Raw genomic sequence first — 111,243 nt, 5'->3', positions numbered from 1 at the left:
TCAGCAAGGGAATCTGCATGGATCCAAAGTAAAACTGTCCCAAATGCCCTCAGATATGGGGCTTTACACTGTGAGCTCCCAAGAAGGGTTGAGAGCTCAGAGAAGTTGCATGCGAAGATTGCAAGTGAAAAGGGAGTTGCTTTAGCAACGCTTCTTCTTGAGGAGTGCCATGCACCACACCTAAGCATTTCTGCAGTCTGTCGATTTTTCTCTCAAGGAGAGCAAGATGAGTCCAGCTTTCGCAGCTGGGAACCTCCCTGTGCTACGCTCAAACTGGCACACGCCATACCCTTCAGCCTGTTTGCAATGAGCAACATATCACAGTGGCTGAGCAATATATCTACAATCCCTCGCATGGGTTTGTAGCAGCCAGACACTTTGTCACTGAGACTGAAATATAAATGGTACCATCTGTACCCAGGACTTTGTCTTTGCAATCATTAATTAACGAATAGGCCACAAGCCAGCTGAGGGAAGAGTTACGCACTTCACTAACTTTCAGACATTTTTGTGGAGTCAGGTAATTCCCAAACAGTGGGTCTTGTAAGATTTTTTCATATATTCTTTCTGTCTGAAAGGTTTAAATATTTTCATTGGGGCTGTGCAGATTCACTTCAGCGATCTCCATGTCTCTGTCATTATAAAAAGGATACATCTGGACAAGGAATACCAGATAAACAGTAGATTTTTCAGTAAAATTACTCTACTAGCAGAAAACATGGGTTTCAATTGGCCGTGGCGTAATTTAGACTAAAAACTAAAGGAAAGTCCCCAAACATCAGAAGACCCTCATCTCAGAGACATGTTAAGTTGAAGAGAAACACCCACAAAATTCAGCATCCCCTATGTAGTAGCATGTCAGACTACCAGGTTCAGCAGCTGATTACTCATTTGACCCTCATAATATCCCAAAACCCAAATGGGAAACTATTTCAGACCATCTGGGGGTCCTCCTCTTTGCAGCATGCCTGGGAGTCACCCACACGTGGCAGGCTTACAGCCCAAGTCCTCCACCAACCCCCAGTTCCCTCCAAGCCATTCCAGGCTTCTGCACCAATGGGATGTGAGCCCAGGTAACCAGCAGGATCTGCTCAGGGATTGCTAGAAGGGGTCCTACCTGGGGCCCAACCAAGCACTGTGTTGGAGAGGTAAATGCAATGATGTGGAGCCTTTTTTGGAGGATGGTGAGATGCCGTGTAGACGGGGAAGGAGGACTCACCAGGATTGTAGAGGGAACATGACCTTCCCATCACGTCTCCCTGTCAGGTTAGACATGCCCTCAATCTTGCTGCAGCTCATTTGACTGCTCTGCTGCTCTCCCTCTCCTTGTCTTATCTATTGACCATGGTCATTCTTCGGGGCAGCAGTTTTGTCTCCTGACTTGTCTATGGTAGGACCTCTTGCAGAACAGGGCCACAGTCCCTTGTGTGCTGATTGGGTTATGTCCGTTCTCTTGATTATAGCCCGGCGGTGCTGCGTGATGTTGCAGCAACTCAGAGCACTGTTTTTACAGCTGGAGGCAGCTGGATCCGTCCAGCCCACGTGTTTGGCAGAGGTGGCTCGTTTGTTCCTCACTTCATGCGGGCGGATGAACGGCTTCCAGACATGAATTTGGCTGAGGACAGGACGGAGCTCAGCCAGAGCCCAAGCCTGACTACCTCTCACCTGCTCCCTCCTATGGCTTCGTCCACCTGGGCATGGATCACTGTGAGTGCTTTCCCTCACTGCTGGGGTGTATGGGACTTCAAAGAAAGTCGCAAATATGTACAGGTTGTTTGTTAACAAGCCACCTCCATCCCCCGGTTGCTGGAAGTAGGTCGAAGGGTGAATGGGAGCAGCAGGCGATTGGGCTGCCGGCCAAGCTGATGCATTGTGGACCATGATGCTCCTGCTGCTATAAATTGCTGCCAGCAGTGCTTCACCAGGCTCAGCTCCAGCAGAGCAGGAGGGAGAGGATTTTTACCTGCACCTAGCTCCCCGTCAGGCACAGGCACGGGAGGAGCAGAAGAGAAGCAGGCAGGAGAAGGCAGTGTCAGACATCCCGGATGCAGGGCCAGCATGGGGTCTCTGCTGGACAACATAGCCAGACCTTCTGCTGTCATTCTGCAGCTGTCTGTGGTGCTTGGCGTCATCTTTGTGCTGCTGAAGGTGGCCCAGTTCTACCGGGAGAGGAAGAAACTCATCCAAGCTCTGGAGGCATTCCCTGGTCCCCCAAAACACTGGCTCTATGGCCACAATCATCTGGTAAGGAGGGAGGTGGACTCAGTCAGGGTGGGTTTGTCCCAACAACTGTGGAAGGTATGAGTCAGGATGAGAGGGCACACTGGGTGGGGTGTGGATGTCCCCTGCTCGTGTCCCTACAGGAGAGGACCTCTGCACAGGGAGTGCCAAGACTTTTGCAGGGGAGGCAGAAAGGGTGCCTGGATATGAGATGGGCATCATTTTGGTAAGAAACAGAGCCACGTTGTTTTCGATCATGTGCTTAAACATGGAGTTAGGTGATTTCTGAGACTTTCATGAAGTTATTTAAATATAAGCAACCATAAAATGTCTTTCTTCTGCATTCAGCCTTCTGCCAATAAGAGTCTCTTCCCCTATAGCCACTTAAGAAGACATGGCCACAAAAGCAGGGCATTTTATTGGAGCCGTTTTCATCCTTCTATAGTGAAGATATTTTTGCTTTCACGTTGCATGCCCACCTTGCGCTGCTGAATTTACAGACAGGGTTATAACGGCCTTGGTCCCCCGGCCTGTTCACTGGGCATCCTGGCATTGCCCATGCCAGCTGTAGCTCCCGAGTGCGACACCAAGCCGCTCCGAGCCCAGGCTGTCCTAATACGGCTCGACTGCAGCCAGGCCCCAGCTAGGGATTCTCCATGGAGCTGCCTTGTGCTGCAGGGACAGGGCAGCTCAGGCAGCTTTGCCACCTGTGCACGGTCCTTTTGCCATGCCCAGCATCTCCTCCACCTGCAGCACGGAAAGCCTCCCTGTGGCAAGTCTGCCCACTCTCTCCCCGTTTCCCAGGAGAGGATGTCTTGCATGTGCTTTCCATGAGAGGGCAAGTTTAGCCTCTGCTCTCTGCAGCACATCCCTCTTTTTCTGCTTGAATTCAGTCCCTGCTTAACTGTCATTGCAGATAACTACAGATAAAATATTAAATCAGACGGTGTCATGGGGAGAAGAATACCCCTATGCCTTTCCCAGATGGTTTGGACCAGTCCTGCCCTTTCTAATAATCCACCATCCTGAATATGCCAAAAGTATATTTGGCCAAACAGGTAAGTCTCTACATCTGGTTTTGGGAAGTCATGTCCTTGACACTTCCCTACTGAGAAAATAATGAGAACCTTGCCTGGAGTCATCCCCTATGCTGGCTTCCTTCACAGCTATTGCAATTCCTCCTTTGCTCCCCTTCGCGAACTCCCAGCCCACCCCAAGTTTCATGGAGCAGTTTGTATTCTCATGCAAAACAGTGACCACGTGCCGATTTCTCCCAGTCCACTGTCTCCATTATCATCGGTCTTACTGTCTTCTATGGCATCTACCACCACAATATCTGTGCTTCCCAGTAAACCCAGTAATATGGGTGAGCTGGCATGGCAATGGGTCTCAGAAGACATCTCAAGTCTTCTCCTCTGCTCCCTTCTGTGGAGCATGATTCCTGTGAGTGGTACATACATGGGCATCTCCAGTAACTCCCACCCATTGTTCTCAACTTTGAGATTGCCATGGCCATTTCTTTTCCACACACGGTTTTCGTTATGCTTTTCTCTGGTTTTCTCAAGTCCACTGAGGTCATATTTGTAGAAGACCACTTTTAAATTCTACCTCTAGTGTTAGAGTATTTTACATATCGAAATGAGACTAATTCTACTTTGTGATTTAGAGGACGAACTCTAATGTCAATTTATCCTGAATTTTCTTTTTTGTTATGTTGAATTCATTAGTCATTCATACAGTTCTGGTATCTTTTTTATTTTACAGATCGCAAGTCCGATGTACCCTACAAATTCGTAGTTCCCTGGATTGGTAAGTCATTCTCTTCCATTATCTCTTTCTGCCATGTCGCACATTTCATCAGCTTCTCTCTTGTCTTCCTTTATTTTGCTTTCTTCTGTTCTAAAACCAGAGCTTGCAGATGGAAGGGTTTGTTTAGGTGTGAGCATTAGTATTGGTGGTGCCCACCTAGTCATGGAGCACATCAGGTGGCTTTGCCTTGGATCACACACCCTGGCCTGCACAAAGCAACTTTCTGTTTGCTCAGGGACTGAATGCTACCATGGATAACTGGGATGAGACACACCAAGGGCAGGGAGGTTCATGGCTTGCACACAGCTTTGAGGTAGCCCTCCAGGGTCCTGCTAACAGCTGTCAGTGTGTGCTGCAAAAGGCACCCAAGTATTTAATTTGGAGCAGAAAAACCGATCTGAGAGAGCAAGTCCTGTGCATCTGCCATCAAGGCTTTGGTTTCAGGGTAGATTAGGTGTGCACAGCCAGTTGCAGTGAAGGACATGTGGGCATGCTTCTTCTCCATCCAAAGAGTGCCGCTGTGAATGGCCTCAGAGAAGCTGGAGAAAAGGTCCCACCACCAACTCTTCCTCCCCCCAGACCATGCACGTTAGCCTGCGCTTGGCCAAAAGCAGTAGTGAGGCTGTCAGAGCCGTGATCAGAGTCTGGAGGAGCTGATTGCACCTTTGCTGATTGTGTCTCCAGGGCGGGGGCTGTTGATCTTGGATGGAACCAAATGGTTCCAGCATCGGAAGCTGCTCACCCCAGCCTTTCATAACAACGTGCTGAAATCTTATGTGACCCTGATGTCAGACTCGGTCAAAGTGCTGCTGGTAAGAATCACCACTCCTGCTACTTTTACCTTTCAGCTGTGCACCAGCGAAAATAATCAGGTCCGGGAATGACTGAGGGAGAGACTGGACTTAGATGGTTCCTAGGGTTTCACTGAACTTTTTGTGTAGTTTTGAAGTTCTGAAATTGCTCCCCTCGCCTTCCTCTGGCCAGTCCACTTATTCTTTCTTCCATCTGCTTTCCAATAAAATCAGCCACTGCTAGAATATCCTTTCCTAGCCCAGTAATGGTAAACCTGGAAAAAGAAATGCATAGAAGAGTTTGATTAGATTCACAGAATATATAGTGAAATAGGGCCTCTGCTTGCAGAAAAGAAAGTCACTAGCAGTGTGGATCTGCGAAGAGGGACAGGAAAATATGACCTGATCATAGATGGCAGTCTGTCCCTCCTTACCCCTGTCTCCACCACTAGGATAAATGGGAAAAGAAGACCACAGAGAGGAAGTCAGTGGAGCTCTTTCAAGACGTCAGCTTGATGACGCTAGACAGCATCATGAAATGCGCCTTCAGTTGTAATACCAACTGTCAGACTCAGAGGTCAGTGCTGAACTTTCAAATTCTGGGAAAGCAAGTGCTCCTGTTTCCCCACTCATGTTGCTAACACCAGCTTTAACCTTGGTCGCCTTACAGCAACTCAGACTATTATATCAGAGCTGTTTATGACCTGAGCTACCTCGTAAGCAATAGACTCCAGACTTTTTCTTACAAGGATGTCTTCTATGGCTTGACTCGCAAAGGCCGTGACTTTCAGGATGCCTGCAAGCTGGCCCATACCCACACAGGTATTTCTGCCCCTTTCTCCCCAGCCCTGTCTCCCAGCTGAAGCTCGGAGTGGGGTTGCAGCATGCACTGGCCAGAGGGTTACACATTAAACAGAGTCCAAGCTGCTGACCGAACAGACAAGTACATGCGGTCTCTGGAGGGACAGGACACATCTAACTGATCATTCTTCTATGCAGATAAGATAATAAAAGAAAGAAAGATGTTGCTTTCCAGTGAGAAGGAACTTCACAAGATCCAGAAGAAGAGACACCTGGATTTTCTGGACCTTCTTCTTTGTACCAAGGTGAATGTTTGAAATAATCGTATCAAATGCCAAAGAACATAACTGCGTGGCACTGAGGATGCATCAGCAGGGAGCTCAGCACCACTCGCTGGAGTTGCTGGCAACAGCTTCTGCACTCCAGATTTCCTAGGGAAAGGTGGATTGAAAGGGAAGGAAATACAAATGTGTGAGATGCAGTGATTGAACATAAATAGCTTGGACAGACTTTCATCTTCCTTGTTAATTTTCATTGAGCTCATTAATAATTTAAACCAGAAACCAGAGAAGAATGAGATCTTTGGAAAGGTTACAAGGAGGCCACCTTGGCTGTAGTCCTCTTAAGAGGTTTTGTTTCTTACCTTCTGTAGTTCTACCTTCACAGACACCTTCAGATACTCTGAGCAGAAGCTGACACTTGGTGTTCAGGAAGGAGATACCCTCTGTGCTCACTCTGTCTTCTGGACCCACTGCTTTCTTTTGTGTCTCAGTCTGAAACAAAAGTTGTCCAAACCAAACTACTGAAAAACGTAACAGGGACCTTTGGTAGGGGATCAAATAGGGTGTCCTTCTGAAGGGGTGGGATCTGGTATCCCACCAAAGCCCAACTCTGTAGCTCTGTTGACTGCGGAGTCAGCAATCAGCGGGTCTGACTGTTCTTACATGTATTGGATATATTTTCTACTGGCTTACTTCCTGATGTACAGGGAGATACAAGATACTCCAAATCAGGCCCTTTTTCATCAGCATCTGGGGTTATTTTTATACCCAAAGGAGCAAGCCAAATGAATGTGCGCTTGAAAATTATATACTCTCCTCTTTGTTAGGATGCAAATGGAGTTGGGCTATCCGATGAGGACCTGCGTGCAGAGGTGGACACATTCATGTTTGCGGGTCATGATACCACAGCCAGCGGGATCTCCTGGCTCTTGTACTGCCTGTCATTATATCCAGGGTACCAGCAACAGTGCAGGGAGGAGATCCAGGGGATCTTGGGAGACCGAGATACCATTGAGTGGTGAGCTAGGACTTCTTATTCCTTTACTTTGAACTCTTTTCACTCATCCTGAGAAGAAAACTTCATCCACCTTATACTGCATCTGCACTGGGGCATTCTGCTTTTCATGTAGCGATGCTGGCAGCAAAGGGAGGACGAGGAGAAGGAGAAACCCCAGCAGGAAATGGGAGACACGGTGGTCCAGCCCACCCAGTTCCTGTTGCTGGTGTCCTCATTGCTGCCACTCAAACACAGCCTGACCCCCTGGTTTGCTTTCAGGGAGGACCTTGGGAAGATGACTTACACCACAATGTGCATCAAAGAGAGCTTACGCCTGTTCCCACCGGTTCCTTCTGTGTCCCGATACCTCTCTAAATCTGTCACATTTTCCGATGGACGCAGCTTGCCAGCAGGTCTGTTGAGTTTGTTCATCCTTCACACTGCTGTCTGTGACAAGTGGGACATCCTCGCTAGAGCTACTGTGCAGAGGGGCTGGTGGGGCTTCTGGCCTCTCTTCTCTCTCCAAAGGGCTGTACAGGGCCACCACAGCTCACCATCACAACTCTCCTGGAAGGGTGGCTGGGGAGAGTCCAAGGACATGCTCCAGGGCACTGGGGTGTTCACAGAGCTCAAAGGGGACTTGCAGAGTGTTGATCCTGGCCAAGACTAAAAGTTCATCCACTGGTACCAAAATGGGGCCCAGCTCTGAGGCCATTGTTTCTTCCATGTGAGGGTTTCAGGAGGTGACTGCCTGGACAGGCTGGGCATTGTCCCTGCCAGATCTCCTGCGACAGCCCCTGCAGAGCCCAGGGAGGGAGAGCATCCCACAAATACCTCTCCTGGGTCTTCACTCGGAGATGGCACCAGCTTTTTCTCACTTTTCTTTTCCAGGCTGCCAGGTTGGACTGAACATATTTGCTATTCACAGGAACCGGGATGTGTGGGAAGACCCCGAGGTATTTTACCTTTATAACAAGAAGGGGAAGATGATCTCTGAGCCCAGACATCCACTCCCCTTGAACAAGGAAGTCTGTGCCTCCCTGACGTGTTTTTTTTTTCCTCTCTTATTCCAACAGTCCATATCTAAATGCAAGGTTCAATTAAGTTACCAAACACCCCAAAGGATTTGAACATGACGAAGTTCTGGGAAAGGGTGTTGAATAGACTATCTTCTTGCATGGTGGCACAGAGATACTCAGACTGCTTTCAGCTGCCCTGGATAGACTTAGGTCCCAGAGTGGTATGAGAAGTCCCAAGCCCTCAAGCAGTGTGTGATTCGAAGCTGATGTCTTAGAGGCTTCAAGGAAAGAAATAGCTGGGAAACCTGAAGGAAGGTCCGCAGCTGCCTCTCTCCAGTGGCTCTCTGGAGAGGCAGGATCAGGTTTCTCTGGACAGGAGTGAGTCTGACTTGATCATTGCTGCCATGGATGAGAAAATGCCTGCAGGCATCTTGGGCGCTGTAGTGGGTGATCTGGATATCTCCAAGGGGAAGATCCGCATGGCCATCAGTGCCCTCTTCTCCTCCACCTGGCTCACTTTGCAGAGGGATGAATGTCAGCTGCAGCTCCTCTGTGGCAGCAGAGGCCACATCCAGCCCTACCTTGGGGACTAGGGGAGAAGTTGGTGCTGCCCATGTCAGAACCAACACTGACCAAACGGCCTCTGTTGCTCCCACAGATATATGATTCCCTGAGGTTTTCTCCAGAGAAGTCAGCACAGAGGCACTCCCACGCTTTCCTGCCTTTCTCCGCTGGATCCAGGTGGGAGATCCTTCATACCTCTCCTTCCCTGTAGGCTGCCTTGCATGGGAGACCTAGCTTAGAGCCAAGCTCCTGAAGCTAATCCTCCCTCAGAGCCCATAAGCCAAGTTGGCTTGCCCAACTCAGGCAGGCTTTCCACAACAGGATCTCCACCATGCTCCATCAGCTCCAGAGCATTTGCCACACCCCAAGCTCTGTGGTAGCTGTAGAGTTTCACACACTTTTCTTGTGGATATGTGGAGATATTTACATTTTCTGTTGCCTGCATTGAGAACATGGGCTCCCTTGTTTAGAGGCAAATACCTAGGGCACCTCAAAGCCAAGCTGGGCCCAAGTCTCTGTGGTTCCCATGCTGTATCAATAGACAGATGCAGGATACTGAGGTGTCAGTAACTTGCAAGAGGAGATACTCCACACAGGGTTAAAAATAACCTTTCTGAGGTGTCTGAGTTTTGAGCTGGATCCATACAGCACTCTCTGGTGAAGAAATCCCCAGTTCTCTCAATTTTATATTTTTTTTCGATGTTTATTAACAAACAACAGCAACACCCCACCGCAGAGCTGGGTGCATTTTGATGTGGCATGAGGGGATTCCTAGATAAGCTGTGGCATCATCCTTGCCAGCAGCTGGAGGTCCCCCAGCACCCCAAAGGTGCTGCTTCAAGAAGCTCACGCATGGGCTGAGCCCAGCTCTGGGGCGGTCGGGGATGAAGGCTGCAGTAGGAGCGTTTGTCATCCTGTCCTCAGGAACTGCATCGGGCAGCAGTTTGCCATGAGTGAGATGAAGGTGGCTCTGGCCCTGACCCTGATCCGCTTCGAGCTCTTCCCTGACCCATCCAAGCCTCCCATACTGATACCGCAGATAGTCCTCAGGTCCAGCAACGGGATCCACCTACATTTGAAGGAGATTCACTGACCCTGTGGGGTACCACGGTGGGGGGCAAGCGCTTTCCTAAGGGCCACCCTCCACCCAGAAGTTTAAGAGAGGGACACCAAGCAGACCCACCCTGGCCACCTCGGACCTCTAGCACATTAACCTCCCTCCCTGCTGCTGTCCAGTCCCTGCTGCTGTCCAGGGGGGCATGCTGAGGCCCCTCGCACACACACCAAACCCAGCAGGTCCAGGTCCCATCGTTGCATGGAGAACAGCACTGCCAAGGGGGTTTTGCAGCACGGCTGTGGCTCAGCCTTCACCTCCGCAGGCATCCTCCGTGTCCTACTCATCTCCTCACCTCCAACCTGCCCTTGCACGCTGCCTGGCTGGCCTTCTGTCACCTGCCTGTTTATTTGCAGCACTGCCAGTTCCCTGCTCGGGCAGTGAACACCACCAGCGTGCTTTGCATGGGTGTCTAAAGCCTGGACACTGCCCAAGCACAACATCCCTCCCCTGCCTCCAGCCTGGGTGTGCTGGGGCAGGAGAGCTCCTCTCTGCAGCCACACTGCACTCCTGTGCACCACCCTCCAAATTATTCCTCCAATCCATTCTGGGGCTGGCACTGTGCCTGCTGTTATGGAGACGAAAGCCAGTGGGTTTTTCTGCCCCAGTGCTGAACTTCCTTGAGCTGAGGGTGCTCAGGAGCTGGTGCAGAGACGTGTCACCAGCTAACCTGGAGAAAGCACTCACCACGCTGAACACAACGTGTGATCAGCCTCGTCCTCCTCTCTGAAATGAGAATAAAGCCTTGTGGAGATGCTTCCCAAGCATGGCTTTGGCTTCCTTTACATTTGGGGAGCCAGGGGCTACAGGATGAGTCCCAGCAGCCCAGAGGCAAGGCTGTGCCCAAGGGTGCAGCCCTGCCAGTGTTTTCTCAAGCCACAAGGGTGGTTTCAGTGGGTTTGCTGCCCACTGAGCCTGAGGAGCCTGTTTCCACCCCTCCCACACTGTGGGTCACCAATCCCTCACCTCTGCCTCCGGGGGTTTCCGTGGTAAGAAAACAACTGAAACTATTTGGGGTCAAACAGAGCAAAACAGAAATCACCACCACCCCCTTCAAATGCTGGCGGCAAGAAAAAAAATCAGCTTGCAAAAAAAAAGTCCCAAGAGGGAGCATGAGTCCGTCTCAAGCCCTTTTCTGCAGAGGCTGAGAACTGACCGGTCAGTACATGAATGAGCTGCCCAAGGGGTGCAGGGGCCGGGCTTGTTTTGGAGGTGCAGGGACCCACCACAGGCCCTCGCCCCAGCACCAGCCATAGGTGGGCTCCCAGGCGCAGGGGGACCTGCTGGGTGAGCTGCAGGTCCAGGGTGGGAAATGGATCACTAGGTGGCAGTGGGAGACCCAGAAAAACCACAGAGTCCTCCCTGGTCCCTGGCAAAACCCCCTGGGCTTGGCAGGGAGCATGGCCAGGCCCAGCAGGGCAGCTGATGGGCCCCATCCCTGGGGGCATCCCTGTCCCATCCCCATCCCCACCCTCAGCCGTGTGGGGCAGCAGGGCAGGCACTGCTCCGTCACGGTCCCCAGCACGATGGTGGTGTCACCCACGGCGCAGGGAAAGCTGGTCAGTGCGAGTGCCCAGGCACTCAGCAGCCATCAGGGGAAACTGAGGCACGGAGGACTGCATGTGTGCCATGCCATGGTGAGAGACAAGGCACTGTCTCTCAGGCTGTTGCAATGCCTATGGCAACAGCATCACCAGCATCACTGCAGGCACTAACATAGCCAAACCGTGTCTGTCTGTCTGGGCAGCTCAACTCTGCTTGTGGCCAGACCAGGACAGCCAAATCTGAGCATCTCCACACCTGAATAAACCCCCGCAGCCCCCTGCTCCCTGTCTCCACTGCCTGCTGCATCTTCAGTTTGAGAAACAAAACTCCTTTAGGGCTGGATCTGGACCTTCATTTTGGCTGTCTCGGTACCTAACAGGACAGGGATGCTGTGAATAACCAGCAAGGTGCAGCTTGTATTTATTTTGCAAGGCAGCTGGGGACTGAGTTCCTCTTCTCCCCGCTCCCTCCCTTTCTCACCCCAGGAAGAGACTGGGTGCAGGTTGTGTAGGTGCTGATGCCACCACCTTTGCACCGCCGATGGACTCAGGTTGGTCTCAAAGGTCAGACTCCAGCTCTCCTCCTCCCCAGCTCCAGCACAGCGAGGCCGTTGGAGAGCAGCAGTTTGATGCAGCTTTTCATTACTGGCCCTATTTGTCAGACATTTCAGCCGCCCATCTGGGAACAAGCAAGCCACCTTGCAGCTCTGCTCATCCACTCTCCGGCTTGTGGTCCAAGCAACGAGCTTGAGGAGTGCTTGGCCACAAAGACACGGCCCAGGCTCCTTGGTGGTGGCTTGCAAAGGAAACTAGGTGGCACTTGAAGATGTCCCTACAGCATCTTCTGGTTTGGGCATGGGGTGATAAGGCCAGAGCACGAAAAGTTAGATCTGATGAGGACCCACAGCTGCTGCCCATCCCTGTGTCTTTATGGTGCCCTGCTTGGCCTCCCAGCCCCGTGTTTTGAGGCCATCACCCTATTCACTGCCATGACCGAGGCTGCTCGTGTGGTTTGCAAGAGTCTTCCTGACTGCTACAAATGGCCAAACCCCAACCATTTCCAGCAGAGACCTTCCCTGGGGAAACCACTCTGGGAAATCTGCTCAGGAAAAAGAGGAGAAACTACTGCCATTTTTGATGCAAAAAATGGATCCTTATCCCAGGCAGTTTTGACAATAATTGAGTTAACCTGAGCCAAACACTTTAAAGTCCCTCCCCATTAAGAATCATGCTTAACCCAGGTTTGCAGTTTGAAGGACCAAAGCTTTTGGGGGAAGATCTCGCAGCACCTATGCATTACCGAGCCGTAATGCAGCAGCAACCAGGAGAAAATTCTTCCACTTTTCAGCTTACCAGGTCAAACCGGGAAACCCAAACATCTCCCCGCCTTCAAACGCTGGCAGTTTCTGGACAGCAGCATGTTCAAGATAACCTCCTCTGCCAAGCCAACGCTAAATGGCTTCAAGAGCAGCAAAAAGCAGTGCGAGGAGCCGGGCAGCACTCTGTGACACAGATCTAATCGCCCGAGCATTTGCCCCAAATGTCTCCCTGCCAGGCGGTGACATTTCTGCGCTGTCTCGGCTCTCTCCCTCCATCACCATGGCTACAGCAGCTGCCAATCCACGGGCGAGTCCTTCCAGGGTACCACCAAACCCTCTGGGAGATGCTACAAGAGCCAGCCCCTTTGGCAGGGAGACACTTTGGGGACTCCGGGACAGCCTGTAGCACCAAAAATTCCCCTTTTTCTTCTTTCCCTCCTCCTTTTTATTTTCTCTTTTTCTTTTTTTTTTCTTCTTTTTTTGAAGCACAAACAATGGAGCTAAAAGGTTGGGTATCAGGCCGATAATCATGAATGACGTGTCGTTATTACACACCACACATTCATTATCTCCCACTCCAGCCATGTCACAGGCGGCTGGAGGAGGGCAGATAACAGGGTGCCTTCATGCAGATGGCTTATTATCAGGATGTTCCAGGAGGGGCTTTAAGACAGTTAGTGATGCTGTTTGCCAGTTAAAGATTAGAGACCCCAGAGAATAATTAACAATCCCAAAACCCAGTTTTTCTGCTGGATTCTTCTGCTTTCTCCCCCTTCCCCCACCCTCTTTAATCTATTCACTCTAGCAGGTGTAATAAAGTGATAAGGACAGGCTCCGGGGATGTTTGTTTGGCTACTACGGGTGTATAAACCAACAATGGATGGTATTTTACTTCTGGCTTTCAGTGGCTTGAATCGAGACCAAAAACTTTGCAGCCCCCTTGCCCACACACAGCCACCCCTACGTGCCACGCTCCCGGCTCCCACCTGGGTGGCTGGGCTCCTTCCCCAGCCCAAAGGACCACAGCGGTGGGATGGGCTCCCTTTTTGCTTCTGGAGGTCCAAATCACATTGCTTGGGTGTCAAGGTGCCCAATGCCAGGACATAAACCCCAGGCTACGTTGCTCAGGGCCAGGGCTGGAGCTGGTGGCCCTTCCAGCAGTGGTTTACCTGCATACAGCAAGTCATTAATTGAAGCACCTTGGAATAATTTGTATGGTAGGTGTCCACCTGCCCAAGGTGCTCCAGGGTTATGGAACAGAAACATCTTAAACCTCCATGGCTAAAGAGCCTCAGGAGAGATCGGGGAAGCATCAGAGTAAAGGTGGCTTTCAACAAGATGCCCCCTTATCTGGGGGTCCAAGAGATGAGTGGCACCCTCCTGGGCCACAAAGGAAAGCTGTGATATACATCTTGTAACAAGGTGGTAATGCAAAAAGACCACCCTGGATCTCTCCTGCCCAAAAGGAGACTACCCTGTCCACAGCAGGTCCCAACCCTGAACATCTTCCTGAATCCCAGGCTTCAGAGAGACTAGCATTACAGAGTAAGGGGTAGGATGGGGTACCCATGGGTGTCCTTCCCCTTCATCGGTGGGTGTGGGGTGACTTGTGGAGGACACGGTAACCCCCCGTGCTGTGTGGAGAGAGGTGCTGGGGAGGATTTGGCCCCCAGGCAAGATGGCTCAGGGCCCTTCAGAGAGGTCACCAAGGCTGTTGGAGGTGCCCATCACCTGGGGGCTACCAGGTACAGCCCTAGTTCTGGAGGGCATCCCCCAGCTCCCAGGGTCAATGTGGTGGGCATGAGCACCGCGACACCAGAAGTTGCCTTCCTGATCATGCTCATCCTGCCAGGGAGTGATGAGACAGCACTATGCTTTAAAGAGCATCCCCGACCCTATCAGCAAGAGATGAGATATCCTAATTATGGCAGTACAGGCGAGGATCCGGGCCGTATCAGCCAGCATAGAAAGGTAAACAAGAAATATAACAATAGACCCTTAACACTCATTAGCTGTGTCAGATAATACCTCACTTTTCTCCCTTTGGGGCTTAAAATCTAATTAAGATTTTCCAACAATAAATTTCTTTTATGCTTGCTCCCTTTTGTTCTTTTTAGGATTGCACCGAGAAGCAGCCATGAGCCGGCTGCACAGCTCGTGGGAAGGCAGCCCGCTTCGCACAGACAGCCTCGGGTCGTGCTTGATGGACAAGGGAAACAGAGGCAGGACAGCGTCACGGACAGTGCGGAGGTGAGATCCTACCGGGGAGGTAACACAGTGGCTCTTGCAAAAGACATTTTCCCAAGGAAAGTGAACTCTGAAGGGGCACTGGCTGGGATAAGACCAAGCCCTGAGGTTCCTGGGCTAGCCCAAAACACACAACAGTAAAGCCTCATCTACGACCATGGGAGGGGTCCACGGGGAAAGGGACCCACAGAGCCCCCAGCACACCTCCACTCCAAACCCACATCCAGGCACTGCCAGGGGAACAGCTCGGGCATTCGTCATATATTCAGGGCGTGCACAGGGCAGGGAATAAACTCCCACTGTTACTCATTATGAGGATGCCGTTTCTAACTCCTTTTGCAACCGAGAGGTAAAAATTAATGGGTTCCCTTCCTCTCGCCACACCCCCAGCCCCCAGCACGAGTGCTGACATGGCGGGAACACGCAATGACTAATCCTCCTTAAACCCTGCTGAGCGAAGCATTACCGCTGAACTCCGGGGAGCTTGTTTTTTCCAAACACGCGTGATGTTTGGCACCTGCAGGAGAAAAGTCTGGGGAGCACCACCCGTCAGGGGCATGAGTGGGGAGGTCCAGGACCCAGCCTGGGGCTGGCTCAGCCTGGCTCCAGCTGCCCAAGGAAAGGTGGTAGAAGGGAACAGCTCTGTCATGATGCTGGGGACGGCAGCCATTGCACCTCTGCACCTGAAGGCTTGACCCCTCCAAGCTTTCTGCCTGTTTGCTTCTACCCTCACACAATTTCTCAACTGGAGCTGTGATTTCTCAATGCCAAGTCTTGAGGGCATTTTCAAAACACTTGCCTACATGAGGCTCTTTGGAAGATGCCTTTTCAGGGTGGGTCTTTACTGGAAGGCTCCTGTTTTACTCTCAAGCCTGAATTTTGGGGTCACCACCCACTAGGGACATTGACAGCTTCACCTGCGGGAAGCATGACAGCAGCCTGCAGCAGCACCAAGGTCCAGCTCCAGCCCCCGGCTCCATCCTGGAGGGCTCCTGGCAGTGGGAAGTGGCCTGTTTTGGGCTGAACTCCCCATCAGGACTGTTGCAGCTTCGCTTCAAGGAATATCCAGCAAGTTTTGGTGGTTTAGGAAAACCGGGTGTTTTGCAAGTCCCTGCGTGGGGAAAAAGCTTGGGCAGCACCTCCTCCAGGAGAAGCTCAGGGCTTTTAAGGTCACTGGCAAGCACAGAGGAGCAGGTGACAGCCCTTGAAGCAGGAAAGCCCATTCAGGGTTGAAACATGCAGAGCAGGAGCTCTGCTAGTGAGAGGCAAAGAGGTACCTCCAGCCCCAACACCCCAGCTGCCTGTTTCTGGCATCGCCGCCTGCAAATGGGCCTCCAAAGCACCTCCCGAGCCGAGGCCAGGGCTCCCCCCAGACCCAAACCCATCACAGCTGGTCTAAAACCTCTCCTTGCCCCGATGCTCAGCATCCAACAGCAGAAAGCAAGAATAAGAGGTGGCTCAGGCACCTGATGTCCTCCTGCCACCTCATCCCCCTTGCATTTGCACAGCACCAAGCACAGCAGAGCCCCAAAACCATCCTGCTCCCCCCAAACCCAGGGGCTGCCGAAAATGCCCCTTTTATAACCCCCCATCCCATCCCTCTCAGTCCTGCTACACCTGCAGCCCCAGCTCCCCTTGATGGCAGAGCCCCTTAACCCTTTCCTCACTGGTCAAGGGGAGGACCCTGCACACTTCTTGGGCAACTGATGTCCCAGGGAAGGCCAAGGTGTTACAGGTCTCTTGTTTCAGTCTGCAAATATCCAGCTTGGGAGCACTCGTTGCTCCCATGGTGGCCCGAGCGCTTCCCCAGAGCTGTCCCCACCACAGTGAAAAACAGATGCTGGTTAACGAACAGCCCGGCAGGAACAGGTTGCACCACGGCTGGACACCCTGGGGAGAGTCAGCACTGCCCGGAGCAGCCCCCAAGCCACATCCCAGCAACACCAGGAAACAATTGCCATTCCCAGCCTCCGGCCATGGGAACGGCCCCCAGTTGGCTGTGGGTCTGTGCCCTGTGGCCAGTGGGATTCAGGGAGCGCTGCCTTTCACCTGTCAAGCAGCATTGGGAAGCGCTGGGTTGGTGCTGTGCCTCAGTTTCCGCATGTGGCAAATGGAGGGGAACGATGCTCACCTCCCCATACGCCCCTTTGCATCTCAGGGGCAGTCCAAATGCTAAGCAAAAAAAATGCTCCACCTTTTTCTCTCCCGTGTTGACACACGGACACACACAAAAGCGCTCCTGGCTTCATCCAAGTGAGGAAATAAGAGATGGATCCTACCCAGGAGGGATCACGGGGGAGATGGGGGTGCTGACCCCCATCTAAGCACCCTTCCCACCCCAGCACCGCCTTCCCTGGTGTCCTTCCCTTCCCAAACTGCCCAAAGGCTGGGAGCATTGCGAGATGCCAGAAAGTCCTTTGGGTGATTAGCAAAACAATCCTCTTTGCTGTCCTGTGAGCAACAATTCTCTTTATTGCTCACAGGGAAGATATATACAGGGGAGAAGGTTTGTTCTGACATTAAAATGCATGGTGTCATAAAAAGGAGGCTGAAACGTGGAGAAGAGAGCGGGTTTTCCATCAGCAGCTTCCCAAAGGGCGGCTGGGGTGCAGGGAGGTCCCAGGCACCCAGCGGGGACTCCTCCATGTCTGGAGCAGGTCAGCCCCCCCCGGGACTGGGGACGTCAACCTCACTGACCAGGTGGGGTGACCGCCAGGCAGGGGAGGTGGCACCTCCAGACCTCTCCTGGGGACCGATGCCCGCATGGACACCAGCCCCCGAGGCAGAAGAGCACGTCCCGCATGTGGGAAGAGAAAAGATCAGGGGATGGCGGTGCCGTGGAGAGGTCAGGGAGCTGCCGCGCACGGAGGATGCCGGTGCAGAGGGTCCCTGCGAAAATGCCCATCATGACAGCAGGAAGCAAAGTGAGGGGAGGAAAGAGGGCAGCCGGCCGGGACACCTGCTACATGGCGGTGGTGATCACCCTCTCCTCGGGCTCCAGGGTGTTCTCGTAGGCGTGCTGGCTCTCTTTGGACCTGCATCGAGAGGGAAAAGCAGAGCACTGAGCTCACCCCCAGCAAGACCAGCTCCCCCGAAGCCACCACAGGGGCTCTGACCTTGCTGGTGCCAGCTGTGCATTGAGCGAGGGGCAAGGCGGGGAGGGCAGGAGGGGTGCCCCTGCCAGGACGTGAGCCAAGCGCAGGGTGGGAATTGCCCTAATTTCTAGCCGGGGCTGTTTTGACAGTCAACATCTGCGTGGTGACCTATGGCCACTTTTGGTGGTTTCCTCTGTTTGAAAGGTGTGATGTAGTGTAAGAAAAATGTGGTGTAGCAGGTTGCAAGGTGGTGGATGGACCATGGGGCTCAGCTGCAGGGATGGGGAGAGACCAGGGAGGAGGGGATACTCCCTCACTGCTTTCTCCTTAGCCCCTGGAGAGGATAAAAGCCCCCAAACCAGGTGCATGCAACATGTGAGACCCTGAGTGGGAGACATCATGGCTCTCCATGTCTGAGCTGTTCCCAGGCAGACAGAGCAGAGCCTGGGACCCATGGGTAGGAGGTCTGAGCAAGTCCTTCACCTGAAGTTGGCTGCAGCGGTTAGGTATCTCCCTTCGTGGCCATTGGCTGTGACAGCCTCCTGCTTGTCCTCCACACTCACCACCGTCTCGACATTTTCCCTGGAGGGGGAGAAGAGAGGAGCTGAGAGAGAGCAACGGAGGGGGCATGCAGGGAGCAGCTTGTGATGGTGACAGTGCAGAGGAAGGGACTGCTCCAACACCACAGAGACAATAAGGGACCTGGACGTGTGATCCTGGTCTCGGACACCCAGCTCAGCCCCCTTCCCAGCAGGACGTGGGCAAGAGGAGATGATACCCTCGCAGCAGGCTTGCAGGGGCCGTGCCTGGATGCCAAGTGCCAACCCCTGGCTCTGCCAGTGCTGGGCTGGCAGTCAGCAAGACTCACTTGTCAATACGTGGGATTGTTTTCTCCCACTAACTGGTTTTTCCAGTCTTCTATGTAATCTGTTGCAAAATAGTCCCCTATGGGTCCCAACTGACACCAAGAGAAAGGTGGAGGCTCTGCTGGTGCTGCAGCCCTGGTGCAGGAGGGGTGCACACGTGCACGTCCACACGTGCAAAGCCGAGCTGCTTTCTCTCAGATGTGAGTCTGGATTGCTTACAGAAGGAACCATGGGGCAGGGACCGGGTGTTCGATCTCAGCCAGAGCCTAAAAGCTCAGCTCTCGTGCGAGCCTGTGGCCCAAACAGCACCGGGGGGGTTTAGCTGCAGACGGTGGGTGTAGGTCCACCCTGCGTGCACATCCCTGCCTCCTCCAGCACTCACCCAAGAGCAATTTCAGAGGCTTTTCCGAAGAACAGACTGGCATAAACAGGCAGTGGCTTGAGCTGATAGCTGCTGTCACAGTGACAGTGCAGAGCTGGCAGCGCGCCAGGCTGCCGAGCCTCGCTGACAGCTCTTCTGAAGAGAGGCCGGATTAATTAAAACAAGTCGCCATCCCCCCTCAAGCCCTCCTCAGCATCTTCTGCCTCCAGGCTGGGAAGAGGCAGCCGGGCACGGGCAGAGGTGGGAAACACCATCCCTGCCTCCCACTCCATGGGCTGGGGGCTCCTCCAGGTTGAGAATAAAGTTTCCTCTTTGGGAAACAAAGACTACAGTTGCAAATCAGACCATATAAATATATATATACACATTGCATTATGCATTGGCCCTGAATGCATCCCAAAGGGCCCCCTTTAAAAGCATCTGGGGCAGAAGCCGACCTGCTGAGCATTGGGGTACACCCCAAGTCCCCACCTCGTCAGCCTGGAGAGGCTGCAGGGGTGCACAGATACAAGAAGACTCCAGTGCCTTTGGGTGCAAAGCCCAAAGCGCCCGTGCCAGTGCATCAGAACCAGGAACCAGGCTATAGGGCACTTTCGATCTTCATCCCCTGTTGACTTTGGACTCAGATTCAAGATCAGGTTAGCCAGTTAGCCTGGGTCGGCTGAGCAGGAGCAGCAGCCTGTGGCTTTGCTTGGCCAGCAGCGGGCAAGAGGTAACTGGCCCCGCAGAGCCTTTTTCTGATTAATAAGGCCACCTTGTTTGCCTGTGCCATGGGCTCTGGGTGGAGAGCACTGCCATGGCCCAGCTACCTCCCTCTTCTCCCAGCTCCTCTCAGTATCTTCTAACGACTTGGCCCACTCTGCTTTGCAAATGAAGCTGTTTTGGGCTTGTTTTCCCACAGATATAAGGCACCCCCAAATCCATAGGAATCCAAGCTCAGGCCAGCCCCCCGAGACACATGCCCATGTGAACCAGACACGATGCTGTGGATCTCCCATCTTTCTTGCAGTAGCATCTGAGTGCTCTGTTTGGGGGTGCCCCTGCACAGGGAGCAGTGGGGACAGATGGTGTACGCTCACACCTGGCAATAAGTAACAGGGAGCGGAGACCAGGACGGGGAGTCTTTGCTCTCACGGCCTGGCAGCGATCATGGTGTTCCCAGCCCTGGCATGGGGACAGAAGTGGCTGGAAGTGACCCGTGGAGAGGCAGCTAAGCCCAACCCAAAGCAACCCCCAGGGCTCCCACACTTACACGTTCTTCTTACACCAGAACTTATTGACCACAAAAGCGATGGCCACCAGGACCAGAAACACAGCCACTGCGATGACACCCTGAGACCACGGCTGGAGGCTGCCCCGGGCTGCAGAAAAAAAGGAGGATACATGTTAGAAATACATCCTCAGGCTTTATCTGCTTGGCCAAGCTTCTTCCATCCAACTTTACCAACAGCCAGCCAAGAGCTCAGTCCTGCAAAGCCAAGCAGAGCGTGTTGCTGTTAATCCAGGCAGGCTTACCTGGGTGATAGCAATGAAATAAAGCACAAATAACAGCAGTTTCGCTGGCATTTGCATGTGGAGCGTGGTGCCTTGCAGCTTTGGGGCCCCATATATACGTACATATATGTACGCGGTGGGGCACAGATGACTCTGGGATGAGGGGACAAAGGGCTGGGGGACATGGAGGGAGGGAGGGAGGATGTTTGCCCAAAGTGGCAGGGGAAAGAAGGCAGAGGGGTTTCAGTAAACTGTTTATTCTCCATCCCCAGATGCCACAGACATCGTTCCCAGGTTATTTTCCAAATACTGCCCCGTAAAATAAGGACTCCACGACAGGGACGGTGTAAAATTCAGTTGGCACTATCACAGCAAACAGTTGCCAGTGTGGATTTCGGTAAAATGCACCATTCAACAAGTTTCCACAGCAGCAAACTGATTTATGGAGGGGACATTGAAGGCTGAAGCATTCAGAGCAACAGCCTCCAGCACAAAGGGCAGGTGGGGCTGGCAGTGGGCGGCAGCAGCGGGTGGCTGGGAGCCATCCGTGGCATCCCCGGCCCCGCCGGGGTGGGATGGACTCACAGTTTCATCACTAAGCAGTGATCCGGCTACGGGTAGGAAGGCTGCAAGATGTATTCCTGGACGCAGGAGGAACTCAAGAGTAGGGCGATGAGAAGAGGAAACTTTGCCCCAGTCCTTGCTGGGACGGCTGCTCCTTGCCTCCCACCAGTTTTTGGGCAATGGAGCACTCAGACGTAGTCAAACCCATCCTTAAGTGTCATCACATCAGCACAGGAAGGAAACCTCGTCCACACAGACGCATCCCTTTGGGATTTAATTATTATTTATTCAGGCATGGCTTTTCCTCTTTCTGCTGATCGAAACACCAACCCCGCACATAAATGAGGTCCCTCTGTGTGGGCAGATGGGGCAGGTGGAGGATGCTCCCTGCCAGCCCCAGCATCAGCCTTGGACTAGTTGGACCCAGCCCCTGCCACCGGCATCAAGCTGCCCCAGGACAAGTGCATTGGTACTTCAAACTGACTCGGGAGCTTTACACTAGCTGAACACTTCATCTGTCTCAAGGGAGACAAATCTCTGCTATAAACAGCAAATAATCTTTACTAGCAGCAATAAAGGCGGGCTGTGCGCTCCACGTGTGCAAACCCCTCATCCACAGCCGGCTCCACTGCTGACAACCCTCATCTCCTTCCTCTGGTTTTGGGGAGGGGGACTGTCCTTTGTTAAGACCTCTAGCTCCTTGAATCCCTACCGCAAGAGGCTTTTGTTTAAAACAAAACAAAACAAAAAATGAAACAAAGTTCTTTTTTCCTCTTGAAAGTGAAATCAGCCTGGCCAACTGATTCACTGCCTGTGCCAGTCCAGAAAGCAGTGGCACCCCCGGGCGAGGGGCTGTGAGAGCAGTCCCGAACAACAGCCTTCAGCCCCCCCCACCTCCCCATGTTTACTGCAAGGTCCCGGGGCCAAAACTCAAGCCGGAGGAATGCAGGCAGAAATTCCCTCTGGTATCAGCGTGTTTCAGCTGAAATCCCATCGTATCAGCAGGCTGCTGGTGAGGGTACGGGGGGGCGGTGGCAGTGAGGAAGAGCAGAGCTTGGTCCCCTCCTGCCCACCACCCCGGTGGATACAGCCCCGAACACACCTATTGCCTCCAGGATGAGCTTTGGCCTGCTTTGCTTCCTCCCTCGCTCTGTCCTTGGCTGTTATCCCAGCCACATTTATTTATTAGTTTTGGTTTATTTTTCCTGCCAGGGCCAAGGTTTCCAACCCAAGCCTCGGAGGGGATGGTCAGGTCCAGCCCTTGGTGAGGTTTCTGCTGGGGTTAAGGGAGTTCAAGGTCAACCAGGGAATGAAGTCAGCGATGACTGAAATCACCAGATTTGCATCTTGTGATCTTCAAGCAAAGGAGGTGAGAAGAAAAGTGGTAGGAAACCTCCTCCGGGCAGCTGTGCTCAGGAGGTACTGTGTGTTTTTGCAAGTGAAACCTCACTCGGACGGCTGTTTCCACCAGATTTCAGAGCATCCAAAGCCAAAAGGAAAAATACCAAACCAAAAATCAAGCAGTTCTGGCTTTGAGAGACCACATAGAGCCTGGCGGCAAGGGGAGATAAGGATGGCAGGGGGAATGGCAAATCCCTCCGCATTGGGCTGAAATACCCCCGTGGGTGCGGGGAACTTGGGTGGGCATAAGAAAGGAGGAATGGGAACCCGGTGGAGGCAAGAGCTTGATAGCACCTTCTCAGGGCGTGAGTATGCAGATGGCAGCCCTGCGGGGCACCGCCTGGCTGGAGCCCCACCGGGGCACAGCGTGCTGCCCTGCCAGGAGGGGTGGCAGCAAGGATGAGTCTCGCCTGGGGAAACGGGACTGTGTTCCTGGAAAAATGCTTTACCAGGGATGTCCCTCCTGGGCCAGCCTGCTCCCTCGGGCGTTGCCACCTCCTCTCTGTTTCGCCCCACAGCAATGATGGGTTTTTCCCTCCCGAACAAGATCTGCTAAGGCAAACTAAGCAATGTGGGGTCTGCACCCCTGGCAGACATGGGTCCATGCATCTGCAGCTACAAATGAGACCAAGGGAAGTGCCGATGCCAATGTAAACCCTTGCACGTGTTGTAACTCCGTTTCCATACTCAGCAGCTGGTTTGAAGACACAGATCTGCTTTTTGATACATCTTCCCTGACTGCTTGGAAAGCATTGGCTGGCCCTTGTCTTTTCCCCTCTCTGAGGAAGCTGTGCCAGGCTCTGAATCTTCATTAAAGGCTTTTTTTTTTCCCTCTTTCCAGGCAACAGCAAAACTTTCAATCCTGCTGACGGTGGAGACCCCAGACTGTTAAATCCTCAGCAAGTTGGTAAACAAATACAGGAAGAGCGGTCAGGGCTGGGGCATCAGAAGGAGAAAGGGGGAGGGAATTTTCCAGGACTTTGGCAGCATCAGATGAGTTTTAATTACTCCTCATTATTTCTGGCATTAGACAAGTCCTTCCACAAATTTCCTAAAAATAATGCCCCAGCCGTAGGAAGTTTCCTTATTAAGTTTTTGGGAAGGGAATGGGAGGGCAATTTGCAGAGGAAAATATTTGCTCCCTCACCTCAGCAATGAGCAAAATTACAGATTAACAGGAAAACCCACGAGCTCGAGGAGCGACCCAGCACAACGCTTGCTCAGGGACGAGAGCGAGAAGAAAGAAAGAAAAAAAAAAAGCCTTAAGAAAACAGATTACTCATCTCGGTGCACAGTCCTGCCAGAGGTAAATCAGGGCTGCTTTATCTCTGTGTAAGCAGGAGAAATAAACCTCAGGCAGCAGTTTCAGCCTTCGGCAAAACAGGTAGAAAGTCTCCATGCCCCGGCTCCGGCAAGACCTCCCAACCCACCGGACACCCACCCTACCCCATCACCCGCTGATGTGAAGCCGGAGCTGAAGCTTGGGTAGGAGCTGGGATGTTTTTTCTCTTCCTAAGAGGCCCTTTCGCAGTTGTCCCTTGTCCCTAGAGCCACCCCACCGAGCAGCTCCCACCTGCCTGGGGCTCGGCGCACCTTCCTGCCTCCCCCTTGCCTCAGTTTCCCCGGGAGGTCAGGCAGCTGCCTGCACTTACCTTCCTGGCAGCAGGCAGGCTCCAGCACCAGGAGCAGCCCCAGGAGGAGGAGGAGGAGGCAGCGGGCAGGCATGGCGGCAGGCAGGGCCGTAGGCTGTCGGGGCGCGGAGGAGCAGCCGAGTGCGGCCCCTCCTCGCAGGGTGCTGCGCTTGGGCACGCCGCCCTCCCACAGCAATGGCCGCTTGGTCAATTATCAAACGCATTAACGAGGGAGGCTGATGCTCACACCTGGTTATTCAAATCTTGCTGCGGGAAGGGGTGGAAGGAGGTGCCTCTTCCTTTCTTCTGTGGAAGCTGGCGGGGAATTTGGGGCACGGTGACTTGAACCTGACAGTCCCCTTAGGGCACGGAAGCGGACTCAGGCACAAAATATTTGCATCGGCCCAGGAGGAAGAAACGACACCCAAATGGGTAAATCTCTCCCCCAGCGTGGCTGCGGCACTTGGGGAACGCAGCTGAATGGGACCTGGGTGTCCCCCAAGTCCCCCTGCCCACAGCAGGAGAGCTGGGGGGTCCAGCGATGCCCCAGCTCTGACATCCCTTCCCACCCTGTGGGACCCCGGGTCCTGGGGATACGGGGAGCTGCCTGCCACGGCCCCCGCTAGCTTCCTTGCCCTTTTCTTTTCAGCAAGTGTCATTAACAACCCAGCAAAGCACATTTGCGGCTTAAAAACATCCGTTTAATAAACCAGACTCGATGACGACCTCCCACACCTTGTTTAACGGAGAGCTCGTTAAACAAAGCAAACAGGGCGTTCGTTTTATTAAGCCTTCAGGGCTGTTTCCAAAATTTCTTCGACACCAGAAGAGGTAGAAACACCCAAAGACCTGCAGCAGATAGCAGGGCTGGCCCTTCACATCAGCTGCGCAGATGCTGCGGGACGGGGAAGGTTGCAGGTCCAGAGTTAAGCAGCTTCCCAGCCCATGCTGGGTTTGGATGGCTGATGAACCCACCCCACGGGAAGAATAAAAGCTATTTGGCTTCACGGCTGTGCAACTTCAGTTACTCCTGAAGGAAATTTTAAAATTGTGAGCCAGTGGTTTCGTCGTCACTCTTCTCGTGATGTATCATAGCATCTCCATAAGCCCAGCCCCGCAGAGCTGCTGAGCATCCCCCTCAGCAGCATCTGAGCTCCTGGCGTCTGGGTCTGGTGGTGTCCCCCCCAGGGACCCCCTCTGGGTGCCGGGTCTCCACGTGGGCACCCACAAGGGACCCATGCTCAAGAATGCACAGCACCCTCAGGAATACATACCCACCGGTGCAGGATTGCCCTCCTTCATCCCTCCTCTTTCCCCTGGATCTAGAATAACGTCATTTATCCTGAAAACAAGCCAGAGCTGGCCTAAGCTGTACAAGACTGAAGGCCAGTTCCCGGCTCTCTCCCAGATTCCTTTCCATGGCCAAATTCCCACCTGCAACGTGGGATAATCCCATTCCCAACCTTCTAGCTTTTGCTTATGAACTCCTTGGGGCAGGGACTCTCCTGCTGCACCCGGCAAGGAAGTGGCACGACAGGGACCTGCCCATAATAAGGTCCTATAAAAGCAATCTAATCCTGTTCCAGAGAAAAAGGAATGGCTTGTGAAGAAATAAAAATGAGAGTGAACTTTGGGTTCCCCATGACTTGCTTCCGCATCATCTATCTGGGAAAGCACGCAGAGCTTGTGATCTTTGCTGCCTGCTTGTGGCTTGTCTCTTAGCAAAAGCCCAGCAAAAAAACCAAATAGCTGTTTAGAGCAGAAGGCTTTATCAGCAGATCAGAAGTCCTAGAGAAGCCAGTTCTGCTGCTGCCCTTAGAACTAATTCAAGGTCTGAGACATCTCGCTGCTATTGCTATCCACTCCCCAGTCGCGCCTGGGGCTGCGGCAGGTTGCTCACGGGGTTCCTCCTGGTCCTCCTCCGCACGTACTCCAGGTTGTCTTCTCACCCCAGGGTTCTGCTCAATCCACCTCCAGGGACCCTGAGCTGATTTTCCAAGGATAGGGATGTCTCAAGGATCCACCCGTACCCTACGGTGTGTTGGGGGGAGGGGACGGCACAGACCAGACCCCGAGATGAAGGCAGGGCTGCTGTGCCTTCCAGACAGGGGTCTTGCTGTCGGCTCCCTCCTGAGGAGCAAGTAACACTTTGCCATTGCACATTCCCACATTTATAAGAAATTTAAGGAAACTTAATTATTTAATTGTTCTGGGCTTGCTGATGAGGCCAGGGAATGGCTTGTTTGCTTATCTCAAAGCTCCCCTGTGCTCCGATGCATCTGCTTTAGCCCACGGCAGCTATTAGGAAGGTATGTGCTGTTGTGGCCGAAAGCCCCCGTGGCACCTGCTTGGTTGCATATCGCTGGGTCTGGCCTGGGGGGATGAGAAACAGCAAGTCACTGTAATGGCAGCAGCCTTGCTGCAGGGGCAAAGTCAGAAATTTCGGCAAAAAATTTGCCATCTGGCTGGTCCTTTTGTTGTTCTGGCTGTGGCTTGGGACCTGAAGAGGTGCGAAACTATGCGTTTCTGCTGCAGCATGCTGGAAATCTTGCTGTCTCTCGTATTGATGCCTTCAGCATCGCCCAGTCGTGGTGAGGCAGAACCCTACAGGTCCATTTTACAGGTGAGGGAAACTGAGGCACAGAAGGGCAAATCACCTTGGCAGCAGTTAGTTAAACCCAACTGGAGCCAGAGCCAGCTCAATTCTCTCCCAGGGACTCATGTGAGCAGTTGCCCATACAAAAGGTCTTGCACAAAGCAGGTCTTGGAATTTCAGGATTTACGCTGATATCCTCCAAAAATTGGCATTTTTTCCCCCTAAGAAATATGTCGGTTTTAGCCAAAATTAACATTTGCTCAAAGCAACATTTCTGAGCCTAAAATGTGTTCCTGGGTGATACGGCTCAGAGCACAGATGCCAGTTCCTCTTCAAAAAATGTTGTGGGGCTCTGTGTTTTAATGGAGGTTATTTTTCTTTCTCCTTCACTTCCTTCCTTCCTTCCTCCCTCCTTCCTTCTGTCCTTCATCCTCTCCATCTCCTCCCCCTCTCTTGGAAAGAGCCATAAAAATAAAGAAAATAGATGAGAGCAAGCCTGAACAGCCCCTAAAGAAGAGATTGCATTTTTCCTAGAAAAAAAAAGTAATGATTAATTTGTTATGTTTCAATAGCTGCTCCAAAAAGAAAAGGAAAAAAAAAAACCACAAACCCAATTTTTAATCTCTTGTTTCTTTTAACATTTTCCTTCAAAACCAAATATTCCTTGCTTGCCCCAGAATTCTCTCATTTCCCATCGACACTGGCTTTCAAATCCAGCCTGGGATGGATGCTGCCAGAGGAGAGCCAGGAGCTACAGATGCTATAAAAAGGGCATTTTCTTGACCCAGCATGCCAGTGTGGATAAACAGCAGCAGAAAAATGCTTTTCATCCATCACAGCTCTGTGTCTTCACTTCCCCTCTTTAAAAATGCCTTTAAACAGCAATATATTTTCTTATTTATGTGCTGATGAAAACCTCAGTGTTAATGGTGTGGCAATGGGGCATGGCCCCATGCCATCCCTGTCCTTCCCCCATCAGCCCGGGGTTCAGCTGGGCCGTTTGCTCCCCTCCTGCATGCACACGCAGGGCCAAGAAAAAACCCACCTCTCAGCATTTTATTAGACCATTCATGAGTCCTCCAGTGCTGATGCTAATTGCAAGCCTTGAATAAGCAGCAGGGAGAGAGGGGTGGCATGGTGGTGGCCGTGATCCCTCCTGGACCCTTGTTTGGGGAGAATGGGGATTTTCTCCTTCTCCTCCCAGGCAGCCCGGATGCTCCGGCAGGGTCAGCCAGGACCGCTCCTGGCAGGACACCGGGAGCTGGTGCCCAGCAGCTGCCTGAGATGGAGCCCAGACATGGCACCAGCATCGGGCACCAGGTAGGGCTGTGCTACGCCCTTCATTTTCCCTCGAGATCTGCTCAGTAGCATCACCATGGCCCATGTGTATTCATGGGACCCTCTGGATGATGTTTTCACACCGGCTGGTTTTTGGCACAGGTCTTGGGACAACATTCACACTGGCCACCATCTGTGCTGGGTCCCGACGGGTGATGCTGCTGCTCCGTACATCTCAGGGCAGCAGTGGGCTCTCTCCTCTATCCAGCTGTCCGTTTGCACACAGATGCCAGGATTTGTCCTCTCCGAGCTCCCTGCTCCTCTCTCCGTGGGGTCACTAGCTGCCAGACGGCTGACAGCACCTTCACATCAGCCTCAGGTCCTGCAACCTTGAGAAATTAGGCTGAGGAAATGCCTGCCTGATCTGTCCCACCTTGCCCTGGGTTGGGAGGAATCAAACTAAAAATCCCTGAAACAAGAAGAAAATCCACCTGCCTCTGGTCTGCCTTACTGCTGGGGGATGAGCCCGCATCCATGATTCCTCCTCAGCTTTCCCATCTGTCCTGAGGGCATATTGCACCCCTAACCATCTCTGAGCACAGGGGAAAGTGCTGCTGCATTGCTGGAGTGGCAGACAGCCGGGATCCCGATATGTGATGCTCAGAAAGGGAGAAGGGAGCTGACTTCGCTCTGAATATTCCCTCCTGCCCAGCGCTATCGAATGGAATGAATAATTTACTATCCGATCATCTCTAATCTTCGTCCCATAAAATCAGCAGCAAGCTGGGAGGGTTTTTGAAGCCTCCAGCTGCATTCACTGATAAGACATGAGGCAGGAAAGATTGGAAGCCCATAAAAATGATAATCTCAGGCTTCAGTGTAACTTGGTGGAAGGGTTTTCTCCTGTCCTTTCATTAAGGATGGATTTCACGATCTTCCTTAAATAACAACAAGCCTTCTCACGAGGAATCTCCCATCCGAAAACTGATTGCATCGTCATTAGGAAATAGGAGGATAAGCAGCCAGAAAAAAATAGCTGGAGCACAGGTTAGCACAAGGGCCAAGTCCCTGCAGAGCGAACAGCATCTGCCTTTATGGGGTAGGAGGAAAAGAGGTGATCGGAGGCAATTTCCAAACACAGAGCAAAGCTTTAGGCATCGGGGCTTTGCCTGGGAGAGCTGGGCACCGGCACCATGCCGAGCTGCTGGCCACAAGCCTGACCGTGAGCCTGGCTGTGGAGCAAAGCCCCGCCATCCTCATCCTGGACCTCCTTGGTGCAAAGAGAAACATCACGTCTCATTTCAGTCTGGTTTGGTACAGCATCCTCCTCTTCATCCCCAAATTCGGTGAGACTGGCTATTGCCTGGGAGAAGAAAGGAGAGGAAAAAACCCAACTGATCAATCATTTCCATGTGAATCTCAACCAAGATGGCCAAGAGGAGGAGAAGGAAAGAGTTGGCTGGCTTGGTGGGGGTGGATAGTTTCAGGAAATAATTATCCCAGATGCCACAATAGGAGAAAATTAAAAGTGTAAACTATAATCAGATGTTAAGTTGCTTTTCGTCTGCTAATTGAAATAATGTTTTCTCTGCTACCCACCACTCTACCCCTTTCAGATGCTAATCCCTATCAAACACGGACTTACAATTACAAATTCATAGGCATCTTTCCCAGGAGCAGAAATTGCTTTGCCCTGTAACCTCTAAGATGAGGTCTTAATAGGAATTCACGAGCAGTCGCTGGTAAAGCTTCATTAGGCGGAGAGAATAGACAAGGGCAAGTTGCAGTGCTCCCTAACCACTCTAGGGAAAAATTAATTTAAATTACTTTGTAAAGTAACAAGGCCAGATAATGTGTTTCTTTCTTGGATTATTGTTTTCCGACACCCTAATTCACTCGTAGATTAGGTTGCTTTGCCTCTCTTGATGGTGGTCCATGCTAAATTGTGGTTTGTGGAGAGCAGAAGCCTTTGGAAGGAGAAACACCAACCCCTTGGGCTGGAGCTGGATGGAGGCGGGGTGAGAATCTGGTTGTTTCTCACCAGGTTGGGTTGCTCTGAGGCTGTCGGGGAGGCAGGTAACAGCCACCTCCAGCACAACTTCAACACAGCCTAGAAGAGAAACCTGGCTATTGAAGGTGACACCAGTCTTTCCCTGGATGAAAACTGGTCCAAGCCAGTGGAAGGAGTCCTGCTGATTTGGGACAGCTCTAGATTTGTTTCCTGGAGGCCAGATCCTGAGTGACGCTGAGCCCCCTGCTCCCAAGGGCTGGACCAGCATGGGAAACCTCTTCCAGAAGCCACCATCTCTCAGTAAAGGTACTGGCATGGGGCTGATTCCCAACCAGCTAAAGCCTAACATGACTAAAATATGCTAAAAACCAAGCCTGCACCCCCAGGAAGGGGGCTGTGATTTCACACACACAGCCCCCAGCCCTTGCCGAGCCTCCTCAAAAGGAGCTATAATTCTCTTCCCTGGCACCAGGCTGGATGCTCTTCATGCTGGGCTTGCAATTTGGTGTGATTTTATGGAGCTTTGCAGTGAGCCAAGCGAGGGGCCGCGGGAAGATGCAGCGATAAGGGCTTGGCAGAGGGGCTGCAACTCTTCCCAGCACCCTGGGCTCGCAGCCGGACTTTGGTGGGCGCTGCCAGCACCCGACGTTATTAACCTGAGACTTGTCACGCAGAATGGGCCAGCCTGGCAAAATCCTCGGGGGATGCGAGCATCATTCAGCGAAGAGACAAAGAGTTCAAAGGGCCTTTCGGCAACAAACAGCTCTGATCATCTCAGCTGATTAAATAGGTTCCCAACTGATCCGGGAGTCCTAGGAGACCAAACTGAAGCTGGGAAGATTTATGGGGAGCTACCTGAATTGGAGAGGGAATATATTGATTTTATTCCTGGCTTCTGAAGGGGATCGCTGGGTTTTTTTCAGAGAAAAGATAGGGCTGGTGAGAGATGCATTGAGACAGAGGGGTACATAGGTAGGTAGAGGGGTGGATGGACAGACTCCCAACCCATCTAATCATTTTCTTGTCCCCACTTACTTGCGGGAAGATAAAAACCCCATGGTACCCAGACCTACCTTCTATCACTCTCCTATCCAAAACTGCAACCTTTGAAATGGGATTATAACCCCTAGGGATGAGATTTTATGTCACCCCGGTTCCTGCAGTCACTTGAACTTCCTTCATCCCCATCAGCAAACCGTTGCCCTCCAAGCCCTGACAAATTCTGGACCACCTTTGCTGCTGACGAGCCCTGTGTTTTGCCAGCTCCAAGCACAATTAAGTGCACCCTTGAGTCCCGCTTGGCTTTGCTGTCTTGCAACAGGCAGAACCCAGCCTCGCATGTTCATCAGCCTCCTGGAAAGCGGAGGAGCATCAGGGAAGGCTGTGTCCCATGAGGAGGACAACCCTGCGCATCCCTCGGGGCGGGTAGAGAAGAGCCTGATTTCAGTAGGACCCCCCTGCTCAGCATCATCTGTGGAAGGTACTTTCCTTCCTCTAGACCCCACAGACTTCCCGGGATATAGGAAGGGTCCGGGGCAGAGCTGAGGAGCACCCCTAATGCAGGAGATCAGCCTGAGCATCCTTGAACAGCGGGGGCCAGCCTGCCAGAGTCCTGCCAGCAGGCACCAGCCTTATTTATTTCCACACTCAGCAAAAGCAGTACGTTTTCGGGTGGCATCTCTCTCCTCTTCCTTCTCAGCACCGGAGCTTTTACCTGGCATCCAAAGGGAAAAAAAATAACGGGGCCATCGGCAGCAAGCGAAACGCATCTAATAACCTCCACTTCTTTTCAACGAGCTCCAGTTGTTGCTTTACAAGTGTACTCCAACCCCGGCAAGTGCCAAACAAAAGCTCCCCTCTCCTCCTCTGTGCCTGTTAAACAGCCTTATTATTTCAGCAGTCTGCATCTGCTGGGTGGCAGCCGCGATTACCATAACACAGGGCAGGATTTGGCCTGGATGCTTCAGCCTTGATTCTCCAACAGGCGAGAGCGTTTGGCTGGTTGAAAAATAAAACGAAAAATAAAGGGGAGAAAAAAAAAATCGAATGTATGAAGTCACTTTTCTGGCTGCTACCCAAGCAAACAGATGCAGGTAGCGGAGGAGATGGGGAAAATCATGTCATCTTCTGCCCTGAGCTGCTGTTCAGCGGCTTCTGTTGCTGGGGAAGGGGGAGGGAGGGACATTGAAAGGCCAGAGGGATTTCATGTGAGTCCAAGGGGTAAAAGAGGTATTTCTCAGGGTACGCTGAAGGTGGGGGAGCTTTTCGGGAACCTTAACCCATTCCTGAAGCCTGGGAGGCTGCCGGCCCCGGCGGGATGCTCCTGCAGCTGAGCTGAGTGCTGTGAGATGGGGACAGGGAGCCGGGGCTCCCATGGGAGGGACGGGATGGATAGAAAGGGCTGAACAACACCGAGCTGTGCCATTGTGCCGCGGTGGCTGCCCTTGAATCCAGCCCTGAATAGGTTTTGAGGACAAAAGGTGAAGACCCCTGAGAGATGCTTTTGCCTGGGATTGAGGAGAAGAGGCAGTTTCCAGGACTGGGCAGGCTATTAATTAAAACTCAGTAAATAGCAGGGCATTGGCACAGCCACCGGCACTCCCACCGGGAAGCACAAGCCTTCGCAGGGTTGCCTCACCCCTGCCGAAATCCCAGGGGGACTCGGCAAGCTGCGGTCCCCTGGCAGAGCCGTCGGGGAGCCAGTGACCACAGGCACGGAGCCCATCGCCACCCACGTCCTGGGGAGCGGGGACCTGCGGGGCAGCACCTAGACCTCCAGGGCCTGGCTGAGCTGGGGGGAGCACCAGCTGTCCCCACCTTTCTCTATGCCTTCCTACCCCAAAATACCAAACTCTGCAGGAAAATAGCTGCACTGTTCAAATATAGGGGTGTTAACATAACGACTGTTGGTCGATGGTAACCCCATGAAGATCTGGAGAGCTGATTAGTGTGGGTGGAAGAGGGGGAAAAGGAGAGGGAGAAGGGAGGGGACAATGGGGATGGGGAGGGAAGGGGAAGGGGAAGGGGAAGGGGAAGGGGAAGGGGAAGGGAAGGGAAGGGAAGGGAAGGGAAGGGAAGGGAAGGGAAGGGAAGGGAAGGGAAAGGAAGGGAAGGGAAAGGAAGAGAAGGGAGAAGAGAAGAGAAGAGAAGAGAAGAGAAGAGAAGAGAAGAGAAGAGAAGAGAAGAGAAGAGAAGAGAAGAGAAGAGAAGAGAAGAGAAGAGGAGAAAAAGGAAAAGGAAAAGGAAAAGGAAAAGGAAAAGGAAAAGGAAAAGGAAAAGGAAAAGGAAAAGGAAAAGGAAAAGAGAAAGAGAAAAAGGAAAAGGAAAAGAGAAAGAGAAAAAGGAAAAGGAAAAGGAAGAGAGAAGAGAAAAAGGAAAAGAGAAAAAGGAAAAGGAAGAGAGAAGACAGAAGAAGAGCGAAGAGCGAAGAGGGAAGCGGGAGGGGCAGGACAGCCTTTAACACGCTTTATTTGGAAAACACCAAGACCACCCCAGGCCCGCTCACCGCCCCCGTTCCCCGGCCCCCGCCGCTCTCCCGGGCCCGGCGCCGCCTCCCCGCGGGGCCGCGCGGGGCGGGGCGGGGCCGCGCGGGGCGGGGCGGGGCCGCGCGGGGCGGGGCGGGGCCGCGCGGGGCGGGGCGGGGCGGCGCCCTCTGGCGGCCGCGGGCGGCGCGGCGGGCTGCGGGTCCGCGGGCGGGGGCGGCGGCCGGGCCCGCGGTGGCGGCGGTGGCGGGCGGGCGGCAGCGGCCCCGCCGGCCCGGGCTCCGGCTCCGGCTCCGGCTCCGGTGCTCGGCGCTGGCAGGAAGCGCTCGTGCTGCGGTCGGCTTTGATCTGCCGTTTATCTGCGACAAGGGGTTCCCCGAGAGCGGTTCAAAGGAGGCGCGCGCCAGGAGGCAGCTGCCCGGGGAGCGCCGGCGGCCTCGTGGGCTCGGTGACGGGGCGAGGACGGGACCCCCGTGTCACCCGCGTGGGACAGGCCGGCCAGGACCCCCATCAGGCCACGGCACCGCGAGGACATGGACCGTGAGCTCCTGCTGGAGGGCAGACCCGAGCACGCAGGGCAGTGGCGATGGCATGGCCATCGTTGGGACAGTGTCGCCATCCTTGGGGCAGTGTCGCCATCCTTGGGGCAGTGTCACCGTTGGAGGGGACAAAACGTGCTCCTGCTGGAGAGCAGACCCAAGCACACAGGGTGGTGGCGATGGCATGGCCATCGTTGCGGCAATGTCACCATCCTTGGGGCAGTGTCACCATCCTTGGAGCAGTGTCACCGTTAGAGGGGACAAAACATGCTCCTGATCACACACCCTTCGTGCTGCCTGCCCAGGGGGCCATTGGTTGGGTGGCTGTAGGACTTTATCCCCAGCCCCACATGCCTGCACGCAGCAAGAGGGGCAGCTCAGAGTGGGGACGGAGCCAGCTGGAGGGTGGCCCGCGGGGACCGGGCAGAGAGCCCTCCTGCCAAGTGCCTCCTGCCGAGATAGGAGCAACGGCCGTCGCCTCTGGCACACTGGGCAAGCTCAGCCGTTCCTGCCACCCTAGAAAACACCCTGGGAAAAGCATCCGGTACCTTCTTGGGGTGGTTTGATGCCACCTGACCTGGAAGAAGGGAAAAAGCAGCCTGGAGTTTGCTAGAATGAGGCAGGGAGCAGCTTGGGAGTGATTTCTGCTGATGCAACCAAAAGCAAAACCACCCTGGTGTTTTGTATGGTGGGGACAACCAGCAGGGCAGCGTGCAAGGGGCAGGGGACACACGTGTGTGAGCGTGTCATGGACTTCGGTGGCTTGAACACAAGTTCAGGGTTGCATGTTCACATCTGTGCAAATGCATGTATTTAGGACTGTGTCCTCAGAGGTGCATCCACAGATGTTGCCACAGGTGTGGGATGTACAAAAATGAGTGCGTGCATTTGTGAACGTGCTTGTGTACCATCACACGTGTAAGAGCACATGGGCATTTGTGAGCAAGTCAGTGTGCACACTTACCTGTCGTGCGCGTGAGCTCGTGCATGGACAGGTATTTGTGGGGTGTGAGTATGTTTGTGACTCCTTGTGCACGCAAGTGTCTGTGCCGATGCGTGACTGCTAACACATTGGAGCCACAGCCAGGCTTGTTTCTCGCCTGCTCCCTGGCCCAGCATCCACAGGACCATCAGTTCACCGACTGCACGCCCGCCAAGCCCAAACAGAGCCCTCCCGACCCCAAGCAGCAGCTTCCCACCCACAGCATCCACAGCAGCACGCTGCTGACTGGCTCTGGCTACCTCCCAGGCCACCCCCTCCAGCCTCCAGCTCCCTTTTCAACACCATTCCCAGAGATGCGGCAGACCGGGTGCTCAGAGGAGTGATGCTGTGTTGCTGGATGGTTGCAAGACACACAACTGGGCGGGTGTTGACATGTTTTATTTCGGCTCCAGCAGCGTGTGAAGAGATGTATTCCTGGTGGGGTGCAAGTGAAGTGCTCTGGAGATGGGACAGCTGCTGTAAAGCGTCCCCTTGCTCACGTGCCCTCCCAGGCAGCCTTGGATGGGCGGCGGGTGAGGCCATGGCTGGATTCTTTGGACATGCAGGAGGTCCTTGCCCCTGGTTTTGGTGCGCTCTGGGCAAGCCCCGGGGCAGCAGGGTGCTACCCCTGCCCTGGCGGCTGTGCTGTGGGTGGTGATGGTGGCAGCAGGACAGCTGTGGGGCAGGGCTGGCCCCACTCCCTTCCCCAGGGCTTGGCCATCTTCCCAGCTAAACCCCCGGGGTCAGCCAGTCTGGCGTTCCCTGCTGTGGATGCAGGGTGGCACGTGGGCAGCCACGCTCTCCCAGCCACTCTCCAGGCTGTGATGCTTGGCAGCCCAGGGTATTTTGGAGCCACTCACCTCCCCAAGCCCAGATCAGGGTCCCACATCAGGGAGGACCATGGCTCGACAGCACCTCACACGGAGACCCACCACCTCTGCCTGCTGTCAACCTGCTCATTGCACATGATGCAATCCAGGATGCTCTGCCACGGCTTTCCCAAACGCCCTTGGGCAAGTCACCAAGCCTCTCCCAGCCCTGTCAGCAAGTCACCTCCTCCCCTTGTTTCCGACACCCCTTAAGCAATGTGATGCCAGCAGAAAGCTGCCTTTCATTTTGCACCATGCACACACCAAGGAGCATGGTACCACCACAGCTTTGCTGGCTTCTTTGCCACAAGCCCTTTGCTGCAGGACCCATTCCCACCTTGGCACGGCCGGGTTAAGCTGGTGCCGCGTGGGATTTATCGGAGGGATGGGCAGGGACCGAAGCCCCCGGCCCCACCACGTGCTGCCAGCCGGGCTCGGCCCCAGCACATCAAAGTGCCGGGGCAGTTTTAACCGTGCTCCAGACGCTCCCTCCCATTTCCTGCTGGATTCCCGTCTCGCTCCCTGTGCCCGCATCAGCAAAACAGAGTGTAAAAATAGAGGCCGGGCTTCACCAAAACACAATAGTAAATTGTTCCCCGGAAAGGTCACCGGGGCGGCTGAGAATAGCTTCGAGAGCAGGGGAAAAGGAATGTCTACTACGGGGGAAAAGTTTGAAAGTGGCTGCTGGACCCCTCCATGGGAGGTTTCCTGCATCCCCATCAGTGGTGCGGCTCCCCGCTCCTGAGCCCCCGGAGTCTCAGCGCATCCCCATCTTCACCCATCCACCCCCAGCCCCCCCAAGCCACGGCACTCTCCCAACTCCCCCAGCACCCCATTGGCAATTTTTGGGTGGAAACTGAAAAAAAAAACAGGGAGCAAGAAACGAAGCGAAAGAAGAGGCAGGAGGACCAGAGAGGAAGCAAAGGGCTGGGAGAAGAAAGGGGATGCTGCTGACTGCTCTTCTCGCCGCGTGTGACAGCGCGGTGTCCCCTGGGCACCGCTGGCTGGCTGCAGCCTTTGTGTGGCGGTGGGAACGTCAGGGACGAGCCCCAGGATGAGGAGCGTATCGAGCAGTCCCAGAGAGCCATAAATTACTCCCTCCTGTTGTCGCTGGCCTGTAATAGTGAAAAGGCAAAGCTTTCTCATCATCTGCTGGGGTGGGAATGTTTGGGTCCTGTCATTTCTGTGAGCATATTTAATTCAATAATGTGGGAATGCCCTTAATGAAGCAGGTCCTTGCTCTTGGCTTTGGTGGTGTTCCCAGGCAGGGGTGGCACTGCAGGCTGCCCTCGACATGGCTTTGCTAGAAAGGCAGTAATTAAAATCAGATAATGAGGCTTGAAAATAAAAGCTGCCCAAATTTTGGGTGACTTTTTTTGTGTTTCTTGTTTCATTGTCTTGGACATACACATCCCTCCCACCTACTCTTTTTTTTTTTAATTCAATTGTACCTCAATGCCACTTCCCCTCCTTTCTTGCTCCCCAGTGTCATCCATGCAATGTTAAGGGGGATTTTCTCCCACCAGGGGCCCAAATGTCACCAGGTTCTTGCCACACATTAGAAATGCAGGCGAACAAAATCCCTCTAAATGCACCTGCTTCAAATTTGTGAAGAAACTGCCATTTGCCAGAAAATTTCCCACAGTAGGAGACAGACCAGAGCCCCCATCACCTTGTGATGCCACCAGTGATGCCAAAAGGGGTGAGAAATGAACCCCAGCCCCGTCCCAGCCGAGGGCATTGCCACCTGTGGTACACAGGCTATTGCCCTCCTCCTGCACCGATCACATCTGTGCAGTGAAACCAGGGCCCCGAGGTGCTTTTCCCAACTTTCTCCTCTGTTTTGTATAAAAGGAGAAGAAAATGGGTTGTTGGGGTGGTTTTTTCCCCTGTGTATTTGAATCCACAGAGCAGTGTTCATCACCGCTTGCAAAGCAGCGCGGTTGTAGAAGAAAATTACCATTTGATGGGAAATGAATGAGATTTTTCATCAGAAGACAAGAGTGGGAAGGGCTTTCAAAAATTACTTTAAAAAAGAAAAAAAAAAGGCAGAAGATGCCTGCTGCCTTCTGTGACATTTGCATGCTGGTGGCAGAGCAGTGGCAAGGCACGGAGGGCGCTGGGAGGAGGATGCTCCCCAACATGGGGCCACCAGCCGCCCAGCTGGGGACACGTCCCCAGGGCCTGTCCCAGTGCGGCAGCTCCCAGGCTCTCCCCATCACCGGGGTCCATCAGGAGTGGTGCCTGTTGGCGATCCCACCGCGGAGCGAGTGGCATCGGCACCCTCCAGCCCTTTCTATGGACTGCAGAGCTATATATTAAATACATATGCGCAGGGAGTGGTTTGAAACCTTCACCTTGAGGTTGTTCTTCCCTTTGCTGGTGGCAAAGGCTGCGTGGCCATGAAGGATGCTTTAATTTAAGAAAGAAAAAAAGCAGAAGGGGAAGCATGCTGTTTTTGGCTGGGGTAGAGTTAATTTTCTTCACAGTAGCTAGTATGGGGCTATGGTTTGGATTTGTGCTGTGAACACTGTGGATAACACAGGGATGTTCTCACTATTGCTGAGCAGTGCTTACACAGCGTCAAGGCCTTTTCTGCTCCTCACCCCACCCCACCAGCGAGGAGGCTGGGGGTGCACAAGAAGCTGGGAGGGGACACGGCCGGGACAGCTGACCCCAGCTGACCAGAGGGCTATTCCATACCATATGGCATCATGCTCAGCATATAAAGCTGGGGGAAGGAGAAAGAAAGGGGGGACGTTCGGAGTGATGGCGTTTGTCTTCCCAAGTAACCGTTACGCGTGCTGGAGCCCTGCTTTCCTGGAGATGGCTGAACACCTGCCTGCCCATGGGAAGCAGTGAACGAATTCCTTGTTTTGCTTTGCTTGCGTGCGCAGCTTTTGCTTTACCTATTGAACTGTCTTCATCTCAACCCATGAGTTTTCTCACTTTTACCCTTCTGATTCTCTCCTCCACCCCACTGGGGGTGAGTGAGCGAGCGGCTGGGTGGGGCTTAGATGCTGGCTGGGGTTAAACCACAACAGTCCTCTTTGGCACCCAACATGGGGCTCGAAGGGTTCGAGATAACGGCAAGTTTGATTGGCATGTGCTAGATCTAATTTATAGCTGTTATTGCTGTTTAGCTTTTAATCAGCAGGCTCCTGTGCATGCCATGGCGCTTGCTTGCCTTACTGTATGTTGGAGTCTAGGGCTCGTTAGTGGATGCTTTTTGCTTTCACTGCTTTCTGTACTGCTGCACTGCTGATCCTCTGACTCTGCTGTGCCTGGGAACATTTTGATAACAGCAATGGCCACGTGCCTGGGCTGGCAGATGCCCAGGGCATCGCTGCTGTTTCTGTGCTGCTGTACTGGACAGGCTGGAACTCCAGTGTGAACTTGAGTCGAAGGGACTGTGACCTGTGGATGAGTCCACATGGGAGCAGGACACCCCGAAGCGTCTGTGGCCACGGATAAGCCCATGCCAGAGCAGGTATATCTTGAAGCGTCTCTGGCCATGGTTATGTCTGTGCCGCAGCGGGTATACCTCTGAAGGGATTGTGGCCCAAGGATAAGTCCATACACCTCAAAGCATCTGTGGCTGTGGATAAGCCCATGCTGCAGCAGGTACACCTTGAAGCATCAGTGGCTCTGCATGAGGTCATGCTGGAGCACCTCAAAGTGTGTGGCCATGGATAAGCCCACAACAGAGCAGCTACGCCCCTGGAGGGACTGCAGCCGTGGGTAAGGCCATGTTGGAGTGGGTTTACTTCTGAAGGAACTGTGGCTGTGGGTAAGGCCACACTAGAGCAGGTATACCGCTGAAGGCTTTATGGCCCATGGAGAAGGCCACGCTGGAACAGGTGCACCTCAAAGCAACTGTGGCTGTGGATAAGTCTGTGCTGCAGCAGGTACACCCCTGGAGAGACTGTGACTCATAGATAAGACTCCACTTGGAGCAGGTACACCCCTAAGGGACTGTGAGGCCACACCTCAAATACTGTGTTCAGTTTTGGGCCCCTCACTACAAGAAAGACATTGAGGTGCTGGATCGTGTCCAGAGAAGGGCAGCGAAGCTGGTGAAGGGTCTGGAGAACAAGCCTTATGAGGAGCAGCTGAGGGAACTGGGATTGTTTAGTCTGGAGAAGCGGAGGCTGAGGGGAGACCTTATCGCTCTCTACAGCTACCTGAAAGGAGGTTGTAGGGAGGTGGGTGTCGGTCTCTTCTCCCAAGTAACTAGTGATAGGATGAGAGGAAATGGCCTCAAGTTGCATCAGGAGAGGTTTAGATTGGATATTAGGAGAAATTTCTTTATTGAAAGGGTGGTCAAGCATTGGAACAGGCTGCCCAGAGAGGTGGTGGAGTCACCATCCCTGGAGGAGTTCAAAAAACATGTAGATGTGGCACTTCAGGACATGGTTTAGTAGGCATGGAGGTGTTGGGTTGATGGTTGGACTAGATGATCCTAGAGGTCTTTTCCAACCTTAATGATTCTATGATTCTATGGTTCTATGACTGCAGTCTGTGGATAAGTCCAAGCCGGAGCAGGGCAAGGGGAGGACTTCATTGCCATGTTAAACCCTGTAACCTGGCCCAGAGGGACCAGGGGTGGAGACCGTAATGGCTATACCTTTAAATTGTTGTAACCCAGGATTTGGGTTGTGTGTTATAGGAATTACTATAGCAGGAACTACCTGAACCAATGGAGGACAAGCCTCACAAGAAGCAGCGTGAGTGCGGCAGTGACCGGACCTGAGCTGGCTTTGGTGCCCAGTAACTCCATGCAATACACCACCTCTCCCGTCCTGAGTGACGACCATAACAGATGGAGCCCAAAGTCATGGACTAAATGAACTGAATGGACATTTTGTGGACATTTATGGACATTTTACAGACATTTCACAGGGGTGGTCCATAGACTAAGGGAATGATATCTGTGTATTACATCAAAGGATGGGAAGGGTGGTGGTGGGTAATGAGAATGTATTGGATAGTGTGGGACCTGAGCATGACGTAAATGGTATTAAGTAAGGGGTGGAGAATGTGCTGGTTTTGGCTGGGATAGAGTTAAATTTCCCCACAGTAGCTAGTATGGGGCTATGGTTTGGATTTGTGCTGGAAATAGTGTTGATAATTAATACAGAGATGTTTTAGTTACTGCTGAGCAGTGCTTACACAGCATCAAGGCCTTTTCTGCTCCTCACCCCACCCCACCAGCGAGGAGGCTGGGGGTGCACAAGAAGCTGGGAGGGGACACGGCCGGGACAGCTGACCCCAGCTGACCAGAGGGCTATTCCATACCATATGGCATCATGCTCAGTATATACAGCTGGGGAAGAAGAAGGAAGGGGGCAATGTTCAGAGTGATGGCGTTTGTCTTCCCAAGTAACCGTTACGCGAGATGGAGCCCTGCTTTCCTGGAGATGGCTGAACACCTGCCTGCCCATGGGAAGCAGTGAACGAATTCCTTGTTTTGCTTTGCTTGCGTGCGCAGCTTTTGCTTTACCTATTGAACTGTCTTCATCTCAACCCATGAGTTTTCTCACTTTTACCCTTCTGATTCTCTCCTCCACCCCACTGGGGGTGAGTGAGCGAGCGGCTGTGTGGGGCTTAGCTGCCGGCTGGGGTTAAACGACGGCAGGGAGGTGGAAGGAGAATTGACCTGGCGATGGAAGGAGGGAGGGAGAGGGCCGGGAGGTGGGAGGGAGAGATAAACGGTGGGTGAGCTATCAGCTCTCGCTGGGCCGGCAGCAGGATGGGGGACGGGGGTTAAACCAGCTGTGCAGCCGTGATCGCCCTACCCCAGATAAACACCCAGCAGCCACACGCTGCCCCACGCCCACCCCACTCCTCGTCCCAGCGCCCGGGATGGAAACCGGCCCGGCCCCGGCTGCAGGGGCTTTGCTCAGCCTGGCTGGGGCAGGGCCCCATGTCCCTAGCGTGGGGCTGTGCATGGACAGGGCTCCCTGCACCCTCCAAGCTGGAGCCTGGGAGGGGCCCCCCCTTTTTCACCCAGGGGAAATGTCACTTCAGAAGCAAGCATTGGCTGCAGGGCTGGGGGGGGGGAGGGGTGTCAGGGTTTTTTAGCAGCTAAGCTTTTGGGGGGATGCTTTAAAAAAGCAAGGGATGTTCTAAAAGATCCTGTTTAAGTCGGTAATGACTCTGAAAATCATAGAAATTAAAGACAAGAAAATACCTGCAGTGCCGTTCCTGTTCACCTGCTCTGTGCTATGGGTATGGTGTTGGCCACCATCAGCAGCATGGTGCTGTTGTGTTATATATATATATTTATAAAATATATATACACACACACATATTCAATGGACCACTTAGCCTGTAAACACTCCCTAACTAATGTTAGCAGCTCAATCATTTTTTAAAATATTTGTGCACATGGCTGTGATAACTTCTTTTTTTTTAAAAAAAAAGAGGAATTACTGTCATTGCCTATTAAATCGTGGCCAAATACTGCCAGGGTGTGAAGGGAAGCAGCATTGCCCCTGGTAGCCCCCTCCCCACACCGTCCCCCTCCCTGAAAGAGGGGAAAAGACCGTCGGAGCCTTTGGGGGACCTGCAAATAACATGCTGGGGGTAACGCAGCAGTGGCTGGTAACGCTCGCCTGCGGCGGGGGGATTGCTTCATCGCCCGTCTTCCTTCCTGCAGGCCCCATGCGCTCTTCCTCCTGCTTGCTCTCTCTGCAAAAGCCCAGCCCAGGCTGGACAGCATGAGCCAAGCAAGAAAAAAATTAGCAGATCCTTTTGCAAGGTTTTTGCTGCCTGTTTATGACTTCTGATGGCTGGGGATGGGCCATCGTGGCATCCTCACCCAGCAATGCCCAGGAATGAAATACCTAAGTAGTGATGGATGCAAGCGACAAGGTGGGAGAGAGGCAGACAGCAAGTGGAGGCTGCTTTGTAAAACTTTATTTAGAAATATTCTTGATATATTCATTATATATATATATTTATATATACACACACATTACAACAAATGTGTTTTCTAAATAGCACATCCACAGTGGGTTGAGACTCAGGGTACCAGGTCTGGTTACTTCCTTTCTGCAGAAAAAATGCAGAAATCCAAGGGGAGGGTGGCAGAGAAAGGGACAGGGCTGAAAAACCCAAAAATTGTAAGGCAGGAATTCACTCACACAGTACGACATTGCCCCAAAGTGCTGTTTCTAACAGAAACAGGGGGTGATGGTCCACACAGCGGGAGATGAAGCAGGCAGGAGGAGAGGTGGGCAGAGGAAATGTACCATTCAAATCACAATTAAAGTACAACTGTACATACCCCAGGAGACCTTCGGCACGCTCTGCTAAGGGCTACGAGCAGGCGCGTGTGTGCGTGGGGGTGTTGGGGGGGGTGCTGCCAAGGTTGTACCATTTTCCCAACTGTTCAGCTACCAAAAAGATACAAAAAGAAAAAAAAACTTGTGGGGAATGGGCAATTTCTGAGTGTTGGGGAATTTCTGAGTGTTGGGGAATTTTTCTTGCAATAGTTTAATAAAAAGGGTGTAAAACACCCACCTACCCCACACCGGGGTTATTTCGAACGCTGAAAACCAAGAACGGCTTTACTGTGTGCCAGCATCCCCCTCCCTTCCCGGAGGGCCCCCGCCACCTGCCTCTCCTAGCCCTGGTGCCAGGGGCAGCATCGCTCCATCACCCACTGGCACCTCTCCCCTGGCCCAGCCCTGTGGGTAACCCCCTTAGTAAAAACTCCCATACGTGGGCAATCCGGACCTGGGAAGGAGTTTTCCTCCTTTTCCCCAATTTAAGATGGGAGAGGTTCATGGTTTCGGAGGATTTGGGGTCTGTGCTGGAAACCCTTGCTTGGGCTGGGACCCCTTCCCAGGCAACTAATTCCACCCAACGTGCCGACCCACGCGCCAGCCTCCCACCTATTATTTACAAAGAGGCGTTACAACCAAGTGGGGCTGGAAATGACGGGACTTTGAATTAAGCATGGATGGGCTTGCAGACACCCACCCAAATCCTCTGTGTTTCCTTGTACCTCAGCACCCTTGAAAAGGAACGAGTGTGGTGGAAGATGTCCCCGCTCAAAGGGCATTTTCCCTTCCAAAGGATGTTTGTGGGTGGTTTTTTTCACTGTAGCATGGTAGATTTCTGTGCCTTGACATCTCTGCAGAGGGAGAGGATGGGCTTGGGGCAATCGCTCCGCCAGGCATCAGGTGGTGGGTGAGAGATGGGCCTGATGCAGCGGTGATGGCATGATGCGGTCCTCAGCTCCCAGCCGCTGCAGCAGCAGCCTCCTGCTCCCCAGTCCTTCTGTTTCCCAAACACCCTCCCAGGGAGGCAGCAGGGATCAGAGGATCAGCTCAGTCGCAAACATCAATTTTGCAGCCATCTGAGCACTCGGGAATGGAGGCTAATCCTGCTGCTGCTTTTAGTGATTCCCCCCAAGATTTGGGGAGGCTGTGGCCTCCCACCAGCCTCGGGCAGGTGAGGACCTTCTTAACGCTGGAATAAATCCAGCGCTGTAGTCCAGCCTGAGGGCATTGGCACAGCTGAACCACCACCATTTTCACACAATAAAACCAAAAAATTCAAAGCATACCATTAAACCCCTTTTATAACCCTATGTACACACACACTGTTGATGCATCATCGACTCCTTTTGCCTTTTTGTTGTTTTTTTGAATTTAAAAATCCCCCAGTCCAAGGGGATGCTTCACTAGCTATTTTTTTTTTTTTTTGCTTACCAATGCTGAAATTCATCTTCCTTGAGAGAAGCTCTGGCCCTACAGAAACCACTGGGAAAACTCTAGGAGAACACAACAGGCTTGGAGCTCACCCGCTGAGTGTTACCAGCAGAAAAATCAGGGACTGTCAGGGCAGCAGAAAACACCTATGTACCTTTTCATTCAGTGGATACTGCATGACAGCGTTAAACAGAAGTAATCCCACGTCATAAATACAATGACCCCAAACGATCCGAAGTTAGGTAGAAGGGAAAGGAAGAAAGAGGGGAAAAAAAAGGAGAGAAAAAGAAAAAGTCTTAATCCTTTTAATAGTTCTTTTGCTGAGGGTATTTTTTCACCTCTTTAAAAAGATACAGTCAAAAGCTCTGGGACAACAGGAACACGTGGCCCCAGCTCCTGCTCAGACCAGCTGTATATGCCACAGGCTGGAGGAACGCTGCAGCGCTGGCAGGTTTCAGCAGTCTCCAGCAGCACGTGTAGCTGGAAAGCTTCGGTGGCCTCCACCGGCAGTGAAAGAGGAGTTTCGTGTCTCAGGTGGGCAATTGTTTAAAAAGTGACGGTGGTCAAATGGTCTGAGAACCCTCTAAATGCGGGAGAGGTGCTGGCCACATCTCCTTCCCCTCCGCAGTCACATCATGAGCAGTATGTACAATGAAGATGACTTCAATGCTTTTCTTCTTTGTACGATCACGTACCTAAATGCTGAACGTCCATCTGGTTTGGTTCTTGTCCTCGGCCAACGCGCCGGCCACTCCGTCCCGGGCTGGGGAGAACGGGGAGCCCGAGCTCCTGGGGAAAGGCAGAGTCACAAATCCCACGGGCACAAGTTCCAGCATCCACACTCTCGGGTCTCGCCTCCCCCCTTGGTGCTTCGGGAGCGATGCAGAAGGTCATCACCGCTGCGCGTTGCCTTCTACGGGGAGAATGGCGTGGTGCAGGCTCCGCGTGTGCTTTGAATCTAGCGTTTCGTGCTCTTCTGTGAAGCTGTCCGGGCTTGCCGCTCCGTCTAAAGAACTTCCACAGCTAGAGTTAGGAGACAACATGTCCTGCAGGAGGTCTTCCTGGACTATCCCAGAGTCTTTGTTCACTTTGCCCCTTTGGTTTCCTTCTTCCTCCTGGTCATTGAGCAGCTTGGCCAGGAAGTTAATGTATTTCATAGCCAGGCGCAAAATCTCATTCTTGCTCAGTTTTTTGTCAGGCGGGTGGGTGGGGATGAGCTTGCGAAGCTCTGCAAAGGCTCCATTGACGTTCTGCTGTCTCCACCTCTCGCGGCTATTGGTAAAAATGCGACGAACCACTTTCGTATGAGGACCTGCAATTGCAACCATGCAGAATTAGGAGCTGGGCGTTAACAGGTCATTTATTACTTTGCTGAACAGGTTGCCGTTTCCCAAATTAACCAATTTATTTTAGTGACATCAGCAGGGCAGTGAAACAGGAGTTTCCAGCTAACTGGAAGCTAACCTGATGAGCTGAGGTAGCCATAATTTCTGTTCAATCCAGTGGAAGGGGAAAATGGACTTGTGTCTTTTCAGATGTCTCTTGAGATGCTTAAATTTACCTCTCCAAGGAGGAAGGCTTAAACCATGATACACGTGCAGAAGGCTGCTATATTTTTAGAGTATCTCAGCAACAAAGGTCCTATTAAAAGGTTAGGGTGCAAGATGGTTTTATTTTCTATCCCAAAAGTGTCTTAAGGACATACCATTGGGACAGGAGGAAATAAGCTTGAGCAGAGGCTTTGACAACTCTAAGATCCAGAGATGTTCCCTGTTGTAGGCAGGATCCAGAGCTGATAGAGACCATAGGATTGCCACCAGCCCTCTGGGTGGTTTGTATGAAATGAGGTGGCAGGATTCGCCCCAAAGCAATGAGGACAGGTAGCCATGTGCCTCACAGAGCGCAAGCAGTGTCCTTGCTGGAAGGGTGATCACGGGTGAAGGACGAAGCAGTTTCACAGCTGACCTGAGGACCGCCTGCTCTCTCTGCACATCATGGCAAAAACTCCCGACCTGACAGCAATTGGAGAGGGACTCTAAATTGCTAGAGGTGTCCATTTGGCTCAGTTACACATGAACTCCAGTTAAATCCCTGTAATTTTACAGCCATATTCCTGACGGGGCATGTTACACAGGACAGACGCACAAAACGCGTCAATTCTCCTTTCAGATCATCAGGGGTTTTTGGCACGATCCTGTTGGCACGAGTGAGACATTACCTTGGCACTAGGAAAGACCCAAAAGCATGTCTACCCAAAAGTACTGCGCTACAGGAGCAGCAACGCTGCAAATCAGGACTGCAGGTCCTTGAGTCCATGGAAACCAGTTCATGTAAGGAGACACTACCATAAGACGCTTTTATTATGACATCCTTTCCATCCTCACCTCCAGGAGACACCAACAGTGGAAGGACACAGCGATCTCATGAACCTATGGGGGAATGACCAATGCAGAAACCCCCATAGGATGGGAAGCATCACATACAATGAAAATCACCACAAAGTATGAAGCAAAGACTTGCAGATAACGCATCGGTGAGCCGTACCCCAAAGGACAGGCTGTGGGTAGTTCCATTTGCACCATCTCTCCCCTGTAGCCCCACTCTGAGACACTTGCCTAACTACTCCCTCCCGGTGGGAGCAAGTCCCCATCCATGGTGAGCAGTTTAAGCCATAGCTCTGCCATCACCCACTGAAACTAGCATCCCGGGGGACATTTAAACATAATTATTCTTATACAGCAAAACTCTCGGCTGCTTTGACTGTGGCAGAGCGGCCAAACAGATGTGATTTTTGAGGCATCCTAGTCAGGCTGCACCTTGACAGGTCCCACCTGGCACAACACGAAAAGAGGAATCCCACGTTCCAGCTGATTAAACACCATCACACTTTTCTCCCTTCGGGGGAAACTGAGCCCCTTCGGTCTAGCCCATCACACAAAATACCCCCCACCGCAGGGTTTGCATGGGGACACACTCCCAAGCAGCCAGATTAAAGCTACCGGCTTCTCCAGCATGCAAGCAGCCACACAACTCACTTCTCCTCGCAGTGTGCTCAGGAGCAGGGAGTCCCCCAAAACCACAAAGAGCCCCTGGGATAAGCTGGGGGACGTCGGAATGAGAAACTCATCTCCGACCTCTAAGATCCCAGTCTGATTCTTTAATAAAGCCAATTTTCCACTCCCAAACAGCATGTAAATGCCCTTTGTATGAACTAACGTGCAAGAGCTTATGGAAAGGGAAGGTTTCTTGTCCCTGATGTGCACAGCCCACTGTGCCATGGGGTCGTGGGGAAGGCGGGGGGGACTAAGGGGTCCTCAACACCACCGGGCTGCCCCGCACTGTTCACAGTGCAGTGGAAAATGTGCTGCAGCCTGCTATAATAATACAACGGTTTCAACACTTAAATGCTCTTTCCAGACAAAGCAACCAGCCTTGAATCTAGAAGGAGATGGAGCTTAAAACCATTTCACTCCCATAAGGGTATGAGAAAAAAAAACCTTGGATGCTATTTATTTCCCAAAAAATCTCAAGAGACTTCCAGTCTTCACAGGTTTCAAACACGCATCTCTATTCACTGAAAGTTGCTAAGAGGCATCTATTCCTAAGATTTTGAAATCGGAAAAAAAGACCTGTTCTTCTTCATCCGGGGGCACTCAAACCAAGCTCCAGTATATAACACAAATTCTGACACCACTCAGATTTTTGATTCCTGCATCAACCAAATTAAATATATCTTCTAAAAAGAGATCAGGTTTTGGCCAAAACATGTCAAGCAATGGAGAAATTTAAAATGCCCCATAGCTGTGTTATAATAGAAGAGATTTATTTCCCATAAAGAAACTTGCCTCATCGTTAATTCAAGCAGTCAGCTGAGAATTTTTGCCAGGATTTTGTTCCAATTGATGCTTTTTTAATTGTAATTAGAGATCGGAGGAAAACTAGTGAAAAGATGAGCTTCCAAAGTTACAGAATATCCTCGCAGATACTTTTTTACATTTTAATCTCTATTTATATCTATTTTTTAAGAAGGTATTCAGTGCCCCAAACTTTCCCAAAAATGGGTAAAGAAGTAGTTGCAAAAAACCCACCACTCGTTTCCTTACAGAGGAAACGAAACACCAAGCGCCCGGCAAGACTCCCCTGCCCTTCTGCACCTCCCGAGGGCTGAGGACCCGCAGGAGAGATGGCCCGGTGTGCCGTGAATGTCACCCGGGAGGTGACCATCACAGCGACAAGCAAAGCCCAGCAGACAGCACAGATGCCTCAGCATGGGATGCACATCCCTACAAATTGCTCCTGTTTAGACAGCATCATCTGGTACCTATTTTTCCCAAAAAAAATCTGAGCCTAGTCTTGGAAATTCACATGAGCCAGAACCTGCAGGATTGGGCCCAATTTATAGACCTGCATTACCTGGCAAGCACGTATCCAAAAACTTGGTTACAACCAAATATCTATGTAATCCTTAATATCTAATTTAACAGCAAGTCGAAAGCTTTAGTCAGACACCGTGATTTGATGGACTTTCACCGTAGCCGCGAAGCCTTGGAATCACAACCCAGACAAAAAGACCTTCTTGTTCCAGGGGCTGAGACAACCCCTGCCCCATGGGACTGTGGTCTGGAAGGACCAGGCAGACAGAGGAGGGCAGAGAGTGGGGAGAGAGGGGCTAATGAACGCAGGTAATGCCCTGAGCCCATCATTTTGTACCGTATTATTTGAGAGTGATGTGGATTATGATTTGATCTAGTTTTAGATTAGCCGGGTAGAAGGCAAGGGACAGCTAGCTAGAAGGAAGGAGAATTAATTGTCTGGCGATTGAAATACAGCGTCTACAACTGCTGAAGAGAAAACCCATTTTGATGGATCTCATTTGTACTGGCTGTTAACTCTGCAGATAAACGTGTCAGCCTTCCACGCGCAAATTGTTCTTGCGAATACCCCTTCACGTGGGCAGCGGTGCTGCCTGCACGCAGCCTCCCGCAACCCATGCCGGCTGCCTGGGAGCAGGCAGCGGGATCCTGCCCTGCCTTCTCACTGCCTTCCTTTCTTTGAAATTATCCCGCCAGTCCGACAGGGATCCCCGCACCCCGGATCTCCGCTCGGACACCAGACTGTCACCCTCCACATCTGCTCCCAGGCTCTGCCACAAGCCCAGACACAGGATATTTCTCCACGGCAGACCACAGCAGGGTGCGGATATACACTGAGTCAAGGTGCTGGCAAAGGGACCAGCCACAATCCCGCTGTGACCCTGCAGACCTTAGCCCTTTGCTTCTAGGCAGTTTAAAGGCGAGTGGGACCTTTCTGCCCGAGGCTGGGGTCTGCGTTAGGAACGTCTCTCGGCTGAAAGGGTTTACAAACACAGCATGTCACTGCGATGGCCCCGATCCAGCCTCTGCACTTCAACAAAGACTTAAATTTAGTGGCTTCCTTCGGATTTAATCTCTAAGCAATTTGCAGAACAGGGATGTAATTAACCATACGCTCAACTGCTTTGCGGCGTGAAAGCAAATCCACCGAGCATGCTGCCGGTCATTAGTCGGGACCGATCTGGGCTCTGCTGCACAGAGCCTTACCGGGGGGAGCTACCCTGGCATCGCATTTGCCCCTTCCGATTTGGGTTTTTTTAATCCCAGCATGTGGCACCATGCAGCAACTGGCCCCCTTCAGCAGATGGGGAACCAGGGGCGAAATGCTCTCACCGTCGGTGATCTCCATCTCGTAGGGAGAGGGTCTCCTCTTCACCCGGTTGCTGCCGTACATGGAGAAGGAGTCCGGTTCGCCGAAAAACCCGCTGCAAACGAAAGGCAGAGAGGCCGTGAGGACACACCGGCGGGGGGAGAGCGCCCGGGGCCGGCGGGAAGCCGAGCTGCTCCGTGACCTCGGAGGGAGCTCAGGGCTCACGAAGCCGAGCGCGGAGTCGTGCGGCCACACGACACGCGGCCGCGGGGGGGACACGCACCGAGGGACGCCAGCCCTGCGTGGGCAGGGGGATGCGAGCGGCGTGGGGCCACCCGGGCTAGCGGCTCCCGGGCAAAAACCACCCCTCAGCCCGCGGCTTTCTGCCCCCCAGCCGGCGGGCACGGACGCCCGCCCGGGCCGGGTCCGCCCCGCGGAGGAGAGGGCAGCGGGGCGCGGGGGCTCCGGCCCGCACAGGCGGCTCCGTCCCGCACAGGCGGGCGGGGCTCTGCCCCCGGCAGAGCGTCTTCTGTCCCCTGCGCTTATTTGCGGGACTCATGGGAGGACGGAGAGAGCCCGGGGAGCGCCGAGGGTCTAAACCAGCTCTCGACAAGCACCGCGTTTACTGGCGGACCCCGTTGCTGCACTCCAGCACGGGATCACCGCCTAATATCTGCTCCGCCCAGGGCATTTCTACCGTGAATATATTTTTTTTTTCCCCTAGGAACGGCAGCTTTTCGTTTCGCGTGTTGTTTTTTTTTTTTCCCCTCCCTTTCTTCCTTTGCGAAGTTGCATGCAAACCCGCGATGACTAAGCCCCGAGCCCCGCGCGGAGGAAGGGATGCCGCTGCCGCCCCGCTCCCTCCCTCCCCGGCACCCAGCCCCGCAGCCGAGCGGAGCCCCCCTCGGGGAGCCCGCTCCGAGAGAGCCCCGCCGGGGGGGGTCGGCAGACACGGACCTGTTGATGGTGGCCAGCGGCTGGCCCAGGTTGTAGAGCATGGCCCTGCCGGGGGGCTGCAGCGGGAGCGCGGGGGGGCTCAGCTGCACCATGCGGGCCTCGCAGGCGGCCTCGGCGGCGCGGCACGGCTCGGCGCCCGGCGCTCTCTGCATCGCCTCCCCCGCCGCCTCCCGGCTTTTTATGTCCAGGGAGCCCCCCCGGCGCACCAGCTCGATGACGGGCACGGGGGCGGCGGGGGGCCCGGGGGAGGGCCGGCCCGCCTCCTTGGACGCCCCGTTGAGCAGCAGCTGGGGGTCCGCCGGCGCCTCCATGCCCCCGCGGCTGCTCTCCGGCTCGCTCGTGGTCTCCGCTTCCGAGTCGTGCCGCCGGGAGGGGCGGGCATCGCGGGGGTCACTGGGGGGCGGCGGGGCAGGCGGCCTGTCCATCGTCCTGCGGAGAGAGGCAGCGGTGAGGGGCGGCCCCGGCGGCGGGGTGGGGGGGGTACCCCGCCCCGGCACCGCCCCGACGGGGGAGGGGGCGCTTCGGGACTCGGGCTTCGCCGGCCAGAAATGGGGGGAAACGGGGGGAGGGCAGGGGAGGCGCGAACCACCCCAAATCAAGCGGAGTTTGCCGGCGGGACGGGCCCCGGCACCGCTGCCCCATGGGCCGGGGGTCCGCGGGGCCCCGCCGCCGAGCCGTGTGGCTCTGTGACGTCATGGAGCGCCCCGGCCCTGCCGTGACGTCACGGAGCCCGCGGAACGGTGCGGCGCTGTGACGTCGCGCAGCGCCCCGGCCCCGCACGACGCACCGCGCAGGGGGCGGCCGGGCCGGACCCCCCTCCCCCCCCGGTACGCCGGTACGCGCGGAGGGCTGACACCGTCAAGGCGGATCGTGCGGCGAGACGGGCTCAGCCAGCACCGGCGCGGAGGCTGGGCGTGAAATTACGCGGCCAAATTGCGGCCGGGCGGGCGGAGGCTCATCCCCCCCCCCCCGGTCGGGGGATTTCTCCCCGTTTTGGGGGCCCCGGCGGCGTTTGCCGCCCCGCAGAGATAGAGCCAGCCCCATCGCGGCCCGGCCTGCCGGCAGCGGCCTCGGCCTCACGGGCGACCGCCTCTCCTCCCATTTTTATTTTTGATTATTGTTTTTAAAGCAGCGAAATACACCCGAAGCCGCTTTTTGGGGGAGAGGGGGTTAAAGCAGCCCCTAACGGAGCCAGCCCCCCCGGGCACTCGCTACCGCAGGAAGGAGGAAGGGGCTCGGCGCGGAGCAGCCCTGCAGCCGCGGCCGCACACGGTCATTGTCCTCCTTCTCCCATAGAACGAATACTGTCGCGACAGGGCACCTCGCACCGAGGGCAGGGAGCGATATCGCGACTATCGCCATGCTGTTTCTCCCACCAGCCCCCTCGTTCGTTGTTTTTTTTTTTTTTTCCTATAAATAGGGGGCTTCGCGGAGCAGAGAGGTGCCACGCACCGGGTCTCATCCCCATCCTTCTCGCTTCTTTGCCTTGGGTATTTTTTTTTTTTTTTTCGTTTCTGCTGGGCTGAATTGCGAGAGAAACCCCATTTTTTGGCCATATCTCACCATCTCTTGGGGGAAAAAAAAAGAAAAACACAAAAAACCCCAAAACAAAACAGAAACACATCCCACCTAAAGCACGAGCTCTCTGCCTTCCTTCCAGCCCCCTCCCCGCCAGCCCTCTAGCAAGAAAAAAATCTAATTGCCTATTCCGATATTGTATAGGAAGAGATTACTCACATGTGTCATATTTAAGTAGGGACACCGCAAGTCTCTCCTGTTTCAACAAAAGCGCTCTCAGTGTCAGGCTGAATTTACTCCTCCCACCTCAAGGTACTTACGACTTTACAGAGAGGAAGGACACCCGCATCGGGATAAAACTGCTAAATCCTGGGAGGAAGAGAAGGGGGGAGAAACAGAGGGAGAGGGTGGATCTCGTGGGCCCGGATTGCCAGAGATCAGTGCGGAGAGGGGTGCAAGGGAGAGGGAAGGAGGGGACGGCACCCTGGGGCGGTCCCCGGTATGGGGGACAGCCGGCCACCCCCGGGTCCCCCCCCGCCAGCCGCCGGGCGGCTCGTCCCCGCCGCGCAGCCGGGAGCCGCCGCCTCGCACACGGGGCCACAACGCGCGGCGGCCACGGCCTGGCGTGGAAAAAGCAAATAGAGAAAAAAGGAGTGGGGGGAAAAAAAAAAGAGGACAAAAAATAAGCCCTGTATTTGGGGCGAACTGGGCGGGTTTTGGACACACTGCAAGCCCGGTCTCCCCGGGAGGAAATCCCAGACGGGGCCGGAGACGGAGTTGTTTTTCTCCCGGTGGGCTCGCAGAGAGCGGCGGCGTTTCTCCCACGCCCGGCTGGAAAATTTAATTCTTAAAGGAGCGAATTTAATTCCTAAAGGGGCCGGTTACCGGCAGCGCTCCCGCCCGAGGTGCCGCGACGGCCGGGGCCGGGCCGCCGGCGGGGTGAGCCCGCTCCCCGCCGCGGATCAACAGGAAGGCGAGGACGGCTCAACCCCCCCCGCCAGCAAAATCACGAAAAATAGGCTTTTTCCCTTCGTCAAAAACGAAATAATCCCGATGGCGTCTCCTCCCGCTTTCGTTAAAAACGAAATACACAAAACCGCAAAAACACCCGCAGCATTTTGCCTTCATCTGGGGGTGATTTCGTTTAGAAAAAAGGGGGGGGCAATTAATTCCCCGCCCGCAGGTTTCTGCTCCGTAAAATCCTTTTGTTTTCCAGCCACGGATCGGCAGGAAATTTCCAGCCCAGAAACGCACCTCTCCCGCGGGCCCTTTGTAGGGAAATTGCCCCAAAGCGGAGGGGCGCGGGGGAGCCGTATTTGGGGGGAGGTCCCCCCCGGAACAAGCGAACGGGCCCCGGCCGTCGGCCGGGCCGGGTCCCCCCCCGCTCCGGGAGAGGCTGGGGGAAGCCGGGCCGGGCGGGCGCTTCAGCCCCGCTCCCGGCTCCCACCCGCCTCCTCGCTGCCGCAGCCCGGGGGTCCCGAGCGGGGAGCGCACCCCACATTTTCAAAAGGGAAAGCGTCTTCTTCTCCTCACCCACCCCGCATCAAAGAAAAAAAGATTAAAACCCAACCGCGGAAAAGACTTGGGGTTCCCCCCCCCCCCGCCTGTCTCTTACATGGGGCAAAAGCCCCCCGAGCACCCCTCGCTGCCCCCCAAAACCCCAGCCCGCCGCACCCACCGCCCCGGCCCGCTGCAGGGCCGGATCCCTCTCTACTCACCATTTGCTTTTCATTGGGAAAAGTGAGTGGAGCCATTTTGTGGCCTACGCATCGCGGCTATATTTGTAGTAAGTGTTGGGTGGCTTCAGCTGGGGAGGCTCTAATTCCACATCACGTCCAGTTTCCTATTTAGTATGGAGAGCGGAACACTACTGCAATGTGGCCGAGAGAGATAAAACCCCAGCAGTGGCCCGCCTGCCCTGATAAGCTTCTAAACCCATTATTTATGAAATGATTCATTATTATTTGGCAATTTTATCGAAGGAAAGCGGAAAATTATTGCAGGGATATGCATAGGAATAACTCCGGAATGCATGCCTTCTAGCTTTTTATGTGTGTGTGCTTAGATGCTCTTAAAAAGACACTGGAAAAAAAAAAAAAAAAAAAAGAGTAATAAAAAATTGCACTGTGGCTGCCCGCATCTGAATAGCGATTCTTTATTTTAGTCCTCTTGGAGGTTATTATGCCCCTGCTTTTTTTTTTTGCCTTTTTTTTTTTTATTAAATATGGAACACCTACTCCGTTCTTAATTAAATTTAATGAGACAAAATAAATTGTTGGAGATGCTGAGAGAGAGGGAAGGGGTGTGAGCTGCTTTGGGACAAGAGGAGGCAAATAAAGCACATGGAGAGGAGATGTTTTGGAGAGAAGCGGCCCCATCCCCAGCCTTCCTCTCCCCAGCGTGTGTTTTCGCTGAAGGGCTAAACCGGGCCGAGCTCCCTGCCTGATCTCCCGTGCTGGGGCGGGAGGAGGCCGAGCATCCCTGCCGGGCCGGGGGATGCTGGGGGCCGGCGAGCAGCGCGGGTACCGATCCGGCACCCCTCGCCCTTGGGAAGTTTGGGATGGGAGCGGAGGGGAGAGCTCGGCCTCGGGGCCAGGGCCGAGCCTGGAGGAGAGGGGCCTGGGGAAGGGGAGAAAGGGCCCTTGGCCGCCCCGGAGTAGTGCGAGGCAGCCAGCGGAGCTCGGGGGCCGGGACCGGCTGCGCGCCCCGTCGGGGCTGGGGCTCAGCCCGGTCGCGGCGGGCTCCGGGCGCGGGGGGACGGGGACAGCCCTGGCCTTTGCCGAGGCCGCCGTGCAAACGGAGCGGCTGCCGGGGGCCGGGGAGGCGGGGGAGTGCGGGGGTCGGGGTGCCCTACGCGGCGCTTGCGAGGCGACGGGACGCCCTGAGACCCTCCCCGAATTGCCAGAGGGTCCCGGCAGAGGCACGGGGAGAGGCCGGGGTGGCTGGGAGGGTCCTGGCTCTGTCCCCCCGGACACCCGCAGGTAAAGCGGTCCTAGAGACAGCGGCGGGGAGCGGTTTTCGCCAGCTCGGGGGAACGGCCTGCCCGGGCAGCCGAAAATCAACGAAATCGCTACCGGAGCGGGGCGGGGAGGAGGGGGCCGGGGCTGAGCACTTCTCCGGACGCCCCCCGGTCCCTGCTGCGGGGCTGGGGCGAGGCTGCGGCCCCCGGCCGTGCGCGGCCCCCGGGGCGCGGGGGAGAAGCCGCGGCCCCGTCCGCCGCCCGGGCGATGCGGAGCGGCCGCACCTGCCGTGCGGCCCGTGGGGGGCGGCGGGGCTGGGGTGCGGGGTCGCTATTGTCTCCCCGCCACCTGCACGCCCTCCCGCAGGGGGAAATGCCGGAGCTGTTATTCTTCCTTTCACTCCTTCCCCTCAGCCTCCCGCTCTGGACGCGGCCGTGGGAGAGGTTTCCACACACCAACCCCCCCCCGCTGCCCTCCCGGGCGCGGCTGGGGGTCGGGTCCCGGCAGGCAGGAGCCCGCACGATGCCGGCAGCGTGCGTGGGGCGGCGGGGCAGGGACGGTCACGACGCGCTGGAGAGCCCGCCGTGCCTCCCGCCAGGAAACACGACCATTTTCAAGCCGGCTCCTCTAACCAACAGGAAGCGTTAAAGATAGAACAGCCGGGGCTGGGCGGGGGAGATTAGGAAACCGAGCATCTTCTGTGCACCGAGAGCCGCTGCGGGACCATTCCCACCCGCGCCTGCACCCCGTGGGGTGGGAGCCGTGGCCGTCGTCAACCCACCTCTGCCCGCAGGGCTGCCCCTCGCAGGGCAACCCCAGCCCGAGCCTAAGGGGGACCCTGGCCGGCAGGTGACGGGCCCCTTTCCCTGCCACGGGTGGGCTTCCCGGCCACACCGAGCAGCCCAGAGCTCGCCCCCTCTCCGCGCCATCACGAGGCGAAGAGGCAGGGATAGGGAGCACCAAGATTATACAGAATAAAGAGGTCAGAGATGCTCCGAGCAGGCCCAAGACCTTTTGAGCAAGCACGATAAATATTTTCCTTTAATTATAACAAAGGATAGCTAGAGACAACAAGAAGCAAAAAAGAAAACCCAGCGGTAAAGCCTCAAACCGTGCTGCTCCTCCGCACGTGTCAGCACCTGAACACGCGATCGAGCCAGCGCTTGCGTTCAGTCCCCATTGCTCAGGGTTAACAAAGCCAGACCTAGCTTTCCACGTCCTTGTGACTCCAAGCTGCAGTAGATGCTTCAGGACAAAAAAGCCAGGCATCTTGAAATTACTCAGCACTATGCTACGAAAGGAAAAGCTGCTTTAGGGAAGGGTGGTTTTTTGTTGTTTGGGTCAAGTAAATTAATGTTTCACTCGCTCAGAAGTTGCTGTCCAGGATTATATGATTTGTGTAACTTAATATAACACCACACCCTTGTCCTGAGCTGTGTGCAAGTAGTTTGGCTTTTGTTTTCAAATAGTTTCTAGCCCTCCAGCATTTGAAGAAAGTCTTTAAAATATTAACCAATACAACTGTCATCTTCCTGTGTTTCCAGACATTTTACAATAGGAAACACAGAACAAAACCCTACAACAATAGCTCAGAGGTACGAATTGCCTCATTCATCTCACTGGAATGTTCAAAAACATTAACTATTTTCTGACTGATTCAGCAGAAAGTGTGCTGATGGATAATAATAAGCTTGTGCCTGATCCAGGGGAGATTCAGGGACTGAGAAAGGTTTTATTTTTCAGCACAGCAAAGGAGCACCTTTCCTGAAAGGAAGCAAATATTCTTGCTGATGGAAGAGGCTGTGTGAGAGGAGAGAAATTCTGACATGGCTTGAAGGGAGCTGCTGCCTTCCTCTGAAACAGCAAACAGCTTATCTCACCCCGGATTCTTAATCCACAAAGGCCCACAAGCATGATAGATGCTGGAAAAGACTCTCATGTCATTGTAATAAATTAATTAGCAATTAGTGCCCACTCAAACATACCATGAACTAACAGTGCAGTCCCTTGGATTTGAAAGGGAAAGGGAACAACTTCAGTGCGGGGTGTTTTAATCTCTAGTTTAACACTCTTGGAGCAGGAAAGACAAGGTCAGCACCATAGGCTGAACTTCTGTTGAGACAATGCCATCATTACAAAGTTCGTTCAAACTCCTGTTAAAGCATGTTGACGAGCTACAGCCAGTGAGAAAACAGATGGCTCAGCCATCATTCCACACTGTCCTCCTGTCAGGAATGGTGGGAATGGGAATGAATTGCTGCTTCCAGCGCGCTGTCTCATTTCCAAGACCAAGAGGTCAGGACAGAGGTGCGTTACACCACAGCCGTGCTCACTGAGCCATGTCCTCAGACGTACTCGCCAGAGGAAGGCAGAGCTGTCACCGCCAGCACCGGGCAGCGGTGGGTTACTGTGTAACGTAAGACAAGGGGCTAGTAACCACAAAAATATCTACTACGCCTAAAAATTGAACAAAAGTCAAAGTCTTAACAGAAATGGAATTGTTAAACAATAAATAACTGAATTCCTCAACTTGTGGAATATTATCATCACAGGGTGATGAAAAGGGCTGTTTCATTAATAGACTGTAGTGCTTGATGACAGAATAGTTGTAGGTTAATACAGAACACAGTAAAATAAATTATTTTTGCTTACCCCACCACCCAATATTGGCATTCTTGAAGAGTTCAGTAGCAAGTGACATCCTCACACTTCCAGTCAGCCATTCTAAATGATGACTGGGAAGTGGTAAATGTTAAATAAAGGCTACATCAGACAACTGAGGCTTTTTTTTTAATTGATCTTTGACCTTTATGAGCAATACGTACTTCTTAAATAAATAGAAAACATTCATCCAGGAAAAAAAATAAAAATCACAAAAGTTTTAAAAGTGCTAGTTTTTCCAACTTCCTTCCAAGATTTCATGATACAGAGAGTTATTTGCGCCATTTTGGCTGAATTCAAAATAATTTTATGCGAAGTAAAGCCACAGTTATACTTCCCTTTCCACCAGACACCCCCCCGCCCACACAGTAATCCAGCCATTTCAGTAAATTTCTAGACATTAGTGCTTTAGCTCTGTTATCCCTGCTCTGCCACACACAATATTAATGGCTCACAGTTGGCACAAACATGTAGAAGTCAGTGTTTTAAAAAAAGTCAATAGAAGAACATTTAAATAAGCATTGTTGTTGAAAGTATATTAAGGGTACATCTTGGGCTCAAGTTGATTCGCCTTTTAGATGCTTTAAAATCACGCCTAACTTTAAATGAAAGTGCACACATACTTCAGTGCTGCTCAGCACTGACTCAACCAGGCATTTAGAGGTGACTGTTCCCGACCTGGGCTGAAAACTCAGTTCTGCAAGTTTTACGTTGCTAGAACAGAGTGACCTCTTCAAAGATAGCTTAATCCTTGGTTTCCTGTAGTCTTTTACAGAGGAGTCCCTCTCAGATTTGAAGCAGTGGTTGCCAGCCATCTCAGGGGATGTTCAGAACAACTTTGGCAACTGCCTGAGTTGTTTCACATCAAGAATGGTGCCAACAGAATTCATGCTGTTCGACTGGTTTAATGTTTCAAGGGCTGGAGCATGCAGATTTCCAGCGAAGACCTGAAGATCTCCTTCATCTTTCCTGCCAGGTTGTTCAGTGAATTCAACTCTCCCAGGAAACAATTTGGTTTTTGATTTTAAATCCTTTAAAATCTGAACCGAGTTTTCATCTGCTTGATCTGCTCTAGGAGGAAAAATTTCATTTGTAATATTTCTTAATACAGGGCTGTTTAATTCTGGTGGAGAAGCATTAGTAGTCAACTCTCTGCTGTGACTTTTTAGATGAATGGGAAGCCTTCCATCAACTCTTTTGGATAATTCAGTCCAGTGGTTGAAGCCATCCAACACAGGGGTACAGTTTTTGTCCAGCATGCTTTCGCTTTTGACAGTGCCAGAACTGCTATCTGGAACCTGCAGTTCCTCTTCATCTTCACTACTGTCATTGCCCTGTATCAGCCCGTATCGCTTCATGTACTTCTTGGTTGCAAAAGACATATTGTTTGGTGAAATTAAGCTAAGACCCACCATGCTCTTGTCCATATTTGTATGCAACAGGTCTTGGAAAGAGAAATCTGCAGGGGGATTTTGGCCTGAGCGACTGAAAGAAAGTCGAGATAACTGATTTTCACTGAGATACTTGAGTGCTATAGCGTTTGCTTCCATGCTCAGATCAACAACATTAGGAGTTAAGCCGCACATGCTGACGTTGGCAAATGACATATAATTTAGTCCAGGAACCACTGCTTCAGGATTTATGCACGCTAAGATGCTGAAATAAAGCATCAAAAAGTTAGTTTAGCGTTACAGGAAAAGTATGCATTTTACAATATAATCTGATAATTTCATTTTGCTTGCTGTACTGATTTCTCCTTCCTTCTGAACACCACAGCTCAATCAGGCTGCTCGGTGCCGAGATCATACATTCTGCACATACTAAAAAGCAGCTCTCCAGCTACTCACACCAACAGTATCCAAATACTGTGTTAGAGAATTGATGATAATTACCTTCTGATTCAATACTAACCACGACTGTCATATGAAGAGCCTGCCTCTAGCAGGTTTCAGAGCTGGTTTTGTTTTTAAAGCAGGTTTGAGCTCTTGGTCTGTCCTCACCAGTGAATGTGACACTATATGGCTCTGGCCATAACACTCTAGATGCTGCCATCCAACCCAAAATTTATATCTAGATAGAAAATACAAGGCCAATGACAGAGACCAAGAACATCTCCTCTTTCCCAACGCATGCCAATTCCAGGATTTTTACAGGAACTCTGACATAGTATCTGTTTCCAGAGGCCTACAAGGTTCTAGTTTTTGAAGGCATCCTTCAGTAAGGGAAACGTTCATTCGTTCTGTTGCTTGGTACACCAATTTCTTGTATACATTAGGTGTTTAGTTTAAAGACTGAAAGGACAAGCTCTAGTACACTGGTAGCGGTTATAAACCAGTGCATTTAGTACCTGCGTCACATACTAGTTCATAAACCCAAACTCCTCTTGTTGAGAGTTAAGAGTCTTCCTATTTCACTGAGCACAGATTCTGAAGATTGCTTAGGGAGAGTAAACTCCTGGCTCAGATGAACAACCACTAACTATGCTATGGAGTTGCACTGTTGTTTCCTTCTCTATTGAGCTATAGACCATTTCTCAGAATTGTTTATCAGTCATGAAAGTGGCAGAAGGAAGAATCCCACCCCGCTCCCCAAGTCTGAAGAAAAAACCCCAAGAATTCCAGTTTTGTCTTATGGGTTCACTTATTAGCTTATTATTGACATTAAAAGAACACTGACAGACTCTCCAGCTAGGACGGTAGCCCAGAAATTCCAGAAAAACACCTGATGAAATTCAAGTGAAAATGAGAGAAAAGAGCTTAGAAACTGTATGACTGGAAACGGCTTTTGACACATAGCTGAAGAGAAGATTAGTTAGGAGATGGTTAGACTTTTTTGTTTACTTAACAGTTATATACTAGTATCAAGAAGACAGTAAGGATGAAAGCAAAGCTGTACCAGGCAGTCAGCCTATGCCTAAGCAGCTACATAAGTAAATTCCTGTGCTTCAAACACCTTCTTCAGAAATTACTTCTGCTCCTTCTTCTGTTTCAGCGAGGCCGTTTCCCTCCCCAGCCACTGCAGCCTCACTGTTTCAAGTCAAAGCACTCACAATAACAAGTGATTAAGACAGAACCAGTTTTGATTGTATATCAAAGCCATAATAACAATTTCACTTATACTGGTGAAGTGCAAGACAAGGGTTAAGAAGCAGTGACAAAACATATAGCTGCTTAACATTCAGCCTCCCAAGCCCAGTGTTTTTCTGGAATGCTTTTACATAGCCCAAAGGATGGAAATTACCCAAGCAGCTTCGTTATTATTCTAGGGAATTTTGTGCTACTGCATGCACAATATTTTAAGAATCACCAGATGCTCTAACAGCTAGAGCTACTTGTGTTATATTTAAATAATCTGAGTTTTGCTAGCAGAGCTCTTAAACCTATCCGAAATACCCATAGCATAAGCCAGTGTTTCATCTTTGCAGGAAATGTGGATCAAGTTGCCAAACAAATTCCTAGTGGCAGGGAACACAGTCCCTTCTCTTTGCTTATTCAGCCAATCTTAATTTTTGGTTGGATCTACAAATTACTACTTAAAACAACCAGTATTTTACCTGGCATTCTCCACTTTGTGTGTATTTTTCTTCATTTTGCCAGGTGAGTCAATTGTCACTCCAAGACTCTTCAGTTGTTTGAGTGTAGCACTGATCACGCTCTCTTTATCCACCACTCCCATGTCAGTCTCTGAAGCCATTTCTGTTGTATCATCAATATTCTGATACTTGGGACCATCATCATTAGCAAATCCTGCTTTAACAGGCAAGTGATCTTGCTCTTCCGAGGACTTTAAGAGGTGGTTTACTTGGCCCTACAGAAAAAGGGAGTAGAGGAGAGACCACATGAACAAGAACATCATGACATGCAGGAGTTGTCAAAAAACCAAAATCCTGGTTTATTCTTATGCAACTTAAAATACAACTAGATGGGTTAACAGCTTATTCTGACAAACAAGCCAAATTCAGATTCGGTTCAGATGCAATCACGTAAACTCATCAGTGTAGTCAAACACTGGAATATCTTACATTTCAAACTTTCTCTAAGAGTCTGTTCGGAAATAAAACACATCACATACTGATACTCTTCACGATAAAAGTATCTGCCCTTTAAGGGACTTGAAGGTAAAATGCCATGCCATTTTAAAGGGCACTAATTGGGGAAGTTATCAACTGACTTTATCTTTTAACTAAAGAATTATTATTTATTAAGCAGAAGACAGTACTCCACATATGCATGGAAGAATGAAGTACAGAATAACTGCTTAAACCTTAAAAAAAATGAAGCACCACAAACTTGGAACTTTTCTGTAGAGCACAACATGCGAATTTGAAAGCCACATGCAATTTTCATTCATGCCAATACCACACCAAAAATTCAGCAGTGTGCTGTTTTGACTCTTGCATTCAGTGCAGAATATAAGATTTAAACGACTTACCAGTAAGTCTTGGTAAAGCTTCTGATCCTCTGATGGATGCCGAGGCAGCAACGAGGCAGGTGGCTCTGAGTTTTGCTCACTTGTTACCACCACATGGTTGCTGGCTCCCTCTGTTGGTTCTTTCTGTAAAGACACGCTAATACTTTCTTCCAAGGATGAACTGCGAACAAGTGCTTGGGAAACGTTTCCATTTCTGAAAGGGAACACAGAAATAGTTAGGTATTTCCTTGAAACAGAAAGCACAAGTATCACTGTGGGTACCTTATCTTTTCATGAACACCAGAAGAGGAGAAAAATCGAGTGCTGGAAACAGATCCTAACATTTCTTGGTTTGTCTTCTGCTGGAGGCTTTGCTCCTTTCTGCAGTCATTTTCTTTCAAAAGTAATTTGAGGACTGAGGAAATACACCCCGCAGTGTGAAACTACAACAGCGTGACTAGGTTTTCAGCAGATGATTTGAAAATGGCAATGGCTTCTCTGGACTAGTCAAAACTCAATGACACTCTATGATTTAACCTTAAAGCAGATTAAATTAAAGTTATTAACAATTTGGAGTTTGTCTTATGTTTTCAGCATTTTTATGGACACTTAAAAGCCTTTAGGAGTGATGTATCTTCTGTATGTTCTGAAACATGACTTATTCAAAAAGCTGTTTTTACCAAGGTAACTGATAATGAGATTCCTAGTTTAAAAGCACTTTAAAGTCTTCTCAAAGACACTGTTACAAGTACACACTTGTACTTGTACAATGCACACGGCACACTGAGTATCATGAACTGAGAACAAACACCTAGTTGAAATATTTCTCAATAGCAGATGTGAAAGAGGAACCATAATCTATCCTGAAGTTTCCAGATAAAAAGGGGTAAATATTCTAGAATGAGTTACAATGCAATGCTCTGCATCCCCTTCAGCTAGCCGCTGTGTGCATCGCATAAACCTTCTGAGACCAGACATATCAATAGTACTATCACCCTGAGGAGATCCTTAAGCGACCCTCCTCCCCCTTCCTGTTCCTCCTCAGGAGACAAGTGTAAGATAAGGGAATTTCAGAAGTCAACTGATCAATTGCCTGTGTTGAAAGCGATAAGATTTAAACCACGTGACATACTAGATAGTCAATGTAGGTTATCAGTTACTGTTACACTAGCAATTATTCATCATTCCCCAAAATGTTCGCCTCCCCCTCAAAGAAATCTGGGTGATGCTCTACATTCTTACTATAAGATACTTATACAGCTATATTTTACAGGTTTATGAATCCAAGTTGAAGGGAACCTTAAGATGGCTTCTCTCGAAAATACAATGTTCAAAAGACTGATTTGAATCAGTAACATTTATGGTAGCAGTATATGTTTGCAGATAGTACTTTAATCAAGGACTATGAATATTTAAGTTATAGCTTAATTATCATCATCTTTCACAATATGATTATTTTAGAAACCTAATTTAACTGGAAGGATATTCCCCCTCCTTTGGCTTCTTATACTTAGGGAATATTAGATCATAAAAAGTGCTAAATTGTTGAGCACTGTGTAAAAATAACACCCATATAGATCACTAAAAATATTTTTAAAATCACTTCCCAAATTAGTCTGAGATTAGTCATTGCACTATAAAGAATCTGAGCTTAAAAATAATTAACAGCAGTGAAGTTGGTACCTGCATTCACTACACACAAAGTAATTAGGTGTAAAACAGAGAAATTCAGGGAACAGTCATATAATCATAAATGCCTCATCCTAAGCCTCTCAGAATTAAGAGGGTTCTGAATGCTGACAGGGAACTGTAGGAAAACAACTGACTACAGCAGCGTCCCCTTTCCCCCACAGGATTTAAGGTAAGGAAGGGAATGCTGCCAGCACTGTACATGCTTTTCCAAGTTAAAGGCTTTGGCCATCAGCTGCTGCTGATAGGTAGGCTAGCCAAACATGCATGACTGATAAATGCAGACTCTAAAGGCAACTGTGTTTTGGTGAGCTGTACAATTCAAAGCATAATTAAAAAACAAAGAAGGGAAAGAACACAACAACTGAAGTCAGGTGACTATAATTCCTGAAAAAAATAATTATGGAAGTAGTAACTTATGAAAGGCAGTTCAGCTTATGTGAACACAAGATATTTCCGGTTACTTACTGAAAAGTGTTCTGATTAGTTCCTTCTTCTACAAGATGTATACTGTCGACAAAGCTGGGCATGTCAACCACCTTTAAGGAAGAAGCAATACTTGTATTACTTGCATCTTGTTCAGCATTAATTGAAATGCTTATGTCTTCCTTACAAATCTCTTCATCCTCTTTTTTTCCTTGTGGCATGGAGTCGTCTTGTTTTTCTGAGGCCGTATTCCAAAATAAGCTAGCACCTAGAAGAGAATTAGAGATGTACCCATTTAAGGGAAGTCATTACTATCTTCTGAGACCCTTTGGCTTTGTAAAGCTAGAATAATCATTTCCTCACATTCCGTTTTTTTTTCACCATTTTAAAAGTGATTTAGGGTTTAGAACAGCTAAGAGATGCCAAAACATCATTCAAGTCCTAGTTTCTTCCAAAGCACACTTGATGAAAATAAATGGTTGTATTAAAGCATTTTAATGCATTGACCTTGAGCCAGTTTGAACATTTCCTCCAGACTAACCACAATCTTTCCATGGATTTAACAGGAACCAATACATTAATATGTAACTTTACAGACACAGCTGCATAACTTGCTAAAATTAAAGCAAATACAGTCTCTTCTCCATGCATGTAAATGCATGACTTACAAAAACCATCAGTAATATATTTAATAGAACACCAGATGGGATAGAAGCTATTACTTTTAAAAACAGTGTATTAATTCAAAAAAGATGTGGATTTTTTTTCCTTTCAATAAGGCACAGTTTAAAATAGAAGACCCTGCTAAAGCTATTGGAAAAATAATTCTTCCAGTGATGGCACTCACTGCCATTGCAGGCCAAAGACAAAAGTAGCTCCAGCCTAAACTTGCAAGTAACACCTAGAGAACTTAGCTGGTCTTTGTATCTAGGTACGTGTTTGCGTACGTTCAGCATTTCTGCAAAACATTCCCTCCATGCCCAAACAAATCCCAGAAACATCCAGAAAAAGTGATGCCAGTCTATTTTTAAAGAATAAAGTGTTACCTGTGCTGACAGCAATGCTCACACTTTTCCTCATGTGAGAACCCGGTGAGGACTGTGTTTCCATAGAAACAAGGTCCCCTTGCTTCTCGGGCTGCAGAGCACAGCTAGCTGCAGCTGGTTCAGAGGAACAAGCCTGACGAGCCTGTGCTTCCAATAAGCGTTGGATCTGTAACGGTTATCAGAAAGTTATAATTTGTACAATAAAATATAAAGTATAATAGGCAAAAGTGAATTACTAAATTGGGCTCCTCTAAGGTCTGGATTCAAATCCAGGCTGCATTGCCACAGAAGTCTGATAACCTTCCAGTTCTCAGCAGTGCAGGCAGCATAAATCAGAACATCAATTTTGACATCGGCAGAGCTAGCCAAGAAGAGGTTTTAAGCACACTGGCAGAACTATACCAAGACAACTTGAGTAAAGCCTATTTGTACTGCGCTTGTTGGAATTACTCTGTCCCTTTTATTCACATACAAAGCCTATTACCGACTTACCAGCCAAGCATTTATATGCCAACTGTCCCTACACCATGCTAAGTGAACTTTGTACTAATTACAAAACTAAACACTTAAATGATACAATTAAGGTTGTCCAGGCAATCTTCACTCTAGTATTTGCATCCACCCTGTTCAACTGATTAGTTCACAGCTCCATGGAGAAATATCATAACAGTGAAGGCTGCATTCACATAGTAAGGAGGGGTTTCCCTCCCTCATGCACAACCCATGTTCTGAGAGCTTGACTTTACAGACAGCAACTATATTTAAAGCATATTGCAGTTGCAATTTTCTGGTTTAAGCAGGAAAAATATGTATTGTGAGCAATTGTACCAACTTTCCTATTCCTATCATTCATCACCAGCCACAAAATTTAAACTCTGGCTCTTCAGCCCCAAATCACACCCTGCAAAATACAGGGCCAGCAGCATAACTCAAGAGGTCGATATTTTGAAGAAACGTAACCTGGTATTGAAACAGAACTTAGGGAGACCAGCAAAGCCCATTTTTTCAGCCCAGCAACAAACACCTGATTAATTCTGCCAGTCTGCTGCAGACAACTGAAGTTTTCTAAGCAACAGCCTCAATAGCTCAGGAAACTGCAGGCTTGAAGGTGGGCAAAACAATACATGAGAACGTTCTGTGCTTCACCTGTACACTAACAATAATTCCAAAATCTATAGCCCATGCAGAATTTTTATTTTATTTTGTTTTTTACGTAGACAAGCATATGTATAGGAAAGCATTTATATAGAAGGCATATCTGTTTGCATTATAAAACAGTCTGCTAAAAGGGAAACCTTCATGTTATGGAAATATGATAAAAATAAATGCAAAATCTAATCAGGATTCAAATAGCTTTCATTTGTTTTAAGGGACACCAATTAGCAGAGCTAATCAGGACCCTCCTGCACTCCCAAACTGGACCTGATATGACAGGCTCTCTTGTTCCAACAAGGATAGACAACAGTTAATTTAATTCCTTTGGCAGGCGAACTATCAAAGCACAATCACTAAGAGAGCAGAGGAGAAAGCTGCCATTTCCACAAACCTGAGCTTGAAGTAATTTGAGTTGTCTATCTTGTTCTGTGAGAACCCGGTACGCATCTGGAGATAATCCCATCATTCCATTATCTGATCCCACTTTAGAAGCGGGCATGTGCAGGCACGGTGAGTGGGCTGCACAAAACTGCGGACTAGAGGGGCTGGCACTTGAAGGCAGTCTTATTCCAGGTGATAAGCTATTGTCGAGAGAACAGTTCCCCATTTTCCCATGGTATCCCATGCTTATAGGGCTGCTTATGGTACCTCCTGGATTGCAGCAAACATTTGGACAAATGATATTTTGATGGAGCATTGCACATGGATTCTGTTGAGCCATCTCCAATTGGATTTCCACTCCATGTTTGGGGCTCATTTTACCAATTCCTTGCCATGAGTTTATCGGATTATATTGGATGGAAGCAGGAAAGTGACAGTTGCATGCGCCGGCTGGACAGCAAGGTGGCACTTGAACTGGCACCTGCAGTTCTGGCGGTCTTCTGCAGCTCAGTGGTGAAAAAGCAGAGGTGTGGAGGACTGGCTGCGTAACAGCAGGAAGCTGCTTGGAACTGGATATTGATGTTCTTCTAATTGGATGCTCTCCCTGCTGTGCGACTCCATCGGGATTTAATACAAGTCTTTCTGATGGTTTTCTGGGGTGATGCACAGATGTATCTGGGGAAGGTCCACTACAAGGGGTTGAAGGAGAAGAAGATCCAGAGCTTTTTCTTGATTGAGGGCAAGCTTTCTTACAGTGCAACTGTTGCTCTAGTAGGGCTTGCTTTCCTCTGGAAGGCCTTGAAGTCAGAATTTTCTGGTCTAAATGGTTTGGTAATTGCCTCAAAGAGGGATCTCCCGTATTAGCAGAAAAGTTTTTCTTGTCTTCAGAGTACTGGGTGGGGTAACATGTAGATCCCAAGCACCATTTCTTTTTAATAGGCTGATGTAGTGCTGAGGGTAGACTTTTAGTATTTGAAGTCCCCATAGGCTTAGACGATTGTCCTGATTCTATGAAACTCCCATCCAAAACAAGCGACAGTTCAGGAACTGAAGGAAAGATCCTGGTAACCTGAAGGGACAATTACACAAGCAAGTTTAAGATAATTTTAAAATATTGTCTTTCAGCTCTTCACATGCAGAATTTAAAAGAAAATGTTTTCATTTAAAATCAGTATATGACCATTACCAGCTCCAAACCAACTACACATTGAACACTTTCTAAAGACTGGAGAATCCAGGTACAGAAAAAGCAGCAAGATCTCTAGGATCATTCTTAAAAGACAAAATTGCTTTCACAGGGCATAATAGCCATATATACAAGTGTCATGTCATCCTGCCATCCTGGAGTGCGTTTCAGAGTATGGATCTTTCCCCTTCAAGAAGTGGACTACGTGTTCCCTCTTACTATTCTTAGACCCAGTAGATAGGTGCAACAGGACATATTTTATAATCCACAGCTGTCACATCCTTCTAGACCTATGCTGTATGCTATTTCATTATATTTGTATCTGCTTCAGAAAAAAAGGACAGACCATCAGATCTTTATTTCATTTACCCAGAAATATACAAGAAAGTTTGCTGCCTCTATCTTTGCCTCAGACACCATAGCTCTTCCATTTAATGGTAGCAAGATTCCCAAAGTAGAACCCACTATCTCTGTTCCCAAATCCTAGCTTATACAGGAATGAAAGTGCCTATAATCCTGGAAAAAAGGCAGGTTAACTAGAGCAGGAACTCTTGGTCCATTTCTTCAGTTCTGTTTTCCCCTGCTACCACTTTGAGACAGAAGCTTTATACTCTCCAGTCCCCTTGCAATGAGTTCTGCTGCTGTAAGTGTCACATCTGAGATGCCTAGAACAATTACCTGTTGACTCACTGGATGAGGACTTGGAATTGGTCTGGGGGATAAATCCTCATCTTCTACACCAGAGTCATGATCACTTGCTGACAACTTGCTGGGTGAACAGCCTTGGGGAGGACTAAAACCAACATAAATCAAACTAAAAATGTTTGCTTGTCAGATTTGGCAGCAGTGACATGAATCTTCGCGTTTTTCACTGTGCCATCTACAGTGCAATATCAGCATCATTTTTTCAAGAAGCAGTTGCTATAAGCCTCCTCCCTGGTTAGCTAGGGAGTCCACACAGCAAACAGTTCCAAGATCAAACAGTAAAAATACAAATGCTGCTTTTGGGCAAAAAGATACTAACCCTCCCTCCCCACACCCTCAGACATACACACCTTTTAAGTGACATTCTAACAGTAAAGCACTGATTTATATTAGAAAGATAGGGAGTGCTACAGTAAAGATTGTAACATTGCTCAAAAGAAAATAAAGGTCATCTTATAGTCACAGATAAAAATTTGATGGATAAGTCAGGTTCTTAGAAATCCCTAAGTTTCAACCTATCCAGGTCTTGCAGCTCTGAAAAATCAGAACGAAAAAGGAATTTTTACCAACTTAAGTAGATTTCAATTAGAGATTTGCTTCAAAGGACAGATCACACAGAAAGCTTAATACAGTGAACTAAGTTCCATCAGTAAGGAAGCCTTTTTAGAAATATCCACTGTATAAATTACAACCACCAGTATCAAGAGTAGAACTACGAGTAGTTTCTCTTGGAATATGGTCAGCTTGACCGTCTTACTTGAAGAGTATTAGCTCTAGGAATAAACAAAAGCACATACACAGATTTTAATGCGAGAAGATCACTGTATGCACAGCTAAACTGACACTTGGCACAGCAGAGGTCAAAAACCTCATCCAATAAGTATTTAATTTTTGTGTATAAATGACATCTGAAAGATTTACCTTCTGACAGGAAGTGTCTTGCAAACTCTGCTGAAGAACTCAGTTTCTGCATTTTGGTTTTCTGCACTCAACTCAAACTGGATAGGGCTCTTGTCTGAAGGTTCAACATTCTGGAATGAAATTTTCTGTATTTGTGAAGCATGGAACTTTCAACTTTTAATCACTACTCACAAAGAAATAGTTTTAAGGATGTTTATATCTGACTATTTGCTGCTTGTCCTCTACTTTCAATTCTCAATTCTTTCACCACTACAAGGAGGCAGGCAACTTCTCTTCCTGTTTAACACTGTTCCCCCTGCTACTCTAAAGTAGTTGGCCTAATTATAGCCATGAGCAGATGCTTCCTTGCTGTAACTGCTTAGATACTCTTCCACCAGCCTTCACCACTATAGGAAACAGCAACTGTTCCTTATGCTGTTTCACACACCACAGCTGGGCAAGTCCTGGAGACAACAGAAGTGAGCCTCTTAAGAGGCTTGTCATCTTCAGAAAGCTGTACCTAGGCTAAAGGTGGAAGGCAGCCCTGAACAGGGAAATTTAACTGGAAAGAGAACAGAGTAAACAGCATAGGACACACATGACACTAGCTGCTTCTCTGCCAGAGCACAGGAACATTTATCGAGCAGATTAACAATTCAACTTCAGGTTCTGTACAAGCCCAGGAAAACACGTAAGGAACTGCGTTTCCTAGAATTTCCTCAAACCTTATTAGTTATCCCCCAAACATTGTAACAAATTCTTTCAAAGAGTTACTTTGCACAAAGATAAAATTTTTCCTGCTTTGTTACTGTAGCGCAGCAAGAGATCTGCAGATTAGCAAGCACTAAATTCCTTTTTGCATTCAACTTCAAGTGAAGCGCAAGTACCTAGCTTTGCTCTCCAGAAAGCACCGATGTGCATCACCCGTAGCAGTTGTTAGATGTGCCCAGCATGCACACAGCATACCAGATTAACAAATGCCACAGAAAATCTGAATCTCTGCTCAAAGGTCATTAGGAAGAAGGAGCACTAACCAAGTCCAACACAGCACACTCCATTTTAAAAGACAGATTCTTAATGCTATTAGAACAGTGAGGAGTTGCTGACTTTGGAGGTCATCTCTCGATTTGAGAGACAAACTGAACTGACAGTAATCACTGTAAAAATGTAGCTTTATAGAGCTACATCATTTTCAAACACTGCAGTTCCATTTGGGTCACATTATAGTGACTTCTCCTTTAAGTACTTACATTAAAAGTCAAATTTTAAAGTACCATGATGCAGCAGGAAACCAAGCCACTTACTTTGAAGAGGTGTACTGTTTCATTGCAAGTTAAGATCTGAAACCCTAGTTCAGTCTGTCCACTGCATGGAACGCACTCATAAAACTCTGGTTCCTTGTGTGTCAATGAATAAAGCACAATAAGAAAACTCCCAGATTCCGAAAAAACCCTAAAATAGAAAAAAACCACATCTTAAAAAATTAAGAAACAGGAAGAAGGCCTTTAGTTTCTCAATATACTGAACAAACTATCACACAGTTTAGCAAACTGGTGAACCACTGCATTTTGAGTGGTACTGAACTAGAGATAGAGCAGATGGACTTATGACTGATGCCATATGCAAGAATCAAAGCAGAGAACTGGGAATAATTCGTCCACTTTCTAGTTCAAACCTTTAGGATCACTTAGTACTTTAAATGAATTCCTGGAAGACTTCAATCATAGGATAGAAGAAAACATCTGTAAAAATGATATTGTGATTTTTTTTTTTTAAATAATAATTCAATTGAAGATGTATTATAAAGACACTTAGTGTTTCAGTTATCCCTAAACATTCCAAAAATGCCCATTAGCAAACAGATTTTTTGAAGAAAAATTATATTGAAGTTTTTTCTACAGGTCGAGAACAGTGAGTAACAACAGTCAACATTTAACACAAAAGATCAAGGATAATGAAAATAATGTGTGTTTCCAGGAAAAGGTAGTACTACTTTCAAAACAATTTTTCTTTTTATAGCACTTGTAATACGCTTGTTTCGGGGGGGGGTGTGTGTGTTTTTTTTCTTTAATATATGTGACAGAGAAAGCAGTAGGAACAAGATGCTTGAAAAACACATTCACACACAACTTTAAAATTATACTTACAACTTAAGAGTTAAAAATGTATGATGCACAGATTAAGCGGTTAGTCTGCAGAGGTTAATTCTGTTTGCATGGTTCATCAAATCTGCCTAATCCACTTCCAAGATGGAATCAGTGAAAGTTAATGAGAGTCAAGCATCTAACTTGCCTATCTAATAATCTAATTGAGCTCTTATCTGTATTTGGGCATATTTAAATTGTTAAGGGGAAAAAAGTCTATTCTGTAATTACAGACACATCTGTTCATCAAATGTGGTTTTATTTCATAATATAAAAGCAAGTGTGGTCAAGCAGAAGAAATTCTTATGCATACAGCCTATTTAAATCCAGCTCATTTACCTGAAGAGCAGTTTTGAACTATAAACACCTGAACTCCCTCCCAGCTTCCATACAAATAGAACTTGGCAAATGTTACAAGTGAAAAGATGTAGAGAATGAGGAATTATTATCTACTAACATCACAATGAAAAAAAAGTCAGAATACAAAAACTATAAACCCAGAATATTTAACAGGAAGTCATAACAAGACAGTATTAGCTGCAGATCAATATGCTTCAATATGTTGGTCAAAGAAAACACCCATAAGAAAAGTTCAAAAACAAAACCAAAACCCCACCACTGTTTCAACTACTGTTTGCTGCTTCTTACTTAAACTAAAATGCAGCGACCTTAATGATATTAATGTTTACCCTCTTCTGTCTTTGAGATATCAGCCCAGATTTCTAACACTTTAGCCATAGAAAATTTGTGAGGCAGAAGTCAAAACTGGAAAGAACAATTAAAACAGACAGCCTTACCTCCTATATAACATATAAATCACAGAATTCCATCAAATATCTTTGAACAGAGCCCATGTTGCCATGCATTTCTGTGGAACACATTTTTAGGCAGCCAATAGCTTCTATGTTTTATACATAAAAGTGACTTGCCTTTCCTGAATTGAAGAACTGAATAAATATCGCAAGCAACAGGCCCAGACTTGAGGACTACAGATATGAGTAACTCCACTCAGCCAACTAGAAGCAAGAAGAAATATCCAATTAGAGAGAGTTCTGTTACAAGTTTCCACTATGTAATTCCTCAAATACATCTCAAATCAACATGTGTATTAATCTGTACAAACAGAGCCAAACACTTACACTCCAACTAATGGTAGAGCATAAGCCTTCGGATCAGACTCGAGCAGCAAAAGCAATTTTCGTGTCTGGTCCATAGTAAGGTAGCTGAAAGAAAGCAGAAGTTGGAGTTTTTTTAGTATTTTGGAAGGCAATCTTTCAGAAAAAATCCTGAAGAGACAAATACAAGTTTAGAAAACACTGTAAGAAAAAAAGTTTGGAGGGGAAAAAAAAAAGTCTAAACCATTCTTCAGCCACACTTATAGCAACTCCTCAGCTTTTCATCAATTCCCTGTGTATCAAAGAATTATCAAGGACAAAATTTGCTTAGTATTATGGTATTCACAACAAGTCCAGAAGTGCAAGTCATGTTAAATTTGAAGAGTAACTTTCAGAGAGGCATTCACAAGGTCTCTCTCAAAATAAAATGACATTCAGTTGCTTCAAATTATGTCCCTGATCTCTCCTTAGTCCACCCTGCTAACTTAGTTATCAGTTGGAATGACAATTCCCCAATATCATCTTATAAGCATGATTAATAGAAAAAGCTTTGGTTCACATTCATCTGATTTTCATTCTAGGGCAAGCACTGATATTGTTTAAAAAGCTGGATGCTGTTTATATTTATTATGTTAATTAGAGGCGTGTTCCCCTGTCCCAGTAGGAAGATCCTTCTGCTGAAGTCAAAGCAAGAAGAACTCCTACTGAACCAGTTAAGATTTTTGTCCTACCCCATTTGCTGTTTCTTGTCTATAACATTTTAAATTTTTCCAAGTCCAAGAAGTTATGTTATTTTTATGCCAGTTATTTTACTAAAAAGCAAAGCACGGGTTAAGATCTCGCCTACCTACCTGCTTTAGGAAATGCAACAAACTGCCAGGCAGCTTTGATAGCTTTAACATCACCCTCTACTTACCCACATTTATAAGTTCCTTGAACTTGTGCAATATTCATAGGACTGTTCAAATTTCTTGCTAGGGCTGTGGGAATAATTTGGACAGACTTCACGGGGGTGTATTCCAAGATATTTGCTGCAGTAATAGAAGCCCAGTGAAAATTAAAATGTAGATTATCCAGGTTTTCTGTGAAAACAATGCGAGCTCTAACAGTGAGCAGTTTAGAAAGATCCAGTGATTCTTTAGTGCACAGGCTGTGCTGCAGACCCTAGAAGTAGGGAAAAGAGAAAAAAGTTAAATACGTTAAATTGTCTTCATATGACTACCATGATTCAAGTTGTATTACACTAGGAACTCAAATAATTAATCATAGCTACTATTGCAGTAGGCACTGTATAAAAACTTGTTAACCCAGGTCTCCAAAGCTCATGGCTATACTGAATACAATGAATAACGTAAAATACACTTGAAATTAAGCTATGCGTATCTTAGCATTGTTTTATGATGTATTTGAAAACCTGGGGTTACTTAACTTGTATAAAAATCAATAAAGTAACAGGCAACTAGAAGGCTCAAGGTGATCTATCAAAGTTTTCTTACTTGCGTTCAAGAAATTTGTATTTTAACATCTGGATATATCGTCCTAAGAAAGTTTAGATGTGAACTAAGCATTATTTGTATTATAAAATACACGCAACAACTACAAGCAAATGTTTACAGGAAGGGAAGGTGTATTTACTAGATTATATGTCTACACCAGAGTAGAGAAGCAACAGGCGCACATTTCAGCTATAACTACTAACCAACATAGACTTTACATGCTTTCTTGCAAGTCACTTGCCTAGCAATACTTTATCAACAATTGTGCAAATATTGCAACTCATTCATGATAGATTTGAAAGAAAAAGCTGTTTTTTCTTGTTTAAGTAAGTTTGCTGCGATCACTGTTGTCTTGCTGGTTTTGGTAGTCAGACCAGCTGAAAAACTGGTCAGACAGCAAGATTTTAGTCCAAGATTAAAGACTGAGATCCTTAAACACCTGTAGAAGCTAAATGATTTTAATAGTTTCCAAAATACTTTTCAATGGCACTCAAGCAGCTCATTTCACACAACCAACTGAATAGTCTTGCTTCAGTCACAACTTTGCTGTGTTTGAAATTGATGGTGGTTGGAAATCAAGCCCTGTGTATAGTCCAGTCTCCTGCCTAGAAGACAGTTTATTGTTTAAGAGACCCAAAAGTTGCCAAGAGCTGCCTACCTTGAAAGCCAAGCTGATATCTTCAGCACTGTGCACTATGATATTATCTGAAGGAGGTCCCCAGGCATGAACTGTACATGGAATCAAAAAGTCTCCAGGAAGAGACGCAGTTGGAATTTTGCCCGATCCACCAGCAACTTCCCGACCAGGATCAAAGCGGTCTATTGTTAGTGTTATGCCTTCCCCATCTTTAAAATAAATAAATAAATAAAGTCAGAGTCCAACTGCAACAACTCAGGCTCCTGGATAACGGCTTACTCAACCAACCAATATTGTCTGTCTACCTGATGTTTAAGTTACCTTCATCTACTGCAAGAGTCCCAAGCAAAAAACAGGAAAATAATTTCTTTTCATTCTGCTTAGCATGGCGATAGGCAAGTCGCAAGGTTTTCTCCATCATAGCTAACTTTGGGTTTCTAAAAAGAGACAATAAGCAAGTTTAAGACCCAAATTATCTTTAATGCTTTTTAAAAAGGTATTTATTACATTGCAATAGCTTCCACATTTTTTTGTCCTTAAAAAGAATACACACAGAAACAGCCCAAAGACCTAAACGACAAAAAGCTTAGAATTAACAACATTGTATAAAATGTCAGTGGAATTTTAGCTCCTGTTCTGTGCATCACCCCAACTATTCATATTCAAGAAAGCCATATTTTAACTGGAGCAGTTCCACAGAATGCTCTGTATGATCATCTTAACAAGAGTATTTTGGCTTGACTAGTCCAGCAAACCAACATCAGAGGGGAAACAATTTTTCTTATGGAGAATAAATAGCTAGGAGAGAGAAGAGCTTTTTTCTATGGAGAAAAAGTAACAAGGAGAGAGAAAAGCTTTTTCATCTGAAGGGCAACATTGTCACAAGAACTAGAGATGAACACAAGTGAATTATTTTAATAGAAGGTGGAAAAAGTTAGAAACACTAAGACCAAAACACAGAACCTCTAAAAAGTCTCCTAAGTTTAAAGAGTAGGATAGGTGAAAAAGCTTGATTTTGATGTGGTGTTCTCTCATTTTAGCACAATATTTAGTGTGGATGCTTAAAGCAGCAGCAGGCTGGGCTCAATGACACAGGAATGCAAGTATGGAGAAGATTAGGTAATTATAAAAATCACTATTTAGTAAAAAAAGGTAGTAAGTTTGAAATCTAGGGCAGTAAATACATCAACATTATTTTAGTTTGAGACAGCTGATTTGATTTTGACTTGGAAAGAGGTCAAAGTTGAAAGTAAAGCTACTGGTTTATTTGAATATGTGATGATGGCTCAAATCCTGCCTGCTCAAGGTTAACTAAGTGAAGTGCCTCCATAAAAATAAAAGTAATTAATTTTAAACTTTGTTAAAACTTGGAGGTTTTAATATTAACTCAAAGAACATTATGTGGCAAGAACAAGTGGAGGCCTCTCTGACCTGTATGTAAGGACTGTCTACCCTTATATGCGCATATATGCATATACTTGCTCATATACTTGCTCTAACAACTACAGTAATATTTTTGTAACTCTATATAAAAATTACCCATTTAAGTAATAAGGATCAGTTTTACCCTCCATTTGTTTTACAAGTCAGGTCTGGAACATCCTGCCCTAGAAATTCACAAGTGCTTCAGATTTGCCTCTAGACTCATTCTAAACAACAAAAAAACCCCATCAGAACTTTCGGCATTTTAATCCAGATTCCTGAAGCAAGCAAAATGCTTAGTTTTAAATTTTACTTGAAGCACATTACCTGTATCCAGTTTGTCAAAAATATTTTTTTCTCTGTAAATATTTAGAGACAAGGAAAAACATGTTAAAGAAAACTCCAAGTATACAGTTACTTTTACATCTTTCCATATGGGAAAGAAACTGAAAGAAATTGTAAGTTACTTCAGATTGAGGCACCTCCTTGGTGCCTACTACGCAACCTACTTGGCTGCGATACACCACAGAAAGGGAAACTCAAATCTTTCCAATGAAAATCCCTATATACATGTTATGAACACACCAGTTGGTTTTTTCCTTTGTGCCTTGTCATACACTAGACTCAGAAGATAAAATGAGGCTTGGAATCATATAATTCTTAATTTATTTTGACCTTTAGCCACTTAAAAAAGGTTATTCATACCTGTAATAGGTGATATGCGAGCCAATGACATCACCCATAGGGACTGGATCCCAAAGTGCACACTTTGACAGAGGGAAACTGAAAGGGACCATCCTTTCGGGAACAAATCTGGGAAGAAGATCACAGAAATAGGAAAAGAAAATGGATTAAGCTTAGTACTTTCAAACAGCATTTATAAGAAGGAACAAACGAGTAAAGCTGTAAGAAAAACAGCAAATAGGATACATAAGCTGTTGGTACTTTTTTTGTTTCAAGTCCAGGCCAATGAAGCAGAAACTTTGTCCTATGAAGTTGTCAAGGATATGAACTACAAAGTCAACACAAAACTTTCATTTTCCACCTGACAGTTCCTTCATGTAAACATGGAAGATGTGTAGGCCAAAATACAAGTTTGCAGATAAAGCTCAAGAAAAAGCTGCTCTGGATATATTGTAGGAAAGGAAAAGGTTATCAGTCATTAGAAACTCCCATGGCACACAGCAAATCTTGATTTAGCAAACTTAACATTCGATCAGCTTCCAAAAGCCCTGTTTTAGTCACTTTTTAAAGTCAGCATTCACTCCACTTCAGCTTTGAAGACTTCTGAAATAAAGCCTTGGCTTAACTCAAATATAGTGCAAAATTTGCAATCAGACTTCAAAGAGGCCTGAAGAAATTAGTATGCAATCACATAAACTTACTTACACAAGCAAGATTACATTTTTTAAAAGTTGCCTAAACCAGGTATATTAAGTAAAATACAAAACATTTGACAGTCCACACCATTTGGCAAATATTTCAACACTTTTTCACAAATAAACACTAACTTCCTTTGTAGGTATTGGAAGCGTCAAACTTTGCCAAGGTGCTTTCTTTGCATTTCCTCAAGTTCCCAGGAAAGAACTTTCACTTTTTTACGGCGGCCCTCTAAGCAACTCGCCTACCTCTCACGTTTCCAGCAACAGTTAATAGTTTCCCATTATAAGCCAAACGCCCACCAAAATAAGTCCTAATTTAGCCTTGTAAAAGAGTAAACTTTTCTAAAGCCCCACTTTTTTCACTAGTTTTTGGCAAGCACGGATCAAAACACACCCCCATAGCACTTTATAACCAGAGCCGCACTCGCAGAGCGGCATCGGGCCCAGCGTGTGCCCCGACGGGGTGGGGGCGATGCACCGCCTTCCCCCCTCGCGAGGAAGGGTATGGCGAAACCTCCCAGAGCGGTTTCCCCGACGCGGAGCGGGTACCTCAGATCCGGGCCGGGCAGAACAGGGTGCATGCGGGGCGTCCGCAGCTTTGTCCCCTCCTCTTCGCCCTGCTGCGGGGCGCCGGTGCGGGACAGTGCCCAGGTGCGGGACAGTGCCCAGGCGCGGGGCCTGCCCGCGGCAGCCCCTCCCTCAGCCAGGCGCCAGAGGGGACCTGCCAGCGTCCGCTGAGGGAGGAGGGGAGCGGCCAGTGACACCCCCTCCCCAAGGCCTAACTACCGCCGCACCCCCTGCAGGGAGGCACCAGGAACCGCCTCGCCTCCCGCCGCTGCGTCCGCGGCAGGACCGGACCCGTCCCGCTCCGCTGCGGCGCCTTCCTCAGCCCACACCCGACGCCTCGTTCCCCGCCGCCAACGGCCGCCGGCCAATCAGAAGGCACAACGGGCCGCCCTCCCGCCCCTACTGCCTGCTCCGACCCAATCGACGCGCGGTGGGGAAACGGCTCGCTCGACCAATCAAAGCGCACCCCGAGGAACCAACCGCCAGCGCGCGCGCAGGGGATTTAAAAACACCAGCGGCCTAATAAACGGTCAGCGGGAGGGCGGGGAGCGCGCAGGCGCAGTGAGGCGCGGCGGGGTTGCCATGGCAGCGCGGGGCGCCGCCATCGCCGGGCCGGGCCGGGCCCTGTCGGAAAGGGCCGTGGCGGCTGACGCGGGTTTCAAAATAAACCGACACAGCCGTCCCGCCTGGCCGGTCCTGCTGGAGCGTCGCTCCGGCCTTGGCCTTTCTCAGCCGGGTGTCCCGGGGCGTGAGCCACCCACGGCGCCCGCGGCTCGGTTAGGGCCTGTCGTCACACGCTTGTGACAACCGCCGGGGCTCGGTGGCTGGTCGGGGGTGCGGCACGTCCCTCACTGAGGCGGCCCCCGCAGCAGCGGTACGGCCCGGCCGCTTCGCCCCGATCCCAGCGGTCACACGCCGCTCAGGGCGAGCGTTGACCGGAGGACGGTGCGTTGCACGTCGCACACCGGACTGGGAGGAGAGCGCATTGCAGGCGGCACAGCGGCCGGCGGGACGGCGGACCGGAGGGCAGCCGCATTGCGCGGCGCGCACCGGATGGGGAGCGCCGCAGCTGCCGGCCCTGCGCGCACGTGCCCGCCCCGCCCCTCCCGGTCGGCGCGCGCCGCCGGGGACCCGGAAGCACTTTCCCTCGGCGGGGACAGCTCAGCAGCGGGTGCGCGGCGGCGGCTCTGCCTCAGCCCCATCCCCAGCCCTGGCCTCGGTGCCCGCCGCTCCCCGCTCGCTCCACGGCCGCCCCCTGGCCGCCGCCCCGCCGCCGCTGTCCTGCTGCTGCTCCGCCGCCGCCTCCTTCTCCTCATGAAGCCCGTCGTCGTCTTCGTCCTCGGCGGGCCCGGGGCGGGCAAGGGGACGCAGTGCGCTCGCATCGTGGAGGTGAGGGCAGTGGTCCTGCCGCCGGGCAATGGTGGTGGTGGTGGGGGGGGGTGTACGGGACTACGCGTCCCGGCGTGCCGCGGGGCTCCGGCTGCGGGGGAGTCTGCGGGCGCGGCGGCGGGGCACGCTGGGAGTTGTAGGCCACCCTCGGAGGGGTCCGTGCCTCTCCAGGGGCTGGTCGCTTGGGGAAATGTGTCCGACTTCGCCCGGCGGCGGGCCCCGCATCTCCCTTGTGGTCTGGGCTCTTGTCTAGCCTCGGTGGAGGCGGTAAAATAAAAATAACTGACCCACATCTTCCCGTTAACCGGTGAAGGGATGGGGGCAGCCCCCACTCCGGCCCCTCAGCTCACCTTCCAGCCCCTGTCAGGCGGCCCAGCCAGGGCCCGGCCTTTTTCCTTCTCCTGCCTTTTCTTCCCTCGGCCGCCCGGGATCCCACCCCACCGGTGTGTCTGCCTGCACTGTCACCCACCCTGGGCAGTGGGACCAGGGCTTGGAGGCCGCCCCAGCCTGGCATTAACGGCAGTGGTTCAGGCAGGAGCACTGGTTGCCCACTGCGCCTTGGTAGAGGGGCATGACCATGGCCCTGGAGAAGTGCCTGGGTGGTGACACGTTGTCAGGCTGGTCTTTCAGGCCAGTCTTGCAGCCCGGCCAGAGTGGGTGGCTCTGTACACGTCTGCGTAGCCACGTAGGTGACTGCGGGGCTGCCACCTGCACGCCTCGGGTTGCCAGTTTTGTGGCCTGGGAGTGGAGGTGAGATGGTTTACAGTGGTTGGGAATACATTGACTTCAAATGTGTGGGATCAAGGTCCATGTCTTCTGAAGCCTGTCCCATAATCGTAAGAGCTGGTACAGTAGACATTGCAGGGTGTTGGCTTGCTGACCTGGTGCCATCTCTCTAAGTTGTGAAAGTAAAATGTTAAAAATAGAACAAGAATTTTGTCCTATGACAGAATATGATAGAGGTCAAAAGATGTCCTGACCCCATAGATGGTTAATCTTGCTCTCTCTTTTTCAAAGAGCCTAAAACTGACAGGATAGGTTGAGAAGACTTTCTGCTATATTTTTCACTTTTTCAGTTTTCCAAATACATTTTTACAGCCATTTGAGATAGAACAAGTATCTAAGAATGAATGGTGAATGCTACATGGCGTAGTACTGTCCTTTTAAAAACCAAAAACCACAGGGATAATTGCATTGTATTCAGGTGGATAATTACAGAAGTAGTTAAGGCTGAATGCTTCCAAACATGTGTGTATGTTGGATTTGAAGCAGCTCTTTTTTCTTTCATTTTTTTTTTTTCTGAGCAGTTATATATATTTTTCTTCTTGAAAGCCATGTAGGATCAAAGTTTATCCATACCCGCACTGAAAGAAATTACTAAGAACTGTAGCAATGCCCATGTTTCTGAAATTATTGGTGGAAAAAAAATTTGCAACTCCTGGCACAGGCACATTTTGTGTGTCGTCTATTCTGGTGATGCCCTGGCAGTGCTGTTACAGTTTATCCACGCTGCCATTATATCCCAGTCCTCAGTGTTGTATAATGAAGTTAGGCGAATTTGGTCCAGACTGAAAAATGCCATTATGACTTTAGTTCTGAAGGATTTTAACCTCAAATTACAGACTCTCATTCAAACCGGCTTATTCATGAAATTAAATTGTGGGATGAAAGGTTCGTAGTACTCATAAAGGCTTTTTGGTAAGGTCAAATTCTGCCCCTGGCACATAGCAAACAAATGAGCTTAAACGGTAGGGGAATCTTGTAGGCTGTCATCAATGGCTTTCACCAAACCATTAATGTAGCCTCAGGGCTGAAGTGCCTTGTGTGGCCCCTGGCCTATGTTTAGAAATATAAATGCCTTTGGCTTGATAGGCTAATATAATTGGATAAAGACCACTTTATTAGGAGGAGTTCAAATGAGTCATTGCTACTCAAATTGTATTTGCAGCTAAACATGGAAGAAGGAAGTTGACTTTGCTTGTACTGTATTTATTTTCTTTCTAAGCCTGGAAAGGGACGTCCAAATACTAATAAATGTAAATTTGCTTTAATTCTGCTAATCTTGTTCGCTGCATGGGAAGAAGTTAATGGAAGTCAGTGGGCTGACAGTAGAAAGCACTCAGACCTGCTGACTGCAATGGACAGTCTTCCTGCTCGTTTGGACACCTCTACAGGAGCCACTGGCTAAACTTTGAGGGAGAGAGGGTCTGAGGTAGTTGAAGGGAGAGTTGGACTGATGCGAGCCTGCTGTAAAACTTTAGAAAAAGGGGACATGAACAGGGCAGCGTGGATGAAATGCAGCAGAGGTACTGGAGAGCATTACTTTTTTTAAGCACACATCCTTGGCCTGGCCCCTGGCAGCCCCCCAGAGAGCCCTGGTGCAGACAGTTGAATAGCCTGTATGCAGTCAATGCTGCCTTTAGGTTAAAGGTGTATTTTTTTTTCAGATTTTAAACCCTGTTGGCAGCTTGCCACAGAGAAAAGGGGCTGTAGCTGAGTAATAATAAACCTCATTCATCCTTGTTGTAAATGGACTGAATAATATTACTTTACATTTGGAATGAATCTGACCCAGTATCTTGCTGTAAATCTGAAGTTTGTGCTGAACAAAAAGTCAGTAAGAGCTATAAATATTTCTTGGTTGCTATTCATACTAGAGATTTGGGACAGAGCACATCACATGTGGGAGAAGTCTCACCTTGCTGAGATGAGATCTTGTATGATTTTAGCATTAAATGATTTTATTAACAAACCAAGGGTAGCTGTGTTTTGTAGGTTAAAGGGAGTATTACGTACTACCTGGGAACAATTTCTCAAATAAATGTTGTAATTGTTTTGCTGACTGTGCTTTACATTCCCAGAAAAGGGAGATGGCTATCACATGTTGTAGGTAAAATACATATTTTTTGAGTACTAGCCTAAAGCATAACTGCTCAATATGTGTGTGCTCAAGTCCCTCATTCTGGAGAAGGCATGTATTCATGCCAAATTTGGACCAAAATGTAGAAATTATTTGAGGCACGAAGACACAATAACAAGCGGAAATGGGTATTGACACAGTGTATGAAAGGGAACAGCAGGTAAGTGATGAGGTTTCTTTATCTTTGCAGATAAGGATGGAGGAGACAGCTGAACCAGGCTGGTTTTCTCCGATACAGAGGGAAGACTCATGTATGTTCCACAGACTGACAGAATTGTCACTGAAATGCAAATGCAGCAGAACTGCTGCTCTGGACCAGTTCCTCCTATTTAGGAAGGGTGAAGCAGAATTCCCTCAAGTTCTTATCCTCTCCCTTCCAGCTCTGCAGATTAACTCCTGAAACCTTCCTCAGCTCAGTTAGGTGGAGCTTGCCATCATTTGGCACTGTTGCATAGCTGTCGTGAGAGGCAGCATATTTGACCAGGTAGTTGAATTATGTCATTTGAATGCAGGTTCCTGCAATAACCTTCATGCTTTCCACAGTGTTTGTATCTTCTGTGACTGTGAGATTATTATGTGTGTGTAGGGCAAAATGAATGTGTTTTATTGCTGACTTCTGAACTTTGCTTATAAACTGGTTATAGTAAAGTCAAGGAAGAAAATGTGTTCTTCAAATCTGCACAAAATATGCTTTCATGTATGTAAATAAATTTTAAATCCTTATAACCTTTGCCTAAAATGCAAAGCTCTTTGGTTGATGAGAAGAATAATAACTAAATTACTTGGTTTTATTCCAAGCAAGATTTGAGTTGTATTTTTGTTTGCTTGTTTTGGCAAGGTGATTCTGTAGGGATTTGGGGTAGGCAAGACATCCCTCTCTGTGTACCTAAACTATAATTCACCTCCACCACCGCCCTATCCTGTAGCTAAATCTAAAATTAATTCCACAAGGTGGGATGCTGAGCCTTCTCCTTATATAAGAGCATAAGTTAATATCAAAATGGAAAAAGGTGTTAAATTGCTTTGGGAGATATGATAAAGAGATTTGCTAGGGTGAAGAAAACAATGCAAGGAAGAGCTCATTGTATCAGAAACACTCCCCTGAAAGTAGCAGTGGATTTAGGTTTTGCTGTCATGTGTTAATTGTCTTCTGGAAGTCCGTTAAGAGACAGTGTTAACTTCCTTGAAATAAAAATGTTTTTAAAATAGTTTGCTTTAAACTCAAGTTCTGAAATCTCTTTCAAGAGTGCCAAGTATTAGTATTCTATTTAGCCTTAAGTTCTCATAGTTGTTTTTTGGAATATAAGTTTATATTTCTGAACTTTGGAGCTTTTTTTAAAACATGGTGAGTGATCGTTTAAATCTACCCCCTGAAGATTTATCCCTATATACTTCCATTTTGCAGAACACTGGGCATTGAATTTTGGACTTTTCCAAGCATACTGGGTGCCTTTTATTGAGCTCAGCATTCCTGAAGCACTGGGGTGCTCTGTTTGCCCCCCGCCTTCCCTGGGGGCACTGTCAGGGGGATCTCCTTTGTGCGTTTTGTTTTGTTAATGTGTTTTTTTGTTTGTTTTTCCCCCCGCAGAGGCAAGAACATATTTCAAACTAAGAAAATGTCTTCAATTTTTTTTTTTAATAAGCAGACAGAAGGTCTATTACTGCATTATAGTTTATACCCCAAAATTTTAATTCCATGTGCTAGTTGCTAATAGGACAAACAAAAGCTTTTTAGGTAAAAAAAATACGAAGGCTGCAGGCTTTGCACAGTTCTATTTTTATTTTACCTAGTTCTTGAATGGTGTACGGAGCAAATTTTGGTTGTTTATTAAGGTTGCCCAAGATATGACAGGTCAGAACTAGGGCAATAAAAGTTTGTATTTTATTTGTTTAAATCTTAAGCCCTGTAACTTTCATTTTCAGAGTAACAATGATAAGCCAAGATAGGAGTCAAGGTCAAAGCAGTGATTTGTGTTTTTCTTGCTTTTTCTTGGCTTCTGCTCACTTAAGGAAGTCTCAAGCTGTGTGTTTAGTGGAGAGATGTGTTGCTGGACCACACAGGGCTGGATCAGAAATAAACCTTGTGCCCCTCGAAAGCTGGCTGCATAAGGAGTCCCCAGCAGCAGCTGCTGCACACCGCTGATCCTTTCTTACTGCCTGGAGAAGATTGCTAGGGCAGACTCCGCCTTATTCAAGTCTACCACAGAATGACTCATGTATTTTCAGTTGTATTCCTCTATTTATTGTGTTTACTGAAAACAAAGCATGTTCTGTCTGCGGAGTGGAAGTTGCAAATCCTGGCTGACAGAGGAAAGCTAGAAGTGGCTATAGGAGGGGGCTATAGGAAGGGCATCCCAGGGAGGCTGCAGTCTCGGGTTGTAATTTGGAGATGTGGAACATACGCCTTGCACACCCGTTTGCCCTGCTGAATGGGGACTGGTTTACCAGGCCACTGTGAGACAAACAAGCGAGCAATGTTTTGCTCTGCTCTACACAGTACTGCTAAGTGCTGTTCTGAGTAACACCTCCACGGTGGGATTGATGGAAACTTGAGCTTGCCTTTCCACATCACTGGGATTTCTTTTTTTTTTTTTTAAAGCACAGGTCTACAGTGGTGCTAAAGACAGATGATTTTTATCTTTTTCATTCACAGTTAATTTTTGTAAGAGATTTGGAGTATGGTTCTCCAGATATAAAAATAGTTTTAAAAATAATGAGAACTTGTGTAATAGCAACTTACTGATTTAGTCTTTTTTTTTTATTCTTACGGAACAGCACGCCAGTCCGCTAGCATAGCAGAAAACATTATCTCTGAAAAAAGTTTTAGGATAGTTAATTCTATATTTTCTTTTTTCTTCTCTGTAACCTAAAAACCTGTCCAAGTTTTAGGTTCTTGGCATCCAAGTATTAGGAAAATGTTTTTAACCTAGTTTCTATTTCAAGTCTTCCTTTCAGTCTGACATTATGAATCTAGCATATATGCATCCTTCAAGAACTGGAGAAACTGCTTTTTCATTGTTTGGCAGCCACAGTCCTGCTCCCTTTCTGATTTCAGAGGAGAAGAATTAGGCAATAGTTGTGACAAGTCATGTTCTGGGGATTGCATCAAGATGTACTTGGCACTGCTGGAAAGTCATGCTGGCACAATGCAAACCTTGGCGAGATGCACGAATGTTTTGCCCTGGTTTTTGTGCAGTTACATCACAGTCTCTTTTGCGAGCTCTTGGGGATGCGACCATTTTCTCCAATTCAGGATGCTTGCTGAGGGTTTATCTCGCCTAAGATGAAAGAAAACTTTGTGCCCTGTACGCATTAATTAAAACTGGCAAGAGCAGCGTGAGCACTGCTTCTCTGAAGCCTTCTGTGTATGGAGCAGCAGCCAAGCATTTCTCTGTGCTTGTTTGCATTGTTTAAACCGACATGTTTTCTTTGGCTCTTGACTCAGTACAGTTAACAAATAAGTGTTTTGCCCCTGAAGGAGAGGTTTGTTTTTCTTATTGCCTGTTTAATCCATTCTGAAGGTTACTCTAGAATACAATTTACTATTACCTAAAACATGTCTATTTATACAACAGCACTTTAAAACACTTCTATCTTTTACTTTCCTGTTCAGCCGTTAAAAACTATTTTGGTTTGCTGTTGCAAAAGAGAGAATTCCAAAAATTGTCTGACTCAATTTTGTTTTCATGCATGAAAAGGGAAATGCCAAGGAAAATTAAATGGTTTGGTAATCCTCTAAAACCAAAGGGATTATATTTTCCTCCTTTTTTCTCATTTGTAGAAACTTGATGTTAAAAATATCATCATTCTTTAACTCTAGCAAGAAGAACTACATGTTAATTTAGGGTTCAGCAGAGTAAGGTTTCTTGCTTGTAAGGAAAGATTTATTCTAGTTTATGGCTTCTGTAGTTCATAGTTAATATTTAGATTTGCAATTAAATAGGCATATCCAAATGCAATACACATTAAAGCAGGAGTACAGTGAGCTTATAGAAGATGTCTGTGGAGCTTTTTCTTCACAGTTATTTAGAGCAAAATCTTGCTTCCTTTTTTTTGCCAGCTGTGTAGAGTTTTGGAGATTTAGGTAATTATATCCCTTCTTAAATTATGACTATGGCAGAACTAACTTTCCACGCTTTTGTGGGTGAAATTGGAAAGCAACTGAAATGTTTTTAAAGTCACTTAGTGGGTTGTGTAATATTTCTGTTGTACTTAGTCCAGTAGCCAAGTTTTTAAATCCCAAGTTCACAGCCTTAAAAAGTGTGTAGTCACATTATTATGCTGTTCAGGCACCTTTGTTGAAATTTGCTTTGGATGTTGCTGCAGCCAAGCTGATAACCCTGAAGTTTTTTGCTGCTGCTTTTGTTTTGTGTAAGAAACTTTAGGATGAGTATGTATAGGTGTACTCTGTTTTGGATGTATAGCTAGCTTAAGTAATCACCAAGGAGATGTCTTTATTGCCTGCTTTTATGGACTATATTTGGTCAAGAAGCATAGTACACTTAGTTAGTTTTCTTGTGGTGTTAAATGAGCTGAGAAAATGATTGTTTTGTGCTCTGAAATTTCCTTTATAACAATGCATTTCTCTTTGGTAAGAGGGCATTTGTATGTTTGCACTAGGTGTCTATTTGTGATGGTAAATGCCTGAGAAATTCAAGTGCAATAAATACTTCTCATTGGTATTTTGCATTGGCAACTTTTTTTAGATGTAGTTTGAGGTGAAAGAAGAGAGTAATGGTGTTTGCTGTGTTCCTGCATCCTGGTATCAAATTGATAGATTTAGACCTGATCTCTCTGCTCTCTTTCTGTTTACTGTACATGGCGTGACATAGGGTGGCACCAGTGTAGCTGTTTACCTTCATCTGCCACATCATCGTTACGAGAAGGCACTAGCTTCCCCCAAGGGCTGCCCTCTGAGTTTGTCACGTTCATCCCAGGGAAGGAGGTAGCAGGGGCAGGCAGGCAGGGCTGGGTTTGGAGGAGTGCATGTTTGCGTAGCTGCGGTGTTAGATGCAGAGTTATAAGTGATTTGACCAAGGCAGAGGAGGAAGTTGGTGCCAGAACCACAATGGGAGCGTAAAGATTTCTGACTCGTGCTGTGCTTGAAACATTCCTCCAGCTCCAAAGGACCTGGAATCACCTCATGTGCTTCTCTTTAAGTAGGTAATTAGATAAAATTACAAACCTATTGCATAAATACAGCAAGAAAAGGCACTATCTCAACTTTTTCACTTTGTAAATGAAGACTTGACCCAGTAACTGATAACCACTGAGAATTTTTAAGTCGTTGAACTATTAGGATGGGGTATAGCTTGTATGTAATTTGCTGATTGTTAAATGTCTCATTGCACAGTGTAACATTTCAGGAAGCACCTTGGGGACTTTGAGACAGTCTTGTTTCCAAACATGACAACATTACCTTTGAAAACAGTACACGAATGCCTGACCAAAGCCTTGTTGAGCAGTTTACCCAAGAATTTCTCTACTGCTGTGCTTTCTGTGCATACAGGGTATGCTGTATTGTCAGATTACACACTGAAGACGGAATAGATCCGTCACTAGCAAGAGGCTATTCCCTGTATTTTTCTCTTGTAATGCAAAGATAAATGTGGGTGACACTGTTGACTGGTTAACTGTGCATGTATACTAATTCAAGGGACTCTATACCTGTTTGTTTTGCACGTTTCAGAAATACGGCTACACGCACCTTTCTGCTGGTGACCTCCTTCGAGATGAACGAAAAAGGCCAGGCTCACAGTATGGAGAACTCATTGAGAACTACATTAAGGAGGGGGAGATTGTACCGGTTGAAATAACAATCAGCTTGCTGAAGAGGGTAAGGAAAGGGCTATTTCCTTGCTGGTTTACTCTTGCAGACTAAACAACAAAGCAGTGGCTGTATTCTGGAAGAATTGCCTTTCCTCCAGTGTGAGTAGTATGAAATGGCAGACACATAGGTGCGTATCACATACTGGGCTTCTCTTAGCAGTTACTCATGTTTCTTTCTGGCTGGGTGGAGGGCAGTAGGTGATGGCCTCTGATACCTGGGGATCTGTGAGAATGGATTATTTTTATTTTATTTTTTTAGTAGCTCTAGGGAAATCAGTGAAACTCTGTATTTCTTATTTCCCTTAAATAGCTTTTGGACTTCTTGGTCAGCTCAGTCATATTTGACTGGAGGGTAGAGGCCTTAAAGGTACGAAGTTTCTGTAAGTTTTATCAAAATAGATATCCACGTGAAGGAGAGGAGCACCTGCTAATGTTCCTGTGGAAGGAAAAGCTCCAGCCTTTATCCTTACTAGATGTCCAGGAAAACAACTGGAGTATCTCCTTTGAGACAGAAAAGGCTTCTGTTGCTTGTGGCACTGAATTTGTCTGGAGTTTTTCCATTAGAATTAACTCTAGATCAGGGATGTTTTGGCATCTTATTGTGTAACAGCACTTTCCAGTATCTTGTAGAAAATCAACTTTAAAGCTGGGATTGTGTGTTATGAGATTTTGAGCTTTATGAAATAGTAAATTCAGTTTGAAAGAAGGCTATGTTGGTGCATCAGTGAATTAGTTAGCGTGCATTGACAGTGAAACAAAAATACATTTTGTAAATCTGCAGTAATCCTAAAATAAATGCTTCTCAACTTACCATGTCAACATTTTGGGGGTAATTTCTTAAGTAGATAAATGGTTGTATGTGCAGGAGATCATGAATTGAATTTCTCTTTTATCAGGCTATGGATCAAACAATGGCTGCCAATTCCCAGAAGAACAAGTTCTTGATTGATGGATTTCCCAGGAATGAAGATAATCTTCAAGGCTGGAATAAGACTATGGATGGAAAGGCAGATGTTTCTTTTGTTCTCTTTTTTGATTGTGACAATGAGGTAATGAAGTGTGTTATTCTGTAGCTTCCTTTCTTGCTATATTGTGAGAATCAGTCAAGAAGAACAATAAAACTCTGTCAGGTGGTGAGTGAACTACCGTAAGAGTAGAAGGAAAACTTGGTCTGTGAGTTTCAGGGATTTTTTGGCGATGTGTTTTTGCAGATGAAAAACTGCATGTTTTTGAAATAGCAGGCAGCTAATTGCACTTGGTATAATCATGTGCGAATAAATTATATTGAAGTACTTCAGGCAATTGCATTCTTAAGGAAAATTTATAAAAACTTTAAATACATTATACAAAATTATTTGGTTAATTTTCAGAAAACATTACTCTGTTTACTCTTAGTAACTGTTGTTTAGTCCAAAATGAACTTGATAGCAGTCTGCTTTAATTCTAAAGTGCTGGCAGCAGCAGTCTTTATTTTCATAGTTATGAGCTGTGCTATAGGATAGCCAGTAATCAACATTTTATTCAGCAAGTTATTAGATTACAAGGGCATTTTGACAGTGATACATTATATTCATTTAACAAGTGCCATGATATGCTGTCTTTTTAATATGTCAGTGCCCTTGAAGCATAAAAACTGCTATGAGAATCCCAGCACCTGAAGTTGAGTTTCTTCCTTTTACTCTTTTTCCTGATTTCCTGAGAAGTTTTGTTACTTTTTCTTTCACTTAATTGCAATTATTTTTTAATCTCAAAGAACAAGTGAGGGATTATTTTTTTCTATTTAAAAACTTAAATAAGATTAAATGATTTTTTTCACTTGGTGGGGTGTTAATTTGGGGGTTCTAATGTTTTTTACTAGATCTAAAAATAGACAACGATGCCTACGTGATCTTCTGGATGTTTTTTTACTATGGGTGTACTTTGTAGGAAAAAAATAATTTTTAACTATTGTCCTCTTGCACGAGTAGGATAAATGTGTTCATGAAGTGTACATGTGTCAGCATTGCTTACTTAACTTTATGTTTCAAAACGTAGTTCCTTGGGCAGCTTTTAACTATAGTTAGTTCTTCAGTCTTTATTTAGATTTTGATTTTTACGTCTTTGTTATAGCAATGTCAAGTAAGAACATTTTAACTTACAATAACTTAGTATGTAGCCTTACAAAATTCTTGGGAGAACATACAGTGACTTTCTTTCAGTGCAGGCATATATTAGTAGTCTAACGTGACATGCTGCTTTTCAGAAAGTCTGAACACATCCTTGAAAATCAGGTAATTTTCTTCTTTAAATGGCTCAAGTTGGAGACCCAGTCGAACCACAGAGCCTGATGTTGCTTTTACTTCCACTGACCCCAATCCCATTTTAAGAGCCCCCATTTTAATAAACTGATGAAGTGTAAAGCTATCATCCTCTTTCTCTGGAAGAATGTAACTTTCCATGTGAATTCTGGTTACATCCACCAGATCTGGACAGTATTTTTTGTCAGGCCTATTTAGATTTTCAGGATTTTTGTTTTGTTCCGGCTTGCAAGATAGCACCTTGTGTTCTTGGTTATGATCATCCTTTTGATGTTTTTTGTAGATATGTATTGGCCGCTGTCTTGAAAGAGGAAAAAGCAGTGGTAGGAGTGATGATAATCGGGAGAGTCTGGAAAAGAGGTACTATCTTCAAAACTTTTCAGTTCCCTTCTGTTTATATTTTACTATGTAATGCTTTTTTCCCCTGTGCTTTCTCCTAGAATTCATACATATCTGCAGTCTACTAAGCCTATAATAGATTTGTATGAGAGAATGGGGAAAGTCAGAAAAGTGGATGCCTCTAAATCTGTTGATGAAGTAAGTATATAAGCCAAAAAACCATGGGGATGACAGTGGCAGGATACATATTTTTGGCACTCTTCTAAGATGTGTGTGTGGTTAGTGTGCTAATTAAGCACTGATATGCATTACTGAGGGAGGTTGTGGAACTCTTATTTTTACTCTTGAAGAACTGATTAAGATATAAATAACTTTAAGAAATCAATTAGTTCTGCTTGAACATGAGCTGGACTAAACACATTTTCAGTGTTTCTGTGTTTAACAGTGTCTTGTCTTTTTCACTTTCATGAGCTTTTGCTTTTCTGAAATATGATGCCAATTTCACTATTAAAGAATTACTGTGAATGTTCTAAGGAAAAACCTATATATTTTTTTAAATACTGTCAATTATTGTGTGTGCTGGTTTAACTTGAAGTAACTGTTTGACTAACACTTCATAAAATTAATATTCTTCTCTCTCTCTTTTTAGGTTTTTGAAAAAGTTGTACAAATTTTTGACAAAGAAGGCTAATTCCCAGCTTGAAAGTTCATTTAAACTTGTGCTTGAATCTTGCTTGAATAGCTGCTACTGCAGTCCACTCTTTGTAATTGTTTTAAAAGATTTTTTTAATTGTTTTTCACATATCTAATGATGATTGGAAAAGCAGTTAATTACAAACGATCTGTTTTTTAAATAGGAAATCATTTCTTGTGGCTATAGTATACAAATTTCAGGATTCTCCATTAGTACAAGTTCAGTTACTCACATGGCAAAACCACAGTTAAAACATCTCTCTGAAAAGACTATTTATTCTGTCACAGTTCTGTGCCTGTCATGGGCAGCCCTTCTTATTCCTTATTGCCATACACCTATTTTTTTAAGGATCAACTAAACAGCAGCACTAAGCACTGAGGGGCCCGTGTGCCCTTGTTTGTTTTTCGGATGCTTGGACCAAATTTAGCAGATATCTTTTCAGAGTATAATTTTGTCACAACGTTCCCTGTTATCCCCAAACCTGAATTCTGTAAGTCAAGCTACAGTTAGTATGAGAACCTGTTTTAGCAGTTCTCACAGAACTATTTAATATGCTGTTCAGCAATAGACATACAAAGTACTTTATGGAAAGTGGTGCTTTCTTATGACTCTGGATGTAAACTGTCTTGTAAGTTCTTGAGTACCTGAATGACATGGCCCTGGGCTTTACCTTGTCTTCATTTGCAAAAGGTTAAGAGTATAATTTCAAAGTCAGGTCAGTATTTCCATACTCATTTATTTTAAATGATAGTTATATTCTTAATTACAGCATGGCCTTCACAAGATGGCAAAATTCTTAAATAGTGTACAATAAGCAAAATCTTCTAACAGTTCTGTCTTTTGTAACAAGTGGAAGGGATTTTCTGTATTATTATTATTATTGAAATACCGTGTTACTGAATGCTTTAAGGTTTGTTACCTGGGGAAATATTTTTATGGTTAAACTAGTGAATTTGTTTCCCTAAAATTGTATAATTTTAATGGCTGTTTGTTTGAAAATATTGTAAATTATTGCACTTTTATTATGGTGTGGTCAGCTGAGGGGAAGATACCTGCAGAAAAAAGTTCCATTCCTTTAAACAGATTGGGTCCTGCTTCATCACGTTCTCTTGAATTAGCCAAGTACAGTCAGCAGCAGTAGTTGGGATAAGCAGATAACTGGTTGAAACAAACTGGTTTAAATGTTTGCACAGATGTGGTGTAATTCTGCCTTTTGTTTAAAGTAACCTTTTCTCTCCCCTATATAATATGCATAGGTCTGTGGGGGCCCAACCATGCATTCCTTGCATGCCCTGAGCTTTCACTGAAGAAGGCTCCAGAAGGCTTGAAGATGAGTGTTTTAACTAATTTTAGTGATAGAGTGGTTCTTCCTACATTAACTGACACTGTAATTGGTTTGTGATTTGCTAATAGATGTTGCAAATTACAGGGAATTGCAATTTGGAAATCTTGGGGTTCGGCTTTTCTTTATTGATGACTTTCTCTATTTAGGAAAAGCTTTAAAATTAAGCCTAGCTTCTAATTAGAATCAGACGTGTTGGTCCTCATGCTGCAATCTGATCTGTGCAGGCAGATTTGTGTTTGCATGAATTCTCATCTCGCTGAGGTTCTTGAGGCTGCTGGACTGGGGAAGAGCTGGGTACAGAAACAAAGGGTAAACTACAGTATCTTTTCCAGTATGGTAGGAGTTCAAACAAAGGACTGAGCACAAATAGCTGTTTACTACTGCAGAATATATGGACCATGACTACTTTTGTGAGTGTGGGAGGCTAATGCTTTCGCTTTATGAATTTCCCCGTAAAAAAAAAAAAAAAGAAAAAAATCATGAAATTCAATTCTTATTGTATAAGTATGCTGACATAGGATAGGATCCAGCAAAACTGCATGTTTTGATATGAAGGTTAGAATCAGGGTTTTTCCAAAAAGACTTCAAACAGGATTCTTTAATCTAATTAGAGAGATTTAATTATCTTTTGTTTCTAAGTTACTGGTTTTTGCAAGTTCTGTTCAGAATAGAGTATCTGTTTTCTCTCATCATATACTTTTCTGTGTATTGAAGTGCTGAAACAAAGAAAAAAACCCTTTGGAGCAAGTTTTTAGGAAAAAATGTTTTGGCAATATTGAATTTGGAGTGGATTGTAATGTGTCTGTGCAAAGACTAGATTTTTTTTGTGTCATTTTATTTATTGAAGATGCCATTAAATGTGTTACCAATTCTTTCAAGTTGGTCTTATGATTGAAATAAAGATTAAAGGCAATATGCCAATGTGTTGTGTTCGTTTAGCAGCAAAACTGTACAAACAATTTGAGGAGATCCAATAAACTTTGTTCTGTGGCTTAATATGAGTGCTTGGCTTAGTTATCTGTCACAAGCGATATTTTTCATATATGTCTATATAAAGTGTGTATTTATTAGTGTTAGATGCCTTGCGTGGCTGCATACACCCAGGTGTGTGTATAAAAGTTCAGTTTTCACCATCAAAACTGAAGTCCTGAAGACTTTGTTAGGCACAGGATAAGATCAGGCAAGTGCTTGTGGAATTGGTACCTTTTCTTCATGGTATAGGTTTATCAAATTACTCTATTCATATAGTTGTGCAGTGATAATTCATTTGGCACATCTGTGAAAGAAAGGGGACTTGAAGTGGACTAGGAAACACAAACCTATTGCGCAGCTGCTGTTGGAGATGCTTTTTGTCTTGATTATTCATGCTTCCTTGCTCAGTCACCAGCTGATTTCTTGAATGCCATTCTGCTGCTTTGCAGCACATGCCTATGTACTGTACTTGAGACTGTGTTCTTAAAGGAGATTGGCACAGCATAATATTCTTTATAAAAGAAACTGAGAGATTGCTGCCAGGCTTATTTTAAAATAAGTGTTCACATTTTGCATAAAGGTTTGTCACAAAATGGGTTGTTTATTCACGTGTAGGTTTCCAGTAAACAACATGCTGAAGTTGAAACCTTGCTCTGGAACGATTTGCAGAGCTAGCCTGAAAGGGATGAGAAAAGCAGGGGATTTTCCAGCAGTGGTAGGTATATTTCTGCTGGTGAAACTACATAGACCAAACTGTTCTGCTGAAACCTCACCCTGAGGTTGTAGCGTCTCCTTGGGGACTGACTGATGGGGCAAGGCTCTGGTAGCTTGCCCCAGAGCAGGCTTACCTCTCCCACAAGTGGGAGACTTGAACAGAAAATCCCTGCCCAACAGGTGCCAATTTGATGGAGTGAGGGCAGGCAGAGAAGACCATAAGCATGCAGTTGAGGATTGCCTCAGTGTAAGATATTCCCCACTAGCAACATTTGTTCGTAATAAGAAGAGGTGGTTCATGAAGGAGTTCCAAGGTCTTGTACAAAATGCTGTGTCTTACAACAGTGGGGACATGTGTGTGCCGCTGCCCAGGCTGAACTGGGGAGAATGGGAGAGTTAAATGGAAAAAAACCTCAGTTCAGACTGGAGCTGCCAACTGTCGTTACCGGTTGGCAGTTTCTAGCTGCCAGCCTTTAGGAAAGTTGCAGCTTAGGGGATTACTTTTCTGCTTAGTTTGAAGTTCAAGACCACTTCAGTCCCTGTTGTGATACAGATGCCTCCGAAAGCTATGATCTGTGACTACTCAGCTGGCCTTCTACTCAGGGGGGCAACCCTTAGCCCCTTGGCAAGATCAGGTTATTTCTTCAAGGCACAGTGCAGGAGGACTTGGAGACTGGGCACCTGGGCTGTGCGCTTGCCACAGTCTAAAGATCCTGGGGTTAACAGCTAATAATGAAAACTGCAAGATGATGCAAAGAGGATTCAGCTAATCAGGTAACAAAGGAGACAGTAACAAAAATATTAAGACTCATGGTTTCTTACAGCCGCAGTCTCACACTCTTTTGATCTGCAGACCTTTATAAATCTTCCAGTGGAGATAGGGGGGGCATGGATGAATTTAATCTTGCTGCTCTCTGCTATTTTTCATGGATTGCTTAGTTTAAGATGGTGGTTTTCAGCCTGTGGTCTGTAGAGTATTTCTGCTGGTAACAATAGGCGTCTTTATTGAGTCTTTTAATCTGCTCAGCTGATGTATTCTCTATCCTCTTTGCTTTCTGCCTTTTAATGTCTTTTCCTTACCTTTCTGAATTGTAGATGCTCTTTGGGATGGGGAAGGGGGTGCTCTTACCAATCTCTATGTGCCTCGCAAAAGAAAAAACATTTTTAAATACCTTCAACTGGAGCAATCAGAACCTGTTTCTGCCAACGAGCTTGGTACATAATCTGTTACAGAACTGATGTAAAGCACATTGTGGGGGTTTTTTTCCCAACTACAGAAAATCTCAGTGTAGTACCTCTGTTCTTTTCTCCTATATGAGTGAGATCAGATGTGTCTGTCTTGCTTCAGCACAGTGCTTAGCAGCAGTTGCATGAAAAAAACTCCTCAATCACTAGATGTTAAACTAGCAATGACCTGTTATGCTTCAATGGGAGCAAGTGAGATGATTGAGGAGGGGAGGAAAGATGCTTAAAGAAGCTCAGTCAATTCTGCTTCACTAGTCAGACTTCAGCTTTAGATACATATCTGTTCCACACAGCAGCGATGCTTGTATTTAGTCTAGCTATTTCATGATTATGCTGTATAGAAATTCATGCAAAAGCACTCCCTGCCTAGAAGTTGCCCGTTTCCCCTCCTTGACTCTGCCACCTTGAATTCCAGGGGTTGTGGAGATAGGAATTTGTCTTCAGGGTAAAGCTGTAGAAGCTAAACTGGGCAGGATTAAGACAAATTGAGCCGTGCTTGTGAAGAACGAGATGCACGGCTTATTTCACTGTGGGCAGCAATGCCAGGCTATTTTGTCATCCTGGTTTATAACTGCATTCAGACAGCGAAGCAGAAATTTTCTCTTCCCCCTCAAATGTTTGGCAGAAAGCTTGCTTTTGTCTAAAATGCTTCTTAAGCACTGTGTGAACCATTCAGTCCTAAACCAAATACCAGTTTGAGTTGTGCTTTTTCTTTCTAATTTACAAATAGGAGGGTTTGGTTTAGTTTCTTGTAATAGCTGCTGCAGCGAGACAACTCTTGGAAAATACAAGGCGCCATCCCAAAAGATATTATCTGCTTTATTCTGGAGGGCTTTTTAGCACAATGCAGTTTCTTCGTGGTGAGAAATGGCAAAGATTGCTGTGCAACTACCAAAGTGTAACTATACGTGGATGGTACGTGGAAATGGTATCTTGTACAACTTTTGTGCTCAGCACGCACTTTTATTTAGTGCCATGAGATGTGAAAAGAGATTTTAGGATAGATTCTCAATTGGGTGGAGTCTTAGGAGTGAAGCCTAATCTGTCATGAAGGTCTTCAGGGACTATCAGGATCTATCAAGGTATTTGGAGGATGTAATAGGTGGTGGTCCTCTTTCCTGACTGAGCATAGAGCTGTCTCTTTAGGTTGCTGTTCGGGGCATTACTACTGTTGTCTTCTTAAACCAGAACCAGCTGAAGTCCCCAGCTGTGATCACCAAGTACCCTGAGGTCCATGTTATGTTCTAACCCAAACACCTCTGTCCTCGTCTGAATATCTCCTCTGGTTTCATTTGGATATGATGGAAATCATCAGTGCCTTTATTTCAGGGGGAGGACTGGCACAGTCCAAAGTTAAGCTGCTGCCCCACCTCATACTCTGCACACACAAGCTTCTGTGAGAGGGAGATACTCTCTGGGAGCTGTAGTGGCTTCCTTACTTCCATTTTCCTTTCCAGGTGATGCATCCTGGATGGACAGGCTTTCCCAAGGTATAGTAGTATCTCCCTACCCTAACAGGGGAGATGGTAGCCAGACCATGGGACAAGCCCTTGGGCGTAGAAGACAACAATGGCGTGAAACATCCTGGATGCATTTTTCAAATGGAAGTATAATCAGCAGCCACATTTTTGCTGGGTAATCAAAATGTCCATGGAAAATAGAAACAGGGATAATTTTACCATGTTCTTTCTAATTTAAAATTTTCTGCGGAAAGAAAGTGCGTTTGACTGCTTCCTTGCGACAGAGAGCTCAGGATTTTAAGTGCTGTTCCTGAAGCGAGCATTGCATTTGGCTTACCATGTGTGACTTCTTGTGAAGCTGCCCTGGGCTCTTGGATGCTGTTCTTGCCAGCGAGAGCAGATTGCTTCCAGCAATAAACATCCCACAAAATTATGTATGTTCTTTAAGAAAAGTACCAAGATTTTCTGCTAATTGCAAAAATACATAATGGATGCCTTCAGCATCTGTTATTTATTCTCTAACCAGCTTTCATCCAAAAGTAACCTTTAAACAAACATTAAGATTGGGTAGTGTAACTGTTCCAATGTGTCGCACACATCTACACCCTCCAGTTTAATTATGTTTGAAACACATGCTTATGGTTGACGTCTAGTGAGAGGGAGAAGTTGTTTATATCTCTAGCTCGGAGACGTTCACAACCTGGAGAAGAGGATGCTCGGTGCCAGGGCTGGAAGCATGGCTTGGGCGTTTAGCTGTGCTTTTTGGAAGCCAAAGCCCAGCAGAAAAGAGGATTTTGCTCACACGACAATTGCTTCAGTCTACCACAAGGAGGGGTGCAAGGCTCGCAGAGAGGAGGATGCAGCTTGAAAGTGTCATTCATAGGCTGTACAGTATTTCCCGTATATTGAAAGACCTGATTTTTAATAAAAAAGCCTGCTTTTTTTTTAATGGTGTAACTTTAAAAAAAGATCCCCATAAAGAAACAGACATTTTTGGATGGATTTTTTGTTGCACTGAGATGTGCTATATTCGTAACTTGGCAACAGTGACTGTCGTGCTTTTTTTGTCAGTTTATTTAATTGCGTCTAATGAGAACAACTAGATGGGGCCAACTTAATTATTTATCGTGGCTGTTCCGTGCCACTACATTCGTGATAGGTTTGTCATTCCCATCCTGAACCAACTAGGCAACTTTCAGAGACTGATTCTAGTGTCTCTCCATCCCAGAGTGCCTCAGAAGTGAGATCTGTCCTGGGCTGGCAGAGGGAGCACTAAAAGCGAGGCTGCTGGAAAAAGCCAAGTGGTAAGCACCCGATTCCCTTTCACAGGGGAATTTTAGAGGGAAAAAACTGTAGCTACCCAGTCAAAAACCTAAATTGTTTTGTCTGTTGATTGATGTTTTTTGGCGAAATCTCCTAGTTGCCCTTCCATCCTATTATTCCTTCCAAAGGACTCTGAGGGAAAAGCATGGACTCGTTTACTCCTTTAGCCACGGCTGTGCAGATACTACCTGGGCATCCTTCAGCAATAACGGCCCCATGCTTCCCAGAAGGACCTCAGGGTAGGGGAATGGGAACAGGCAGGATGGGGTTGGCATCTTGTCTGGTGGAGGGCGGAGAAGAGGAGTTTGGAGGTGCCGGCAGGGTTACATTGACAAAGCCTTGTGGTGGGGCATAGCCGGTAATTCTGAGCACGGGGCACGAGCAGGACCAGTACTGGCAGCAGTCCCCTACATAGGCTCAGCAGCATCTCCTATTCCAGTGGCATCTGGGGCTTGTGTCACTTCACTGGCAGACAGCAGAGCAGCACTGCTGGGGACTGAGCACTAATGACTTTGCAGCTCCTTTGCAGTAGATCTCCTGTTCCTCTATGCTTAGATGTGTTCCCATTTTCTAAGCAACCTGTATTACAGATGGGGAGATTAATGCTCAAAGGGACTCTGAAACTCAGCAGAAGCACAGCCTGAATGAGTGCTAAAAGGAGAAATAGCCTTTGCTTGCAAAGAGCAGCTGCTCAGATATGACCAAACTAGCTCCTAACTCAGTGCAGTTAATAGGACAAGGTCCTTTAGGAAGGACAGGCTTACTGTGGTTTAGGAGAATTCACTGCATCAGTTCAATGAGTTGAGAGTCATTTACCCCCAAAATTATTCCAGGTATTTAGGTCAGGATGTTAAATGTTAAACAAGTTCTGCTGTTTGTCCAAAGTATTGAGAGGAGGTATTTTTTTCAGGGAAATTAATCAGTGCAATTTTTTAGGGCACCTGCTCTTGCTGGTAGAGAAGTGCCTCAAGAACAAGTTAACATAGTTGTGGGCAGAGTCTGAGAACCAAAACCAGTTTGGGAGTCCAGCCCTCCTTGAAGGATGTGACATCTCTCAGCAGTCACGTCCAGCCTGCTAATGGTCAACTCCTATCTCCACTGCAGAATAAAAGACTAGATAATTACGCTTCAGATAATGTGTTTTTAAAAGTTAAGAACATCAGTTAATTAAAATGACAAGGCACAAGCGACCTTAATAATAATAATAAAACGTGACAACCTTAATTTTGAAAATTAGTGAAAAAATGACTCATCCATTAACTGACACTGTGATAGGGATTACTCTGGAGAAGGGAGATTTTGAGTCCCTTTGGGAGAGCAGGTAGGTTTCTGCTGTCTGAGTAGGCACAGGGTCACCACAGCAGCTAACGACAGTAGACAGGAGGTATATGAAGAGCCTTAATTAGCTTGGTTGTTATTCTTCCATCACGAGCAATTAATTCACTCCTGCCTTATCTACCCTGCTGTCCCCTCTCTGAACTGCACAGTCCCATAAAAATATGAGCTCTGGGGGAAAAGGGTAAAAGTGGGGAGACGAGAGCCCCCACAACCAGCCAAGGAGATGCTGAAGGGCTCAGAAATGGTAAGGTCTTTGGCAAATACCCACACGTGACAGTCTTTGGTACAGACGCAGAGTAACCCTGGTGTGCTACTAATTGGTCTAATTGGTTCCAGCAGGGAACCTAGCCCAGATGGATGTGGACAGGCACTCGCTAACTGGGCTCCTGCTGGTCCCCAGAAGTTAGGGCAGAATTGCCAACTGGAGCCCAGGACCTCATGCCCAGGGAGGGAAGCACTGGTCCTGCAGCCCCTGCTTTGCGATCAGGGAAGGAGCGGAGGTGAGAGCTCTGGGTTTAGTTCTTACTGCACTGGTTTGCTCAGGGGCAAAGTTGCTGGCTCCTTTGGACTGTCTGAGAGGGGCTGGGCTGTGCGAGGGGAAGGTGTTGGGGGTGTTTTCAAGCAGTGCCAAGGACATATGGCTGAGTAGCTTCCTTGTATTTCATCAGGTGTCACTGGAGGCAGAGCGGGGACCTGAGCACAAAACCCTGGGATCCCTTGGGCAGAGGTCTCCACTGGGCGTGGGTCTTTCCTGCGCTGCTGGTCCCTTTCTCCACCAGTAAATGCCCCAAAGCTCCCAAGTTGCGGAGGAGTTTGATGTTGCTCAAAGGGACTTTGGTGCCCCAAAGCCTGCGTGACTGGAAAGCCTGCCAGGCACTCAGAGAGCGTGAAATTCAGTTAGAAATCATCTGAAGCTTGTATTTTTTTCTTTGCTTTCTGATTTCCCTTTTTTTGGTTTGTTTGTTTCTGTCCCATAACCACAAGGAGTAGGAAAGTTGTTTTTCCTTTTTAAAGCAGACTCAGATTTCTGTATAATCTCTTGGAGTTTCATTTAAAGGAAAAAAAAATCCTACCCAGGTCCCTCTAACTCCAGTATTGCAAGCCTTAAGGAAGCATTGCTAACTAAACTTAAACTGAGAAAATGAACATAGGATGAGAGGTGAAAGTGAAATGCGGAAGGTTAAATGAGTTGCCAGACACCTGCAGCAAGTCCGTGACCCTCGCTTGCTGGAGAAGGTGCCCTGGTTTGTCAGGCTGGTGGCAAGCTCTGCCGGCCAGGGCTCAGCCCTGCCTGCATATCAGCACGTGTACTGCTGGGGAGCTGGGATACTCGGTCTTTTTTTGTCTCAGTTTTGAGTCAGAGCAAGCCCTAAGTAACGGGCAAGTGAGCTGCAGGGGTAAACCCTGCCCCCCCCTCTGCAGGGCTGTGGCACATGCGATGGAGGTGAGACAGAAAGACCATGACCCCATATTGTCCCCTGCCTGCAGCAGCACCAGCCCTGCTCTCTCATGTGCAGGTGATGCCATTATGGCTTTTCTGCCTCAAAAAAGTGTTTTTTAACACCTGAGAGGCTTGACAGAAATAAGAACTGTTTGTCATGGTGCTGAGCTGCTGCTGTGGACCTGCTGGCTCCCCACTCTGCTGCTGCTGTGCCCAGCTGTGGGGATAGACCCTCTGTTCCCCAGCAAACTCGCAGTCCCAGGCTTGATCCTCGGTGCTTTTAAACCTGTGATAGTGTAAGCAGAGGAAACGGGCTGTTTGTGAGCTTAAAATTGGGTGTCCACAGGTACATGGAGGTGGAAAGGAGGGGTTGTGCTGCTGTGGGAGGAGAGGCTGCATCAGCCTGACCCCCCTGTAGGATATACACACCGGGGACAGGACACCAGTGGGGCAGTAGTGGGCTGTGTGTTGTAGGGGTGAGAGCCTATCTGGGGGACGGGTTCATCAGGTGGGCATCCATGGGGATGTGGGACCCCTGTCTGGGCTCTGCGCACATGAATTTCCCCCCTCCCTGCACATCTAGACACTGGTGGTCCCCAAAACCTGCTCCTTTAGGGGTGACACTACTGGCATCCCATAAGGTCTCCGGGGGTGAAGCCACCGCCAGCAGAGTGAAAAAGCCTTTCTGAAGGTAAATAAAGCCCCAAGCTGTCCTGTTATTTTAAAAGGAGCTGCCTCCCACGTGTGACCTTGGGGTACGTGTTGATGGGCACCTGCCACAAGGGTTTAGTCTGAATCCAAATCCCCTCTCCCTCTGCCTTTCTCCCCTGAAATGGGAGCTGTCATCGTGCTGCTCAATCTTTTAAGTCGTCCTGAATGCCGGTTGTCTCTCTTATTTAATAAAAAGAAAAAGTCTCTGGGACGCTGCATGAGGTGGTTGCTCTGTTTTAAGGTGTGCTCTCGCTCACCTGGTTTCCTCTGCCTTGTGACTTGGGTGAAGGTGTGTTCCCGATGAAAGGCTTATTTTAGTGAAAGTGGGGGAGATGGCAGGGCCTGCAGGTCTGTGAACAGACCTGTTGTTGAGGCCATTGTGGTCTCTTAAAATGGGCACCCATTGGTTGGGAGGGGAGGAACGATGGACACCCAGGATGGCTGCAGGTCCCCCTTGCTCTGTGGGCAAGAGGAGCCCCTGAGGTCACCCCTTGCCTCCTGGGTGAGAACATGGCTGTGGGCTGGATGAGGGTGAGACAGGTGGAAACTGGGCTCTTGCTGCTCTCTGATAGAAAACACAACCGTGAAATTGCTTGAAACACCCATCAGAGGTAACACAAACCCACCAGCAGCAGTCAGCAAGATGTTGGGGATGGACCAGCAGTGGGATGTTCACTGCTGAGCCCTGGCTGGAGAGCATCAGGCTGGTCTGATGGGGAGACATATATCTTAGGTAAGACATGATCCTTCTGCCAGGGATGAAATAAGGTCTCACGGCAGGTACTTTTCCCTGCTGACCTGTGGTCTTTTCCCATTTTGACCCCAGACCACAGCCTACTTGATGGGGACATCTTTAAGCAAGTCAATCGAAGGGTGGTGGTGGAGAAAAGGCAAACAGGAAGGGCAAGTTTCAGAGTGACCTGATGCCGGGGTGGGGATGCAAACCGCTGGAGTGTGTGCAAAATGAATGGCTCCAGCAATGACGTGGTCAGTCTTTTGGTGAACGCAAGGAGGGGGGAACCGTCTGGCTCCAGGACAATACCTGGCGACTTGTGTAGAGGAAGAGCCCTGGCACCAGCCGGTGAGTGAGGCTGATGAGAGGTGATCTGCGCAGGTCATTCAGAAAATCTGGTTTGCTGGCCCCGGGGGGACATAATTGCCTTGGCCTGATGCTATCTGGGAGGCTGTGTGTCAAGGAGGAGGCAGCGAAACAGGCAGGCAAGCAGGAGCCTCTGGCTCAGAGTCAAGCCCTGGGGTCCCAAGGAGGGGTGGTGCTGGTAGGAGAGGGGATGCGCTTCGCTGCTGCTGGAGAGGGATGCGAGGGGCCGGAGGAGAGCTGGCGTGAGGCTGAGCACTGGCTTGTCTGAGTCTGGTTTAAGCCAACTCAGCTTTATCTAAGTCCTCTCTGACGCTGGGTGCAATAGGTTTCAGACCTGTTTCTAAGCATGTTGGTTTAATGTGGCTGGTACTTGAGTCTCCCTCCCCAAGAATGAAATTTCAGCAAAATCTGTAACTTTTCTTAAACGTTTCATTTTTTATCTGAATGCACACCTTTGAAACTAGAGCTTAACATGGCGTGGATCCTGGCTGGGCAAAGGTGAGGGCTCCGGACGTAACTGTGCGGTGAGGTGGTCCCAAATCCCACAAGATCCCCAAATGTGCATCTCTGGGAGTTAGGCATCCAGCTCCTGATGAGTTCAGCTGAAGTGACTTTCCCGAGGGTTCTGAGACACGAAAGACAGAGGACCCTAAACCTCCCAGCCAACTTTAAACTACCAAAGCATCTTGTTTCCTTCTTTAGTCTACCTTAACAGGCAACAAACTCACAGTACCTATTAGTGTAAAACCTTGTTCGTATTAGTTGGTTTAACACTGAAATTGGTGTATTTTTAGGGTAATCACAAAAATGCATTGGTTTATTATTATTTTCAATGGCATTCTTATTTTCAGATGGCAACGTCATGAATAGAAGGGACCTGCTGAATAAACAGCCATTGCCTTTCTTTGTGAAGAGATTATGTTTTGTTGTGCTTGCAGAAATGACTTCTGCTGCCATGCATTGCCCTTTAAAAGCAAAAGAACAATAAATAAGCAACAAAAAGCATCTCACTTAGGTACGGTGCCTATTTGGAAGGAAAAATCAGGTTTGGTACTGTATGCGTCGTTCAATTTATTTTATATTAATTTGATTTCTTTTTTTTCAGTGCAGTCTGATTAATTCCACATGTTTCCCCCCAAGGTTTGGACAGTAAAACTGCTTGTCTGAGTCATCAACTAGATAAATAATTGGCAACTTCAAGGCCCCATCTCCTAAATCATTCCACAGTTGCCTGTGGCCCTAACAGAGCTTGGTTGCTTGTGCGTTCAAGTCAGCTGTAAAGTCTAATCTGGGCTTTCACTGGCCCCAGGAGACCAACAAACTGCCGATTACGGAGCCTCACGTTGGCTTGTCTTGGCACATTTGCTGGAAGAACGCAGTGAGCCACTGGGGAACGTGTGATCAGGGCTGGTATTTATAGCCAGGGCGGAGGAGCCTTCCCAAAATGGGCACCCCAGGGTGCACACCTGGCACCCACACTGCCCCTCCTGCATGGAGTGGTGCGATCCCCTGCGTGGAGGCGGTGGGGCTTGTCCTTCCCAGTGGGTCTCCTGAACCCACGGCTTGGGAGGTGCTGACCTGCCATGCAGGAATGCCTGGGGATGCCACGCTGGCCTCTGCGATTTAACAGGCTGATCCTGAAATGGGCCATCCCAGCATCTTTATCTTCTCCAAACACAGGTATTGGTCCCAGGTCCAGCTGGCCTAAATATAAACCCCACTCGTGCATCCTGCAGAGTAGCCCACGTAGTGGGAAACAAGAAGCACAGCTTGAATGAAAGGCTGCATGAATACGGCCCTGTACAGCCCCCGCCTTGCCAGGATCCAGCCACGTGTGAGTATCAGGAGATTTAAGATGGACACGTACCTACTTCTTCATATGTGGTGGTTGGCTGGTTTCTGAGAGAGACGTGAGTCCTTCTACTTGAATAAGAGAGATGTTGGACTTCAGCTCTTCCATCCTAGTGAGTTATTTCTGGCTTGGCTTATTTTTTAGGGGTGCCACTTGGGTCTTGTGGAAATCAGATCCAAAGTGTAACCCCCACCATGGTTGGAGAAGTTGTACTGCTGTCCTGGGAATGTAAGAAGAACTGAACTGGATGCTCCCTTGCCTGGATATGGGTTTTTTTTGGGGGGTATGATTGCAGTTTAAAATGCAAGAAGGTGCCAAAAGCAGGATGAGAGACAGCTCAGCGGCGATCTCTGAGCTTAAGGAAAAATAGTGTAAATCTGGAACAGACCCATCATCTTCAGAGCCGGCTCCAGGCTTCTCAGCAGGAGAGGCACAGCTTCTGCTGGATTGGAAAAATAAAGCAGCCCAAATGCCTCTCGTGAGAGGTCCTGGCCCCTTGGCTTCTATTTGGCATGTTTGGAGCAAGCCTGCTGCTTTGGGAGGGATGCCACTGAGCCCCAAGGAGGTCGCTGGGGGTGGTGGGCATGGAGCCCTCCCCTCCTTCGGACAGCATCAAGGAGTTAAAGGTAAGTGACGCTGAAGGAGAATGAACGGATTATGCTTTCCTGGAAACAAGGTCATGGTAACACACTGCAATGTGTGACAGTGACACCCGTGGATGTTAAATCAGTTCATTGAGTTAAAGCCGAGCAAATTGGTGTGCTTTTGTGTATGTGTCCCCATCACTATTTGAGCTACCTTGGCTTTTGTGGTGGCAATTTTGGACATGGGCATCTGAAGCCCACTCAAGTCCTTGTTTGACTGGTGCCTGGTTTGGACGCTGGGTGCAGACACTGCCAACAGCATGGACACCAGCTTGGCTGGGGAGGTGACTGAGATCTTGTTGTGGAATAGGAACCATAGTGTAATCCTCCTGTTTAATGCCTACATTATCCCAATTAATACAACGATAAGAAACTCGATGGGCACCTTCCTGCAGGGCCTAAGCCCTGGTCTGCGATGGTCTGCCTTTGGTCCTTAATAGAGGCTTTCTTCCCTCTCCCTGCCCTCTTAACATTTGGATTTGGGTCTAGGTCTAGCTTTTTCGGAGAACAGCTCTCTCCTCCATGGCTGCTTAGCCCCTGCTGCTCCTCCTCTTCCAGCCCAGGAAGGAGTGGGCTGGTTCCTGATCTCCTTGTTGGGGATAGAGGGTCCCTCCATGTACAGTGAACATTTGGTGGCAGAGAAGGGTAAAAGGAAGCAGAGGACTGGAAGAAGCATTTCGGCAGTCAATGCAACTGGCCGAGTTGAATTATGTGTTAAAGTTTGCCAGTTGTTGGTGTGTTGAGTATTTTGTACTATTATAAGATTTTAGGAGTCCCAGTGCAGATTTGCTATATTTTGTTTGTTGAGATTTGAGTGTTTTTCTTGTAGAAAGAAAACTTGCCTGGCAATTTGCTGTGTGCATTTATGCCTTTTCTTAATGTAAAGTGGAAACAAGCATCTGAAATCATTCTTCTCCTTCTGACAGCAACATCTGTAAAACCTTAAGGCTGGAAGGAGGCAGGAACCAAGAGATTTATAACCCCCCGCTGAAATATTGGAACGACCTTATTTCCCGGCAATTAGCTTTGCTCAAAACATTTTTGTTTCCTATTAGAAGCAATCTACTAACATTTACATTGATGTGTTTAATAGTTGTTGGCCATCTCTGAATTCAAGCAGGCAAGGCAGGAGGAGAGGGGAGGAACATGCTTTTTAAACCGAGAGAGCATTTGTGTTGCATCATGTGTTGTGTTTGTTGATAGTGGTGAAAACATCCATCATGCTATGCTCCAGAATGGGGAATGACATCTTTTGGGAAAGGGAAGAGAACTGGGGTTTGGCCAAAGCTTCTCTACCACTGCACTGTATCAGGACTAGCTCCAGTGCCTTTGCTGGAGAGTGGATCTTGATCAGCTGAAACTCATGAAGAGTGGAGAGGTGAGGAGAAAAGAAGACGGAGCAGCACCTACACATAAGCTGCTGTAGGAATGAGTAAGGGCTCTGATGGTCAAGCAGTGATAAGTTAGGCTAAGGAGTGAGTGGCTGGGTGGATCATTCCCCTACTTCAGCGGATGCAGCAATCTCCAGCAGAGCAAGGAGCTGGTGAGAGCAGCTCCTGAGATCTCTCTGGGCAGTCTGGAAGAGTTTCCTCCAGCCCTCAGCAAGAAGTGGATTTTTGGTTCGATGGCTGGGTTGGTTTTTGGTTTTTTTTTTTTTGGATGTTGAGAGCGTGATGTAATGGGATGACACTGAGAATCAGATATTTTAGGTGGAGTTGCAATGTGAGGAAAGCCTAATGTCTGAATGCGTTGATAGCCTGTGTTGGAAGTGGCAGCAAATGTTGCGACAGTATTGTCTTGTAGGAGCAGAAGAAAGAAATGCCTATTCGCTCCTTGGCTTTGAGATCAGGAAGATACATGTTGTGTCTAGATAAGGTCCTGAGTGGATCTGGAAAAGATTAATGGTTTAATTGTTGTAAAAACACAGTTCTAGGGATGTTGAAACAAAGTCGAACTTGAAATATTGGGGGATGTTTAAGGATAGTGTCTTGTTTCTTTGTTTTGAAATTATTAATGTGCCTTGAAAATTGAAAGAACAAAAAAATGACGATTTTGCATATTGTTAACTGGCTGTGGGATGTCCCTGTGATGGGCAGCTTGGAGGAGAAGCTTTCTGGGGAAATGCTGTAGCCCTGCAGGTAATGGATGGTCACCCTTGGCATTCTACAGGGTTTTGTAGTCTATTTGCTTTCTGGAGCTTTCTTTCACCATGAGATATCACTTTGGAAGTTTGCTCCAGGATGGGCAGCAGATGGTGTCAACTCAATTTCATTCAAGTAGTAGATGATTCACTTTGGCTGAAAATGAGCTTTTCCTGGCCCAACTGCTCTTCCAGCTATGCCGCAGTTCCTCATCCCCTATGCTGTGCAGTTGTAGCTGTTTTACAAGGCTGAGAGGTTAGCTGGATAACCAAATGCTCTGGGTTAAAAATGAATCCCTTTTGGAGGTGTGGCAGTGTAGCGTGGAGCTGCTGGCATCAAGGATGGCAATTTCTCAATCTGGTTTTGCCTTGGGAGCCAAGGCTTTATATAGTTATATGTGAATATTCAGCCATTCAGATGATCTCTCCCCATAAATCAGCCCAGTGGCTGAGACACTTTCCTCAGTCATGTATGCTCTGAAATAGCTGCTTACCAGCAAAACCTAGAGATGCACTGCAGGTGAATACGGTCTTTTAACAACCTTGGAGAGCAAAGATGTGTGCCCCAAAGAGGCAATGGTTACCTGCCCTCTCCATTGCCCTGGCTGGGTTTTCTGTGGGGAAACCCAGCTGAATCTGCTTAGTGGGTGGGGTGGAGGTTGATATATCTCTTTGAGGTATCCCAGCAAAGTCCACCTGGTCCATTAGTCTCCATAGAAGGCTGGAGCACGACAACACAAGCTGAGGACTGGGACACCAAGCCTCCACCAGTGTGTGGAGACACCAGGAGAGGTGCGTTCATCTCAGCCCCTGCTCTTTGCCAGGAGCTCACCACAATGCCTGTCGCGGAGGGAGGGTGCTGCTGTCAGTCATCAGCCTGTCTCACTCCAGGCATTCCTAGCACAAGTCTCTTCAGGTTCGCCTCTTTGTGCACAGTCTGATAATTCCTCCTCTGAGGAGCTTGTTTGTCTTTTCTTTTTCTTTCTGAGGGGCTGAGGCAGCTCCCTACTCCCCATCCTTCCCTCCCAAGACACAGGCTGAAAAATTCCCCTCCTCTTCAGCTGCAGGCAGGGTCCCTGGAACATGCCTTGGGCTGCCCTGGATGGTCCCTGCCCAGCCAGCCCCATGCACCAGCAGAAACACCACATCCGAGCACTGGCAGGAGCAACACTGTGGCTGAACACCAAGGGAGAGGAGGAGGAGGGCTGTTTTGTTCCCCCAAAAAGGGATAAACTGCCCACAGATCGACTTGTGCTGCTTTTAGCAGCAGAAGGTGAAGTGCTGAAGCCAGTTGACGTAGGAGCTGGTGGGAGGCAAAAGCTCAAGTGAGTTTTATGGTGGAGGTTGGTGCATTTCTGCAGGGGGTGAGCTGCCCTAAGAGGCCCTTTAATATATCTCTCCCTGTGGACTTATTTCCACAGTATCCACCCCAGACAGACTACCTCCCCCCTTAGGCAGTGTTGTGATTAGAGGAGCACCGTGGAGGCCTTTTCCCTGAGGACCATGTCTGTACGTTCCCTTTCATCCCCAGACTGTGAATGTTATCCCTGTGATGTGCTGCTGGTATTGCAAGGGCAGTGGGAGGACCAAGCCAAGGTTGGACCGGACTCTGGTGGGTTGTTTGGTTTGATCCTTGCTCCCAGAGCATCATCTGGTCACAAGTGATGTGTAGCTGGGAGAAAGGATGCAGAGAGGCAAAATGGTCCCCGTGCTTAACTAGCTGGTGGGATTTGGGGAAGACGATGCATTCGTTTCACACGTGGCACCAAGGATTCATCCCATGCAAAGCTGTTTTGCTCACAGCTGGCCCGGGACAGCTTCCACATGTCCTCCTTGAGATGGAGGGTGCCCTGCCTCACTCCCCATCCGCTGCACAAAGAGGCTTTTCAACAGTGGATTATTCTGGTGGAGATATCATAATTCAAGTGTGTATTTTAACTGAAGGATGTTAACCTGTGCTTTTGGGGGTCCTTTTGTGCCAGAAACTGTCACACAATGTGTGGGAATGTCCCTTTTCTCTTTTCTTGAAGGGCAGGTTTCTTTTCACCTCCCAGCTGCAGGCAGGCTCAGCACACAGATTTATTCAGGGTCGGGGATATGTGCGTGCACGTGTGTGGGTTTTTTTGGTTTTGGGGTTTTTTTTGTTTTGTTTTTTGGGATTTGTTTGAAAGAACAATGTTGTGGCGGCTGACAGCTAATCCTAAATTTGGGATACCTGACATCGTAATGAAAAAACAAACCTTCCTGCACTTAAAATGAGTGACAGGCCAGGTTTGGCCCCAGCAACCTTCAGAACTGGTTTGACCTTGCAACCAGACCTCCTGGGCTGACTGACAGCTTTTTACAGCCGCATTAGAGCTGAGCAGACCTTGTTTATCTGGGGATTCACCTGGGAGACAGCAGACATGTCCAGGGATATTAAGTCTCAAGCTG

General features: G+C 48.3%; 5 protein-coding genes across 7 annotated transcripts; 2 read left to right on the top strand and 3 right to left on the bottom strand.

The window, feature by feature from the left end:
• The first annotated feature begins 2,058 nt into the window (after positions 1-2,058).
• On the top strand, positions 2,059-9,575 carry LOC140654164 (cytochrome P450 4B1-like). Its single transcript, XM_072867219.1, has 12 exons — positions 2,059-2,244; positions 3,137-3,278; positions 3,985-4,029; positions 4,714-4,841; positions 5,273-5,397; positions 5,491-5,642; positions 5,820-5,926; positions 6,730-6,920; positions 7,179-7,312; positions 7,791-7,855; positions 8,577-8,659; positions 9,407-9,575. The coding sequence occupies exons 1-12, from the start codon at positions 2,059-2,061 to the stop codon at positions 9,573-9,575; spliced, it is 1,527 nt and encodes a 508-aa protein (XP_072723320.1).
• Positions 9,576-17,218: 7,643 nt separating this feature from the next.
• PDZK1IP1 (PDZK1 interacting protein 1) lies at positions 17,219-24,233 on the bottom strand. Its single transcript, XM_072868190.1, has 4 exons — positions 24,161-24,233; positions 20,302-20,410; positions 18,285-18,383; positions 17,219-17,741 (listed from the first exon to the last, which is right to left on the bottom strand). Exons 1-4 carry the CDS (start codon positions 24,231-24,233, stop codon positions 17,669-17,671), a joined length of 354 nt encoding a protein of 117 aa, XP_072724291.1. The 3' UTR covers positions 17,219-17,668.
• Positions 24,234-44,896: 20,663 nt separating this feature from the next.
• On the bottom strand, positions 44,897-54,669 carry TAL1 (TAL bHLH transcription factor 1, erythroid differentiation factor). Of its 3 annotated transcripts, XM_072867838.1 has the most exons (6): positions 54,495-54,654; positions 52,996-53,145; positions 52,711-52,780; positions 51,259-51,687; positions 50,325-50,416; positions 44,897-45,931 (listed from the first exon to the last, which is right to left on the bottom strand). In XM_072867838.1, the coding sequence occupies exons 4-6, from the start codon at positions 51,681-51,683 to the stop codon at positions 45,513-45,515; spliced, it is 936 nt and encodes a 311-aa protein (XP_072723939.1). In that variant the 5' UTR covers positions 51,684-51,687; positions 52,711-52,780; positions 52,996-53,145; positions 54,495-54,654; the 3' UTR covers positions 44,897-45,512. The 3 variants fall into 3 exon arrangements, with proteins under 3 accessions (XP_072723939.1, XP_072723938.1, XP_072723937.1); XM_072867837.1 differs by lacking the exon at positions 52,711-52,780 and having other exon boundaries at positions 54,495-54,646; XM_072867836.1 differs by lacking the exons at positions 52,711-52,780; positions 52,996-53,145 and having other exon boundaries at positions 54,495-54,669.
• A 3,878-nt stretch (positions 54,670-58,547) lies between these two features.
• On the bottom strand, positions 58,548-80,110 carry STIL (STIL centriolar assembly protein). Its single transcript, XM_072867019.1, has 16 exons — positions 79,041-80,110; positions 77,815-77,922; positions 76,009-76,124; positions 75,709-75,896; positions 74,471-74,718; positions 73,579-73,662; positions 73,369-73,455; positions 71,600-71,747; positions 70,317-70,426; positions 69,369-69,483; positions 67,515-68,573; positions 65,969-66,134; positions 64,965-65,190; positions 62,829-63,021; positions 61,951-62,204; positions 58,548-60,053 (listed from the first exon to the last, which is right to left on the bottom strand). The coding sequence occupies exons 1-16, from the start codon at positions 79,070-79,072 to the stop codon at positions 59,225-59,227; spliced, it is 3,963 nt and encodes a 1,320-aa protein (XP_072723120.1). The 5' UTR covers positions 79,073-80,110; the 3' UTR covers positions 58,548-59,224.
• A 68-nt stretch (positions 80,111-80,178) lies between these two features.
• CMPK1 (cytidine/uridine monophosphate kinase 1) lies at positions 80,179-94,867 on the top strand. Its single transcript, XM_072867020.1, has 6 exons — positions 80,179-80,447; positions 89,057-89,203; positions 90,093-90,245; positions 91,777-91,853; positions 91,934-92,030; positions 92,482-94,867. Exons 1-6 carry the CDS (start codon positions 80,373-80,375, stop codon positions 92,521-92,523), a joined length of 591 nt encoding a protein of 196 aa, XP_072723121.1. The 5' UTR covers positions 80,179-80,372; the 3' UTR covers positions 92,524-94,867.
• The last annotated feature ends 16,376 nt before the right edge of the window (positions 94,868-111,243 follow it).

Source organism: Ciconia boyciana, chromosome 7 (genome assembly GCF_034638445.1).
Source record: "Ciconia boyciana chromosome 7, ASM3463844v1, whole genome shotgun sequence".
NCBI lineage: Eukaryota > Metazoa > Chordata > Aves > Ciconiiformes > Ciconiidae > Ciconia > Ciconia boyciana.
This window is presented reverse-complemented; position numbering and strand designations above follow the sequence as displayed.

Coding starts and splice junctions, on each gene's coding strand:
- LOC140654164 (XM_072867219.1), top strand. CDS start 2,059: ATGGGGTCTCTGCTGGACAACATAGCCAGACCTTCTGCTGTCATTCTG. Junction 4,842..5,272: donor ACTCGGTCAAAGTGCTGCTG/GTAAGAATCACC, acceptor CTCCACCACTAG/GATAAATGGGAAAAGAAGAC. Junction 7,856..8,576: donor ATGTGTGGGAAGACCCCGAG/GTATTTTACCTT, acceptor TTGCTCCCACAG/ATATATGATTCCCTGAGGTT.
- PDZK1IP1 (XM_072868190.1), bottom strand. CDS start 24,233: ATGCCTGCCCGCTGCCTCCTCCTCCTCCTCCTGGGGCTGCTCCTGGTG. Junction 20,411..24,160: donor GCCTGCCTGCTGCCAGGAAG/GTAAGTGCAGGC, acceptor TTTTTTCTGCAG/CCCGGGGCAGCCTCCAGCCG. Junction 18,384..20,301: donor TTCTGGTGTAAGAAGAACGT/GTAAGTGTGGGA, acceptor CTCCCCCTCCAG/GGAAAATGTCGAGACGGTGG.
- TAL1 (XM_072867836.1), bottom strand. Junction 50,417..51,258: donor CCGCTGGCCACCATCAACAG/GTCCGTGTCTGC, acceptor TTTCGTTTGCAG/CGGGTTTTTCGGCGAACCGG. Junction 45,932..50,324: donor CGAGATGGAGATCACCGACG/GTGAGAGCATTT, acceptor TTGCAATTGCAG/GTCCTCATACGAAAGTGGTT.
- STIL (XM_072867019.1), bottom strand. CDS start 79,072: ATGCACCCTGTTCTGCCCGGCCCGGATCTGAG. Junction 73,456..73,578: donor GCTCTACCATTAGTTGGAGT/GTAAGTGTTTGG, acceptor TCTTGCTTCTAG/TTGGCTGAGTGGAGTTACTC. Junction 68,574..69,368: donor CTCATCCAGTGAGTCAACAG/GTAATTGTTCTA, acceptor TTGTCCCTTCAG/GTTACCAGGATCTTTCCTTC.
- CMPK1 (XM_072867020.1), top strand. CDS start 80,373: ATGAAGCCCGTCGTCGTCTTCGTCCTCGGCGGGCCCGGGGCGGGCAAG. Junction 80,448..89,056: donor AGTGCGCTCGCATCGTGGAG/GTGAGGGCAGTG, acceptor TGCACGTTTCAG/AAATACGGCTACACGCACCT. Junction 91,854..91,933: donor CGGGAGAGTCTGGAAAAGAG/GTACTATCTTCA, acceptor GCTTTCTCCTAG/AATTCATACATATCTGCAGT.